Source organism: Accipiter gentilis, chromosome 23, assembly GCF_929443795.1.
Source record: "Accipiter gentilis chromosome 23, bAccGen1.1, whole genome shotgun sequence".
Classification (NCBI taxonomy): Eukaryota; Metazoa; Chordata; class Aves; order Accipitriformes; family Accipitridae; genus Astur; species Astur gentilis.
This window is the reverse complement of record NC_064902.1, coordinates 25,152,360-25,296,538: the sequence shown is the minus strand read 5'-3', so window position 1 is coordinate 25,296,538 and position 144,179 is coordinate 25,152,360. Positions and strand designations below refer to the sequence as shown.

General features: G+C 41.6%; 1 protein-coding gene across 2 annotated transcripts; it reads left to right on the top strand.

The window, feature by feature from the left end:
- The first annotated feature begins 30,969 nt into the window (after nt 1-30,969).
- Nucleotides 30,970-143,589, top strand: FGD5 (FYVE, RhoGEF and PH domain containing 5). 2 transcript variants are annotated; one of them, XM_049826584.1, is made up of 21 exons: nt 30,970-31,181; nt 41,221-44,167; nt 75,011-75,140; nt 87,207-87,265; nt 87,374-87,404; nt 101,657-101,808; nt 103,819-103,975; nt 107,719-107,806; nt 110,812-110,862; nt 112,457-112,515; nt 115,918-115,989; nt 117,477-117,545; nt 125,157-125,240; nt 126,865-126,944; nt 130,774-130,873; nt 133,862-133,999; nt 135,071-135,173; nt 136,844-136,974; nt 138,692-138,820; nt 140,564-140,712; nt 141,459-143,589. In XM_049826584.1, the coding sequence occupies exons 1-21, from the start codon at nt 31,169-31,171 to the stop codon at nt 141,493-141,495; spliced, it is 4,779 nt and encodes a 1,592-aa protein (XP_049682541.1). In that variant the 5' UTR covers nt 30,970-31,168; the 3' UTR covers nt 141,496-143,589. The 2 variants fall into 2 exon arrangements, with proteins under 2 accessions (XP_049682541.1, XP_049682542.1); XM_049826585.1 differs by lacking the exon at nt 141,459-143,589 and having other exon boundaries at nt 136,884-136,974; nt 140,564-140,667.
- The last annotated feature ends 590 nt before the right edge of the window (nt 143,590-144,179 follow it).

Below are 144,179 nucleotides of genomic sequence, written 5' to 3'. Positions count from 1 at the left end.
ACAATTTTTGATCCTCTGTTCATCCAGGCATAGTTTCGTACAGTCAGTATGGACCAGCTGGGACAAGCAGGGAGTCCAAGCAGCCTTTCTGGTATGAAGCATGCTATTTCTCACAATCACCCTCCTGCATATTGGCTATTTTCTACCAGGTGAGAGGAGTGTAAATTCTTCTGGCAGCAGCTATGTTATGGTACATACCACCTGGGCACATTCCTCAGCATGCCTCTGGCAGCTGCCAGCACTCAATACTGCTCAAATAGCTCTCTGCCCCACGGGGGTTTTCTGATTTTCTTGTTTCTTCCCAGGAGATTGTAAGTGAACCTGATGGAGCAGAAGGTGAAGAGAACATGTCTCTGTGGGCCCTGGTTTGAAGCACAAATTTTAACTTCAGCTTGATGCCCTTCTGCAAAGACCTACAAATACTACCAGACTACAGCAAGAGGCTGCAAGTGAGTGAAAAGGCTAATTAAACCCCCTTTTTTCATTTAGAAGACAGAAATTCCCTAGGACACAATTGTATTTAATCAGCATGGGAAAAGAAATACATTAGGAGAGATCAACACAGAAAAGGTCCTCCTCCTTTTATGCCAGGTTCACTACTTTCCTGTTCCTTCTTTAAAATCATTTCTCTATACCTATGAGACAAAATCTGATAATGAAAGGAGTTTTCCTGTGTCCCTCATAGGCAGGAGACAGGGATGTGTTTCAACACTGATCTAGTATACAGGAACCCTTCTCACATAACCACAGGGACGTGATTTACATGTCTGGGTCTTACCTTCACACCGTAAATGACTGAAGCCTCTCAGGATGGAAACACAAAGACAAATCCAATCCTGTGCATGTGCTGCTCAGACCCTCTCTCCTCACAGAGACATTTCCCTCCTGAAAGCAGAAGGATGTGGGGCCACTGTAGGGTCACCAGAAGCAGAACACAATGAAGGAGGGGGTGGCTCCATAGGCAATATGTTTCCAGCATTGTCTGGTCCTTCAATAGCTCTTAAGTGCAATAAAATTATCTGTGACTCTTTTGACATGAAGTGACAGCCAGTGGCACTGAGGTGTTGCTGGCTTTGATTTCCAGCACCCACAATATTACCCTGAAGGGGTAAAAATGTTAAGCGTTTGCTCCTGAAAGCTGCATTCCCTCCTAACAGGGGCTACTCCTTTCAGAGTCTCACAGGCATCTCACGTGGTAGCTTTTATTTAGTGCCCTCCTGTCACTGGCAGAGGTTTTCCTTCTTTGATTGACCTATTTGTGTCAAGGGACCAGAGAAGGAACACATCTGAAGGCTGCTTGCTTAGATCTCTGTAAAACAGGTGGCAAGGCAGGAGAAGTGAGTGAAATATCTACAATGGTATTGGAAATGCTTTTGCTTCCATTTTTATGAAGTAGCTTCTATCACAGAAAAAAGCAGGTGGAAAGGCTGAAAGTGCTATTTCCAAGTGAAAATGTGTCCATATCACAAGCCTGCACTGTCCCCTCACTTTACCATATTAAACGGTTGAACACACAACATCACTTTAATTCAAGCCTATTGATAGTGCTGGTAAAGGAGGAGGAAACCAGCAACTACAAGCTGAAAATAGCACTGTGCATGCTTTTTGTTTCACATTTTTGAAGAAGACAGATGAAAATGAAAGCATAATAAATGCTGGTACATGTATGAGGTGGCTGTGCGAGTCACATACGCATGCTGTGTTCAGTGTGAACCTGAGAGTATTGACTGGAGGGACACTTGTTTATCCAAAACTGGCAAAGTCCTTTACACAGTTTATCCATATGATCACTCTGTGGTCACTGATCCTGGTTTCAGAATTTAGTCAGCACATTAGGCAACCAGCTATTGAGGACCTGCCCTCACAATTCTTGACTGAGTGACAAAGTTAGATGAGGACTCATGCAGGAGAGTAAGGTGTGGCTCAAAACAGGACCAGGAAAAAAACTAAGCAAGGCAAAAGGAAATCTTCCAGCTCCTCAGCAAGCTACCAAGAAGCCACCAGGAAACAATAAACAGTCACTGTTGCCTATTTTAACTGATGTGGTATTTCTCATACTCAGGAAAGAGACTGGAAGCAGGCATTGCAAAGCCACCATTGTCACATTCTTAATTTTTAAATGAAGTTCTTAAGTGAAGTGTTTGTTTTGTGGAAAAGGCACAAATTAATAATTTCCACCTTTTCCCTCTCTCCATCCTCAAAATGTTGCAGACAAACTGGCCTTTTTCAATAGAAATCCCTTCTATTGTGTCCTGAGTGGCTGTTCTTGTGAATAGAGGCCTGAGATAGCAGGCCATAGCAACAACAAAGTGTCAGCCAAAAGGCTATATTAAAATCTTGAATGGAGCTTGATGTTCATCTCAGGCACCAATATGCAGAGGCTGGAACAGCAGCATTACCTCCCTATTTAAATAATTCAGGTCTGGAATGGAGGTAGCCAGGGAAAGGGGTTTCTCAGAAATTCTTATCAGCATCTTGTCACACAAGCAACTAAATAAGGGTCTTACCACTCCCTTTGCAGGGATAAGATAATTCATATGTGGGTAATTATTTTCCCTGCATCTTGCAAATACATTGAGAGGAGCCTAAATTTTCTCTTTAGTTGATACCTCTACTGAAGAGAATTGGTCCAGAAAGAAAGGTTTAAAAATGTCTCAATTTCTACAGTTAAATTTATTTTTCCTCCTTTTGCCTGAGAGATTTTAAAGCTAAATGCCTCATTATAGTTCTCCCATTGGGAAAGTAATACAGCATTGGTGGACTCAGTCCCAGTCACAGCTATCAACCCAGCCTGAATGTCTCATACTGGGTACTCAGAGCTAACTCTTAACCCACAGCTGTTTTTAATACTAAAAGAACCGTTGGGCAATTTGTCATCTGCCTAAAGACACCGCTCCAATTTATCTGTTTGTTCATTATTAATTGGTATATAATACTCTGAGGCAGATTGCACATACATGCAAAGCAGAATGTAATAAAGGAAGGAATCAAATGCAGTCCTTTTGGCTCTTTGGTTTGCTACTAAACCCTGATGACAGTTCTACTTCTGCCACACACCTCATTATTTAGCTTATAAAATCATGATTTCCACTGTAATCTTGCTGGGTCTTGGCACAGGTGTAGAAAAGGCTTGTGCTCAAGCTAGGCTGTAAATAACTGAACTAGCAATCACGAGAACTAATGTCAACGCTTCCATGGCCATTTCACAGTCCTGTGTGTTGAACCAAGGCACGAGATCTCCATTCTTATATTAGGTCTCCTGAGAGAGATAGGATTTTTAATATTAATCTTCTTCTGATATGATTTGGTTTCAGAGACTCCATGGGAACGAGCCAGATTAGAATAATAAAATAATAGTAAATTGCTTGTGGCAGAAATTGTATATAAAGTCCCTCTAACACATTCAGTCTCTGGACAGCAACAAGAACATGATAACTGAATTAGACTTTTAACAAGATTTTGACGATTGATGAAGCAAATACAACCTTCAAAACAAAAAGTTCCCTCCCCCCCCAGTCACATCTGAGCTGTCAGTAGAGAAATCTGGTCCACCTCCTTCATGAATTAGTCTCTCTATTTATGTATTGCATTTCTCAGTGTTCCCATTTGCCACAAAACCGAACAAAACAGCTTATTTTGTTCTGGCATTATTAAAATTACTATTACCATTGCAAATGCATCCAAGGGAGATAATATTAATAACAGTCTCTTCCATCAGATCCTGTCAGTTCCTGGGGTGATTAATATTCCTGTCTGCAAGAAGCATTATATCATTGAGAGAGAGCATATTGCTTGGCTCGTAGGCTATTCTTCATGGTCTGTGATGAGTGCATTGTTATCTGCCATTATTGCATTACTGTTTACACAGCTTGAGAAGCCTCATAAAGCAGTTAGGAATGAGCTGAAATTCAGACAGATTCAGATCTGGGAAATGAGAAAACCTGACACAAAGATCATCAGGCTGTTTGGCCCTCTTCATCCCCCACGTCACATCCCCACTGACTGTTGCTGTCATCCTTTCCCTACCTGGGATGCAGATGGCAGCTGCATTTCTGTATGTATGGCCAGTGAACCCATCCTTGCAAGGATGATCATAGGCAATCTGCTGGCTCCAAAGCACCATGGGCTCCTTACAATTGTTTTCTACATAAATACCATACTCCGTCTATGGGGAGCTGCTACTCTATTTTGAGACAAATCACTTCAACTCCTTGGCAAGAATTGCCTAGGAGGAATCAAGATCAGTTTTTATTTTCATGGAAATAGCCATAATCTGGATCTCCCCAGGAAGCCTGGTGAGCCACTCTCATTTGTATAATACAGACCTGAGTGGTGCAATCTTTATTTCAAACACAAGGTGTTCATAGAGTCTAATCCTGAACACTCAATGAAAGGTGCACTTTAATTTATGCAGATTATATACAGCATGTGGGTTCAACAGCAAGTTGCCAAGGCAGACCCAGGGGCAAACCTTGCTTCCACAAAGTCTCATCTGTGCCATAAATCATGGCCAAAGGGATCTGATTTTCCAGTCTGGTCTAAAACAAATGTCCAGGAAGATTTGTCTTCTCAACATCAAAGCCAGCTGATGGCTCCTATGTCTTTAGTGCATGGGTTGCAGGTTATTTAGATCACCTTGTTTCTCAAGTGGTTGCTGCCAGAGATCTTTATTGAAGCTGTCAAACCTTGCTGACATCATGGGGTCAAAGCTGCACAGGAAAGGATTTAGGGAATCTGGAAGGATGGGTGGATTGCCGTTCAGTGACAGGTTAGATGCAGATGTTGGACACCTTAGGTAAGCAAAAGCAAGTTCACTGATTCACAGCAGAAGAAAAAAGATAGCAGCAGCAGCTGCAGCAATAACATCTTAAAGACTAAAGGACTCACTAATTCCCTGTCTCAGATATATACCCCTGTAGACAAGTGTAGGAATGCAAGCAAGATAACTTCCCCTCTAACCATGGAGCAGAATGCAAGCTGAGACCTCTGGGTCTGTAGAATATCCAGCAATGGGGAGGTGGCAGGGAGTGTATGATGTAGTGTCAGAGGCAACCATGATAGAGGATAGGGCTGGTGGCTTCAGAAATACTCTCCATGGCTAGGATAAGGTGGCTGTACAAGGTACTCTCTAAGCCACAAAAAATGGCAAATCCACTTCAAACATGGATATAGGAGAGGTATTCAAACAACAGAGACTTGTTATTAATGTCAGGTGCCATTCCCATTGCCAACAACTGGAGCTGGCTGTTTATCTTTATTTAACTTTTTGAAAATAGTAAATTAACCAAAAAGTGAAACTTAATGTAGACTAGATTTATTCAGGTGTGACAAATTAATATTAAAATAAATCTGAAGGAAAACCTCTCTGAAAAACATGAAAAAAAATACTTTGATGCCTTTTAAATAAATCATTTCATCTGGAAAAAAAACCAAAAATGTTTCCTTTCAGTGCTTCCCCAGACAAATCTTTCCAACCCTTCATTTTGAAGGAGCATTTTAATTTAAAAATCTGTCCTGATGATGGAATAAAAAATTTTGGAAGACACAGATAATCACAAAAATAAAAGGAAAAATTAAGCATTCTGTTCAAGTTAAAAGAAGTACTTCGGGTGGATTTTGAGATGACCTCTTCTGAGCTGGATTTCTGTTGTTAACCAAAATAGTCAGCTTTAATTTAGGTTGGACTAAACCAATCTTCCTCATATCCTCTTCACAGGTTTTTGGACAAGATAGTAAACTGAAATATGAATGTTTGCCCAACTGCACCAATGATCTCACAAAGTACTAAAGCTCTCAAATACATTAATTGTATGAATTTATTTACCACAATCAGACCAAGGCTAATATTTCACCAGAACTGGTGTGGAAAAAATGAGAAATCCAATCTTATCCATTCATGAAGACAGCCAAGGTGACCCTTTGCAGTTTACAACTTTCCACTACTGAGCTAGAAGCACATGGTCAAACTTCCAGTCTGCAACACATTTTTATAGCTTGATTGTAAATTCTTGGAAAACCAGGTTTTATAATACAAACACTGACAAGCCCTGAATATGTAGTGGATACAAGTCAGCACCATAGGAAAACCCATTAAAATCAGGAAATATATGGCCAGCAGAGATGGTCTGGTCACTGGTACAAGGCATCCACTTTGTGGCATGCAAGGAGGACTCCAAGGGAAGCACTGTAGGAAACAGAGGCAACAGAGAAATTGTGTAGCTGGACTGGACTTGGAAGCACTCCAGAACATGAAGGGCTAGGTTGGTGAGGGACACACCTTCAAGTGCCTTACATGAGATAAGGGCTAAAATAGTTGCTAAGCTAAATTGTTCAGTGTTTTGCACCTCTTTACAGCTTATTCCATAGGATCGTGTGGACATGGAGACAACTTCCTATTAAAGAGACTACAGCTAGTCCCGAACATGGAAATGCAGAGCCAGCAAGGTTCAAATCACTTATGAGGCATTGACTATAATCCAATCCTTTCTGTCTGGACAAATTTAGTCTCTTTAGTGGAAGTGTGCTTAAAGTTTGTTTTTGTTTTTTTGTCATGGATAGATTTTTGACATTAATTTGGATATTTCCCCAATAAATCATCTTGCTTGCATTCCTCAGGTCAGCCTGATCAGGTCACAACCCGAACACCTGAGTCAAGCTGGAATCACATCCAGGCTGACAAGTCCTTTCTTATGAACCAGTCATCCACCTGCACAAACCTGCAGGAATCACAAATATGTTTCAGCCCTCAATCCCACAAAGAGCATCACTCAAAAAGATACTAATTAACTGCTTTTTCAGACTCCTAAAAGAATGCACACAACCCCTGTCTTAAAAATATGTATTCTCTAATTTGAAAAGCTGTTTCTTGCATGGATCCTTCATGATAAAAGATACACATTTCCTCTGAATTCATATCAACAACAGAAGTGTATGTTTGCATATTAAAAGCTCTCCTGCTCCAGCATGTATTCAGATGGACACAAGCATTTCTGATACCCAGCAGACATCAGAGCCTAGAGTGCATTTCGGGTGGTATAGGCTTCTCTCAATAACTGTTATTTTCTGACTTGACTTCTACAGGCAGTGAGAGAAAAAAAACCTGTTTCATTTAGCTGGCAACTTCCAGTAAATAATGGACAGTGCTACAGAAGTTCTGCAGGAGCTGGCTGCGAGCGCAACTGCTCCACCATCCTTCCCCATCTATCTTCCCTCACTAATATATACAGCTCACAAATTTACTGAAGACTCTGATAGTCTTGGGAACAGCTGTAATTTGCAAGCATTAATGTATCTTTGCGTCTGCATTGTAGATATTGCATATCTCAGACATTTCAGGACAGTGCAAACACAAGCCGGGATGCTGGATACAGCATGTACAGCATTTATGGACAGCAGTGCTGAGATGAATGGCAGTGAGTGCTTGTGCTCAACTGCAAGGAGCAAGTGACAAGGCTGCCCAATTGCTGTCCAATTTCTCATAATTATCTTTGGTGCTGAATTTTGGGTCCTTACCTGGCTGAACTCTATGCTTTTCAACTTGCCTCATCATCTACTCCAGGCAAAACAAGGGGACACTGAAAGGTTCCTGTTTCATCCCCACACCAGGTTTTTCCTTCACAGAGGTACACAGACATTTGGATATCAGTTAGTGTCACCTTGCATGTGAGGTGCTCCTTTGGAAGCTAAATTAGCTAAACTAACTTAGCTTGGGAATCTAACCTGAGCCATATGTGAATCGCTCTGAACAGGAGGAGACCTCTCCTTAATAGGGCTGAAATGAGCTAAATCCAGTCATTGAAATTGGATTCAGGAGTTTGTCCATGCCATGCCTGGTCTCAGGGTAAGAAGGAGGTCTGAAGTTCTCTACAGCCACTGTGCCTAAGCTCATCTTTCTAGCCATGAAGGCTGACTATGCTCCTTCTTCAGTCTCTGCTTTGCATCATGCCCTATTTCCTCATCTGAGGCTAAATCAAAGCATTCAGTCTCAATATCCACATACTTGAAAGCTCCATACTCTTTTTTCATATATTGGGAGTCGCTAAAAAAAGGTATAATAACATAGTGGTATTGACTTACTAAATCTTAACGAGTCATTAACTTAATATATACAAACAATGTTTTTTCTTATCCTTCATATGAGCCCGTCATGAGTATAAAGAAAAATTCATTCAGCTTTGTTTATACAGAAATCTGTATTTCTGACAGCATACTCCACAGTGGTGTATTACTTGTCATGACAGAGGCATGAAAAATATATGGAAATACATCTCGCTGAAGATCACCACAAGCAAACCATGCTTGTGCATACAGGCAGGTACAAGAGTCATGCTGTGGAAGCAACAGCATCTCAGACTGTTGTATTATGTCAGGGTGCCTTTTAAGTTCCCATTCAGATTTTAAATGCACTAGTTGTCACCTAGTAGCACTCCTACCTGCAGACAGTGCAAAAAGGTGTTCCCTTTTATCCCTGAAGAAAAGGCAAAAAGGCAAATGCTCCCATTTTACAGTGGAGACACACGTCCTTTCTGAGGGTAAGGCAAAGAATTTGATGAACTAGTGAGTATAGAAGGCACTTACTGAATTTAATTCACAAGTCCTTGGATATCAGTAATACTTAGGACAAGTATGACATAAAGATTTTTATTTTATTACAAAAGGGATATTAAAATTTTTATCTTTGCCATGGGGCTTATAGTATCCCCAAGGCTTGCACTGGAGTTTCCCTCCACTGTAGGCATTTCAGAGCTGCCAGCAGTAAATGTCAGGCACTTAACAGTGCTCTTGTTAGTGCTGTAAGGTGATACCATTCAGAAAAACTGGAGAAAGGGCCTCTAAATTTCTAGCCTGGCTGCTCATGCAGCATAGATATGGTTAGCCCTAGTGAAGAGCAAACAGAGCTTCATTGACTTCAGCAGAACTGCTGCCACTTAATATTGAGAGACATTTCTCTCCATTAGTTGTACATAAATTACCTGTTTGAAATGGACGAGCTCTAATCATGGGCTTTATCCCTGACCTTCCAGCTAACATGTATTTAAACACTGTACATCTCTTGGAAGTGTACTTGCATGAGGGTTCATGATGTTGAGTCCATGTTATTTTTAATCCCTAAGGCACATTAATGCTTTTAGGTTGGTGTCCAGCAGAAAGGCAGATGCTTTGCCCTGCACCACTGCCTTCATAATGCTGTAACTCTGTGATTGCTAAAATAACTTAATAATAACTTGTCTCATCTTTTTTGAAGGAAGCAAACCTCCCTAAGAACTACTTGCACAGACTATCCATGCATACAGAACAAATGGGGTAGTAGGTAGGTCAGAAATGTGCAGTCTTTGTGGTTTTAGAAGGCTTCACATTCTTCTCTGTAAATGTCCATACATTCCCAAAGCTCTCCCTTGCTCCAAACACACAGGCCTGCTCTCAGCTCTTACAGGACACCCAAATACTTTGGGCAAAGTCTGGCAAACAGCTCACCTTTCCTGAAGTGCTTTTGCATTTGCAGCTGCTTCATTCAAAGGTTCAAATGTTATAAAGTCAGGATGCTTCAGGCTTAATCTCATTCTGTTCCCAATCTCTTTCTATTTGCATCTCTTTCTATTCCCATGTGAGACGTTTTTAGAATTATAACAAAAAGTCTATTCCCAGAGTCTCTGTTTCTGGTGTTCTGCCAAAGTGAACGCTCTCAGATATTTTGCAGCCTAGCCCTTTCAAACATAGACAAATACTGCTATTTAGATATGTTCTATCCAAAGTGCTCACATAGTACTCACCCCCAAAGTATCTGAGTGCTTCACAGAAATAATCAAAAATTTGTCAGTCTTTTGTAATATACTTTGTTTTGTTTTGTTTTGCTTTTGCTTCTGCACCTCGAACAAGTGCAGGGAGAGCTGGGTGACAACTCATGCTTGAAAACAAAGAAAGGCAGAGAAAAAATAGGCTGGAGACTATGATGATAATTTCATCATCTTCGTTATTATTTTGGAATAAAATACTATGTCTGTTGCAATATCAGGTATATCAGTTGCAATAAGCCATAGGATTTCTCCTTAAAATGCTGTTCATCCTATAATTGTAATGATGTTCTTCCCTTGTTGGCTTTCAGAGGTCAATAAATACAAGCAGTACAGCAGCTGCTTGGTCCAGGGCTTGATTTAATTAGCTCCACAGCTCCACAGAGCCAGCCTGTGAGAGTGGAAGTGAAGCAAAATCGTGTTCAGGTCCTAGTTTGAATAAATTGCTCCAGCCATGGAAGATGAAAATGCCAAAGAATTCTCTGCTGTAAAATGGAATATATAGTCTTAGCTGGTATATGGAGGCAAGTGCTGATAGCTGAAAAGCAGCTATTTTGATCAGTGTGGCAACAACTTACATCAGTCCTCATTTTGCAAGGCATTCATAACTGCAAACACAGATTTGCTTATTCCAGGCAGTCATCAGCTAACTTTAGCAACCCCCAAACTGTGGCTATCAAGGAAGGAAGCTTTATGAGACCCTAGCTGCTTTGCTACAAAATTTTACATAAGGTTTACAAAGAGTGCTCAAACAAGACAACAGGGTTCAGCAAAGTCAGCTTTGAGATGCGGTTATTAGCTTCTTCTAATGACCTGGTGGACACATGTATCCAGCAACCAAATTTCAGGACCCAAATATGCCAGATCGTTAACCTTAAGGATGTTTCATGATACTTCAGTGGCAACAGCACAGTATGGAAAGTCATTTCAGTTTAATGGGAAGCAATTTTACAAGAGAAAAATAAATTTCCACAAGACCTTTTTCTTCCCTGTTTGCTAAAAGAATTCAAACCTTCCACCAAACCTTCCAGTCTTCTCAGGAGGGCTAACTTATGTGGTGAAGAAATCCCCTTCTCACCAAGTCCTCGAACAGCACTCAGAGAAGAGACAAGAAGAAAGAAATTAATAACAAATGGCAAAAAAATGAGGCTATATGACAAGCTATTGAGATACTTGAGCAGAAGAAGAGACGATTTGGTCATCCAGAAAGGTCTTAGGAGAGAGAACTGAATAGATTTGATACAATGAGAGGATAAAAGAGTTTTGCACCACAGGGGAAGAAGAGAACCATCGCTGCTTGCAGTGATGGGTGGTAGGTTTCTTTAGCTTTGTGGTATCAAACCCTGGAAAAAACTATATTTTGCTAAGATACTTTTTATGGGCTGACACCTCATCTAAGTGAAATCAAAAACATTCCACTGCTCAGTCCATGCAGAGGATTTGATCTGCCATGTTTGTATTGGTAGCATCTCCTTTTCATTTCATACTCTATAGATTAACCTGCTGTGTTTAGAGAGAATGAACTGTACTGTACTGTCCTAATTAATTTTTAGTACAGCTTGGCAGTTTTGGTGAACAAACTGCAATAAGCTGATTGTCTCTGTCCCCTGCACATCCTCATCTAGTGGAATACAGTCCATATTTTATGATATTGAGCACCCGGGTTCGGAACTGGGCTCACATCCAAGAGTTTCAAATTACTCCTCACAAAGAATCAGGACTGTGCAAGAGTTATTCTAGGTCAAGATTAGAAGAGCAAATTTGGATCTGGATGTTAAAAATGCCTTTGGCTGGAAGTCTGAGTTCAGGCTTTGGGTTCAGCTTTTTCTGGAGAGATGATCAAGCTGCAAAATGCAAACCTTTTTACTTTCACTTTTGTTAAAACACAGGATTTTTTGTTAAGAAAAGGAGGCATCAGTGTTAGGACAAACAGAATCACAGCTATAACCCTGACAGCTGTTCTTAGGTTGATAAAGAATTTTTCCATCAAAGCAAGATTTCTGCATAGGAAAAATTGTGCATGGTGCACGCAAGTGGGGGAGGTTTTCTGGGAAGGAAACTTTTTCAAATGTTTCTCAGAGCATTTTTCCTGCTTCCTGATCATCTGGCTCTAATGTGCCCATATTAATCTTCCTCCCAACAGATGGGCAGAAATTGCTGGTCTGCTTATGCAGCAAGTAAATCCTGCATTTAGTCCAGTTTATATGTGTGACAAGAGGACCATACCATCCAGTGCCTGATTGAGAAAACAGCTCTATCAAAGAAGAGAGAAAAGAGAGAATAAAGCATGAAATGAGAGAAAAGAGAAAGAAAATAAGAGGAAATTAAGCAAATGCGAAACCAATTATGTATCTCTGAATTTTGTTAAAACCGAAGAGACAGGGAGAGAGAGTTTCATCCTTATGGGCACATTTTATTGTAGGAAGTGTTTTAATTGCTTTCATTCTAAACTGAGGTGAATAATCACTATCATAACTTTCAGTGGATATTGCATTAGCACAAAATTGTCCCAAATCAGAGATGGGGTGGTCCCTTGATACTGTACACAAACATAGCAGAGAGGATCCTTACCTCAAAAAGCCCATGTACAATAAAGGAAACAAGAAGCCAGTGCAGGGAACCTTGTTATTCAAGTGCACAGTGCCCACAGGATACTATCATGCCATACTGAGCTGAGATTTGGTGGTGTTTGAAGGCATATAGCATTTTCACATTTTTCTAAAGTGAAAAATTGAAACTTGTCATAGAAAACAGATACTTTCACAGGAACACATCTTTTGCAGAAAACTAAATTTTTTTCCAGCAGAAAGTTTCTTCAGTCAGTGGGTTCCAAGCTGGATTACATGTGGTGGTTTGTGAGGCCACAGAAATGATGCTCTCTGGTCAGCTCTCTACAGAGTCGTATTACCCTCACAACTTTTCCAATTAAAGCTTTGATGGAAAGACTATTTGGTGGAGTCATTTTCATATGGGAAAGAGGATCCAAAAGAGTTGGGGAATCATGGGTCTAAGTGAAGCATTTCTAAAATGCTAAAATGTAGAGGACCAATGATTTGGCAGTTGCTACAATAGTCCACAAAATAGCAATTTCACCATCTCAAAGAGTTCCCTGTTCCATCTGCACTTTTTCATAAGACTACTACTACACACACAAACACCAGAAGCCCAGAGAGACTTAATTACTTTTGTCTCTAGATTTCACCTATGGGTAGGTACATGCTTTTCCCAAGTTGCTGAAGAATAAAAATGCATACCGTGAAATCTCTGATAGAAATTGCTAATAGAAAAGCTTAGTTGGATAAGATGACCATTCAGAGACAGAACCCCATCTAAAACTATTAGAAGTCAGAAGGGTGCCTGCATCTTATCAAGCTTGTTCTGAAAGGTCTCAGAAGAGCTGGAAAAATATGAAGGCTTTTTTTTATCTTAAGGCTTGGCTAAATGACCTCATTATGGAAAAAACCCTGTTCCAGCCAGCTGTTATCATTTCATCCCCACCCCCCATGCTTATCTCCTTTGAAGTTGAGCAGAATATAGAGATTTCCAGAGGCAAATGTGAGCTCCCCATGCTCTCCCTTAGCTAAAGAGGGTGAAGGAACAGCCTTCCTCCCATACGTAACCCTAACCACAAGCCTCACAGCTGCTCCAAAGCAAGCCACAGAGTCAGCCAAGAAATGCTTGTAATAGAGCAGTCAAGAAGGTGCTGAAAGACCCAAATGCTGTTGCTGGGAAAAACACATTTCAGTCCTTCACATCTGGATCTCGCAGTTGATAGGGTCACCTCATGTGTGGCCAGAGACACTGCCAACATACTTAGGAAGTTCACTGTTATCTCTCAAAGGTCACAGTGCATGCAGCATGGTAGAATCAAAATAGAAAGTACAACTGGACAGCAGAGCTACAGCAAATGGGGAAGAGTAATTACACCTTCTATATTTAGGTCGTCTTTTCAAGGTTTTAAGTTGGAAAGACAGTTTTGAAGCTCAGCTGTAAAAATTCATGTCTCATTTTTGTGCTTTTTTTTAAATTGTGTTCCACAAAAACATATGACTCACATTCTTATATAGTATGCAAAAAAAAAAATTGAAACACAGAAATATTTGTTCCAGGAAAACACTTATTTTCCTTTTCATTTTCAAAGTTTCTTTAGAACAGCAAATACATGTTATTTTCTTTAATTCTTCTTAAAAACCAGTTATCAGTGTGTGCATATTTATATTTGTATACAGTAAACATATGTATGTATGTATATATGTACACAATAATCAGTGTGTAAATACATATACAAGTACATATGTACATATCTACAAACAATAACCATATTATGTGTATATTTAGATGCCTCACAGTTCAGTTGAACCTGATGAAAAGCTCATAATCTTCAAAACTAGCCTGTAAACTAACAAAACACGAGCATTGTGCAGTTGTTTGGTGGCCAAGTCATACCAATGCAGTAAGATACAATACTTATCAGCTACCATGATCAGTCACTTAAGCTGACTTGACCAATCAATTGTTTAACTGAGGTCAATTACATAATACTCAAAATCATGCCATTATGGGAGCACAGTCCTGGGAGGTGCCTTGAAGACAAACATGGGGCCAAATTCTCTTCTGCTATAATCCTGGTGAAGCCATTGGAAACCTGCTGGGAATAAACATGTCCTACTAGGACACAAGAGCTGTGTACTTGCTCAGTGGCAGTCATTGACCCCTCTGGAGGGCACCGGTTTACCGTCCTGATCTTCCCAGGAGGTTTACAGAAGGATTTCTGTGAAGCTCAGGGCAGATATTATCCAATTTGCCTATTACACCTGTATCCATAGTCCTTAAGGGCAGGTACCATAGTTTCATTACTGTGGCAGTAAACCTTGCAGGACTACACAGCACCTGCTAAAGTTGAAAAAGTTCCCTCTCTGTCCCTGGATCCTACTGCAAAGGACAACTTTGGCAGCCAGGCTTCTAGAAAGAAAATGTCATTTAATTCTTTCCAGGAAGAAAGGTACAGAGTCCACCCTAGGATCTACCACACTGTGTCATCTTACAGATGTTCTGCTCAGAAGGTCCTTAAAACTGAGCCAATAGTAACAGAAGTAATAAAAATATCAATATTTATCAGCCCGTAGTCTGTTTCAGTTTTGTTTAAGATGTCAGCTCTTTGGGCAGGAAAAATATTTTCTTTCCTTGGCATGCTTAACAAATAATAACAGCAAATTGACCAAGAGGTCTTCAGGACACACTGTATCTGTATGCATGTTCATCCTTTGTTCCCCCATAGATCCTAGTTGTAGGTTTAAAAATAACATAATTGAGCTATTGTTTTGCTAATTAAATCCACATGTGGACCCACACAATACAGATTCCATTACAACTGGTTATTTTATCACTTTTTGCACTATACCTACAAAAAAGTTTTCATGCTAGGTTAGTACAGATTAAGCAGATTAGGGTCTAGATATGTGTGAGCAGTGTGTGTGATACAAGGATGTGGATGGATAAACACGCACATATGTTTCCTTTGAATTGGATTCTTTGCAAATCACTTTCCTAAATTCTCCTTCCTGTCCATTAAAGAAAACTAGTAATTGATTAATCTATATCTGGCCTACAAGGAAAAAGGAGGTGATAGAAAAAATTCAGGAGCTTACTCCTGGTATAAAAAAGGATGGAATATATGAATTGGCAAGAAATTCAGCTGGGCAAAAGAGTTTTACAGATAGATCATATAAATCAGAGGACTTGCAAGCAGGAGAAAACCATGCAGTGAAAAACTACAGAGGCAGAAATAGGAGTGCTGAATCAATGACGTGAAGCAGAAGATAATGCATGAATTTGAGGAGGAGAGGAGGTAAGCAAGAAAGGCGATTACCAGCTTTGTTTCAGAAGGCCACAGTGGGAGAACATGACTATTACTAAATCTGAAAGTGAGGAGGCTACAGTAACCAGGAGAGAAAGTGCTAGGGTTTGGGTAAATTTTCTGTCTGAAAAGAAGAGACAGTTAAAAAAAAATTCCTAGAGATAAAAATTATTCTGCAAAACCAAGTCACAGTTCCCTTGTAGCATTCATAAATAGCCTAAAATCTTGTTTACAGTTGTTATTTCTATTTGATGGAGTTATTGTCAAAGAGATTAGCAGCTTCTTTCAGTTCAGAGACATTTAAATTTAGCAGCAGGAAAAAGAAGTTTGTTGAGCGTGGAATCCACCCCTGCTGCTCCAAAACAATCAGAAACAGGAAAAAGTAATCAAAAGGGAGTCTTAATGAGTTATAGAGCTATTGTTTACTGGGGAGGGCTGAAACCTGAAGCCCAAGCCTGGAGGACCTCTGTGACCCTGCACTGCCTCTCGGTGGCAAAATATTTGCTTGAAATTACGTCAAAACAACACAATGTGTGTGTCCGAAGGCCAAGGGGGGATGGGGACGGGGATGGACATTGAGAAAAATAGTGGAAATTCCCTGAGTCCCTGAATGTACTGAAGGCTTCCCTTGAAAAACAAAGCAATAAACAGCAGCTGTATTTGCACACTCAAGCAGGCAGTGTCTCCCTCAATGGTGCAAAGGGGAAGCCTGTATCTGCCAGCGGGCCCAAGAAACAATTACAACCCTTTGCTCCACAGCCACTAAGCGTGAGGGAACTGCAGGGCTGATCCTGCTAGGGTGAAAGGCTGAAGGGGGCAAGTGCCCATGGGCAGAGTAGGCTGCCAGCGTGTGTGCAAGGCTCAAGGGCCTCTGTGGCCAGCAGTCCCAGGGTGAAGAGATGCTGCCGTTGTCTCATAAGGCTGTCAAAGTGAAAGCGTCACAGGGGTATGAGGAAGCTCTTCTGGAGAAGGGGTGAAAACAGGAAGCTAATTTTTCCAAGGAAATAATTACACAGACGTGCTGGGGTTTTGACGAAGGAGACTTCTGTTGCTTTCCCAGAACTCTCCCTGAGGCAAAAAAGCACAACATTAACTCAGAGCTCAAAAGCAACAGGACAATTTTACCATGGTGGTCACCAGCAGTTACTTAAGCAGTAGCATGTGTCTGAAAGTAGCCTGCTGCACCTGCCTGGTCAGGGAAAGATCGCATTCCTCTCTGCCTGTCCCTGGTGACTTCCTGGGTGGAAAAATCTCTGCCAAAATGATCATGACTTGCACAAAATGCATACCCCACAGAATGGGTATGGACCCCACCAGCCCTCCCAAAAGCATCTGAGCAGGAGGAAGTCAACAGGTTTAAAAATAAGCAAAAAGACGAATATTTCCCAGGGAAAATGGGCACATTAAAATGAACAGCAGACCTTCCCCTGGAGAAATAGCAATGAGCTCTGTGAACTGCTCAGACAGCTGAGTCAGTGGTGACAGGGGTGCAACATGTAGGCTTAAGTCATGTAATATGACAGATGACCTGCTCAGCCACACACTGCATGACCCGTAGAATTTGTTTACCTGTCCATCAAAGTAATATTCCCAACACAACAATCTCACCAAGGTACCAGCCAGATCCTTGGGAAAAGTACAATAAGTGTGATGGTCATGAGCTAGCTGGCCAACCTATCTAGGCTTTCATCTCCTGTCTTTCACAAATTGCACTCATACCTGTTGGTGGCACCATGCACAGCTTTGCAGCATCCCAAGAGATTCCCCTGGCAGCGGGGAAGGGACACGTTTTGCACACTGTGGAGCTAGACAGGAAGCGACTCACAGCAGCTTCCAGATTAACAGTCCCCATGCAAGTTTTGGTTCTTCCAATACCCAACTAAAAAGCAAGCTTTCCTTTTGCATATCACACCCTGGCCAGCCTGATGTCACTAACAACCCTTAAATTTTGTCATTATTACCACAAATAATCAACTGAAAAAGACAGATGAGAGAGAGCCAGCTGTCCTACAGGTGACAGGGAATGCTATTTGACACAGTACTTGACATTTAACACACATTAAAAATACTGTTGCTTTGTGTATCTGTTTCACCAGACAAACTGTCAAGCCATACCAAGTATTTTTGTTTCACCAACACCTACTACACTATGAACAGGTTTGTTAAGCCCCCAGATTTTATTTCACTTTTACCTTAGTAAAAATTCCAAATAACCATGTTTTATCTCCATAAGATCACTTAATCAGGCATATGGCTTTCCAGGGAAATGTAAAACAATAGCTTTGTCTACAGTCATATAATTTTCTATTCACTCATATCACTCCACCAAGAAGCTAAAATATTTTAATTAGATAGAATGTGTAAAGTCATGCTGCAAGTAAGAATTTAAAAGCAGGAAACACCCATAACGAGACTTTCAAAGTGGCCACTAAAATTCAGATTCTTCAGCTTTTTGCAAGGCCAAATAAAGATTTTTAGCCCATTAACATCCACAGCACCTACAGCTGCCACTAGAGCTGTAGACAGTCAGCATTTCTGCAGGTCAAGTTCAAATGAGCCGAGGCTGGACTCAATAAAATTAAAGCATTCAGGCCCACTGACTGCATCTGAAAATTTCATACACACTCAATAATACATGCTTGTACATTTACATGCACACACCTGATTTTCTGCAACATGTGCAGTTATGAGCAGTACTAAGACCTACTAAGGTCTCGCACCGCTATAATTAGCATCTGTAAGTGTAGTTCCATTTGGTATATCTATACTGTATATACTACGGAAAAGGTCACCTTGATGTCATGCATGTGTCTAAGTAAGACCCAAGATGTTTGTTACAAGTTGGTCTGTTAGAAATATAATCTACAATAAACGCAATATAAATGAGCTAATACTACACAGTTTCTCAGCTTTTACCATGCTGGTAACTTTAGGTCCATTTCTGAATTTAGAATCAGATTATGGATTTGCACAGACATACCAATACCTGTAAGAACATTGTGTTTATATACATAAACAGAAGCCTAATTACAACCATTCTTAATATTTTTGGCACTTATTCTTCAAAACCACAAGCCCTCACAAGCATTCATTCAGCTGTCAATCTGGAAAATGCCAGCATGCCTCAAAATGTTATTTACAAATGAAATGCAGGTCATCAGCTTGACCTTTGGAGCAGAAGAATATTTTTTATTATTATTTTTATTTTTTTAAGCCAGCAGAAAAAAATAGCTGTAGTTTCCTTTCTGGATGAAGGAAAACATGTTTTGCCTCGTCTTATATCTGTAAGCAAAACTGGATCTGGGAAAAAAGACATATAGTAAAAAGCACAACTACCCCCGCCTTCCTCACTGTTCACTCTCTCCTGCAATTGTGTAAAACAAGGAAGTAAAAGGCTGGTAGAGACTGGAAAACATGTTTTTCTTTGAAAGTCTATCCGCAGAAATATTTATCGGCTGTTGGCAAAACACACAAAAAATAATATTTTTTTTTTAAAGCCAGAAATAAATAGATCCTTTTTTCACTAAAAAATGGAGGACATTTGAAATCCCTGCTGTGAAAAACATGGTTTTTATTTGCTGCTTTTGGGTTTTTTTACTGCTCACTAGAAGTCACTGAGGTCTTTTGCAGCTGAGATCTGCAGTACTATCCAATGTATTTTTGCCTCCTGGTCAGTTGCAGTCTTCCTTCTTCATGAATGGATGTCACCAATGCTATCCATGGAGAAGAGAATCTAAAAACCCATTCATTTATCCATTTGCTATAAATAATTGGCTAGTAGAATGATCAGCCAAAGACGGGTACGTGGGCAGAGACAGGCTGTGTCCACACCATTCAGGGTAGCTGGAGCAATATGACTCCTGGCAGACTGCTCTCAGAAAGGTCCCTGTTTTGGAAGATGAAGGACCCACAGTGGGGGCAGTCTCTGTAGAATACACCAGGTCCACAGTCCAGCCAAAGCCAAACCCCAAACCTTTCTCTGGTTTAATGTAAGCAGACTGGCAGGTCTCAGGGTCCAGGATGGTCTTGTGGGTGTATAAGGATATCATAAACAAGGAGCTAAATCCCTCTCAGTTCACTGTGAGTCCTAGAAACAGACCTCTTTCCTCCCAGCCTCTCTGGCTCCCTTCTCTCTTCAGCTTGCAGCAGGGAAAGTTGTTCCCAAAGGAAACACACTTGTTTTCTGAGTCCTTCCATACCAGTGCTCAACAGGATCTGCTAAAAATGGTCTTAAACTCTTCTCCCACAAACAGATGCCAAGGAAGAAAGAAAAGGTAGAACAAATTCCCTTTCTTTATTTTCCCACTTCACTTCCTCAGTGTCCATTATGCTGAAATCACAGCACTTCACGAGGCTGTGAAGAATCCTTCATTATGGCAGGAAGAAGGACACTTAGAGAATGTGGAGAGATGCAAAAATGACCCAGAACTAGCATGACTGGAATTCTAATGGCTTCAGTAAAAAGGTGTAAAGAGCACTGCAAGAAATTTAAAGAGGCCACTGTATCTGTGTTGTAATGATAGGGAAGTAATGAGCTAAAACCACACTGATACACAACTGCTTCCATCACTGTTGCCTTAACTAAGGCATACAAAAAACATCCTCAGACTGACCATGAAAAGGGTCTGGTTCAGCCACAGCTAGAGGAAACCAAAGGTGTCCTGGAGTGATGGAAATCCAGGTAAAATATTGTCTAGCTTCCTGAAAAAAAAAAATATTCCAATATCCTGATTTTAGGAATGCGAAGTACTTTTAACCACATTGAGAATACATGAGCTAGTGGGTGCTCCATAGCTCTGAACAGTCTGAAAATAGTGCAAGGCAGGAACATTTGGGAACACACAGTAGTCTCCTGGTTACATGCACTGAGAAGGGATAGAGACAATGATGATACTATCTCCATTATTAGAATCAATTACATTAATGGATATATGAGAAGAGGGAGTAGGGAGAGGCCAACTGCTTCATAGGCATATGAATAATGAGGTGTTAGTGTGTTGTGTCTGTCATTATAAATCAAAACACTTAAGAAAATTAAATAGCTTCTAATAATGTCACTTGATTAAATTGTGTCCCTCTTTTTCTCTGCTTGGAGCAAAAGTGAACTCTGGGATCTCTGACCCAGCTTTAGAGGTATCATAAATACTACCACCCAACATATACAATTATTGTGTGTCTTGTCACTTCAGTCCTCCATATTAAAATTCCTTCAGCTGAATTTTCATTCCTCTCCTCTTGATACCCTGTCACTGAAGATCTTAGTCTGAGACTGGCATGTAGACAAGAGAGAAGGAAACAAGAGTGTGGGAGAAGTTGCAGTATGAGTCCACTTTTTATCAGACGGTAAGGAATTCAGAAAGTTTTTTATTTAACAGCCCAGCTGCAGAGAAGATCTTTAAATCAGGCTTCACATTATGTTTTACTTGAAAGGCAACCATGACACAAATTTATAAGAAGCCAAGTCTCATTAATTCCAGGACTCAATACTTCTGAAAGAAAGTACTACCAGAAAGTCAGCAGAAGATACTCTTGCTCTACTTTGATAAAATGGTTGTACAGACACTTTCTTGGTTTTTGTATACCTTCTTCCTGCAGTGGTGTCTAAGAATGTTCAAAATGTGCAACTGGGGACTGATTCATTCAGGAACAGTATTCATGTGGCACTTGTGCCTACAGAACAACAAAGAAGTGCTCCGAAGAAGTGAGCCACTCAGATACCTTCCACAGAGAAATACTGGTGAAGTCTGAACCTAATGTCAAAATTAGGAATGAAAGGGATCTTTACATCCTTGAACAGCTGCAATGACTTAGAAATGCTTGCTAGAGGCAAAGCCATGCCAGGCAGAAGAGAAAGATCTCAGTGCTGATGCTCCAGATGAGGAGCATACCTAAGTCCATTGGTTCCATAAGGCTTTTATGCATCCTGTGTTGCTTATCAAGCAAACTATGATGAATACTGGTGGGGCTTCTCACCATACATACCAGTGCCCCAGAGCAAGCTGAAAAAGTTAATTGCCTGGTTCAGCGAGAAGTGAGTCAGCATTGCAGGAATGCCTCACACCCTTCCTCAAATGTGCTTCCACTTGAAGCACATTGAGTTGCATTGCAGCCAGGCCATGGAATAACACTCCGGAAACTGGAAAGCGCTTGGCTAGCTCTAGACATGGAAGAATAGAAAAGAATGGTCTTGGCTGCCTACAAGAAAGAATGAAGAAACAAGGAGGGAGATGCTTAAGGTAAGAAATTTTTGGTATTTCAGAACTTCTGCATTCCAGTTTTGGCTCCCAGCAGAGCTGGTTCTAGTGGATAGATATATCACAAGCAGTTTGTCCCACAACCTGGACCATTGTGAAAAATGTTTCCGTATCCTGATCACACCATTTTTATATTACCTCTCGTCATGCAGCATAACATCAACTTTTAAGAGCTAGGTTTAGGTTTTTTCCCCCAGAGAATAAGTCACAGAAAACAGTGATGAACTGGAAACACCGTAGCAGAGATCTTGTGTCTCGTTACCTTTTTCTTACATTTATAACTAGGCTAAAACAAGAAAAGGTACATACAGCTCGTATTTAGCTTCAAACCTACCTTTTCTATACCTAATCTGGTGAGGGGAATGAAGGTGAACTTGTCTGCCTTATGACCCAGATCGGTCAATCTATCAAAATAAATTGCTTCTCTCAGCAAACTTTGCTTCTCCCTTTAAAAGTCACTTGCAGCAAAAGGACATGCTTCTGTGTATATGAAAATCACGGGAAACTTAATGAGAAACCCTTCTGCTATAAGGCCTCTCTGTCCACTGCTGGCACAGGCATTCAGGTGGCCTGGGTTACAGCAGACATAAGCCACAAGTACATAACAGCTTCCCCCTGTGATCAGTAATACATAGCAGATTACTGTAGGTACAGACATATGAGAAATAATTAGCCTAGATTTTGAAGGCAGACATTCTAGGATCAACAGCATAGCTTGCTGGCAGGAAGTTGGATCATCTGATGGGATCTTCTAATCTCGGGAAGTATTTGGTGAGAAAGGAGCTGAATGCAAAGGAAAGGATAACTTCTGAATGTTGCTGTGTCCTACTGCTCTATATCCTTAGGCCTGAACACCAGCAGAAATACTCAGACTTCCAAATGGCTCAGTTTTATGGGTGGAGAAGATAGGGACAGCTCTGTGGCTTTGCATTTGCTGTGAAAAGGTGATCAGGTAGGTAGAATTTATGTCCAAAAACCAGAAACAAGAACAAGGATTTCTCACTGTTCACCATTTTCACCTATTGCATTTGCTTTTATTCTGTGAGGTACACTTTAACCTGAGCTTAACCCCCATCACATACAGCTGACCTGCATGCTTTTTTTAAAAGAACCCACCAAATTTGAACTTTACAGCCAAATTTTTTACTGTCTGTGCAAATACAGAATTACAGAAGTTAATACTCATTTCAGCTATGCTCCACCGGCTCTGTTAGCAATGGTCCTTCAATGATGCAAACTGCCAATTATAAGCATGTCTGTAGTTTTCTCCAGGACTACAAGGGACTGCGTTCAAACTACAAGTGATTTTCTGAAAGCTCCACTTCAAACTTCTCAAGGAGGCCTGATCATAAGTGGGAAACTACTCAATGCGCAAAGCATGAGATATCAATATTTTTTAGTCAATCTATACTTGTGGGATACAAGAAGTAGTTGTTAAAAAAAAAAAAAAAGACTACATAATATTAAGGTACAGCATGCAAAAAAACTGAGAGGGTGACGATGTTGCCATGTTCAGTCACCTCTCCAATGCGAAGGTGGAGGGACAATATTACAAAATTATGTTCCAGAGGTTGTTGACACAGAATCAATATTTAGTCATGAAGATGAAAAGCATTTACAAATGCTTCCAATGGATAGGATTATCATCTGCTAATTAACCTCCAGACCGTTTAATGAGGCAGCAGTGTGGGCACAGAGAAGTGGGAGCAGTGGTGCACAGAGAGGCACTTTCCAGCCTTCAGGGTAGATTATGGCTTGAATTATGACCTCCCACTATATCCGTTATGGCACCCCAGTGGTTAATAGGAACCTTCTTTGTCCAGGGGTTGCTGCGGAGACGGTTCCTGTACCTCAGGAAGCAGGGAGAAGAGAAGTTTCCTGTTTTGAAGAAGGTTTAAGAACTATTTTCCTCCAATCAAGCAGCAGATGCCTGAGCAGGAAATGGAGAATGCAGCTGCCAGCTCCACTCTGGGTCAGTGGCTGTGCTAATCAATACAGCCAAGGTTTACCATAGCCAAAAAGGCCCCACTGATAAGTGGCTTGCGGAGTTAAGGGGAGGACTTGTGGTAGAAGGTGCCTGGAGTGAGACTGACACTGGAGCAAGACCAAAACAAATCCAAATACTAAGAGGAAATGGGCGTTTGGCTTCCTCCCCATGTGTACTTCTCACACAGCACATTGCACCTAGTATATGGCCCTGATAAAAATGAGATGTGTAATTAATTGTTGTGGTTCAAAACAATGCTTAGCGGTAGCAATAGTCATCGTTGCTGTAACCTTTTCTATTCTTGATGATTCACTGCTGAAGGAGACTTGCATGTATTGGGGGTGTCAAATGCATCGTCCTGTCAAACGCAGGAAACCAGTCAAAATTTCTCCAGCTGGGTGGGGTTTTTTTTCACCTTTTGCAGATGAAATTTAGCAAGAGTGTTTGCTGACCTCCAGGAGTGAAGTTCGGCTCTGGACCCAGTGAAGCTAGAACTGCTGTTGACTTTGTTTATGCCAAGTCTCAGTGCCCCATTTTTCTTTCACTGACATCACTTTTAAACCTGCATAACATTTCACCCTCAATGGTATTGTGCCTCATTTACACTTGGGCACTTTGAGTCTGAAGCACCCATCTGCCATCCTTCAGCTCCCATCTCACAATTTGATTCTTTGCGATATTATTTCCTCCAGTGCTTTATGTAACAGACAGCATCTGAGAGGGTGTGAAAGAAAAACAAGACTAACTGCAGCAGGCAAATCCATAGAATTGTATTTTCAGCTACTTCTGTGTTTGTTGCCAGTAGACCTCTACTGCAAATACAGGCACCAAGTTCTTTGGAGTGCAAGATCATCACATTGTGTTGAGTAAAGATAAACATGTTTCTGGACACATCCTTGCCCAAGTTAAGTTACATTAAACCAAGCTTTGCCTGGGTAAGACATAGGCCAAAACTGATCAAGGACTTGAGAATTAGGCACCTGGGCAGCTGAGAAGGAAAGAAAAACTCCATGGCAGCAGGGAATGAATGGGCACAACTGTGGCATTGTATTAGCTCTCAGATTTTGTACCATCACCTACAAATATTCGTTTTTTACAAAAATACTAAGCAATAGAAATCTCAGAAACTTGATGTGTCAGAGGAAACTTGATGGCGCTATGAACCTGAATGGAACCACATAAACCTCCTTCCTGAGAGGACTGGTGCTCTTGCTAGGGGCCCTTTACTGAAAATGGTGAGTGAAACTGTCAGATGTTCGTTTGATTAAGTGAGAGTTAAAGGCATATTTAGAGTATTTCACAGTTGTATTCCTTTATAAGGAATACAATCACAGACTGGTCTCCCAGGAACTGACTCCACTATCCTCCTAGCCTCCCTCTCCTAAAGCATTCTGGGGTCTGTACACAGCAACCATCCTTCAAAATCTAGTACCTCCTGCAGTCTGTGATTAATTCCTCTAACTAGATAATGGACAGTATGCTTTCAGTGTTAGTCACGAATAACTTATAACTGTGATCCCTTTTCTCTCATTGCAAAAAATAGGTACTGCCAAAAAGATATGCTACAAAGTAACAAATTGCTGGTACAGGAGAGAACATTCGTCATCTTGTAGCCATAACTCCCCTATTCTTCTCTTCCTCTCCACTCCCTCTGTGTTTGTCTTCACTTGTCTTCCTTTGCCTTTGATTAGGATGTAAACTCCTAAAGGCCAAGACTGTGGCTTATGTTTGATGGGTCCTTTGCTATCAGTTTTGATGTAAAGAAGAGCACAAATGTAGAGTGAAGGCAGCGAGCAAAGTCTATCATAAAATGTACATTGCTACTCAAAAATAGGAAGAAATTATCTTTATATGCCAGAAAGTATTGTGCCGAATTGCACTGAGAACAGGAGATAATGCTGCCAACTTTGACATGAACAAGCTTCACCTTTAGGACGCTTTTAGTTTAGCTAGTCGATGGGGTCCTGGAGGGTAAAGGATTTCATCTCAGTCCCCAAAAGACTTGACAACACTTGTTTGAATTTCTGTCTTCCAAAGAAGGGTTCACCATTAATCTTTGAGGGGTGGTCCTTCAGCTTCCTCCTCTACCAACAGCTCTCAAGAGAGCATTAACTTCAAACTGCAGGATTCTGGAGTGCAACAGACAAAAGACATGCTCCTGCCAATGAACTTTAAATCCTAATACAATACCTCTCTGGCAATGGCTCTTGTGGCTCCCCAGGCAACTGGCCAGTGACAAGCTGTCATGTACAGCACTCCCTACTATTCTGGCTCTGAGCCTCTTAGTGTGAGGCAGGCTTTTGAGCAGAGAGGAAAAAGAATCCAAGAAAGTGAGGGAGAGATGACGCAGCAGTCACTGGAGGATATACAAAGTTCCACAGATACAAGAATTTGTCATCAGGCAGCAATGACATCAGTCTACAACTGCCCCCAGTGCTATTCCATCACAGCAAAGATAAATATCTAAAAAGTGTTTATCTACCAGTATTTACGATAGTTGGCTATTACTATACTCAGCTTATCACTGCTGCCCACAATTTACATTTAATTTTATCTGCCATCCTGAGGAATGCATGTGGTTATTAACATGTATTCACTTTCTTCCATCCTGCCGTAGTACATTATTTCACTTTTTGTGACATGCAGCACCAGCTTACCCATGAATAATTGAAGCGTTTATGTACAATAATGTTAAAGCAGACCTGACCAGCATTAATCCATGCCAACATAACAGACTTTCCCCATATATTAAGCCTTTCAGATGTCCCAGGCACCCTTACAGAGATAATCACAAGTAATTAGCTGCCCTGTGTATTCTGTCCTATGGATCTATACGCTTGGGCTTTGCCAGATCACCAACTGGGATGAGCACTGTTGAAACACCTCTCCCTGTCCCGTGGTTTCCCAGGTGGCATACCACCAGCTAGAATGCACCAGGAGATATCAAAATACCATGAAAATAGGTGATTTCTCAGGCAACTAAGACCAGATGCCTATAAAGATTTATAAGGTGATGTTGGTTCCTGAAATTATACCTACTAGGAAGTAAGAAGTGTAGTTCGATGTCATTTGGGGGGCAACACCCCCTCCCCCCAAATGCTGTATTCTTAGTTTGATACCAGAAAATTTCTTTTAGTAAGGCCACTGACACCAAAACAGTAAAAAAAGAAACACCAAAACCTGAAACTGAAACCTATAGACCCTAAGGAAGAAGAGATAGAAGGGTGAAAGATCATGAAAAATGCCCTGAAAGACTGCTTATAATGAGGCAGACCTCATCTTGAAGAACACCTCTACGTAATAACATAAAGAGGCTTAAAAATAACAATTAGGATGCATAGGTAGTGTAGTATGATAGACAGAGTCTCTAGAGCTTCATTAAAATGGCAGAGTGCTAGTTTATGTTACAATGATAAAAAATAAGACTCCAACATGCCACATAGCTCTGATCTAATAGGGCACTTAAGTATATGGAGTAGCTCTACTTAAAACAGATTATGCACTGGCTTAGATTTAAGCATGTACTTACAACATCTGCTGGATGGGGACCTATAAGCCTAGAACATTCACCTGAGTTTCAAAATTCATCAAACTTATTAAATGGATAGTTGGATTATGTTTTGAAGGAAATCCTTTGTTAAAAGTAATCTTATTATTAAAAATCAGTTGGAATTATTTAAAAAAATAAATACTTCATTTATTTCAGTAATTGAGTAATGAAAATAGATGTGTCCATTTCACTTCAAGTCAATTAAGTCAAGGATTCTCCCTGGGGAAGATGATTCCTCTGTGCTGAACTCTGCTTGCTTCAAGGAGTGTTCTATGCAGTATGGCCTCCACCCTTCAATACTCTTCATTGCAGTACATGCTTGCAAAAGTGGATATTCCTCTTTTGGCTGCAAAAGTTTGATTTGACCCTTCAGCATCTCCTGAACATGTTCACATGATTCACCTTCCCATTCTTCCCTTTGTAATACAGATAATTCCCCATTATTTCTGAAGAGGGTTAGAGAATAAACTGACAAATTTCAAGCAGTTCTTTTATGGTTCTTATTTGCATTTAGCTATAAAGCTCCTAAAGCTTTTCATCATTTCAGTACAGGAAATTATACCCTGGATTGTCTTTTAGACTGTCAATAAAGACAATACAAGCCTTTTGCTTACTAAATATACTTTCAATTTTCTTCTTAGATAGCAATCACTGCATAGATGTTTGTTTCTTTTTCCCTATTGCACCCGAACTGTAGCTTAATTGCCCATGCATCAGAGTCCATGGGGTCCAAAATCAGTCTGAACTGCTCAAGAATACATTCCTTGGTGAACAGCGCAATATCTCGTAGCAGCGCATATATTGCATTTTTAACCAACACAAACCAGTTCAAAGTTCAAACCAATCAGATCTGATGAAAGAAAGGAGTCAGCGACTCCTGGAGGTACCCTGGCACCCTGCCCTTTGCGGCAGGAAGCGGATTTGAGAACAGGCAGATAGGAACTTGTGAGAAGCACTCGCCCCCTCCACAGCTAGGTCACAAAAATAATCATGGGTAATCAGCCAGACTCCGAGCTACTGGCATAATGCTAGGAGCAGGAGCTGTCCCCTTGTCGTTAAGTATAGGGTTCTGCTGGAGTATTTAGATCCTTTCACAGAAAACGGGAGAGAAAAGAGTCATTTTTCACAAATTGGTTGTTTGGATCAAAACCTATGACGTATCACAGTTCTTTGCCCTACAGCAGACCAAAAAGGATTTTGAGTGAAATGCACATTAGAAATAGCACAGCAACTACAAGACCACCTGGTCTATTTGCAGAATCTCTTTTACAAAGGCTTTGTTTTGTTAATAACATACTTAACCAATGTTTTTCCATCATGTGCCTAGGTATGAGAAAACATTGCTACCTAGACTATGTTTTTCAGGTTATTAGGAAAATGCCCCAAATTCTGCAGCCCACATTTCAGTTGTTCTATGAATACATGTTTCTTTCCTTCCTGCTGTCCCCTTCCCTAATGGCTTAGCATTTTGCAGCTGTTTAACCAAAAAGTTATTCTCCTGGAAAACATATCTAAGGAATTTTTTTCCAAATCACCCATACTGTGCTTGATTTTTTAACTTGTGCTTTCTTTTCCATTGTGTCACGTACAATTTTTCCCATGCTTTGCAAGACTGTAAATCTGTATTCCTTAAGCTGCTTCAGATGATGCTTTCTATTAACAGAAGTTATTTGTGTTGATTGACACAGACATCAAGGCTGCAGGTGGGAAGAATAAATCAGGGACCAGTACATGAAGATGAGAAAAGGCCGAATGACTGCCTGTCATAGGTGGGCCAGGGAAACCCATTTCATTCCATGCACCAGGGCACACACCAGTCATGTTATGCTATGCGGGAAGATACAGGCGTTTCCATCTCATCCGTGTCAGTCAGAGTAGTAATGAAAGAGTCGCTACTGTGAATTTATGCATTTCCAAAACCATACAGGATTGCAAATGCTTGCATAGAGGTGTAATGATACAACCAGGGTCCCCTAGAGAAGCAGAACCTAGCATTCCTGGATACCAGCCTCAGTGGGAGAGACTCAAGCCCACAGAAAGAAGGGTCGAATTCCCATTTCCCTCACTGCTTGCTTTTTGCCTTCAGAGATCTGTGCACTAACGTGCAAGGCACTCTACACCCCATCAGTCACAGTGTGACAGCATCGAAAGGTCAGGAAAAAGAGCTTTGACTATACTACAGAGCATCTGCCAGCAGGATGATGTTAGTTATTAGGTATTTTGCAAAAGCAGAACTAACAGCATCTAAAATGAAGTTGCTCTGGATGGTGTTAGCAATAGTCCAGATTTCTGTGGGATTCAAAATGTCAAAGCACGACCTGACTGCTTCACATACATCCTGGCCTGGACTCTGGGCAGGTACAATGTGCTGATTCTTCCCCTCCCCAGCTTGCTGGCATTCAGGGCTCTGGAATGGCTGTGAGCAGCCGTCCTGGCCTGGGGAGGAATGGCCCCTCCCTGACTAGGGAAGCGACCCTTGGGGTCAGCTCAGCCCTCCTGGGGTTTCTTTGCCAGGGGAGGAAATTTGCAGAGTTGTGGTGGGCAATACCAGCTCTGCCGGGAAAGGTAGCAGGGCTATATTATGCCTCCATTGAGAGGAAGAGGGCGATCCAACCCTCGTCTGGGGGTTAGTGCTGCTGCCAGCCCGAAAACGGGGAGAAGGGCCCAGCCACCGGATGCCTGCGTTAACTTCATTGAGCCAGGAGCTAGTTTATGGGAGAGGGGAAAAGACAGCAGTCTGGAGCTGTCTGAAACTGCTCTGAGCAAGCGTGTTTTGTATGCGAGAGACCGTCTGTGACTTCCCTGCACTCAGACACCGCTTCCAGCAGCAGGTGCTGTCGGCTACGCAGGGATGCTCCGGGCCGGGGGAATGCGCCCGAGGCGAGGCGAGGCGAGGCGGGGCGGGGCTGGGGGGGGTTCCCCGAGCCTCGATCCGTGTGGGTTCCTAGGCTCGGGCGGTCGTGTCTCACGGGGGAATGGAGCGGGGGTGGGGGAGGAGGAGGTGGGGATGAATGGATTGAGGAGGATGGATGGAGGGGGGGAAAGGCTGGAGAGGAGGGAAAGATGGACGGGGGAAAAGGATGAAGAGGGGGAAAAGGATTGAAGGGGAGAGGAGGGAGGGAGGGAATGGAAGGAGGGAAGGGGGATGGAAGAGATAGGGAGGGAGGGAGGGAGGGGAGAAGGCGGGAGGGGGAATGGAGGGAGGGGGACGAAGGAGGGTGCAAAGAGGGACCAAGGGCGGCGGACAAGGAGCGGGGCACGCGACAGGGGGACGAAGGACAGGGCGACCCGCCGCGCCTTTAAATGTTCGCGCTCTTGGGCATCCGTGCCGCGTCCCTCGCCCCCCCGCCCCCCGCCCGAGACAGCGGGCGCGCTCGGCGGCGGGGGATGCCTGCGCGGAGCCGGCGCGCCCTGCCCAGCCCGGCCCCGCCCGGCCCAGCCCCGCGCGCCGCCGGCCGTGCGGGGCCCCGGCGCCGGCCGCCGCCACCGCCCCCCGACGGGCCGCGCGCGGGGCAGGGCGGAGGCGCGCCGAGCGCTGACCGCCCCCGAGCCGGCACCGCCGCCTGCCCAGCCCGCCGCTCCGGGTCCGGCTGCCCCTCCTGCGCTCCCATGCCCCCGGAGGGGCTGTAGGGCCGGGCGCGTCCGCGCGGGGCGAAGGCGGCGGCGGCGGCCCCCCGGGACCATGCTCTGAGCGCCCGGGGCAGCCAGCAAGCAAAGTTGCGGTGGAAGATGAGCAACGCCGGTAAGTGCGCGGGCCCGCCGGGATGGCTCTCCGCCTCCGGACGTCTTTTCCCTGGGGCCGGCAAGCGCCGGGCGGGCTTCCTTCCTCCGGTACCGGCACCCTCCTTCCCTCGGGCCGGCACACCCCGCCTCCGGGGCCGATACCACTGGGACGGCACCCCCCCCCCCCGCCCCCGAACCCTCCGTCCGCGCACCGCTCCTCCGGGGCTTGCACCCCCGCCGCCCCGGCATCCCTCCTGCGGGGCCGGCAGCTCCTGGGCCGTGCCACCGGGGCTGGCGCTCTCCTCCAGGCACTCTCCGTCCAGGGCTGGCCCGGTGCTTCTCCCCGCCCCGGCAGGTGCTCACTGGCTCCCCGCGGGGCACCGCGCACCCCGGGGCTGTCCATGCCCCGTCGCTCGCCCCGCCGGGATGGGGACAAGCAGCAAGCCCGGGCGAGGCGGGGCGTTCCGGGGACAACCGCACTGGGAGATCGGGAGGGCTGCGCCTGCGGAGGGACGCGGCTCTGTACCTGCTCTGCCCTCGGACACGCTCAACCCTTCGCAAAGCCCCCGGGAATTTTGCTGTGACTTTCTTTCCGAAAGTGTGGTTTGGGGGGAGGTAATGGTTTTTGCTGAATTTTCTCTCCAAGGCAAGCCCAAAGCCTTCCTCCTTCCTTCTGTTAACTTCCCAGAATTTTTCCTTGATGTCAACTGGGAAGGTCAAAGAGACAGGATGAGAAGGGAACAGATATTAAAGACAAGACGTTCAACAGTTAAACAGTAAAAGAAGTCACTGGAAAATTGGGGCAAACTTTAAATTCTCCACCAACACTTTCTGATTTTCAGGGGTGATGCATGTGTGTAAAAAAACCATAACAATCCAGGAAATAATTATTACTAACTCTGGAGTTACTTAGAAAAATCTAATGCTGCATCTAGAATTAAAGATGAACAGTCCCTTTGTGTTAGCCCTAAAATTTTCCACTGTGTTTCCTTGTTCCAGAAGGTGAATGTTGCTGGGTACCTGACTTCCATGGGTATATCCTGAAGCCCAGAGATTTCACTGCTAGATACCGTGCCCTACAACTATCATGTGTTGGAAAACTGTGAATCATTGTTTGCCAAAACACAGGAACATAGGATTGGAAAGGATCTTTTAGGTCAAACGCAGCCCTCTGCTGTTGTATCAGCATGTCATACCACTCCTCTGAGTTTAAAGCAAGAGGTTCTCTTTCCCCTTAGAGTGGGGAGTAAGACACTCTCCTACCCAAAAAGTGGTGACACTTCCATTCTATTTTCTGATCCTGTCTGGACCGGACTCTGTCCCTCCCAGGAGACAAACTCATTTGAAAGTTAAGTGAGCCAGCCAAAAATTGCTTTAGCCATGAAGCTCCAACTTCTCTTTCTTCATCTCTCCACTATTTAAAACAGACCGGCTCTAATCTGTTCCTGTTGTCAGTGGAAGTGCAGTGTAAGGAATATCAGATGTATCCATTCATATAGACTCATATTGTATTAGCAGTTTTCTTTTTCAGGAATGTAGGACTGAATGGGACTACCTTCATTACCAAAAGCATTACCTGTTGTTACAGAACTCATGGTTATATTACTTGTTTTATTAATTAATCAAATTATATGTTAAACAAAAACTTTTTAGGTAGCTCTCCTGCTATTCCTCTCACAAAACTGAGAACCTTTTATGATTGCTAGTTCTTCTAGTTTCTCAGCCAGATTCATCGCCATTTATTCTTGTGATTACATTGTCCTTTTGCTTAAAAATAGTTCTTTTCCTCCTCTGGTGTTTACCTCCAGGTTGTATTTATAGAGTGCTCATATCCCTTCTCAGCCTTTGTTTTGTACATTCACACAATGCAAGGAATGTCTCTCCCACCAGTGCAAAGCAGAACTTCCTACTGAATCTGAAGGAGAGGGGTATTTATTAACTGGCACAAGTCAGGGAACAGCATTAGCAATCTTTGTATTACAGTAAGTAATACATAGCACCAGTCAGCCCAGTTGTATGTGCAAGGATATATGGTAGCCTTGATCCCACAGAAGTTAGAATAACGACAGACAGAAAACAGGAAGGGAGATATGGATTATCCTCAGAGATGTAGAACTGATATGAAAAGAAAGATGAAGCAATCCACCCAAGGTCACAGGAAATCTGTGGTAAGAGACAAGAGGCAGTCCCCCATCTCCCAGCCTCATACATGGGATCTTCCAGCCTCTAAGCACTGATTTGTTTGCCAGGTGCTGAAATGATGCTGCCCATAGGAAGAATGTACAGATGTTAGACTCCAGATTGTTCAGAGGTGTAAGCAGACTATATATTCTTTCAGCTGCTACTGAAAATGATATAGGAAAAGCTGCCATATGTACCTGTCAGAGAATTTTAACTGACATCTTCTTTGGCTTCTAGGAAGCAATATATGAAACAACAGGTGAATATAAGCTGTCTGCTGCAGTGTGAACTTCCTGTTGCGAAATCACAGCCAAATTGGAAACATCACAAACACTTACAGTTACATAAAAAGAAATATATGCCAGTAATTTAAAACCAAGATTATTTAATTGTCATGTACATGTGTTTTTTCATAGTCAGGCCCTCCAGCCCTACCAGATTTGTATGTACAGTCTGCTAGAGACAGTGAAAATGCTGGAGAATTTTCAGGATCAAGATATTTTGGGTGTTGAAATTCATCCTTTTCTGATTATATTGTCTTTAGATTTTTCCCCTTCCCCAGTAGTGTTTCTCTGTGGGATGTTATGCTGTTGTATTCTATTTACAGATGGCTGCAATAAAGTTATACAGTAAGAGAAATTTGTAAGCTATTGATCTGATATCCCAGAGTCACGTGCATTGATCTAATCATAGAGGATGGATTCCAGTAACTGTACAGAACAGCATTTTATTTCTGCAGAGTGGGATGTGCTCTGACATCCCAGTTGTTAATATTTCAATTAAGATTTGTAAGAAGACAAAATTCCCATGGGATAGTTACTAGTGACTATAGGTCTGTCTTCACACTAGTAGAGGCTTCTTGCTATATACAGAGTGGTTTTGATGACACATTTGAAGAACATATACTGATAAGAGAGGATAGATGTTTTTCAAAAGTATCAGACTTATGCAGAAGCTGAAATACCATTTTCATAAATATCTGAGGCATTTAGGAGCCAGCGACCTGCTGGCTTTGAACAGGACCTCAGTTCTCAGGTGCCTAAAACCCCAATTCTCAGAAGACACTTAAGTATCTAATTCCTGTTCAAGTCAAAGTGGGAGCTGATACCTAATCTGGACTGAGGTCCCATTTGAAGGGAAGACTTGCACTCCTAGATCATTAGAAAATCCTAGTCTAATTACCTTCTCCATTTCAAGTGACCCCCATGCAACTGTTTTCATTTCTTATGTCACTTTTGTCATTTCAGACTTTTCTATGACAGTGTGAAGTGATGCATTTACATGCTGCAAAACAAAGAGAACTACAATCGCAGCGAATATTGGAAAATTAATGACATCTCAGTTATTTACAGTACATCCTGAGGTCCTACCAGTGACAGCACTGGTGTTTTATGAGTTGAACCCCTCAAAGAGATTATACTTTCTTTGTAAATTATGCTACCTCATCTGTTTAATCTCCAACATATTGAAGCATGTTATACAGCTTATGCTTGGTACTTAATTCAGAATGACATTAAAATGGCTTATCTACATAGGCAGCTTAAACACACCCTCACACTGTCTGACTTGGACAGCTGGCAGAATTGTAATTACAGGTTGGAACCTACAGCTTCCTGTACTGAAAATGTAATAAATGAGTTTTAGGAGACTCTCTGCTTGGCTTGCCTTACATTCCTGGCAGCGTTACTATAGTGGTTGGTGCCCATGTTCTGGCCAGGTCCAAAACCAGCTCTTCATCTGCAAAGAAGAGCTGTCCTTTTCACTTACAGTGAAGCTCTATGTGTTATTTTGATAGGAAGCTCTGTCTACCATTCTCTCAGAACAATTTCTTCTCTAAGAAGTAAGCACCATGGTCAAAATATAAACCCATGTATTAGACAAGCTGCAATAGACACAGGTACAGAATTTCCTCTCTGTCCTGCTTTGTAAAAACTTGGTGTCATTTTGGTAGCTGAGGTGTGGAAACTTCTACCTATGACTGTACAGTGCAGTCACACTGTTTCCATGAGTTTCTGGGCTTGTGCAGCACTTGACACACATGGCTCTTGTCAATGGTATGAGCTCTTAGACACCATTGTCATGCTGTGATATGAGAGGGAGCATGAGCATGATGGCTGCTGGTATAGGATAGGTTCTTTGTTGTTTCATGTCGATGCCTAGTTCATAACATAGAAATGCTACCATGAAATAACTTCTATCCTTCCTGGTCCAAATAATTTTTATGTCTATAATAAGTGTTTTGACAAGTGACATGTAAATGAATTCCTACATTTACTGCTATTCTTAAGGTTGCTTACTCTCATTTCCTCAATAGTGGGACTTTGCTTGCCTCGAATGGGGAATTTGATCCCAGTCTTTGGAAGAAGTTACAGATTTGCTTGATAAAGGCAACTGTATAGATGCAAAGAGATACATTGATGTTTGTGTAGTATTTTAGTAGCGCATTCTGATTTAAGAGAAAAGCATTTAGATAACAGAATTGAAGTCTGGGTTAATTAGACAGAGGACTTGCTAACTGGCAGCGAATCTCTGCAGTAGTTATCTCTGTAACATTATCAAATGGTGGTATGCACAGTGCTGGAACCAGGATTATGTTGATAGTGTCCAACCGTTTTCCTTGGTAGGAAAGCAAATAGAAAAGTATCAGATGACAAAGTTCACTTTATAATGTAAAGATTGGTGAAAAGGTAATTAACAAAGTAGGCAGGGCAGTTATATGTGGATCATTAAGTTGGATCCATTCAAGCAAATTACAGTTAAGTCATATAAAGTTATCAGTGTAGACACAATGAACAGGCCACACAGTGTTGTGAACAGTTCAGAGGTCATAATGGACAAGCAAGTCGACCTGATACAGTAACAAGCTAATGGAGAATAGTGAGAACTAGGTCTAAGAAAGTACTGAACTCTGTAGACAGCATGATCGGTATCCACTGTGGAATTCTTCCCATAGCTCTGCTCTATCTATTTTATAGGGGCTATTGGAAAATTGGAAAAGGTTCAGAAATAATCCAAAAGAAAAGACTTCAGGAAAGGCAAAATTGTCCAACTGCAATAATGAGTTCATTTGTTCAGTTTACCAAAAAGAAGAATGTACCAGGACATAGCTGTAGGGAAGTATATGTCTTCCCTAGAGAAATACTGAATAATAAAAGGGTCTTTAATCCAGTGGAAGAAACAATAACAAATGCTGGAGATAGAAGCCAGGCAGCAATAACTGGAAATAAGGGCTTTATTTTAAAAGTGAGCAATTCATTACAGGAATAAGATAAGGATGATACTAAAGTATATAGTCCACCTTTTGCTGACTTCAGACCAAAGTCTTATAGAAGACAAGTTTTAACTGTTCTGATATAGCTGTGTGAAACTATACAGCCCCTGATCAGAGCTGAATGAGACATTCTGATGCCCTTGTCTGGACATTCTCCCTCTATCTCCTGTCTTTCCATTGTGAATTTCAATCCCTTCTTCCTGGGCAGGAGCAGTGCCAGACAGGACTTGTGCTCATTGGTTTCCACTGGGATTCTAGGTTTGGTGCAGTCTCATCCTACTGTTGCAATGTGGTCCCTCCACCTGGGTTGTCACTTCCATCCAAAAGCTTTGCAGGTCCCTGAACTATGCAGTGCATTTCTGTCCTCTGCCCTTAATGTCTCTCCCATTTTAGCATAGAATTAATGCCAAAGGCATGAAGAAAACACAGGTCCACAAAAGTTTGTTTGTCAGAAAAAGCTACTTTCAGCATCTTAAGAGATGCCTGAACTGGATTATGGCACCAGTCAAGGCTGGAACTAGTATCTGCACTGTGGAGCTAAGTTGTTTCTTGGGCGACCATCAAAGACCATGGGCCAGGGACATGTCTACAAATATCCCCGCAAATGTGAAACCTCCATGTTTAATTAGGTCTTCACCCCAAAACCAGCTGGTTGATGGGGGGTAGTGGTGTTGGTAGACATGGTCCCTTGTAAGCCTTAATTAAATTCTAGGCTAATTCCTAAACTGGGAGAACTTTTTAAAGTGGGTAGTTGCAGTGTTTCAGGCAATACCTCACTACAAAATGTTTATTGTTTCTTAAGAAACACTTGAACAGTGGAGGCCATATGGGTTGATTGCCATTCCAGGAGAGCTGCTAGGCTAATGTTCACTGCTTAGAAACTTGGAGGGGAGGAGGGTAATGTAATTTCATATGGGCCATGGCAGGAGCGAAACCATGCTGAAATGCAGGTTTGCCTGAAGGAAGGTGGGTAAGGAGAGGAAGCGGTCCTTGTCAGTACAAGGAAGCATTGAACAATAAGGGGAGGAGCAGGCTAAAGAAATTCCTATTCCCCAAGAGTTTCCTTTTAAGCACAAGGTGGGTGTGTCTCCCTCCAACATAAAACACATCCTAAAATAAACATGCGCAATTATTTGTGAACATACACATTCCTTATGGTGCAATGTTGTTTTGTGTCCATTTAGAAGTTACAGCCAGAAATTTTCAAGTGGCCCAGACAGCAAAGGAAGCAGAAATTGAAGCAGAATGAAATTGTTGTGATAAAAGGCAAAGAGCAGTGCTTTCTTGTCAGCAATTATTTGGGTTATTTTTTAAACAAACACTTGTACTCCTTCCACTGCCTCCCTCCACCCCCCAAAAAAAGGAAAATAATTGTTTAAAAAGCCTCGTGAAAGGCAAGATCCAACACACAGAACAGTTAGGAAAAAACTATGGAAGGAATCAGTTGTGACCAGTAGCTGGCACAAGTGGGTAAGAGTAGGATATCACATTGCCTATTATTACTATACTATGAACAGGGTCCATTACCGTAAGTTCTCTTCCACTAGCAATGTTACTGAAGGTAGCAGAAGGAAAAACTCAAGATTACTTGATTCCTTTTGCTGTAGAAAATTATCACTGGAGAGAAAGTGGGTAACTGTGTTTAAGCCTTTTTTTTTTTTTATCTTGATGAATGCATGGTTATTTTACATAAAGGAAATGAGTTCCTTACATTATTTTATTTCAGATTTGTTTATGAGACAAAGCTTGGGAGATCCTGGCATTCTTTACAGTCCAGTCTTTTTCTCATTACTCAGTGTTTCAGTACAGACACCATGTCTGACAAGGACAAGGATTAGAGTGCAGAGACTGTGCTCAAGCCTTGTCACATACCAGGAATGGAGTAGATATATTTGTGTCCTACTCTTGGATAGACATTCCTAGGAAAAGCCAGACACTGCAGGAAGTGGCATAGTACCTCCAAAGTGATGTTTCTTCCTTGGAGTTAGCTCTAAAAATGCCTCATTATGGTGGTAAGTGGTCCATTACTGATTTCTGTTGGGAAAGGTGTGAGGACCCAGTTTTAGCTAATAAGAATTTCATGCATTTTGCTACCAGAAATTTAGTTTGGAGTGTTCAGTCATTGCAATAACTGATTTAAAAATGCAAAAGGTAGATCCCCCTGGTGAGCCAGGCTTATGAGATACTCAACCCACTTCTATTCTCTCCCTGTTTTTAACTGGCAACTGTTGTCAGCACTCTGCAGCCTTCAACTGCTGCAGACTTGCTGCTGGCTGCAAGAGAAGTGATGGTACTTCAGCAACGGTGAAGTAAGTGTTTGGCACATAACGTTTCCAAAATAATCTGTAGGGAAAGATTAGCTACCCATTCTGTGATTTCAGTAATTAGACAGATGCCCTGCAGCTCAAAGCAGCAGTGGATACTGTGAGAGTGGTGAATATGCAGTTCTCTCTCCCTCCTTTTCCACAAGTTGTTTTAAGCCTCCCACACATGAAGCTGGATTGGATAAAACCCCAGATACAGAGTAATTCTTAATCAGTATATGCAATAAGGTGCCTGATTAGTAAAGACTTTTCATTCCTTCTGGGCTCAGCTGAGACCACTGACTCAGTTTTGAACTTAGATGAACTCTCTTTGGAGTCTCATAATTCTAGAAAGACTGTTTTCTGCCTACATCAGTATGCTGAATTGTCAGCGTCTTTCTAAGTATTGGGAGAAATTTCAGCAAGGTTAAGAAGATCCGAAGAAACAATCTCTTATATCTCCCAGAGTCTAACCAAATATGCCAGTATTAGTTCTATACAAATTACTCCAGTTGGACTAAGATAACAATAAGAAAAGTGCCATGACACCAAATATCAGAACAATCAGAGAATCATTTTTAAGCAGTTTGCATTCAGGATTACTTTTTTCTCAGTATGGTGCACAGCTGAATTTTAATTGTCTTCACTTCCACATGTCAAAAGTCTGCATTCCAAAATATAACAGCACAGTAGCTACACTTCCTGAAACTTATACCATGATTTAGGATAGAATTTTGCATAGGACTCATGTCCCAAATGGTGGCTCTTGAGGTGCTGTTGCCTTATTTCCTGTGTGTAGGGCATGAAGATTTTGCATAAAAAATTGTTCCTGTCTCTCTCATGGTGAAATAGTTTGTCCTGTGCTTTTTCTTACAATGGAGAGCTCCCCTTTTTCCACTAAAATGTGTTAATCAAAATTATAAAAAGTATTAGAGATTTCTGATTGATTAACCATGTAATTACCTACTGATGGCTAGGAAACGTTAGTAAGAGCAAACCCCTTCTCTTTACTTATTACCATCTGTAACCATTTGGTGTGCTGGCTTCTTCACACCACATATTTTATCTTATCTAAAATCTCATGAGGGAGGATCCCTATTGTTGCCTATTTATGCAGCCTTTCAGCATTTCATTTAGTTATTTAAAGAATATTAATTTCAGGACCAAGACAGCTGGAAATGGCTGTGGTGTGTAAACTATACTGTGAGTAAAATGGCCATATATGACTTAATTCATATAGCTTCAATCTAGCTTATTGTCAGTCTGCTTGAATTCCCCTACATGTGTGTCAGCACTTCCACTAGAAATAGTTTAGAGACCCTGACTGGCCTTATTTTGCAAGATAATTCACTTTTTAAAAGTATATTTTGATGTTCAGAGAAGATTGTACCCGCAAGGGGTCCTGTCATTTACAGGAGGATGGAGAATCTTTTGACTAAAGAAAGGACTGAAGAAGCTGTACACTGAAAACTGAACTTAAGCTTAAACCAGTAACTCTCTTCATGTTTTGGGTTGAAGTATCTCATTCAGTGCATTATAGCTCAGCTGCATAATTAATGTAAAGTATTAGCCAAGCTTTTAGCAAACCATCTTATCCCTCATGATTATATTGTTTGACAAACAAAATGTAACTTCATTATTTTGTTATCATGGTAATGGCAGATGGGAAGACTGTGTGTCTGGGCACCAAGTGTTCACTTCAGTTTGGCTGGGTTGAGTTAAACCTTGATCTGTTGGTAGAACTAATTTTGTTCAGTGCTATAGTTCTGCAAACTACATATTGAAATTAAAATCATTGCTACAAAGTGTTTGTACTGTGTTATAAAAACAGCTACTATGGCTGAAAGGCATTTCTTTCATTGCTGTGAAACACTTCAGCATCGATGAATCGAAGTGTTCATACTTAATCTTAGGGCAAACAGATTTCTGGGGCAGAACCAAAAGGTCTCTAATGTCATTAGTACTTCTGAGTGTGGGAGGTGTTACCCATCTGTGGGTATCTGTGTATGATACATCCTTGGGTCTGCAGCTGTACATCTTTCCCCAGGTGTGCTAGGGCTGCATCTAGTTCAGTTCAGTTTTGACGTTAAACCGTGTTGCCTAGAATAGCTACAGTGCCACATAGAAGCACAGTGCATGTGCTTTGCTCCTTCGGTTCTCTTTTCAGAGCTGAGCCTTTTATTGGCCAGATTCCTTCTGCATTAGAATTCACTGGTCTAAGATAAAGTCTACTGTAGGATATGTTCTGCTGCCTTTAATAAGAAACCAAGATGACTAACATGGCTTTTCTCTCTTTTCTCCAGAAATCACAAAACCACCACTAGCACCAAAACCAAAGATTATTGGTCATCTTTCTCCAGTAGCTGTCTCCAAATTTTCTCCTTCACTGCCAAGGGCTGATATTCTTCATAGCCCGAACTCTATGTCTAGGGGTCCCAAACCACCTATTGCTCCCAAGCCAAAATTCTCAGCTGACACAGAGGGCAAATCCAGTGTTTATACCAACAATAACTTAAATAAATGCTCAAATGGGAAACTGGTATGTCTTGATGGAGAGCTGTATGAAAGAAACCAATGCAATGCTGATTGCCCAGAATCTGAGGCAGGGAATGAATACATTGTAGTTTCTGAAGCTCAGCTGACCAGCAAAGACTGTAATGACTTGGAAGATGATCATGATCAGAACCTAGACTGCTCTATGGAAAATGAAGTCTTGAAAACTCCAGAAGAGGTAGAGAAGGAAGAGGATAGCATTGCTAATGATGAGGATACCAGTAATCGAGAAGTCACTGAAGATGAGCATCTTAACTCTTCAGATATTGCTGAACCAGTGGAAGCAGACTCTGAAGAGTCAACCAGAGACTGTGACCAGTCCGAAGCACTTTGTGAGGAGTCCTCAGATGCCCCTGATGGAGATAATGACGGTTCCAAGAATGTAGATGAAGATGAGGATGTTGTAGGTGATTGTAGTGAAACCAAAAACAAGGAGGAAACTTCTAACAACCTGGAACTGGTTAAGGACAATGGTGATTGTAAGACTGACAGTGATAACATTTTGAATAGACATGAGGAACTAATGGGTGATATCTGTAAAGATACCATTGTAATGCCACTACCCGCAGGTGAATCAATCCCAGGCTGTGAGAAGGCAGGGCAGGAGGAGGAGGAACTGCCTGAGATTTTAGAAAAGGGAGATGCATGTCTAGCACATGATGCTGACCACAATACACATGCAGAGCTTGATTTGAACATGGAAGGGGAGTTAGAAAATGATGACTGTGCAAGCCCTGACATGCTGCCTGATGAGGCCAGTGAAGAAACAGCACCTGGCTTAGAACCATGTGAAGATGAACCCAATGCTGAAAAAGGTTTAGGAGAGTCCATCCATCAAGCAGCAGCTGAAGAGGAGGAAGCAGACTCAGATGAGCACAATAATACAGACACAGGAAATGCCAGTGATGGCTGCCAGATCACTGAGAGGCGAGGTGAGAAGAAGACATCAGAGGTAGCCTGTGAAGCAAGGAAAGACACTGAGAAGGGAGAAGAAGAAACTGTGAATGCAGAAAATATGGATGATGGCTGTCAAATTGCTCCTTGTGAGAATGAATATGGTGAGGAAATACCCATGGAACATTTGAATGAGAATCTTCAAGCAGAAGGGACCTCTCTGAACGAAGACAGTGTGATCTCTGATAGTCTACCTAGTAGTCCAGGGATGGAGACAGAGCTGGCAGATGTGACTGTTGAAGAGCATCGTGAAAGTGTTGCAGAAACCTCTAAGTCAGTTGAGCTGCAACTTGAAGACAATGAGGTGGAAGCAAACAGCCTCAGCAAGAGTGTCCCAAGTCCACCTCAACAGTTCCCACTTGAGGAAAAGTTAGAAGTCTGTAAGCATGGCAAAATGAATGTAGAATGTGGTACCAAACATGTCTTGCATGAAAATCTAGCAGTCCCTGAAGTGGTCATTGTGCCTGAAGAATCAGAGGAAAGAGAAACTAGCAGTGATTGCCTAGATGACCCTTATGTGCTTCCTGCAGAAAATGAAATTGCTCATGATGGGCAGACTGATTTAGGAGCTGATCACAGTAAAAGGGATGAATTAGGCATGGATGGTGAAAACAACTTGCTGCCCATTGATCGTAAAAGCATTGTCACTAGAACACGGTCGCTCTCTGGGAAAATGCCAGGCTATGTCCCAGAAACAGTTCCAGAAGAAACTGGACCTGAAACTGATTTACTGTGTTGCCGCAATGGCTCTGGGACTGAAGATTTAAGCAACAGTTTATTTTCAGTGGAAGGAAAACCAATGGAAGCCAACAGGGCATTGCCAACCAAGTCAAGACGTTTCATTTTATATCCTCGATCTTATTCTGTTGAAGGGAGAGAGATGCCTGTCTCTGTTTACAGAGAAAGTGATGGCTGTGTACTGGATGATGGTAGAATAAAAAGGACAGAAGACAACTTGTCTTTGCCTTGTGTCAATGGTTCCTCAGGTAGTTTTTCCCAGAGAAATCATCTTTCGTCATGTGGCATATCTACTCCATCCTCAGTTGTTGATATACCACCTCCTTTTGAACTTGCCTACATCACCAAAAAGCCAATCACTAAAAGTTCCCCTTCACTTTTGATAGAGAATGACTCACCTGATAAGTATTCCAAGAAAAAGAAATCTTCCTTTAAGAGGTTCCTCACTCTAAAATTCAAGAAGAAAACTGAAAGTAAAGTCCATGTAGATGTTAATGTTTCCTCTTCAAGGTCCTCATCAGAGTCCAGCTATCATGGGCCTCCAAGGCTGATGGAGCTGGACAGGCGGAGCCTAAGTAGCTCACCTCAGCTAAAATCGCATGTGGGGAAGCTTCGTGCATCTGAGTCTCCTTCAGCTATTCTTTTCTATAAGGATGGTAAAAGAAAAGGAACGCCCAAGTCATTCAGCAGGAGTGTGTCAAGGGTGGAGTCCTTCGAGGACCGGTCCAGACCTCCTTTCATGCCACTTCCATTAACGAAACCTAGGTCCATTTCTTTTCCCAATGCTGACACATCTGACTATGAGAACATTCCTGCTATGAGCTCTGACTATGAAAACATACAAATTCCTCCTCGAAGATCCACCAGAGCAGGAACTTTTACCGAGTTTTTTGAAGATCCCAGCAGGGCATTATCTGCTACTAATGAGAATGACGGCTATGTGGATATGAGCAGCTTCACTGGCTTTGAGAATAAGCAGCAAACCACAGACCAGGAAACAGAAAGGTACTGTAATAAATTATTATGTAAGACCTGCTAGCCTTGGCCAAACAGGTGAGGCCTCCCCTGCTAGGTATCGTAGGCATATCCTCCATGTTGCTTGGCTTATACCCCCTCTCAGGAAATGCTTACAAGAAAGATTAGAAGAATATAACATAAGCCTTTATCAGTAAAAAACAAAGACACCAAATCAACTCTACCTTGTAAAAGTATACTAGCAAGTCCAGTGGATCTAGATCCTATGGTTTACAGATAAAACCAAAGAACATTTTAAAATATTTGGTTCATCCAATGGATCTAATTTTTTTGGCTTGGGGGGGCAGGGAGAGCTTGCTTTGTTCTTCAGTAAGAAAGGTTTCTGACTTCCTGACTGAATGAAAAGAGAGCCTATTTGCTAGAAGGGGTCCTGCTTCCTTTTTTCATTCCTGTCAATTTCTCAAAGCAACAATATATATATAATTTATCTTGCAAAGTACATCAGTTAAGTATAGACAGAAAATCCCAAATCATGAACTAATCAGACTAGACAATTAATTTTAAAAGTTATTTTAAAGCCTATCATTATGGCCCTTTGACAGAGCGACTGATTTATAAATTAATTAAATAGCTTTGTCTGAAATCATATGCATTGCTAACATTAATAACAATCTTTCATCCCATTCCATTAGATTATTTGCAAACAAGAAATGTCCTTTTCATAGTTACATAGGAGCAATGCACTTAAAACCTTTGAATTTGAATTTGAATCTGTTGTCAGATTATAGCATACAATCAGTGGAGTGTAGAGACGTAAATAAGAAGAGTGTTTTCCATTAAGTTCATGTTAAACAGGTAATAAGAAAACAAGGTGGAAAGCAAATGAATGAAAAGGAGTATCTTTAATGCAGTTGCACTTTGTTAGAGCTGTGTAGAAAAGATAAACATCTTAAAAGCAAGGTTTTCATGTCCATTCTCATCCATCATTCTCCTTCTAAAGATTTAATACTCCTGTTTCTTTGCAACATTTTTTTTTTCTGGTCCTTTCCCCTGTCATTCTGAATGGAACAAAGTGAGGGCATTTCACACATACCTCTTTCAATATTTCAGACTTGGGAAGTAAAAGGACTTTTCTTTAACAACTCTGAATGAGTCTTGCAAACCATTTCTAAGACAAGAATGATGTACAGTGCTTTGTCTTTCTGAGAGAGGCGAGAATTGGTGGGTATGAGGGAGGCGAGTATGACATGGGCAAAGCAACTGCATCAGTGCTTAAGTTGTTGTCGTGGTTTAACCCCAGCCAGCAACTAAGCACCACGCAGCTGCTCACTCACTTCCCCCCATCCAGTGGGATGGGGGAGGAAATCGGGAAAAAAGTAAAACTCCTGGGTTGAGATAAGAACGGTTTAATAGAACAGAAGAAACTAATAATGATAATGATAACACTAATAAAATGACAACAGTAGTAATAAAAGGATTGGAATGTACAAATGATGCGCAGGGCAATTGCTCACCACCCTCCGACCGACACCCCGCCAGACCCCGAGTGGTGATTCCCTGCCCCCCCCCCCCCCACTTCCCAGTTCCTAAACTAGATGGGACATCCCATGGTATGGCATACACCATTGGCCAGTTTGGGTCAGGTGCCCTGGTTGTGTCCTGTGCCAACTCCTTGTGCCCTGGCTGGGCATGAGAAGCTGAAAAAATCCTTGACTTTAGTCTAAACACTACTGAGCAACAACTGAAAACATCAGTGTTATCAACATTCTTCGTATGCTGAACTCAAAACATAGCCCTGTACCAGCTACTAGGAAGACAGTTAGCTCTATCCCAGCTGAAACCAGGACAGTTGTGGATCCAAACATGCCTGAAGCTGAGGGGTCTGGGACACAGGCCTGTGGTTTAGCTCTTTGGAGATGTTGGCTGCCTACAGTGTTGGGAGCCCCAGAGGTGCTGACACTGGCACATGGTGGAGTACAGTGCAGCTTCACAATGCACACAGCCACAGCCCCAGAGCAGTGCTCAGCAGAAGCTGTTTTAGCAGGGCCTGATGGCCCATTAGTCACACTGCTTTCAACAGTTTGCATTGCGCCCAGCGCACTGACGTTTGCTCTTGGAAAAGCTGGCCAGTTCTTTGTGTGCATGAAACACCGCCCATTTTAGGTAGTTCTTGAAGAACCAAGTTAAAAATATTAAAACTACGTCAATTGCTGTGACTTGGGCCCATTTATGAACTTCCTGTGGAAGCCTGTTGTTTCAAAGGGAGAGCCAATCCAAACTGGTTCAGGAAGTCTCAAGGTCAAGGCGTGAACATAATTTTTCAGTCTGCTGCTTGTTGTGCATGCATTTTTTGCTGTTGGGGGAAAAATGAAGGCTAGGCTCCTGAACAACCCCTTTATCAAGATAACTGAGGTGGAGGGGAAGAGCACCAGGCAGACAGCAATATTGCTGCTGAGGTAGCTATTGTGTGCTGTATTTGTCAGGATGTTTTGGAGAAAGACGTGCCTGAAAAGCTTTGATGAAATGTAAATGGGTAATACACATCCAATGGCATAATATACTTGGAGAAACAGTGTATGGTCTAATCATAAAGCAAAGCAAATTGTACAAGTACATGTACATGAACCTATTTACACATGCGTACATGATGTATGGACATGGATGGTTTTTTTCCTGCTAAAGCAGTTCTGCCTAAAATATCTCTCAATGGATTTAAGCTTTCTAATATGAATACCTATCAAACACAGCTCTACCACAACTACACAGGGATAAAAATGACTTTGAACTCCAGCCTGCTCATATCCTGAGGCTTATTTCAACCATCTGACAGTACAAGTATGTTGGATTAAACCCTTGCAATACGTGAGACTTGAGCCCATGAACTTCTCTTTGGTGAATTCACCTGCAGAGCACTGGAATTTAGCATCTGCTGATACCTTATGGAATTGCAACGTTTTTTATGAATGGCCACATACAACTCTTTTATTACATTTCAGAGAACAGAATGTGAGAGTGCTATAAAAGATTATAATAATCTGGGAACCCCACTACTGTGTGTGATTGGGGAAAAGCAGGGCAGGAGGGGGGCTTACAGAAATTGACAGATGAGGAGATTCACTGTTTAATTTTCTTGCTTAAAAGGAAAGACCATGTGGAGTAGATTTAAACCAATAATTTCTAATTAGAAGCAATCAAGTTTATAGAAAAAGTCCAATAACGAAAATGTTCTAGAAATATATCTTTACTTAGAATTACCATTGCCAGAATAGAACTGGCAATATTGCTCCCTGAAGGGCAGCTATTGTGTATCCCCAAAGTTTAGCTATCTGGTATTAATAATTAAACTCTGATTCGGGTGTATGACAATACAGATCATCATTAACCTTCTGTACAGTGTAGAAATAATGGGACATAAGTGGAACTGGACAAAATTCCCCTGATCTTTCCCCAGTCCACATAGCCTGAATCAGACTCGATTTTCATTTGCTTTTGAAAAGTCACTTTCTAGCCACCCCTCTTCTCTGAAGAGTTGCACTACAAAGTGCAAAGCACCACAAACCAATTGTTCAGGCTAAAAGCAAGACAGCTGCACCCCACCTCTGAGACAGTACACTGTAACCTATAGCATTGCCCTGACCCTCAACAGCTGTAAGTTAGAGCAATTTCACCAAAGTTACTGGCTAAACTTTCATCAGATGAAAGTCAGTTTCATTAAAGTATTCTGGCACATGTCTTAAAGAATAGCTTCACTAACCCAGCTTTACCTTCAGAGCATCAGCCATGCATATGGCAGTGTGATAAACCTCAAGGGGATGGGAAACAGATACCTCAAACACTCATTTCATAGTCTACCACAGTATCACTTCCAGTGCTTTTAGGAGAGATGGAGAGAGTCTTTTATCAGGGTTTAGATAAGGTCAGGAAGATGGCATGGGTTGGGTGTTTTCAGAATTTCATTTCCCCTTTTTGGTTTCTACTTAGGAGTCCATAATTTGGATTTACTAGGTTTGCTAAGTCTCAATCCTTCTTTCTGCTAAGATGCTCAAAATCCAGAGAGGAAAGAAGATAGGGAGAAGACAGGACTAAAAGGAGTACACCTGCAATTCCACAGCTAATCCCACTGCAATGTTGAATATTCCTAAGAAATGAGCTAAATGCCCATGTTGCTGTTACCTGTATATTCCTATATCTTTCTACATAAAATGGTCATTGATACATACTAGATGAACCTCAGTCTGATTATTGTACTTAACGAACAGCAGGAGTCGCTCAGACTTTGACTCTCAAGTGAATTCTTGGGGGCCAGTGTGGGGATTCTAGTGCTCTGTGCAATTACACCAAGGTTCATGGTAATTCCTAGTAAGTCTCTAGAAGTGCAGTCTCATGCCTGTAAATTACTCCCAAGGCTCTGACTTTCCACTGCTTTTCAAGACATATGGCACCTATCTGATGCTTCTCAGCTTTAGTACGATCAAGAAAGCTGATCACCTCTTCAGCATCCTATTCCTTTGTAAATGTGTTTCATTCCCAAGGGATATGCTTCTTCAAGAAGATGGAGAGAAAATTGTCTTCAGTAGAAAGTCAGGAAAAAGATGTGGTTTATGTGTGTCAAACAAGTGATATGTTTCCTTTAATTTGACCAGACTGAAGCAGGAACACACAGGTGCTTAGAGACTGATACAACAGTGCCAGCATCTGAAGTGCTAGCATTGGAAAGGATGCCTCATGGGTGTAGGGTTTAGGGATTCATCCGTGCGGGGCCCGGACGACGGAACACCAATGTGATGATTAAAGTCGCCAGTTTATTGAGCTTAGCTAATCATTTTTATACAATTCTCTAAGTTGTTGAGAGACTTTGATTGGCTACTACATGCAAGCACTTGGTGTCCACACGCACAAGCATAAGCGGTGATTGGTTACATCGGTACTGTCCACGCGCACAAACATAAGACATAATTGGTTGTGTTAATTAAAGCATACAAGACTTGTCTTAGTCCAATTGGTCAAGATAAGTCCCTGAATTGAGGTTGTTTGTGCCAAGTTCCCTTTATCGTGGAATGTGCACCTGTGTTTTCCTAATTGGGATCTTTCTTCTTCTATCTTCTTATTTATTGTGTTCAAGGCCTTCTAAAGGCGCCTGGAACAGACTTGTGACCATGAGCTATTTTCAGGCCCAATAACTAAGTTCCGTATAACTGAACCCTACACATGGGTAAGCAGCTATGTTAAAAATTTTGTAAGCAATCCTCTTTGCACATAGGCATCATCAGTCTGGGCTTCTGCCAGACCCACACCAAAATCAGAAGGACTACATCAGCACAGACCAATTCCAAAATGTATACCAAAATCATATTCTAGTTAGACAGCAATAGAACCACTGCCTATGGTTGATGGGCCATAGGGAACGCAAATCCCCCTCCCTTAAAAGGAGAAAATTGCAGTGGATAAGCAGTTACTTCCCCCTCCAGTGAGTATTTAGCTGTCCCCTTGCCTCACCACTGGATTCATTAACCTATGTTCTATCAAATTATGCCTCTCTGCTCCCTGTAGGTCATCAGTCACTGATTAGCTCCAAGACTGCAGCCAGGGACAGTCCGTATGACTGCCTATTCCCTACCCTTCTGTAACATATGCAAAAAAAAAGCCTAACAAAAGCTGAGGATAATAAACACCTTAGAACATGAATACTCTGCCTAAAAATGGTCTGAGTAACATGCTACTCAGACCTTCATAGGCCCTTAAGCTTAAGGTGAAATTTAAACCATTAGAGTGAATTTCCTCCAACATAGCACAAGATGTCATGCTCCTGGCTATCTCTGCTCATTCTAATGAGAAGTACATATGTTATATAAGAATAAATCATGAACTCTTAGAGAGGCACAGTGTGGTATCTAAGCTCGGCATATAAAGGATAAAGTGAAAATCTAGAGATAATTATGTAATGGAAGCTTCAGTATAAATCGTTCACACACCAAAATAGCAATGACCAAGAAAGGACAATCAGTGTTGTCATATTTAAAATAGTAAAAGAAATATACAGGAATATTATATATATTTTGCCATAATTGTGAATCAATGTCATTTATATAACCTCAAGGAAATTCATAGTGCTTTAATTTACATAAAAGACCAGCAAATTTCCAAATAAAAAGAAGGTTCTTAGAAAACCCAATACAGCAATACTGCTAGGTTTGTCAAAGTGGCAGCATGTCAGAGGTGGTCAGATACTGCAGTGAAGGACAAACAGGCAAGCAGGCAAAGAGATGCTTATTTGGGGAGAAACACTCATGATTTGAGAATAACTACTGAAAGAATCCATCAGCTCTTTATCAAAGGCTGAAGTGGAATTCAGCTCCACTCTTTAGCTGCATCTTTAACATGTTTAAAAATCAGACAAGCACTTGCTGAAGTGAGGCTCAGTAAGGGTGCCAATTAACCTGCAAGGCTGTTATTTAATGCTCAGAATAGAGAGGCACAACTTGAAAGTTTGATGCATAAAAGGGCAGAAGCAAATGTTCAGGACTGTTCTTCCTATGAAGTCCAGCAGAGTGAGCTGAATTAAACCTGCATGCAGCTGGACCCATTAAAGCAGGGGGAAGCTGAAGATGCCACCTCTTCATTTTTTTAAATTAGTTGAATCAATCGGATTTTCTTCATCAATTTATTCTCCCTACTCTCCTCCATTTTCTTTTTCTTTGAATTAGTGAAGACATTTGAAGCAATTTAACTTCTAAAGTAGGTCAAATAATACCTGCATTACAGAGTTAATCCCCAAGCATGATACGACTGAAGCCTGTAGGAGTGTCCACCTTCAAATGATTGCCATTGATCATAGCCTTTGTATACTTTCCTCATTGCCAAAAAGTTCTGGAGATAAGTATTTTGTAAGGTTGTGGCTCACATATTCAATCTGTCATTCAAGAAAATGTAGCTGTAACTGTGGTTCATAAAACAACTCTGTTCTCTCATTAGAAAAGAAACCAGAACTGTTTCTAAAAGGGTGGTTTTACTGCCAGTTCAAATTCACACAGTTAAACTCATTCCAAGAGTATGAGAGAGCTGGAAAGGTTTCTGTAAAGGGTATTAGAAGAGTTTAGGAACATTCTTCACAATTGGTTAGAGATCCCTTTCATTCAAATATTAATAATCAGACAATCAAAAAAGACTTTAAAGGATTTTACAGAAGATGGCTGAGTTTAGAGTCCAGCCCTACAGATCTCTATTGCTTGCAAGCAGAAAGCACTTTTTTAATAATAAATGTCATTACCATTCTTTTCCTTTAAAGACTTTTACCCTTTAATAAGAGGGTAAGTAGGCAAAACCTTCCTCCCCTCTAGTGATCACTGGCCCCATGTGCTGTAGCCACAGATAGGTGTGTTTGTAAAAGGCTATGTAAGAAAATGGGTGAGAAAGAAAAAGTGCATAGAGTAAAAGATGAGATAGTCTGCATGCTAGTGAATTAATTGTAGACGTCATGCCATCCAGTGTCTATGGCTGAACTATGTAGCACTCCAAAGTCCTTACATACAAAACACAGTCTGCTTGGAAGGTTATTGTCATTAAAACATGAACATAGAGATGCTAATTCCCTGCTATGTTGAATGCAGTTATGAATAGCTGAGCTTGCCCCTTCAGACGGTCATTCCTTCCATAGACAGTTCAAGTTTGGACACTCAGTGGAGCTGATGCTGGGGGTGCAGATTTTGCCTGTGGTTCTGTCAGGAACATTGTGTGCAGAGTTCTCTGGAGCATAGAATCAAGTTTTTTGACAGGTTTCAGTGAATGCATCTTGCCAAATGCAAAAACATCTTCCTGCTACTCTATCTCTTGGGGTTTATATTGCATTTGGAAGGAAGTCCCAGTTTGTGACCTGATTTAAGTAATGCAAATGGCAAGAGGTAAAACAGTCAGATACAGTGATTTGACCAAAGGTCATTGACCAAGTAAGGACTTTTCAGTGTCTTCAGCGAGAAAGCAGGTAGATGTGCCCTCTGCAGTTGACAATGCTGCTTTCCCAAGTAATTCTTGTTGCAAGTTGTGTTTTCCCTGCTATTCCGGTGACATTAACACTGCGGATCCTAGCACACAACCAAAGTTTTGGGGAGATCACTGGGGAAAGGGAACAAAAAGCCTTTTTAAGACAGCTAATTGTAGCTGCACATCAGTTTTACTGTTATCGCTGAACTCCCAGCCCCAGCAAGGAGTGGTCCTTAAATTTGTGTATTTGCTAATCCCATATAGCAACTCTACTGCAGATCAAAAGTTCCCCAGGAGCACTCCCTCAGGGTGTGGCAGGTTATTGTCTGAGTAGGACTTGTTTCTCCCCTCATGCCTGATTCCTGCAGCAGTTCTACAGTGCAAAGGCTTTCTGTGAAATGAAAGGAGCAGGTAGAGTGGGTTCAAGCAGGAATCATCACTTTGGCAAAGCATGTAATTTCTGATCAGAAAAGGATTAGGGCTTGGTAAAGTCTGAGCAAGTAGCACAAGCAGGTGTGACAGTGGTTTAGCATTTGAAGTGTGCCAGTATGCAGCTGGCAGAAGAATCCTAACAGCAGTGTCACCATTTTGAACAGCTCTGAGAAATACAGCTGTGGTATTGCATCAGATGAGCACAGAGAATACCCACTAGAAACTCCTGAAGCCTTTCACTCTTTGGGTAAACGCAGCAGCAGCAATACATACAGCTAAAGCACCTGATTGCTTTTAATACAGATGCAACCTGCCCCTTCCATTGATAACTAATTCAGTTGAACTGTGGCCCTAAGGAAACCATAAGGCTATGGATGTTTCTGCCTCAACAAAGAGCAAACAAGGAGGGAGAATTCTAAAGAGAGAAGCAAAAGAGCCTCATACACAAGGAGGACTTGTGAAAGGAGAAGAAGTACCAAATTTCCAGATGTTTCTGAAATTTTCTAGAAGATAGAGGCAGAAGAAAGCCATATGATTTGTTAGCTGAAGAGCAGGTTTTGCACTGTAATATACTTGCCCATATGCTGCCCATATCAATACTATTCTCATCCCAAAGAGCCGCCCTGTTACATCATTTCTTGTTCAGGGTAAAACTCAAGGAGAATTTTGTCAAGATAAAATCAGCTAATGCTTTGTTTTTTCTGCTTGTCCCAGCTAGACCTGCTCAGTACAGGCATGGCTGTCAGAGGATATCCAAAAAAGATACCCATTTTCAACACTGTTCAAACTGTCTTTTGGCTTACTGCTGTATACAATAATAGCAATGCTGCTGACATTAGTTCATGCTATTTTATCCCTCATTTGGAGTAGAAGTGAGTTAACTCTAGACTAGCCCTGGAGACAAACCTAGGCAAAGCAGGCTCTCAAGGCATCTGGACTTACGAGGAAAATTAAGCCCTGAGCTACAGATTCAGCCTAGATTTCAGGTAGCTGTTTTGGGAAAGATGTTCCCATCCTTTCCTTTTTGCTTTCTCAGAGAAACAAACCCTAGCTGCTGTTCAGTTCCTTTTTCTTTGCCCCATAAATCACTGCTCTGTGCCTACACTAAGCTAGCATGCACCCGTAGCACTGATGAGAAGCTTTAAAAGAGAGAGAATTCCCTTCTTGTAGGTCAAGTGCTTCCCAGGGCTAGTGGTAATGTTAATTATGGAGGTAGCACAGAAGTGGTCTACTAGTGGGGGTCAGGTCCCTTAAAAACCTGTATGGGTCTATTGTATGGAATTCTGCTGACAGTTATTAAGCCAAGGAGAAACATGGTGATCGTAAGCATTGTGAGAGTTTTTTTTAAAGAAACAAATTATTTTTAAAAACTTATACATACATAAATCTATACATAGCTTTTCTTTATCTCAATGTGGAATATGTACTGGTCTCTGGATCTTGTAGATGGGAGAAAATCCCATTAAAATGCTGTAAAAGAGGGAAGGAGGATCAGGGATTGAGCCTAGAGAGAAGGGAAAGAGACATTTTCACTTGTGAGTTGGTGAACACGATGGAAAATAAAATCTCAGCAGTTTTCATCAGTTGTTGCACTTTGCAGCATAAAAATCAAAGAAAGTTTTTTACGTTCATTGCAGAGCAAGGGATCCCAGTATTATACCATGACTTCAGGCTGTGCACAGCCTATTGAAATTCTTGACAATAGCCACAGCCAGCTCTGGCATGAGTCATGTCTTTACTTCTGTTTACTTTAGTATTGTCTGAATTGCCACAGGGCGTTAGAAGGTGATAGTGGTTAATGCAGGACTTCCAGCTGCTCAGAGAAGGTAGAAGTCTGCGGGAGATAACCCCTTGCTGTTCAGGTCTGGGCACAAGGCATGCTTCACCAGTATTGTCAGGCATTAGAGGGATGGGGAATTGTCTTTCCAAGACAGAAAGAACAGAAAGACAGGTATTAAATGCTTTTTGATGGCAGAGCTTTTCAAACAAACACCTTTGAGAAGTGTCTCTGGACAGTATTGGTGATGTCATATTGATACTGAAGGAGGGATTTTAATACATTGTCCAGATTTAGGTATCAATCTTACAGTAACTCCATGACCTGTTTCCTCATATCTATGGAGCTGTTTGTCCTGGTTCATGCTGGGGATGCAGGTGTGGGGGGACAGTATAGGTAGTCAGGAAAGCAATATGCTCCCCCAGCACAGCTTTGCATTGCACCTCACCATCCTGCACACACAGCAGATGCATCCCAGCATAGCCTCAGAGGTCTGCCTGCCACTGCTCAGCCACAACATGCTGGTTTTAACTCTGGCTTTGTCTATGTGAAATCACAGTCCCATATACCTCTCAGGAGATGGCCCCAAGTCCTCAGTAGATGTTGGCTTTATTAGCAGCTGGACTCCATTCTGATGGCCACTTTTCTGATCAAATTACAGTGCAGAGAAGAAGGAACGTGTACACATGGCCATCTTCATGTCCTGAGGGTTTATAAGCCTGGGTAGACTTCTTGGTCTTCTCTGTTTCCATTGTATGAACCAGAAATACATTTCAGTGTACTTACACAAGAGTAGAGCTTGCTGTGTATTGCACACTTGCCCTGGATGATGTTTATGTGGCACAGAAGTGATACTGGTGTGATTTAAGCATTCCTAGCACCACACAGAAAAAAGCACATACTGCAGACAGGCTGATGAGACTGCAGATGGGCAAGATGCAGCTCGTTTGAAGTGGTCAGGTCTTTTACTGTCAATGAGTGTTCTATGCACGCCTTTCTCCTCTCCTACACCCACCCCAAAACCTTACTGAGAAGTTTTATTGAATGAGAGATTGCACATTACAATTCTGCAGCCTTTCCAGAATCTACTGCTCAATGATATGGGGTGTATCTCTAGATTAGATTTGTAACAAAAAACAACATAATGCTATTGCATTTTAAATGCAAATCTAATCTAGTAGTTTATGGTTTGTTCTGCCACCCAGAAAAGTTATTTATAATGTACAGCGCATTTTTTGATTATTCTACAAGAATTCTTCTTTTACAGGACCCAAGGGGGGGTTAATGTAAAAACTGCCTTAAAGATTTGCTGTTCAGTGGCATACAACAATTAATTTTATCTTAATTGACCAATTAGAGTTAATGGATGGAAGAACATATTTAGGAGGAACCATCTGTTTTGCCAAGACCCCTCTTAAAGAGCTTATAAAAGGACCCTTTCAATTGGCTGGGTTAATTAGATGCTATCCTTCAAAGGCCTAAAGCAAGCAGATTTAGACCTATCATCAGTGAACACCTTTTGGTGCTTTGTCTGAGTCACCTTAGACAAGCTTTATCAGTATCACTGGGATGTCCTCAGACTTCCTTTTCTCAGAGGAAATACAGCTAGGTACTGATGAACTGAGACAAGTGATAGTTGCTTGGATTTGTGTTCAGCAGTCTCCATCCAGCCATTCTCAGCTGTCTCAAATTAAATACCTCTTCAGTCTGTTGGCACGTTGTCCTTATGTCTTGAACACACTTAGTAAATTTGAGCCCCAAACTCGGGTATTAACCCACTACATCTCCCTGATGGGCCCTCTAGGCAGGTGGACCTATTCAAGAATAGCTAGTTTGGTGTGTCTGATGAAAGTTTCTCAGTGAGGCTTGTTGACCCTTTTACACTTCAGGTATCAGACTGCATTCCTAGTTCTGAGAGTTGGCTAGAAAGAGCTCAGAAAGGTCTCTTCCTTAGCACACATGCTGTCGTGGTTTAACCCCAGCCAGCAACTAAGCACCATGCAGCTGCTCACTCACTCCCCCACACACCCAGTGGGATGGGGAAGAAAATAGGGAAAAGAAGCAAAAAACCGTGGGTTGAGATAAGAAAGGTTTAATAGAACAGAAAAGAAGAAACTAATAATGATAATGATAACACTAATAAAATGACAACAGTAGTAATAAAAGGATTGGAATGTACAAATGATGCGCAGGGCAATTGCTCACCACCTGCTGACCAACACCCAGCTAGTCCCCGAGCAGCGATCCCCATCCACACTTCCCAGTTCCTATACTAAATGGGATGTCACATGGTATGGAATACCCCGTTGGCCACTTTGGGTCAGGTGCCCTGGCTGAGTCCTGTGCCAACTTCTTGTGCCTCTCCAGCTTTCTTGCTGGCTGGGGATGAGAAGCTGAAAAATCCTTGACTTTAGTCTAAACACTACTTAGCAACTACTGAACACATCAGTGTTATCAACATTCTTCGCATACTGAACTCAAAACATAGCACTGTACCAGCTACTAGGAAGACAGTTAACTCTATCCCAGCTGAAACCAGGACACATGCCTTCAGAAGTAATGGACTGCATACAGTACAATACATCTGTGAAGTAAAATCTTCTGGTCCTTAAATATATAAGGACAATATGTGAGCCACAACTGAGCACCTCAAAAATCTTTCCTTTAAACTTCCTGCTTTCCCATTGTCGGGCTTAAAAAATCCAGACAATGGCAGTGAAACAAAAACACATTACAGTGAATACACTCAGGGTAAACAGCGACAGTGAGAGTGACATATAGTAAGATGGCAAAACTGTAAAAGCATATTTTAAACTGTGTTGGACAAACAATTTATCTTGCCATTTGACTGCAGTTCTAAGGAAAAACATTGCTTCAGTGGCAGCAAGAGAAATAAAATATGTGCACCTAATTGAAAATTCCAAGGGAAAAAAAAAACCCAAACCCAAAATAAAGGAATTCTGTAGTACCCAACATTTTTTTCTGATTGTTTCATTTGCAAGTAGAAAAAAAGATATAGATACTGAAGTAAATTCTGAACTAAAACATACTTTTGTATTGCAGAATTAATATGGTTTTGATTTTCCAGAACTGGGGGGGGGGGGGGGGGGGGGAAGATTTAATTAATAGATTACTCCCAGCCAAATGTCACAATTCTACACATTTTTAATCATGCCAAGCCTCATATTTCAACTAAAAAAAGCCTCAGCCAAGCTTAACTGTAGCCAACTCTAATTTTAATCTGGGAACTGGAACTGATGTCTTAGGAGACAGAGGACAGCCACTGAGTACTTTGATTCAGCCCTACGTATTAGCAGTTAAGCTCTATTTCTCTCCTTCTGGAAATATTCTGCTTTAACAACTGGCTGAATCTCTGAAACACAAGAAAATTCAGTTCATTTGATGTTTCCCATAAACATCAGGAAAGAAAAGCCAGATACAAGGTCTTGGTTAGTTTAGAATTCCAGGAGCTCCGTTTGTTTTCCTGGTAAGGCTGGAGGGTAGCTGAGTCTCAAATCCAATATGTGCTTTCAAGTCCAAAGGGAATCCCTGCTGGAAGGACAACCATGAAGATAGGATTCTTAGTAGTGTCAGTTCCTTTCGTATGTCCTCAGATCTCTCTGAAAACTGATAGGAAAAGCTGCCAGACCTCCCAGCCCTTCTGATAGGGAGGTATTTATACACACCCAGCTTGCAGTTGCTCAGGAACTTTAAAACCCAAGAGACTGGGCACTGCTTTGTTTGGGACTGGTCTTTGTGAGGGGGAGAGAAGCATTCCAGACACAGTCTCCCTCACAGTGCCTGAGGTCACTGAACCTTGCAGCACCAGCACTAAGAAGCACTATTACAATGATGCAGGAAAAAGTTGATTGCATTTTTCAATGTTTTCCTACCCCATGACCAAATGACAGGACAAGCATATGCTGGCCTGAGAGCAACAGACAGCTCAGTTTTCAGCTTGTGTTTCAAGGGATCTGCTGTCTAAAACCCCCCAACTCTTTCCTAGTAGCAAAATGATGTTGGGGATCTTAGCATGAGGCTAAGACACATTTAGCACAAACTACCACTGCTTCAGAAAGTCTCTGTGGGAGAGATTTAGGCCAGGGCTGACCATCTATGAAAATGGCCCTCAAGAGTGAAGGACGTTTTGGTCGATGGCAAGAAAGGTTGTATAATCTGTACAAATTCCTGTGTGGCAACACAAACAGCTGAAGTAGTCCTGACAGCCGTAAGAGTAGAGTTTGTTAAGTCTCACTCAAGCCAAAAATACTTTGTTCTGGGTTTTTTTAATAGGGAATATTGTCATCTAGACAGGTTTCCTTCTGACCCTAGCTTCACTGCATTTTTCCCCTGGTTTGTTCCCAGACTGGCTGTATGGTGTTGATAAAGCAACTGATCCTGCTAGTACAGGGAAATGACAACTCCCCTTCCATCTTAAGAGTCCTGCAGGGCAGCATGGTGTTCATTATGTTGAACTTACTGTGAGTATTTTTCATGGAAAGTATGGAATAACGAACTGGCAATAAAACGAAAATAGAACATAAAGACTCTGGTTCCAAGTTTTAGTGACTAGGTTACACTGCCAAAAATAAACAAAGAAAGGATAATCAGGAACATACCCCTGATTTTTGATCTACGATATGTGCCATGTCATCAGACAGTTTCTTTTTGTGAAATGTATCATCTTTTTCTAACTGGATTCAGAACTCATAGAAAAACATTGGTAAATGTGTCATAGTCAGAAAAGTGACTATATAAGTGGAATCTGGATGAGAAAATGATACTGTGCCAGATGCTTATCTGTGGTTCATTGGTATGCTCTTTTGATGTGTACCTCTGAGGATCTGAACAGCTGTTAATGATTTGTCTGCCCTGATAATCAGGCTAGCACCTGAAAATAGAGCAAGCTGAAACATTTTCCAAAAGGGAAAAATTCACAAAAGCATTCTATCTAAACAATGTATCTGTTTTGACAAAGTTTAAGGGAAACTCCTATATGCTGTAGCCCAAGATATAGAAAACCCAGTCTCTGCTTCTCCTGCGTCTGGTTTTCATCCCAGATCACTTTGAATCAGTCAGCACTGGGAGTTAGATTCTGAGTTTCTCACAACCCAGTGCCTAAAACAAGAGCCACAGGGAGAAAGAAATACCCACAGGTTTTGGTCTCAGGGCAACCAAAAATGCACACAGTTCTGCTTAATTTTAATCTAAAAAAATAGAACATCTGAAATATTTTATTTTCAGTTTTCTGAGGCTCAAAAATAAATTTCTAAGCTACAGATGTTGCAGCAAATTAAAACAGTTGTCTCCTGGTAAAGTCTTCTACAAACTGAACTAACAGTCCAGATTCTGCAGTAATCAGAGTTTGCCATTCTAAATATAGCAGATAAAATACCTTTTTCATCACTGCTTTAAGCTGTGAAGGAGTTCAGAGTGTTTGACTTTCAGAGTCTATGTAGAAGTGTCTCAGATGAAAAGCTGCATGAATGGGATGACAATTCAACCAAAAAGCTTCAAGGCATAAAGAGGAGCAATACTATAGCAGGACGCTATTTTAAAAGGCATTTGAGGATTTTTCACATAGATAAACATGGCATCACTTGAACCATGGAATCTGTGTGACAGGCCAGGGACTTCAGAGAATGGGACCATGATGGAAAGTTGGGAAGATTTATTGGAAAGTCTTGGAGCACCACCTACTTAAAAATACTGATTTTCATTCCAGTGATAAGTGGACAGATTGTTTAGGTCAGAGAACAGCATACCTGCTGCAAAACATCATGCTACACCATATGGTATAGGGCCAGACAAGATCTTTTCAGAATGGTTAGAGTTACCTCGTGACCTTTCACAGTGACCTTTTTTTGCCAGTGGTTTCAACACCACAGTTTGTAAAGCAATGCCTGTCTGCCAAGGGGTCGTTGAGCATATCAGTGATTTTGCCATATCAGCCAGCTATTTCCCCATGCCAGTCATGTGGCCAACCCACTGGGAGTGGGTGAATCACTCAGGTTACCACATCTCTTATTCTACTGGTGTACATTCATTTCCAGAGTAGGGAGAGAACAGCCATGCTTTGATGCAGCAGGCAGAGGTCATCTGCAGAGAATCACAACATAAGATGGTAACAGGACATACCTGGATACCTTCAAATCTGTAAAGACAGCAGGCAGCTTCAGCATTTTCCATGGCTCATATCGATAATACCTTTCCTTGCATTGGTCTCCTCTCTGATCCACTGTATGATATACTGGTCTTCCTGCCCACGGTGCCCTCTGAAAAGTAAACAGCACAAAGTGGTTGCAGAATACACTGCAGAGGTAAGCAGGACTGTGCACACATGAGGACACACTGGTGTGTGTATACCCCCCATGGCCCCGTGGCCTTGTGCAGCCCACATTAAAGCCCAGACTATGGTGTTAAAACAATTTAAGCTGATCTATTCCACTACTGCCTAGTCCCATCCTCCTCCTTGACCTTGGCCATGTCCTCTTCCTCTACATTGTTCCAGGAGCTTGTTTGACTCCATTCAGACAGCTAAATGGGCAAAACCTATTCACTTTTCTGGTGCGGAGCTAGTTTCAGGTTGAGGACCCAGGCCATGCGCACTAGCTTAATTGGTCAAATGGTAATGGAGGCACAGCCTGACTCTCCATACTACAGCTATGCTGCCAGATCTCTGACTATAATATACCATACAAAGAGAAAGAGTTTTTCCCCCTGGAAAGTGAACCAATAAATGTGGAGCAAATCCTAAATCTGCCTGCACATAGAACACTGTATTACAGAGATAGAAGGAAGATTAAGCTACAGAAAATTGCTTGACGAGGGCCAGCTCTTGTCTTTTGTAGTCCTGCTTCAAGCTGTCATAACTGGGCCATGGCTTCTGGCCACATCATTACACAGGCTCCCTGGGCTGACAGTTCTGATGCCACTTATATTGCTGGCTGCTTCTGCTTGCCCTCAGAGCAGAAGGCTGGGCTGCACTTTCCATGCTGGTCTGTCTGCTGAGCTCTCTGCGACATCAGCAAAGTCAATGAGGGTGCCACTATAAGTGCTAGTTTAGCCTGTGTGGGAGGTGCAAGCATGGGGTCATTTGATCTGGGGGGGGGGGGGGGTGGGGGGGTGGAGGAACCCTCTCAAGCTCTCTCGAGGAATTAGGAAAGCTCTATTTAAAATGCTTCTGAGGCTTGTTCCTCTGCCCATATCGGATTGGGGTGCTGTTTCATAACAGAGCTTATTCCTCTGCGTATTTCTTGTTCCCCACAGTTTATAAGGCATATTTTACTCCTCTTACTCCTAGGTCAGGAAGTCTGCTACAAATTGTGTGTCTGTCTAGGCATTAATACTTGTGTGTTGCCTTAATACATGTGACAGAGGAAAGTTCTAGCCTCAATTAAAGAGATTCCCTGATACCTTTAACATATAAGCATTAAGGTTTCAAGCTTTGGGACTTTTTTTATATCAGTATTCCAGTTCTGAAGCTGAACAATAAAGATACAGGAGTGGTAAACATCTAATTTCAAGCAACAAGGTTTTGTGTACCTGTGTCATTGTTGTAATCTTCCTGTCATTTGAGTGCCATGAAAAATTCTCTTTCCATTTTCCACTAAAATCAAGCAAGCCTCCAGATGAAAATAGTATTTTTTTACCTTCTCATATTGCTCTAGCCACTTTGATGGACTTGGCTGTTTTGAGGCAAATGCAGAATGCAGATCTTAGGGCTTGAATTTGAAAGGAATAGGCAGATAGGTTTACAATATTTTGTCCTGAAAAAGCTCAATATCACTTTGGGGCCCCACCCAAATAAAAATTCTTGGGTTTAAAATTAGCACCTGAACTTTATCCTATAAATCCACCTCATTATGGCTTTTTTCGCCATAAAGTTTACTTCTGGGGTCCATAAAGTTTACTTTTGGGATCCATTAATAATTTGAAACCTTAAAATCATTCAAGTCTCAGAAAGCCAGACAGAGTCCAACCAAACTAATGTTTTGATTTATCCTAAATTGAAGCCAGTTGCATATACATGTATGCAATCCTGCATGGGAGCTACTAGTTCATTCTTTCTTTTTCTGCAGAGTTGGTAGCCTGGGATGCAGTTTGACACCTTATCAGCATCCACTGTTCCTGTACCTCTCCCTTAACTCCTCTCTAGCCTCAGTACCATTCTCAGCCTGAGGCACATGTCAAATGAAGGGTTTGTGCCGAGTTACGGCAAGGTTAATTCTTTGATTGCAGGACAGAAATATGTAAAGCACTGTGAGATCCCCTTGACAGCTGCTACTGAAGGCACTCACACTGCACACTTGGGCACTCTCGTACTGCTGAATCTGAAAGACTGATGTTACTGCATTGAAAGGGACACCTTAAAGCCATACATTACAAGTGTCATTTCCACCTTGGAAGTGGCAATTACAAATCACGGGTGTCCTATGGTTCATAATACCACTTACAAATCACGGGTGTCCTACAGTTCCTAATACCACTTTTGAAATCCATGTTCTGCTCTTGTTCCCCATGTGCATAACCAACTGTTGTTCTACTTATGCACAAATGAAATTGAAATCAGTAATGCTATAACAATGCTTAGAAATAATTCTCTTATTTAGACTCATTATCATGCAAGGTGTTTGTAACCTCACTTCTAAGCAAGGCAGCACTTGCAAGAAATTCATATATTGTCTGAGTATCGTAGCAGATTCAGACGTTGTGAAGTATTAGTGGTGTGTTACTGCTACTTCTCCTAATTTAAGAATAAAATCTGCTTTTTTAAAAGAAAGAAAAGAAAAACAGAACTGTCATTACCTGCTTTGGAACTGTCATTTTCTCTGTTATCTAAAAGGCTTTAGGAATACTAAGTTTAAGTCGTTTATCAACACAACTCCAAACAGCTTTAAAAAAATCCACAAATGTTTCCCACTACAAAACCAAGCCTTCTGTCTTCCACCAGTTCTGCCGTCTTTTGGAATCAGGTGCCAAGAATTCAGATTTCTATTAATAAGTAGATCACTAAAAATTCTGGCTGCAGCAAGTGATGATTGATTCAAGTTCAGTTTTGTGTTGGTGTTTCACTGACACCATTTCCAAGCTGGCATCCTCCTTGGAGTTTTCACTTCTACTATCACTTAAGAATTATGCTAAGCTGGATCTTCTGAAAGGATTATAATGAGTTGGATCCATTCAGTGCTGTTATGATCACATTTGCCTAATTGACACCTAATCACATCTCAGTCCAGGCTAGATTCCAGAATCAATAGTGTAGTCCCAGCTGTTCTATGAGTTTCAAGACTATATGTGCAGAAGTACAGAGCAGCTGTTGTATTATACAAACCTGAAGACACTAAGGAACAGGACTTCTAAAGATACTCTAGTTCTATGTAGCTCAGTGTAGTCAATAACGTCCTTGTGCAGCCACGAAACACATCTGGACCCAGATTCTTACCTATTTAAAACTTTAGAACTATTTATTATGCTTGTAAGACAGCAGAACTGGTCCGCCAACACTGAACATCTCCAGGAAAGTCCACTGTGTGTTACAAACATGCCTTTGTTCTGCCTAGATCCATTTGCGAAACTCCCACAGAATGATTTATGCAGACCTTTTTCTGAAATGCCTATCTGCAATTTTTTTTATAAATTGCAATTCCTTGGGCAAGTAGCACTGCCTAAATCTTCCATTGCTGGTGTTCTTCTCCAGTCTGTGCCTTTGTGCAGAATCGTGCCAGCTTGGCTGCTTGAAAGCAACTGAGAGCCTATAACTCAAGAACCCCCACCCCCAGCAGAAAACAGCAACACTAGCAAACATGACTGTTAAATGGTTCCAAGTAGATTTCTGTATCTCAGCTTGGCTACAAGAATGTAAACATTACTCTGTGCCTTAACTTAAATAAGCATGGGCATGATCCTGGGGGTACCCATCCCTCTTTGACGTAGGACTGGACCATAATAGTGAAATCCCTTTTAGTCTGCAGTCAACAGGAAGAACAGAAGCAAAACTGTGCCCCAAGGGAGATGGACAGAGCAGTTCTGTTTTAGATGCTGGTAGGGATCTACAGTGTCCAAAGCCTTCAGTCTTACCTGTATTTTAAACATTACATTGCTCTGGGATTAACCACTTTACACAAATGACAGCCAAAGCACGAAGAAGTTACAAAATGTGCCAAAGATAATAAAAAATAATTTGTAGTAGGGCAGGGGTTTCAGCTTTGCTTCCCAGATAGTGGTCTCCCCACAGAGGTGTACTTCTCATAGTCTGAGAAGACCATCAGATTACTAGCTGAATTTCACTTCCTGCAGGAGGTATCTTTTCCTTCTTCTTATTAATGCAGTTGGCTTAAATTGTCACTGACTTATGAGAGGAATAAGTTTTACAGGGGGTTCAGAGTGAAATCAGAGGGTCTTATTTTGCTGAAAGATCACAACTATGAATATAAAGGGACTCCACTAAAGTCAGGGTGAAATCTTCCCAGTTTTACACCACTGTATCCAAAGTCAGACTGTCACTAAGATAAGTCATTTTATAGAGGAGAATAGGGCAAAAGTGCTGAGTGCTTTCACTGTCAGAAGCCATTTGTGCTGTGACTAGAGGTTGCTCAGCAAATCACTTGAAACTCATCCTGATAATTAGTGGATGTTTTCCTTGTTATCTTCTGTCCCTTGACAGATGTGCAGTATGGAAGGTTTCAACATGATGCAGATGTATGGCCTGCACAGTCTGGGAAGGAAGAAGAGTTTCACAGCACAAAACGGAGACTTTTGTCACTGCCAAGCACTCAGGTTTTCATTTTGCCCCCCTCAGTTCAGGTTTCCAAGCATTGCAAGGATTCAGCATAGCAAAAGGTTACCAGAGATGGGGAACAATAGGGTGCTGGAGAACAACAGGGCTGTGATTTAGCAAGGGAAAGAAGAAAATGAGAAGCATAAGAAGCGCTGTGCTGATGCCTTAAGAAAAACCTCTGCTGGAGCTGTTGGATAGAAAAGTTCTGGGTGCCTGTGAAGCTAATGATTTAATGAAAGTAAAAGCTTTGTGGTGGCTGACATGCGATGTAAATAATGTGCTCAAGGGAGTCTATAAAGGGCAGAGCTGCCTTTAATAACCTATTATGTATTATCAGCCACCCCATTGTACCTTCTGGCATGGTGGGGCATTGGGTGCGGTGCGGCTGAGCGTCAGCCCTCGCTAGTTCATTGCCAGGTCATCTCTGGGGAGGAAGTGTTCCCTGTTTACAGGAAATGCAGGACAAGGGCCGGAGGGCCAGGCTGAGCGCAAGCTGAGGCCGCCACAGCTTACTGCCTCTCCAGCGCGCCTGGAAGAGCAGGGAGGGGGTGTGCCACTTGTCCGAGGCCCAAGGACGCAGTGTTTTGTTTTCAGGCATGTCCAGCTTTTACTGTTGCTTGGTTTTTCTAGTGGTTTAAAGCTGCAGGATTGGGGAGGAGAGTAGTGCTCGCAGACAGCAGTGCACCCCAGGGTACATGTGGCTGGGATTGGCTGTGCAGGTTATGCAGGTGCCTCAAAGCAAGAGCAGCCCATCCATCCCAGCACACCTTGCACATGGCTAGTGAAACCTCACTGTCGGGCTTTCTCTTATCCCTCCTCTACTTATACTGCCCCAGGCTGGGCCAGAGGACATTCCCTGAGATGGAGCCCAAACCCCTGTGTGCTGCTTACTGCCTGCACTCCCTTCCAGAACTAGACCTGCACAAGCACCATTGTTCTGTGAGCACCTCCAGGAGCAGTGGTTGAAGGTGGGAGAGTTTTGTCCCTAAAGTTGTTCAGAACAGAGCAAAAGCCTTACACACCTGACCAAAAATCCTCTTACCCTGTCCTGTATCCTGCACCACACCAATGCAAGAAAGAGCAAAATTCAAACTGAAATGTTTGTGTCAGGAAGAACTCCTTTCTGGCCTTGGCAGGCAAACAGCTTATGCCTCAGCGTGTGAAATGTGATTATCCCTGTGTTACCTTGCCTTGTCAGGCTATGTATGTTATTAGCAGACATAATGTCTTTCCTGCCCCTTTCAGACTTCAGCTGCAATATTTGCCTTAATGATCTGCCATAACAGGGAACTGACTGGCTGATCACATATTACACTAATAGGCATTTCCTTTTATTGGCTTTAAATGCATTTCCTTCAGTAATGAGCCTTCCTTTTGCAGAATGAATTAAAAAAAATAATTTACAAATGGATACACGAAAATAAATAAGCAGTTTTAACACAATAGGGTCATTCAGCACCCCAGTTACCATCAGTGCATTGAGTTCATATGATTTTAATTTTTTGTAATAAGGATTTCACTGTCTGAGAAAGACAGAGTTTGAACTAGTAACTGCTGGGCATGTGGCTTGAAATAAAGCCAGGTATAGGGATACTGCATGTAAAAAAAAAGTTGCATTTAATCCATTTGGTCCAATAATAGAAGGTTTGGGGGAGGGGGTCCCCTCCCCACTGGATGGAGGAGATTTTATGTACGTGGGCTTTGCCTAACCCAGCTGTGTCCAGGTGAGATTCTGGTCTCCCTCTTGCATCTAGTACATTACATCCGGTTATGAGCTAAGATCCCTATGACAGACAAGTCAGAACGAGCACAGGCTGGGGTCTGTGGATGGGAAGGTTATGGCAGCAATTTACTAGTCATTTGTAAATGAGCATATCTGATTCTGAGTTGATGTGTCAAGCTCATCACCACTCAGTTGGCTTCAGAGAGGTTATACTTGTAGAAGTTGTACCCCACAGAGAGAGAACATCTGTTTGTACCTTCCCAGGTAGTTCCTACAAACCTGCTTTGCTGACTCAGGTCAAATAATTGCCAATGCAATCACCAATACACACAAAAAAATACTTAGGGTCATAACTGACATTCATTTCAGAGCTTTGGTGGATCTAGGCCTAACTGAACTCAACACCACTGCCTCTCATTAGCAAAGAGTTGAAGGAATTGTCTTTTAGCAATCCAGAACTGCAGTTTTGCTAATGAATGGATGAAACATCCTAGACAAAAAGACATTATGTACCACACAAAAGGCAGAGCAGAAGTCAGCATTTACCCCAGAAACCCAGAGACTTCACTTACTTCCTATTCACACTACGTGTAAACAGTGAATATGGTGAGCCATGTGTTGATAGTTAGTGGCAAAACCAGCTTTTAATAGCAGTTGTTCCACTGTAGGAGTGGGACTAAGGATGTGGTTTCTAGCCTCTTCTACTGCTTTCTTCATCTTGTGGTGACATTTTGGACCAAATACTGCTTTGATCTTTACTTGCAGGCACTTTTGAAACCATAAGAAATTTTCGGGAAATAAATGAGGGGGCTCTTCAGCCCTTCAAGTATGTTGGTGGTAATTATGTTGCATCATCTGATTTGCAGTTTGCAACGGATGCAAAGAAAAGAAATTAGCAAGATCTCTAGAAAAAAAATGTTCTGTCCTTTTTTTTTTTTTTTTCCTTTTCTTTTCAAATCCTGTTAAAGTTAGTGTCAAATCTTCTCTCTTTCTCTGTCCTGGCACTGACTGGGGATGTGAAGTGGAAGACAACAGGAAAGAGGCAGGGAGGTAATCAGGTTGTCATTAGCTGAATGCTGCCACAATGTTTAAAACCTGAGCAAAACCTGGACTCTGGTTTTGGAAACCATTAAGCAAGGTATCCTTTCCCTGACCTCTGAGTATTATTAGCTTGGATCATCCTTTACGCTGTATATACCTAATGGAGACAAATTATGGGTTTGGTTCAAATATGAACACAGCAGAGTTCCTTAAGTGCTGCCCTTGTTCCTACCATTCTTTACACTGAAAGTATGCTGAAACCTACTTCCAAAAGAAATCAATTTACTCCAAGGAAGCTAACTCAGGCTGGCTAGTGATGGTGTGTTACAATCTGGTGACTAATGATAAGCTGCTCAGTCTCTTTCTCCAGAAACTGCATTTTGGAATACTGAAATCCAATTTTAGAAGAAGTCCCCTATCCCTGAAGGGACATAGGAGAATGAAGGAGGTGCTCAGGAATTAGGATGGGGGAATCTGGATGTCGTCGCTGGCCACATTACACTTGCTTTGCCCTGGGGATGGGTCCAATCACAGGAGTCTCCCACTGGCCTGCTCCCTCCCATATGATTAACATGGAGGGAATTACTGTGGCACTAAAACTGCAAAACATCTGAACCCCACACAAATGCTCACTGCTTCAGGGAGATGCTGAATTGCTCTTGACTGACCAACAAATTTCTAGCACACTTACACCATCTGAGCAGGTTCAGTTGCAAGGCAGAAATACGTTCTAAGCCTGCCCCAACACACATGATCATACCTTATAGACACTATGATGGACCTACTGCACTGGCAGTTGAAGGGACACTGGCAGCACATCTTAACAGCCTAACCAGCTGCATTTCAGATGTATAAAGAGCCTCTTGATGGAAAGGATGGATACTCCACAGGTATCATAAAGCATAACTGAGAGCTCCATGGTTACATTAATATAAATACCTTACAGTAAAAAGCACTCCCTTTCTCCCCTCATGATCACTGCTGGAGCATAGACCATGAAGCAGAAAGCAAGTGAGATTTATGAGCCTTTCTTCAGGATGCATCACTTGATGTACAGACTCATTGCAAGAAAACTGCAGGCAATCTGATCCTTACTGGTACAGAGGACTTACATCACTTAGTGGAAGTGACAGGCGCTTTTTTTTTCTTTCTTTTTTTTTTTTTTTGAGGCAGTTGGTGACTCTAAAGGAGGAAACAAGACATCACTTGTGTGTGTGGCCAAGAGATGAGTGTACAGCCAAGGGCATTTTTGTTGTTATGCAAACAAAAATACATGGTCTTCCTAGGCCTTTGTTATAATAACCTTGGCTGGGTATTTTTGCCACTGTTAAATCCCCCAGTTAAATTTTTACATCTCACTAATGCTGACTGAATAAATTCTAAAAATCCTAAAGAATTCATGTGATCATTGCTGAGGAATGGGGTAGAATTTGAAAGGTCATTTGAAGGATAGGTGTGGAATTAAAAGGGCAAGTATCTCTCTGAGAATTGCACATTCAAGCTAGACAAAATATAGTATTTGTCAGTCTGTGAATCATGTTCTGTGACCTCTCACACCTGTTGTGGATCTCCACAGTGCTCCCTCACTTTCCATGCACATAGCATCTGCACTCAGACTTGTCCCAGCTATGGAGGGTTCATAGGTAGTAGAGACTTGTGTCTCGACTTTATTAATAAAGGAGCTAGTGCTATTACAATGATCAGTTCAGCTTCCCTCTCCTTGACAGCTTCATCCTCCACTCAGTCCACAGATCCTTTTCCTTTGAGGTCAAACGTAAACGTTGCTATAGGGGCAGGATAACCAGAGAGTCTGTAGACTTCAGAACACCTTTTTCCAGATGTACCAATATGTGTTCACAGGTGAAGGTACATAGATAAGTAGCAGAGTGCATCGATACAGCTTCTCCCTACTCCATACCTATCGGCAGCTCTGCTAATTATAAATGTAACTGGAGCTAAATAAAAGACTTTTGTTACACTGCCTTCTCCTGCATTTATTCAGTCAATTTAAGGTTAGACTGTCCCAGAAGGCCCATTGCTTCCTTTGTTGTGCTGGCTAACTCATGGAATGATTACAGACAATTGCTGGAGGAGCAGCAGATAATGTGTCTGCAATCTGCTCTCATTCAGCCATATCATTGCTACAAGGAAGAGAATTAGTTGGGGATTACAGTGTCTATTGAGATACTACCAACTCTGAGACTATTTCTCCTCTTATTTTCCACATCCACACTTCTATTGGCATATTCCATTACATTAAAGTTTATTGCTTACAGTAAGTTTATTTAGCAGTGCTTTTAATGAGCTAAAGAAAAATACCATTTAGCAGAATAAAGAAACACAAGGTTTTGAATGTTTATGACTCATACATATTACTATATATAATTATAGATTATATATGCATAATTATAATGGTTAATTTTATAGAAAATCTTAGCCTTGTTGCAGGTGTAGTTTAAGATAATGAATTTGGCATGGTGTTATCTTATATGGACTTAGATATGCCCTGTAAGTCACACAAAGTGCCAGGATCCATTTGAACTCTGAGGGAGGAAGAGAAAACTGCTGTAGCTGAAACCATGTTGTTTCAATAAACACTGATGTTATTATGGCCGGTCTTTAAAGACACTGGGCTTTGAGGAGGAATAAGAGGGAAAATGAAGGTTAGATACCCTTTTGTGACAGATCTATTTATTTATCTATCCAGATTCTCAGACCCATTAGAGGGACATTTTCTTTGCAGGAGTCTGACAATAAACTTAGTGAAAGAACAAATAAAACTCTGCTGTGGGATGTTGTGGGGTTTTTTCCTTGCAATTCAGTACAAGAAAATAGTAGTTGCTTCCAAAAAACCATCTTGGTGACTTGTGGCCAATCCATACTGATTATCCACAATGATCAGGAAGGTTTTTTTATACACTGTGTGTATTTTGCTGCCCTCAAAGTATGAGGGTTTCTTGTGGTACTGGGTTTCTAGACTTGATGGATTCACAGGCAAACCCTACATACACAGTGCTGTGGGGATGGCAACACCAAGACATTTTGCCTTTCTTAATTGAGTGCTAGGGAACAACCAGGTGGCAGCTGAGCTGAGAAACCCCGCAGCGCTGATAGCTCAAGCTACTGTAGGTTCAGTGCAGCAGCTGGTATCATCAGTTCTGAATAGGCTGTCTGAGAAAAGACAGAAGGTAAGTTCCTAATCAGCTATCAGGGAGTAGCACAGTCCTGCTTGATCTGGATTCAAGGGAGGAAGCAAATGAAATAGCAAGTGACTGGGACAACAATTAGCAATTTGCTGTGTTCCAGGTTTATGCAAGCAGCAAAGTTTGTAAGTCAGACCACTGAGACTAGCTGGTGAGGTGCATAACTACAGTCTTTACTGATCATGTCTTCAGATGTACCTGTTCACACTTCACTCCTTCTGTCAAACTCCTCCAGTTGTTCCTGCCCAGTCAAGGTGACAATCACTATGAAATCTGACCTGCATCCCCAGTTGCAATGACCTAATCACAGATTTGGAGGTAGTTTACCATATTCTGTCCTGTCTCTGACTTTTGTCATCACTTCTAGACCCATTTCATTGTGAAATACAAGGAATTGCTTGGGTTTTCTTATCAGGAACTGCTCAGCCCCTCCTCCACCAGAAATCAAAGAGCACTTCCTCTGAAACTCAGCCTCACTTTATATATTATGATGGTTAATGAATTCTTACCCTTAACCAGACTTCCTAATAATGCCACTGACATTTGCAGAAGACACTTGGTCATGAAGATATTATGCTGGAGACATCTCATGGGGTCTGTCCAACTTTTTGACTAAGAAAAATCTCATGATCATCATGCTTTCCTAGCAAAGTTGCAACCCCTGCTGCTTACTCTTTCAAAGAGGGAGGGAGGGCAGAGTCAGGGAAATGACAGGAGAAAGCATAAAAGCAAAAAAACATTCTTTCTGTGGAAAGAACAAAACCAAAAGCAGATGCCTGAAAAAATTCATACCCATCAGCACATGGGTTACATGTGAGCTTGTATAGGTCTTCTTACCTTAAAAGCATGTTTAGATTAATGATGTAATTAAGTGATAGATTATTAAGGATGTGGGAACGACAGAAAGGCTCAGTCAGGTGAATAGGGGACTGGGGGCAGATGGGTGGAATATAGATTTTAATCACTGAGCTACAGAGTTATGACCCAAATACACTGCTTAACTTCTCAGGGCAGCCTGCCTTGAAGGAGGCAGGCCACAGTTGGTGGAAAAAGAGGTTACAAACTGCAGTGAAGACAGAGAGCTGATGTAACATCATGTTTTACTGGTTAAGCATTATTAGCACCTGGGAATGTAATACCCAATTCCCACATTTGTGAACATCAGGAAATTAAGGCCTGAACACAAACCGCTTCCTTTTACAATCATTTCATGACGCTCTTATCTGATTGAGTTGCAACAAATTGAAGTGTGAGGTTTAAACACAGCAAGATATTGCATCCTTGGTGTTTTCCTCCACGTACCTGGCAGTGGGATTAGTGAATACCAAGCTGCCCAGCGCACCTTCACCTGGTGACCAGTTTCTGGGCACAGTTCAAGTCTTCAGGAGCTAGGATTGCTAGGAGACCACAAGAGCATAGACATATAAAATGGATGAAAGGATGTGGATTCATTGGAGTAAAACATATGCTGGGTATCAGGAAAAGTGTTGTACCCAGGAGCTCTATGACTACATAGAACAGTCTCAGAAGTGAAGACCTGAGTGCTGCTGGAGTGGCTGGAGAAGCGCAGGATGGAGAGGGTGGCACAAACATGCCTATGCCTATCCCATGTGCAAATGAGACCCATAACATTTTGGGACTTCTCTTTAAACACAAGGCAGTGCCACTGGACTGCAGGCCTACAATAAATGAAGTGCATGCAACAGTTTAGCAATATTGCAAGTCTTGCTACTGTATGAGCCTTTAATAATGCCATTCATAATGATTACCAGACTAATATACCAAGGCATTCTTCCCAAATTATAATGTGTTCTTACATTAACATAATGTAGTCATTTATCAGAGAGAGAGAGAAAAGGAGGGAGGGTGGAAGGGAGGGACTTAATTTCACGTCTGCTGGGGCAAACAATTACAAATTGCAGAAAGGCTGTGCAAGTAAGGAGAGAGACTGACTAAACTATTAATAAGCCTTCTGAGCTGTTTCTGTATCTGCCTGGCTCTTGCTTTCACTTGTGCTGAGGCCCCTTTGTTGTTGTAGCTAGGCAGGCTTTCGGAAGTGCTGTGATGCCGCCCACACTGAAAAAATGCAGACACTAATAATAAACAAGAGAAGACAATGGTGAGGAACAGTGCCGCTGCTTGGCCTTTGCCCAGCCATGGCAAATGCACTGGGCAGCTTGCAAGAGCTCCTTGACTCTGTGCATGAGGGAAAAGCTGGCAGCATAAAAGAAAGGCTGGCAGCTGCACCTGCATGGGAGACACAGAGTCCTCTTTGCAGCCTGGAAGGGAATGCAGATATGTAGGGAGTTTCACTTCCAAAAGGAAATATGAGTCTGGCCAGTGGCCTTGGGAGTCTCTTTCTTCATTGCCCTCCCACTTACATTAACCCATCTTTGCCCAGCATCCTGTCACTCTAGCGTTGGCTTTGAAGCTTTGGATTTTTTCACATCTGGGATCCCCAAGTGGGAGATCAAAGAAAAATAAAGAGATGAGGCAGTGCTGTGAAAGCAAATGAATAATGTTTCAGAGGAAATGAGAACTAAAGAAATCATATACAGAGTAAGCCAGGCCGACATTACAGACCGACCTGGTTGGCCAAGATGTCTACTGGAACACATGGAGATGTCAGATTTTGTTTCTCAAGACAACAGACTTGCCCTGTTGGCTGAACGCTGGAACGTACCCCTGGAAATGTAAAAGGCTTGGGGCCACTGTGGTGTATAAGCTGTATATAAGCTCCCAGAATGATACTGTGGCCAAAAATATTGATCTGATCCTTGAATGTAAAAACACAGTAAAGTCAGGTAGGAATAGATGGGTGTTACCACTGGTATACTTGGCACTTCTTTTGCCAGTGCTGGAATATTGAGTCTTGTGTTGCAGTACCAAGAACAGTACTAAAACTGGCTGGTAGTAAAAACTGGTGCTAAAATGGTTAGTAAATTGGATAATGCTAATGTATAATTGGATAAAGTTCAGAGATCTTAGAATGATTAAATGATAGGAGGCATGACATAGTAAGACACCAAGATATTCACCTATTTCATATATGAAAGACAAAATGAAGGGACAACCTGAATACAGCATGTGAGTACCTGCACAGTAATAAAATGGGAAGACTGCCTCCAATTCAGCAGACAAAGGTTTAACAAGATCCAGTATGTGGAATTTGGAGCTAGGCATATTCAGATCAGCAATAAAAGACACCTTTCTAAGGCAAAGGGGAGACACTGTCTGGAGACCTACTTCTAGTCATGCTTTTCTAAATGCAGGTTTTGAAATAACTAGCAATTTTAATTTTAAAAAAAATGGTTTTTTTTCTAAAAGAAAATGCTGGGAAGCCACTGGCCTGTATTACACACCAGATCCAGTACTCTTATCGCATGGCTTTCTCTGGGTTTCTGGAGCTGAATTCAGATTTGCTTGAAACAACTCAAGGATTCTGGGATCTGAGTACCTTGTGCTTTAATTGATGCCATTGGTATTACAATTATACTTTTCTCATCCTTTTGATGTTTTCCCAGCAAACTTGTTGTTACAATATCTAAGTTCCATTTTTAATGAGCACTGAGATGTTAGTATGATTTTATTACATCCATTTTGAGGGGTAGACTAGGGAGGAACAAAGCAGTTCTGGCTGCAACTAAGTATGAACATTTTTCTCCAAACAGAGCCAGAACATTGATCCTCTGGGGAAGCTTGAACAAGTTCAGTAACTTCCCACTGTTCCTTCCAGATCCTTCTACTTTCCTAATTGATTGCTATTGAACCTGGCAGCAAAAAAACAAAGCTTGAGAAATCTTGCTTTCCAAGCCTAGCAGGTCTGCAAGGATTCCCTGCCCCCTGACTGGTTAACTCTGGGCAATGTGTGCATTTTTGATGTCTGAGCAGTAGCACTGGGAATAACACCAGTGAGCTGGTCTGTTCTTTCTCTCTGCAGTGCCTACACCGAGCCCTATAAGGTGTGCCCAGTCTCTGTGATACCGATGGAGGTCGTCACATCAGATGAGGAACAGAAGAGTTCAGAAGATGACGAGAGCAGCCCAGGTGATCCCAGCCTCATCAACAAGGTAAAAGAACTGAAAATGGGGAATGCGTGAAACCTGGAGGGGGAGAAACAATTTGCGGAATGTGGATTCTCAACTCTCTCTGCTCTTTGCCTGGTACTCATTTAGAAATGCCAGAGCCATCAATCCTTTACTACCCCAGTGCACTATTAGCAATTTACCCCTATAGAATCATATCATAGAATCATAGAATGGTTTGAGTTGGAAGGGACATTAAACATCATCTAGTTCCAACCCCCCACCATGGGCAGGGATGCCTTCCACTAGACCAGGCTGCTCAAAGCCCTATCCAGCCTGGCCTTGAACACTTCCAGGGATGGGGCATCCACAACCTCTCTGGGCAACCTGTTCCAGTGCCTCATCACCCTCACAGGGAAGAACTTCTTCCTTACATCTAAATCTACCCTCTTTCAGTTTAAAGCCATTACCCCTTGTCCTATCACTACACGCCCTTGTAAAAAGTCTTCCTCTACAGCTTTCTTGTAGGCCCCCTTTAGGTACTGGAAGGCTGTTATAAGGTCTCCTGGGAGCCTTCTCTTCTCCAGGTTCAACAACCCAACTCTCTCAACCTGTCTTCATAGGAGAGGTACTCCAGCCCCCTGATCATCTTAGTGGCCCTCCTTTGGACTTGCTACAACAGTTCCATGTTCTTCTTATGTTGGGGACCCCAGAGCTGAACACAATACTCCTATAGCATATAGCAAAACCAAAGAACTACAGTCCTAAGATGGACAGTGGAAGCAACACAGGCAGCAGGAAAGGCTTGACTTGAATGTCAGCAAAAATGCCTCACTCAGAAGAAGGATTTAGCTGCAATCTTGCAAATTTTAAAACTACATTGAATAAAACAATGACAAATACATTACTGGGACCACTTCTGCATTGGCTGGAAGATGGAGTAAATTATCTAATAGCACTCTGCCATCTCAAAATTCTTTCATCATGGGAAAAGGCACTTATATTTGGGTTTATTTTACTGACTTCTGATGAATAAAACAGATCTTAAACAAATTATGGAGAAGACCATGGAAATGTGACTACAGCTTAAGACCATACAAGTCTGTTTTAGCCTCCAGTAAGCTGACTAACAGTGCAGTTGTTAAAAAAATGGCATCGAGTAGTTTTAGGCACAAATTTGTCTTTGCTTTTCACAGAACTTTGTGTGTGTGTGTGTTCTTAAAACCTAATATGAGCCTAACAATCTAACATCGTGTCTCTGAGTACAAGCACCCAGTGCATAGTCCATTTGGTATGCATGCAACAAATGGGTGTGTTCTTCTGAAGCCTTCCAATTTGAGCCCCAGGAACTAAGGCTACATAGGAAAATAACAAATCCTGATTTCCTTCACCTCTCTCTGCCATTCATTTTGGCCTGGTCTCACAGTGATGTGGCTTCCTGATTGTAGATGGCTTGTGTCTGGTCATGGGCATGTGTCAAAGCCTGCAAAAGTCTGTCCAGATGCCCCTCCAAAAGAAATTATGGCTAAGTAAGGGTCAACTCTGTCAAGAACAAGCATAAGTACATTGATTCTAGGAAGATCAGATCTCTTCAGGCATTTCCAGAATGTGAAGCTTTGTTTAAGGGCAGGTGTAGAGAGAGGGGAGCAGAATTTTCCCCTTACCAGGACATCAGTTCCTGAGAAACAGAAAAAGAAACTGCAAGCAGAATGACTGTGAAGGGCAAATGAAATTGCTGTTGCTCTAATCTCTGAGGGAGAATAGCTTCCTTTGATTTCCCTGTATGCTGTATCACTTTTAGTACTACCTCGCAGGGTGCTGAGCTGCCTCTGCTACCAGTGGGAAAGATTGTGGTTTGATCTCCCTGCTGACATGAAACAAATGAAAATCACAAGCAACCTTATCTTTTTTTCCTCTGAGATTCATGAAATTTTTTTTGTTGTTTGTTTTCACACTGTTTTGGAAAGGGAAAAGCCTTTAAATTTCCTACATTCCCTGTTAAATGAAAAATATTTTTCTTTTCAGTTCTATTAGTTAGCTGACAAACCACTAGCATTTATAGAGCATACACTACTGTGTTATCTAAGCTGGTCAGGTTTCTCAGCATCTCTTAGTTGTGATGCCAGTGGAGCAGTGACAACAAAATTGTGACTTGAGTTCACAAGGGAAATGCATGCAATCACTATGCACTTGGAAGCAAATTCAAGGCTGCTAAAACCAATTTTATTGCCATTTTTGTAGTGTTTTACTCAAGACACAAGGAAATGATGGTTTTCTAAATGTGTCCCTTATTGCATCTCATGCATTTTAATTGTTCTGTTGTGCTGGGGTAACCACACTGTGTAGCTGTCACAGAAGAAGGCAGCACTTAGAGAAAAAGCATGCGCTTCAGTGTCTAACTGGAGGTATCCCTCCCACTCTTCAGGCAAACACAAACTAAATGTCTCTATGTGCCTGATAGAGAACATCAGAACAGGTCTGGTTGCTTGCTTGGTGTTTGCTTCCCAAGCTAATTGTCAGCAAGGATCACAGTACACAGGACCAGAGTTCTACAAGCCCCTGGGGAGCTGTCTTAAAACAGCTCCATCTGAGTACAGGCCATATTTCCAAGCTGGCTGATGAATTAGTGCATGTGGCTATTTACCCTGCCAAGAAGCAGGCCAGGAAATTAAGACATAATCTGATCTGCCTGTTATAATTCTGGTGGTAGGAAGATTAGCCACTCTGCAACCTACTGGGCTCTAGCTGCAGACTCTAAAAAGATGTTGGAGCAGCAGTAATTTCATCCCTGGATAAGCCATTTGCTTAGTAAGCCAAGTCAGGGGGCTGTGCTTGTATGTGGGACCAAGAGAAGATCTAGAGATGAAAGTGGCACTGAGACACCTTTGAGCGTCTTTGTTCTTGTAGCCTCACTAGGGCAGGCATCACATTGGACAGACTAAGGGGGTCCTGGGAACCATCCTATCAAACCCTGTGGGTCCCAGCTGTCCCCAGGACCCAATCTATTAAAGGAGACACCTGATCTGGGTAGTCAGACGCTGTCTAGCATCAGGATTCTCTTGCTACTCTGTAACAGCCTCAGCATCACTGCTGCAGGCTGCGTGAAGCAATAATTAAAAGATGGCCAGGGAAGACCCAGTTTCCTAGGAAAAACAGTCAGCGCAGGGTTCTGACATGAAGGATGCTCTATTAACTGTTGTCTTTCGCCCATACCAGCCACAGAATAATAGTGATACAGGAATCTTCCAATGTCTCATGCAGCCCACGCTGCATATTCTCTGTCAGAGACAAGGGCTTCCACTTCACTGTAATTAAGAGTGAACAGGATAAATGTCCTCTGTCCACAGCTCTTGTCTCAGAAAACACTGGTGTCTTTACAGAGGACTGACAGAGGACTGTTTTTCCTACCCTACTGCTCCTTCCTCCTTTTATTGTCTTCTCACGCAAATATTCTGGGTTCCAAGGGAACATTAGCTGCCCTGTCAAAACCTGTCTCTGTAGTGACAAAGCACAAAGAACTTGTCCAGCTCCCTGATTAAGTGATGTATCTCTTGGACCAAAATCCTCAGGACAACACAGAGTGGCTGTACAACATGAAAGAGTTCAGAAGCACTGTCACTTGGGGAGAATTGGCAGAGGCATGTTGGTCTGGATGCCAAAAATAGTACCATGGATTTCAAAATGAGCTAATCTTGTTAAAACAATTGTTTGGGGCTGGCCTACTAAGAGCTGAATTTGGATTTTAAAAAACACGTACGCACAGGCAAAAAAAGAACCTTCTTAGGTTTGTTGGTTTGATTTCTGGTTTTCTCCTTCTCAGGGAAACTTAGTTTAAATAAAGGCATGAAACTGCTTAGATGATAAAATCTCCTCCCTGCATTCAGAGTTATGACTTTCATTTGCATTGATCTGGATTCTACTTGCTGCCTTCCACTGTCATGAATTAATTCCTGCACCAGAATGCAAGCAATGTGCTTTCGTTTTTCTCACCTGCTTTCTCCTAGCCTGCTTGCTGGAGAATCGCAAGACTTTCAGTTAGCAGCAGAATTTTTTCCTCTGATGTTTCTTTTTAAGGCTTATTTTTGTAAGTAAATATAATTTTAAAAATTAGCTTTGTACACACATTTCCTGGTATTGTTTCAACAGCTCATGTCCTTTGAATCCCTGTTCTCCTGGGGACCAGATTCACACAAATGTGGCAAAATTTTTAGGGCCTGATGGAACCCCTGTTCTGTAAACAATTTCAATTATAGCCAATAATATATGTTGAGGTATTTTTTACATTATCAGCTTTATTTTAAAGAGCAAACAAAGAGGCGCTTTCATCTCTATTGTGTTACAGGAATTTTTGTTACTAACACCCTATTTGGAATGGGGCCAGTATAAAAATGTATAAAACAGTATAAAACAGGAGATGGGTTTTGAATTTTTGCTTTCATTCCACTGGGAGTACCTCAGACCCTGAGAAGATGAGCATTTGTCATCAGAAGTCACCTGGTGGTTTTGATTCCTCTGTATAAGACTAACAGTAAAAATTGATTCTTTCTGGTAAAATAAGCACTTGATTTCCTTCTCTTCAGTTGGCTGGCATATGATAACAACCTAGAGAACTCAGAGGCAGGGGATGCTGTAAGTTTTTTCAACTTTTGTGATTCTACTAGACTACACTATAAAAAGCTATGCCCTTCACTTACACTACTGATGGAGATTCACTCTTTTTTTCCCTCCTGCTAAGCTGATTTGGAAGAGCTCCTGTGCCATTTCTCATTCATGTGTCTTTTATATATGTTCATTTAATTAAATCCCTCCCAATTTATCAGAAGGTGACACATGGCTTTTCTGTACTGGGGTCTCAAGGTTACATGATGCCATCTGAGCTGCCTACAGAAAAAAAAAAAATTGAATTAGGGATTCCAGTTAGGAACAAAAAACTTGTATCAAATAAAAGAAGGACTTTCTCTTTATCTCCTACCTCTGAGCCTTCACTCACTAGACAAATGCTCAAAGTCCAGCATATAGAACTCCAGATTTTTCCTCTCATCATTGAGGTGGATTCAAACCTGAACTTTGCAATTTATTTTTTTTACTGCTAAAAACAGATAAATCCACCTTGAACCCACCCAGCTAACAAGCATTAAAGGAATTAAAGGCAAAATGAGCTTAATAGTTCAGATTTGACTAGACACCAACTTCAAACAGAATTCCCTTTGGCAAAACTTAGGTTTTGTAGCAGTCTCAGAATTTCCAGTTTTAAAAAGAAGATCAGAAATAGACACAATATAATCTTGAAAGTCTACTTTTGAGAAGCTCAGCTCCATGGTTTGAAATGGATTAAAATCAACACATGCTGGCAGGTTTCACCTCTTGCTGGTTATGATCTGAGTTTTTTAATTGCCTCGGTAGTTTGAGGAAGATGCTGCACATGCTGGATCATCAGCTACCCCTCCATGTCTTGAGCCTCTTACTTTAGTGTCAGAATCTTCACGCAAGAGTCTTCACACAGTTTCTTTCTTGTAGGTACTTTCTAGGGCTGGATCTTCTGGCCAGTTGATCCCTTTTGTCACTAACGTCCTACAACCTCCAATTGTTACAAAACTGAAGGGACCCCCAAGACATTTCTTTTATCACATCTAACCCTCCATCTGGCTGAAGACAAGGAACCAGCAGGGAGGAGTGATTTTTATACTGGATCCAGAGAGGAGAAAAAAACATCTGATGCAGATTAGAGATCAAACTTGCAGGCAAGGCAGAAAGCTAGGTGCTAGCCTTTAGGTTCATTGTGGGAAGATCAAGCCTTTCAAGGGATTCACCGAGATGATAGTAACAGGAATGCATCTGCCTTCCTACTGCTACATTAACAGCTCTACTTGGGGCAATAGGTTAGGCTTGGGGAAGAGCAAACACCTGTGGGACAAACCACAGCAGGGAGATGCAGCAGAGGCCCCATGGTGGTGTGAAAATTTTCTGAAGAAATACAGGAAGATGAAGCACCAGTTTTGGGTTCTGTGGGGATGGGTAAGGGGCAGGAACCCATCCGCCAATTTAAGAATTCATTTTTCTAGCATCTTGCAGAGAGCTGTGCAGACAGTCTTATCACAACACTATAAAATGTGTTGCCTTGGACTCAGCTTCAAGAGCTATTTCCATCACGCTGCTTAATCCAGACTGTCACACACCTGCTAAACGTATGCTGATCAAACAAAGTAACAGGCTTAAAAATAACCCCAACAGTCAATGGAAGGCATTTAGACTGCAATCAATTGCACAATTTGCACCACAGTGAGGAGGCTGAGTCTTCCTTTACAGGGTGCCTTTTGGAAGGAGAAAGCAGTGGGTAGGTAAACGGGGTCCTAGGAATATTGTAGCAGTATCAGCTATTCTACGAACTCTGTTATAGTTAGGAATGACATATAGCAAACCCTACATTAAGCCACTAGGCAAAGGAACAATTAAAAATGCTCCCTTAAACTGGTCTGTAACACAGGAGGGACTTTGATCTGAAGAACTGAAGGGAATCTCTGAAGAATAATAAGAAAAGAATGTGATTAATCTGGGTGAATACCAGTAAGAATTATAGTCTATAAAGCACTCATGAAATAAAGTACTACAAATCCTAGGACAAGGAGTAAAGCCATAGCTGGAACATAAAGACATTTCTTCCATCCAGAACACAGATCTGTCTGCCAGTTAACTGTATGGAAAACGTAAAAGTAAACAAATCTGTACACAAATACTGTCGAGTTTAGTCTAAAACCAGCAATATGTTACCAGGAACTGTATATAGCCAGCATATGAGAGATGTAATCTTACCCTGGTGGCAAAATGTGAAAGTCTGTAGTGAGGTGAACAGCACGTAACCAGAGAAAAATTGTATAAAAGGGAATTCAGACCAGATGTGACTGGATTTTATGCCAATGAAAACCCAAAGCATTCTGGCTAGTCACTTAGGACTTTAAGTTTAATATATCTAATCCTAGCCAGACTGGAGGGGTGCTCATTACCATTATGTGGTGGTGTGCTGAGGGGCGGGGCACGAAGGGGAACTTCATACAGAAATTATTCCTAATGCTGTATTTGTGAGAAGGCAGCACTGGAGGTAAGATGCTCCACCCTTCTCCCAGATATCAAAATAAAAGGTGGTAGATGAAAAGGGGGGCAGCAACCCAGTATGGCAGATGGATGGGACCTTTGCCCCACACAAACAGGGAACACTAAGCTTAGCCACAAAGGTTTCACAACAAGCAGGGCGGCTACTGTCTCATGGCAGCAGTACCTAAAACTGCCTTTGCTACTCCTCATCCATTTCCACTGGGTGGGGTTGGTTTCCAGACTCCATTAACCATTTTATTTTGCAAACTTTTAACCTTCACATATTAAAACACTCACATGCACACACACAAACCCCACCCCCTTGAAACATGTCCTGGAGTTGGGAATGACAGATTTGTATGCCTTGAGGAAGCACCTAATTCAGACACCTTTCAAGGGACAGCTCTTGATTTATATAATAACACAGATTCCCCAGGAGAGCTGCAATCCAGCTTTTCGAGGAAGGGGCCTGGGAGATAGGAGATGTGGACTGCTTTTCCTTCTCTCTCACTGATTCACAGAGCCAGCCTGAAAAAGTCACTTGTTCTTTTAATGCCTCAGTTTACTGTTGGCACCACTGTGACATCACTGTGAACTACTACATAGTTCATAATAATTATAAAAGGGACATTATGAAGTTATTCAGCTCAGAGGCTGAAGCTTGCAAACTGCTATCAGACTCTGATTGTGACAGTAGCAGTCTTGTGCTAGGTACCATCCAGCTACAATGCACCTACTCTGAGGAGTCTGCGAAATAAGACACACACAGGAAAATGCATGAAGAGATGCAGTTTGTCCATGTCAACATGGCAAGCCAGTGGCACACACAAGAATGGAGCTGATGCCTCTATGTCTTGACTAGTTATGTTGCTTTTGAAATGCGTAGAGTTACTCCCTGAGTACTCCAGATGAGTGGCTTGCACAGTACTAATGCTTCAGTTTTAGTAAACTGTTCTGTGATCTACTTGTGCTGCTCTTAGGCCATACAAACCCATTACAGCCCCATGGAGGCAGATTTTCCCCCAGCCCCACAATTATTTAAGCTGCATCAGGACACCAGTCTGGTTCTGATAAAGGTCCTGCAAACTGCTGGGTCAGCACAACTGAGAGCTGGCATTGGGCTCAGAGGGGAGTGACTGGCACTGTCACCAAAGCACCATCTAATCAAAGCATGGCCTGTTAGGGCCCACGTCAGATGCCTTGTCATTGTTCAGAACAAAGTCTGAGCATATAAACGACTCCATGTGGAGACATCATCCCTACATCAATGGAATCACTACCATGTAGAGGAGGGAATCCTGCAACAGTTAAATAGCACATTAACACACTCAGCATGGGCCATTAGCCACGTTCCTCCACTGTTCACTACTTGCCCTTTCTCAGCCCAAATGTTTGTTCTATCAGAAGGCACAAAAGGGACCTGAAACCTAAAGTTTCTTAGTTTGAACTACCTAAGAGTAGTACTTAACTTCAGCTGTGCTCATATGTGTGCTCTGTAAAGAGCTGCAGGCTTTTAGGTCTTTATTGTTCTAAACAAAAGCTTTCTGATGGTGGTGTGCTTCATTATACATTGGGAAACATCAGCTGTTGGAGAAGGAGAAACTCTGAGCAAGTCACAAGTCATCTCTAGGTCTTACTTTTCCATCAGTAAACTTGGTATCCATTTGGAGGAGGGCTGTAGCACTCAGTTTGTTAGCCAATGGAGAGATGATTGCACAGCATCACCTTTGCTTCTCAAGTTACGCTGATCAGCTGAGCTGTAGCAATTGTACAAGCTCCTAACCTGGTTCAAGTGCTTTTGTGCTTGCAACCTTTCCAGCACCAGCATGTTTTTCAGAGGTGAGAGAACGGGGAGATATTTCGGTTATATATTGCAATTTCAGAGTGTATATTGCAATCATTTTATTAAGCATTTGGTTTTGAGGAGGACGGGGTGATGTGGTTATGAGACAAGAAGACTCAGTGAAGCAGAAAGCCAAGGGTCCCCACATGGCTGCATGGCCTCCATCTCCTAAGCAGAGGCCTGCAGTGAGGCCTGCAGTGCAGCTTCTGAAGTGGGAACTGGGAAGGAACCATACCACAGGGCTGGGCAAAGGACTGGCTGCAGGGAATACAGATTACTAATAAGATGGCAGCTTGGCAATGTTATAATAATCGCTTGGACATTGTTTCAGAAACTTGATGCTTGGGGGACCTGCACCCCCTCTATCCCCTATTCCCAGAAGTCTGTCCCTGGACACTGTCGTCAATCTCAGAGTTCATTTCCTGGTTAAATGAACAGCAATTAAATAACACAAGACAGGCAACACCTAGAGACACTGTCTCAAACTCGCCCTAGACAGGCCATGTGACACTGAGGTCCCTGTGTTTTGTCTCTTGGCTAAGACATATTAATCATAAGAGGAATTACAGAGTGTGACACTGTGTGTATGCCAAGGGAAGGTGGGCCTGGCCTGCTGGGGAAATGCACTCCGCTTCTTGGTACAGCCGAGCCAGGCTTGTCCACAGAGGACGTGTTGGACAGTCAGCACGGGGCCAGGTGACCCAGAAAGAAACACACCCCTTTTCATTTGCTCTGCTATGCCTGTGTAGAGAAATGAAAGAGAACAGAAAAATCAGTGCCTCTAGCATGTTCCTACAGCGGTTGGGACAACCAGAAGAGGCACATCGTGATCTTCAAGAGGTGTTCACAAAATGGAATCACAGGGAAAGGGGAAATCAAATATTTGCTTGTAGCAGGAAAGTGAAACTAAAGAAAAAATGTAAGATCTTTCTAGTGCACTCTATTAAACTGTAGTATGGTTCTCCAAAAGTAAGTGATTCAAAGCATGTTCTTTGGCACCCATCAACAAAAAGGAACAAAGCACTAGGGGACGTATACCCTCAGACTCCTGGTGCTAAAGGAGAGACAGATTAGACATCTGAGACTGATGAGTTCCCTCTTGGTATTTCCTTTGGCTCTTGCAATCTTCAGTTGCCTCCCAGTAAAAGTACACAGAAATAAACTGAAGATGAAAAAAGTGTCACTGTGACACTGTTCATTTCCTATACATGAAGCCTCATTCATTTAACCCATCATCATCAGGGTTCAAGGACTTCTTTTTCACTTGTATTTGCTACTGATCAGATCATAATCCTCCTCGGGGTCCATCACACCCAGGGTGAAAATTTATGGAGCAGCAAGGGATCTTTAGTCTTCTCACGCAAGAAGAAGCCTTTCCTTTGCTCATGTGTGCAGTCAATACTGACATCTATTTGCAACATGCTTGACTGGCCCTTGGTTCCTCTGAAATAGGCAGTGGTGAATTCACTTGTTGGTGCTTGAATTCCTTGCTTTTTTAATGAATACCTAAAGTTATTAAAACTGGAAGAATCTTAAAAATGTAAATTCTGTTCCATCACAAATTTCTCTTTTAATTTACGGATGTTGGGCAGTGAAATTGCTTCGATTATGTTTCAGTTGACCTTGCTACTGGGATTTTTACACTCCAGTATCCACATGACTGAATTTCAGCTTCCAGCACTACAAGGAATGTTTCATTCTTTCCTACACTGTTTGCAGCTTACTGCAGGCAGAATGAGCCAGAAAATTTGAGAGGGAGAGAAAATCCTGAAATCCAGAAGCTGGTCGCTCTATAGATACAAAACATGGCAGATGATTCACCATGATGATGGAAAGGGACTTTGAGCAACTCAGATACTTCTTTTGTGTGACAGAACACCTGCAACTCAAGGAAATGCTAATGAGAAGGAGGGAAAGAGAGTAAAATGTCTATAATGCATTTAGCTTGAACTGGCTTAGACATTTTTTACTGCTCAGATCTGCTATGTAAATCCCAGTTGTGTATCTGATGCATCAAGTGTGATTTGGGAAGCCAGCATTTGTGGGAAGATGAATTTGGGTTTGGGGTCCTATCAATACTTTCTATGAGGGGTCCCAATTAAGCTTTACGTTCCCTGACCCCTATCAGCCCTCTCATGCAGAATTTATGGAGGAAATATAGCCACAAACTTCCCACCTGATGGTTACTCCAAGGGACTACATCACATGTCAGCAAGTCCCAGTCTCTCCTGAGTAGGCTTTCAGAAGCAGCACCTGTAAGCAATGAGTTTCCAGCATACCTGGTCTGGCAAACAATGTCACAAAGTCTTGCTGCTAAGCTCATCTGCCCTGAGTCGACTATAGGTCAGTGAGGGGTTGCTTTTCTTTACTACTGCTAGACTACTGTTTTAGTTCCCTACTTCACCACTGCTAAATAAGTCAAACTTTTCCCAGTGGTTTCCTTTCAGTAAATATTTCCATGCTTTGGCCATTTCTTACCATAAATGAGAGTCATGAAATAGGAGCAAAATACCCTAATTAGCCACTTGCACCTCAAAGCCATACACTTTGCTTCTTTCACAGTTTTCTGGGTCTTCTAAGATGCCTACCAGTTAAGTAGATGCCACTGAGATTTCAAACAAGGTTGTCTGCTGAAGTACTAAACTGTTTGCTTTCTGGAGATATTTGTGGTCATTTAACTTAGACATTTTGTTTAGCATGCAGTAAAGCCCTTTGCCCTGTTTGCTTCCACAGGTCTCACAGCAGTCAGAACAGTTTAGAATATGACCATTTTGATAAAGAACTCCCTTTTCCATGTAATAAAGGGTACTAAACACATGGTATGAGCCTCAATGGCCATGAAGCTAGCCTAACCAAAGATGAGCACTTTCTGCTTCTCTGGCAAATTTTGGACCTGTAAAAATCAATAGAAAGTTTCTCTCCTTCTTCAATAAGAACACATTTTTCAAACTTGACATCTGCCTTAGCAGCTATTATATTGTACTATACTACTAGTATTTGAATTGCGGAAACACCCTGTCATGGAAAGGACTCCAGGATGCCAGACACTGAACAACAAAGAATAAAAGCCTGGTCGCTATTTTTACTGAAGGAATATGTCAATTCAAAGTGCTCTCTAACACTGCTTTACTTCTTGGAAGAGGCATCTCTTAATTGTCTCTGTTTTTTGCTGTTGACAGAAAGAAGGCCAGTCCAGAGCTTACCTCATTGCCCAGGAGCTGATGTCTTCAGAAAAAGTGTGAGTTCATTGTTACAACCTATCTGTTGCTCTCCTAAAACTGAAGCAACGCAATCCACCCTTCAGCATTGGTTTCACGGCAATTAATAAAAGTTTGTCTCTCCCCAGGTATGTGGAGATGCTCCAGCTGTTACGTATGGTAAGTAAATCATTTTAATCACAGAAACCCAATTGCCCTTTTACTTAGCTACAATTTAGAATACATAAAACATTGAAGGGACTGAGGTGAATTTGAGGAGGAATGGCTTACTGTGAACCATTGGAAAGAATATGTCTGCCACTAATCTGCTCTTGCTACAGATCCTCAAATCTAGCATTTGTCATTCACAGGGAAAAGTGTTGACCAACAGTGCTTACTGGGGCTCTGAGACTGGTGTAAGATGCAGAGTAAGCCTAGTGCAGAGGAGATGGTGATAAACAGGGGTGAATCCTCTCTTTTTAGACAGGAGCAGAGCTATGAAGCATGGGGATTTGGTTTGAACAGATGCACTCTGCTTCCTTTTAAGCTTCTTTTTTCCCGATAATGCAATAACAGTAATACCCAGTGTGGCCTGGATATCCACACTGTGACACAGGTAGTCACTATGGGCAAAATACAGACTCTGGTATCAGAAACTCATGAGGGAACACACGCAAAGAATCACTTGTAGTGCCTGATAGAGAGCTCTTGTATGGTATAAACCCACTGGTGGCTTTGTCCCAGAAGACCTTGTGTCCTTTTAACAGAGCTGCCACTGCTTCCTTGGAGACTGGTACACAGCTTAGGTAGCCTCAGTCTCAACGTCTTTCCTGGCTGTTAGTTGCAAGGCAGTAGGGAATAATAGCCATCACAAAAAGCATGCCCACTGCTGCTTGGAAAGGAGTTCCCTGAGAAGGCAAAAAGTAGCCCCAGTTTGTCCTTGGAGGACACCCCAAACCCTAGCAGTGGACAGGAACTCTGATGGAGAGAAAAAGTAATGACGTCAGCATTGTATTGCTGCCTGCTCATTGTGCCTCTCAAGCAAGCTGCCAAAGCTTAAGAGCCTTCTCAGGCTTGGGCAGCAGAGGCAGGAGAGCAGCCTTATATATGACAAACACCTTGCAGATGGTTGCATTTCAAAAAATCAGAAACTGCCAAGCTGGTCAGCTGGGAACAAAACACTTCAGGGGACTTAGCTGCTTAGCTGGCATCTACCAAAATTTTGATACATCGGTGATAACCTGCCTAGCCATCTGCCTTATCTATCCTGGCTTTCCTCTGATGTCTGCACAGCTAAACACATTATCTGACACTACAGAGACACAGTTGTAGTTATCCATTGTCCCGGAGAAGCCAGGGTGCTTCCTTTACCTGCGGATTACAGGGCTCCTGATCATTAAGAATACCCACAGATCTCCTTACTGAAATTAAGATTTCCAAAAGTATCATCAAGAAAAAAAAGAGAAAAGCCTCTGCCAGTTTCTAAATCAAAATAGAAGAGAAATGTACACAACGGAAACTACCATGCACAGAGAGTATTAGCGACTCTGCATCTTCATTAGATGCATCCAATTAAAACATTCTTAATGTATTTAATTTTCCATTTCCAAGTACATTTGTACTTTGGTACATTATCAACAGCATGGAAATGTAGGGCTGTACTAGAGCGCATGTACAGTGTACTGGATTTAGCGGAGGTGTCTAGGAGAGGCCTCTCCTTTGCATTTTATCCTAGTATTTTCCATATACCTTTAGGAAATAAAAGTGGCTCACTAACATGGCCTGAAAAATCTTCAATATATAGATCCAAATCTTGCAACGCACTTCAGTGCCTTTAGCCACAGCAGGAATAGCTGCACACCCTCATGGCTGCTATAGCATCATGTTACTGTCAGCCTACCTTGCCTGTGCTGTTGCTGGGCCAGGAAAGGGATGTTTCAGGACTTTCGCAGTCCCTTCAGGACTTACTTTGTCCTTTTCTCCTTCCTCTGGTAAATCCCTGTGCGGTGAATTTGGCTCTGAGGCTATGTGTGTAGATGAGTAATTTATGCATTTTCAAAATAATCCTATCTTCTGCCTGTAGAAATCATTTGGAAGGAACAGGAAATGTCATTTTTGCTCTCTTTTCCAAGTTGACAACTCTGACATGGGACAGGGATTCTGGTTTATATCTTTCCTAAAATTTTTTAGTTTAGAAACTAAACTACCGACGCAAGTGCATGCTGCTCTTCTGCTGGATGGACTCCAAACTGTTGGTAATCCCTAATAAAAAGAATCTTCATTAAAATTACTGCTTATAGGTTAGTTAGGGAAAAAAATCTGCTTGATTGCTAATTTTATCTGCTGCAGTGCTCCAGAGCTGGCTCAAAGATATAAGGGAATGAAAACAGAGTTTTCCTGGCTTGACTCAAAAATGTAACTACTCCCTGCTCTCCTGTTGGGGAACTCAGACACTTTCTAAGCAGAAATGTTTATTACAGAAAATAAGTAACATTACCTGGAGCTTGGCCTACCAGTCCTGGAATTAAGGTTTTAAGGCATGAGGGAAATTGGCTCTGTTTTAATCATACTTAATCATTAGGTTTGGGTCAGCTGGTTAATTTATCACAGAAAAGATACCAGTAATAGCACTGCTATGACTGGGCAAGTTATTCTACTTCTGTTAGTCATCAATTTTCAGTGGAAAGACTTGTTTGTTTTTTATATATGTTTCAGTCCTGTAAAGGAATATTCCACTGAATCCTATTTTGCTGGGATTTTGTTTCCCTGCCTGCCCAACCCAGTGGAGTAGACGGATCTTTTAAGTATTTTGCATATGCTTATTATTTCCTTAATTATGAAAGTTAAAGCACCAAAAGAGGAGTAAAAATTTCAAATTAAGAGATGGGCCTAACGTAAACCCTTGAATGAATGCAGTGGTTTGCAAAGTTAAGCTGCTTACAGGTTGTAAAATGTCAGAATCACTGTAACCATGCACTCTTCACTTTCCCTGTCTCAGTTCCCATTGTCTCAAGGTAGAAAGTTCAGAAAGATCTGCATCAATTTTAGGATTAAATTTTGGGTGCACAATTTTGATTAATGATTTTCTTCTGCAGTGGAAAAGTATCCTTCTTGCCCCATCACCAAATGCATACACTCCTTTAGGGTCTACTGGAGGCTTTTTTCAGCAGACTCAACAAGCAATTTTCTCAAATAAGATTTAATTTTTTCTATGAGTTGGCTTTCTAAGTAGTGAGGATGTATGAATTGCACCTGGGTTAGAGACTGAGGGAGAAGAGAGGAACAGGCAGTCTGTTTTCACACTTGACTGCTAGTTCAGGCGCTCCTTAGTTTAGAAGAGATCAAAAATCTTTACAGGAACAGGATCAGAGGGTTCATTTCTGTGTTTTATCGGGTGCCTATAGCCCTAGCATACCCCATCTCTGCTGCTATGGGCTGATGTCTGCATGATAACTACCTACAGCAGTGGCATTCAGAAATAAACTGCACACTTCTCTGGTGCAATCATGTTCCATCTAGAAAGCCACAGTCCAAGCACTGTTACCTTTCCCACCCCAAATACTGTTGGACCTTTATATTCACCTGTTGCCCAGTGTATTATTCCAGAAATCTAGAGAAACCCTTACCAGTTCTACAACATGTAAGTCACTCAGACTACAGGAGTATTATTGCCTAACTGAGGCTTTTCAATACTGTTCATAGTGCAAAAAGTTACAATAATCTAATTACTCCTTTTTGCATATTTGAATAGTGTTAGGAATAGTCACAACAGTAAAAAATTGTGCTTTGCTGTGCACTTGCTGTTGACACAGGTCCCACTGGCAGATGTCACAAGCAACCACCAGTGACCACAGACTCACCAAAATGCCCTCAAGGTACAACACCCCATTCATGGCCAGTTAGGACCAAAGGCTTCCTTGACAGTCATATCTCAGCTCAGGCAAACATTTCTCCCTCTTCCCCATCACAGACTTTATCAAGAAAACAGTTTCTAAATGCTCATCTTCAAGTCTCAAGTCTCATCTTCTTATATAAACCCATATGTTGGTAAAAAAGGCAAGGAACTAAACCACACCCTAGCTGCTTTCAGAAAGGAAAAAAGGCTTTTCTTAAGCCTGCAGCAGGAGCAGTTTCCCATCTCCTTTCCAGGCTTGGCTGGAGCTGCTATTCATTCAGCATAACAGAATCTGTTTGGCCTTTCAGCGGAGACTTTAATAAATTGATTGATTGCCAAAACGATGACATTTCCATACACCCACTCTGCTATTGAACTGAAAGAGTGGAAACATTGTGTTAGGTCACAAACTTGGTATCAGTTGGTGTGGTAGTAGTGATAATAATCTAAAGAGTTAGCTGTTACTTGCCCTACTCAAAGGTAATGCAGTTCTCTGGAGCAGGGAGTTAAGAACTCGTTCTGGACTGAGCAGATGGGACTGGCCGGACCTTGCAGTCCAAGTGTCTGATCTACTGGTACTCACAGTTTAGTTTTCCAAAGTTGATTAGTCTTTGCATTTACTTCAGGATCATTTAGTTCTCAAACTGTCATTCTTTTCTCCTATTTTTCTTCCCCAGTAATGCAGGCTGCACTTGTCATCTTTTTCTTAGTGCTAGCTCCTGAACAAAAATGCTTCAGGTAGCTTTCTCAGCCTAATGTTTCACACATCACCTTTGAGGACCAAGAGTCTGGTTTATTCGCTTCCCTTCAGCCAGTCTATTTCAAATGACTTTACTTGATGTACACAAATCAAACTTAGTGTGACTCACTCTGCCTCAAGATCCCAGTCTGTATGGGATCAAGCATTTGCTTGATAGTGTACCATGTTCACATTTATTTTGTCTTTGGCTTTTGTACATGAAATTACCTTTTGGTGCATAAAACCCTTTGAAGTCATTACTTTCCTCTGAGGCATTTACTGAATAAAGGTACCTAAAAGGAGAGCTCTGCACTGAAAAAACACCAGCCCCAACATCTCCCTGTTCAAAGAAAGTTGATCCTGTTTCCTGGTTTGCATTTTCCTTATAACAATTGGCCACAATTCTTAGAAACACCAAGACCCAGATTTATGCTTCCTCAGCATTGATATGGATATGAATATGATAGGAATAGATATAATGTGCTGGTTCTTCAACTTTTGGAGCAGGTTGGGATTCAACCCTGGACTGGGCTGAAAGCTTTTGACTGCAAAATAAATCTTAGGAAATAAAAAAAAAATCATCTTAGTGCTCAAGTCACTAACTCAAAGGTACATAAATGCAGATTATCATGAAGTCAGGCTCACTAGTTAACCTCTACTTCCAGAATTCTTGTGGGCAGCATGTTCTTAAGAACAAAAAATAAACATCTAATTTAGGAGCCACTATTACATGTTAGACAAAACAGAACTCCATCTTTCTAATTATTTACAATTCCAGTGGATGATTGGCTGAGCCTTTTTTACTACTGTGAATTTCCTGGATGATGTTCAAAGTTCTGCTGGACCAATCAAGTCATTACTTTCCTAATAAAATGCTGTAGTGAATGGAACGTGCTGGCTAAATGAAAAGCTAGCTGTTAGACCCTCTGAAGCTCTTATAAAAGCCTAAAGATGCACTGTTACAAAAGAATAGCCTGCCCTCACTTACAGTAGGCTGGGTTTTTTTATTTATTCATTCATTGTTGTCTTCATCAGCAGTGGGAAAATAGCTATGTATCAGGCAGGGAGATTCTGCAGTGGGAATGTTGAGCCAAAATAGCTTTCAGATAATCTGTATATCTCTTAAAAGGAGAGGGAAGTCACACTAGCACATTTGGCATCAGGACAACTCCCTGGTAACAAGCCCCACTGATACAGTATTCGCAACGCGTACTCTACAACTTGCCAGTTCTGAAACTCATTTGCAGTGTTTTGGATGAATGTGTGTATTTGACTACATGTGAGTGTGTGTTGAGGTCAGGGTTCCTGACCTAGATTGTACCCTGCAATGGCAGGATAAGAGACTAATTGTGTCTGCTGTGATAGTATTTTCTGCTGTTCATCTGGCGTTGTTTCTGCTGAGCTCAGTAATGAGAAATCTGGGAAGATCACTGCTCATTGCAGATCAAGGGTCACTCACGCTGCTACAGGAGATGTGCCACTTTTTAATTCAGGGGCGACACTTTCACTTTCATCATTAGGAAAGAGGCTGCTGGTGGTAATGAAGATACCTCCAAGAACCACCCATGAGTCAGAATTGGCTTACAGCTTACTGTACAGTGTCTCATGCCTGCATTCAGCTTTAAAATAGAGACTCTCTTCTCCCTCTTTGATCTCTTCACCTTCCCCTCAAGAGTAATGCCTAGGTGTCCAAAAGAGCCTTGGACTGCAATATGCAGTACCTGTGGAATCCACCTTCATTTAAAAAGTGAAAGTGGTTGTAAAAGCCTACACCATTTTATGCAATCAGTCTAGACTTCAGCTGTATAAAGTTTTGGCTGCAGTAAAATTTCCTGTTGTCCTCCCCAGTCCACTCACAAAAGGTCAAATACAGTTACTCCCCAATATTATCAGTTCATTAAAATATCAGCTTGACTTGGGAAGCAATTGCAATTCTAGATATACATGCAAAATGATTTTTGGATGCATGTGTGTTTCATTATTTATTGAAAAGTATAGAAGACTGGATGCCAGGTGGGAGTTGTGGCGTGAGCAAGGTAAATATGCTGTGTGCAGACATGATTTCTGCAACTGAAGTGCCAATATCCCCATCTGGGGACTGAGGCAGAAAAATGGCCGTGGTTTTCCACTAATGCATCTGCTCTGTACACTCCATTTTTAGGTTTTTTCCTCAGCTCTGTTCCCTAATGGAACACATCTCCCCAGCCAGAATTCTCCTTTAAAATTGTAGAAATATCCTAGGTGAATTTATTCACCAATCAGTCCTTTCCTGTTCTTTAACAGAGTAGATGTATAAGCAGGGAAGCTGATTCAGCCATGACAGCATTAGAGGTCAGAGCTTTGGTTGGTATAAATTTATATAGTTTTTCTCTAGCAGGTGACTGCAAGAACAGCAGATTATTAGCTTCTTCAAAGCACTGCATCAGACTCCTTTTGAGTTAAGATTTCTTCCCCTCATTATCAACATCAGGAATATACTTCAGAATGTGGAAAGCAGTTGAGCTCTATTCTGCTTTGTGCATTATTTCAGCCAGAAGCTTCCCTCCTTCCAGTGAGACAATGCAAAGAAGAGCAGGTAGAGACTTTGCTTCAGCACCCAAGATCTGGAACATACAAATTAGACTGCAGGCATTCAGAGCTTTTCTAACCCAGCCATAGTCTAGCAATCTGGTCCTTCTAGTATAATGTACACTTTTTGGTCACAGAAATACTTTTCCTTTCAGATATTTCTCTTGAACTGTTAAAGTGTGACTTTGCTCTACAACCACCATCTTCTACTAGAAATTCACAATTTGTAGCTCGAAAGCAGGCCTGGTGCTGGGAACACAGGGCTGAGAGCCAGTGAGAAGGAACCTCCATTCCCACCTGCACAGCAGCTGCTGGTCAAACAGTAGGACTATAAATTACTATTGGCAAAGCCAGTGTAATGGTGTTGTACTCCCTTCTCCTTCTATTCTCCTGCTGTTGTAGTCAATATGCAAGAACTAGGATTTCCATTACAATTGGATTAGCATTTTACACACTGCTGCTTTAGAAGATGAACAAATAACAACAGAAAACCAAGAAGGACGTCTAGCAACTGATCAGCATTTCTTGACAAACTTTAAAAGGTTGTCTTTCAAATAGACCAATCTGTTTAGCTACAGCATTAAGTCAAAATCTTGACTTTCTCTCCTCCAGTCTACTCGCCTTTCTGATCTACACAGTTGGTTTCAGCCTATTGCAAGTGGTAGAACCACCACCTTTTTCCAGTGAGGGTAGAGACTGATTTCAGTCCTATCATTTCCTAACTAGCCCTACTAGACTGGCTGCAGTAGTCCCTGGTTCCCCCGGGATCCATGGGCCATTGGATGAACTGATCTAACTTGGCATATTCAGTTATACACAGAAAAAGCAAACAGATATTCTGGATCCAGACTGAACTACTATACCCTGGATTATTTTCAAGTAGAAGTTAAAGAAGAGAAATCCCCCAACATAGCATATATATATATATATATATATACAGGAAGTTTTTTCTCCTGGGTAAACTACTGGCCTGAAGCAGTGGCTTAGCTGACAAGAGATTAGTTTTCCTTCCTTTCACTAGGGTCCTGCAAGGGTAAATGTTCTCAGGCTGATAAAGGTTACTGGCAGCAGGACTGAAATGCAGAAAGGACCACAATATGTATGGAATGTATCCATCTTGCAAAATGGCTGTTGATATGCATACAGGATTGCTACAATTGGTTGTTGCAGCTGGACTCCAAAGCATATTCAGTCCCATTGTTGGAGAGATTTTATACACAAACTCACTCTTTCTGCATCTGCTCACAAAATCCTGGAAGCAAACCCCAGAACTAACTCTTGTCCCATTAACTACCCCTTTTACCTTTGGATTAGAATATCACATTTCACATAGATGTTGGATCCTGCAGAGAACTTCCTTGCTAAGTGCTCTACCAAAAACCTCTGGTTGCTGGCATTGCTGACTCCTTTGAAATAGTACCTAGAGATAACTACCTGCTACAAAGTTTTCCAGGTTGCTGATCCCAGGTAAATTGGGCTGCCTTTCTGTATCCCTGAGCCAGGTACCTAAATCTTTTTTTTTTTCCAAAACTCTCCTGTAATCACTGTTTCCTCTTACCATTAGCAGCCACTGCCAGCATCTCTAATGCATCTCATCGCAGCAACCAGCTTGAGCCTCATCACCTGGAGATTCTACTCCAAGAGCCAAGCACATGACAGTTAGGCAGTACTCCACATAAACCATAAGATCTTGTTGAAACTAACCCCACATTCCTGCATGTCTTGTGCCCTTATAACAGGCTCCAGGTTACAGTCTCCATTTGCAGCAGAGAACAGAAGTTCTTCAGAGGCATTCTTGGGGAAAAATATTTAACTTATGTGAGTTAGTGATGTGCACAAACAAAAGAAGAAAAAAAACCAACAACCAACCAACCTTTGTGGCTGTGGGTTATGATCCTCTTTGTTTCACTTAATTATTTGTAGGGTTTATTTCAGGGATGTTAGGGATTTGGCCATTGGATGACTGCAAAGGTCTTGTTTATGGGTGCCCAAAATGTAATGAAAAGTTTTATGTTTCAAAAATGTATTTTTATAGCGCAATTGCTAACCTTCTGTGTCACCTAGCCAGCTTGGGTTATGCTTTCACATGCACACACAAACACTGGTGCAAGTATAGGCATAAGACAGGAGTGAGATCTGTAGGCTCATATGCCCCTGGATGAGACTGAGCTCTGTGGCCATCATGCCAGAGCCTTAAACTGAATTACTTCAGTTCATGCTGTTGTTTTCTAAGAAAGATTTGACCCAGCAGGGAATTACATGGACTCAGTGTTTGGTACCTTCTGTGTTTAGACATGGGGCTTGGGTGACAGACATGGAGCCCTTCAGGTGCCATGATTGTCTAGAGTTAGTGAGACTGCAAAAGCACTTTTCATCTGATTAATGGCTTCCCAGGCACTCAGAATTTTCAATAGTGACATAATTATTTTTTTTAATGGATGTTTATAGTGATTACTGTTATGCTGCGGGTTTTCTATTAATCATTAGGAATCAGGCTATCCAGGCAACTGGAATTAAATAATTTGTCTGAGAATTCATTGCAATCAAAGGGGCAGGCAATTAATGACTAATTAAATCCACTGAGATGCTGTGGGAAAGGAGTGTTAATCTTGTTGCTCAGCTATGGTGGAAAGTGGACAAATACAGAGCTGTTCCATGTTGGTTTGGAAAAGATGACATTTCTGTAACATAATAGGTTACTTAAGCACATCAGTAGTGAACTTACTACAGCTATTCACTTCCCCTGGCACAATAAGCTGAAAGAACCCTTTGGATTCTTTCCCTTTCCCCAGTCTGGATTAATTACGATGACTGAGGACTTTGAAAGGTTGCAGATTCCTTTGAGTTAGGAAGAGCATCCAGAAGAAGGATTGACTGGCTTAGTTGGTTGGAAGGTCTCTGGAGTGTATGCTGGCTGAAATATGTAGTTAGGCTCACTAACACACCATAAAAAAACGGGAGCTGGAATAGCACAGCATTGGGATTATTTGTTGTACTGGGGCAGTACACGTTGTGGAAATCAGATCTAGATAATTAGGAAACACAATAATACTCTCTCAGAAATTTTTATGATCTTGTTTTACCCAGGATATAGTTAATAAAAAAGCAAATTGACATAATGATTTTTTTTTTACCTAGTTCTAGTGGCTTTTCAGAAAACAAATGCTTCATCTGTCATAGTTACTAAAAAAATATAGTGTATGTGTGACTTTCCTTTTGGCTAGCATCTATTAGATATTCCAGTTGTTCCAGTTCATAGTGAGCTAGTGTGTACATTGCAGTTGACTGTGTTACAACAGAAAAGCCAGGAATGAATCGGAGGAGACTAAAAACTGCTCTTGCCTGGAGTCAGTTCCCACTGGTGAGGAGAGAGAAATTTTGAATGTCTTTGCTCAGAGGCTCTCCTGTTGCTCATAGAACCTTTCAGCAGGACCACAGTCATACCAACCAGATCCCCAGCATGCTCAAATCAATACAGCTACCTTGATTTAATCAAACTAAACTAAAGTGGACTATCTAATGTAAAATATGGATTCCCAGTGAAACATACTCTGTTGAATTGCTCATACCTGGACATGAGCAAGTTTCATGGAAATCAATTCTTTGAGACTCCTCCTTAATTATTCCATGTACTTATAAAACTTAACTAGGCAGAAGCCAGTTAATGAGAAATGCCATGGTAAATCCCAGTACCTGAGGAAGTTCTTAATATTGTCCCTAAAACTTCAGGGAACAGAGCTTGACTTTTTGGCATTAGGTTTCATGATCACTAGATCCTGACAGAGGAAGATACTCTATCCAATCCTGGCTCAGGGTCAGTTAGAAAAGAAACAGCTTGGCATCTTTCAATGAGCTGTGCAACCTTAGAGGTTTCTTTTTATCAAGCCACTGCTCCCTTTCACAGCACATTTGGCCACATCACATACAGTGGGGTAGGAGGCCAGGAAATGGTCTCTGAGTGGAAAAAGCTAGCTGCCATTTCTATTAACTCATCCAGCAGAATCACCTTCCCAGCAATTGTTAAAGCAGCTGCATATTTTTTTTTCCTGAAGAATTGCCTTCTATGGGCAGACAGAGAATGTTTTTAATATATCTTTGAAAAAACATTGGTTTTAATAATAACTCACTGTTTGCAGAGTAGCATGTGAAAAAATACATTCACAGCATGGATCTGGCCAGACTGGTCAGACACTAAAGCCTTCCTTCACACTAGATCTTGGGCTGAAGCAGAGCTCAGTGTGAACCTGCTGGAAGAACAACTCCTGGTGTGATGGCCTTACTCTGACAGGACGCAACCAGGGCTTTAACAGCAGCTCTGCTGTGACTAGATGCTTGGGCTTTGTATGTGGTTATGAGTTACCTGACCCTTCATGAGATCACCAAAAGCCCCTTTTGGGACTTGTGTTTTTTTCTCACGATGTAGTGTTAGCGTATCCATAACATGTGGTAGATTCTGTCTTAAATCTAAAAGTTGGTTGTTTTCCTAGTAATGCTACATTTTAATAAGTCTTGTGGTCTGGACTACTGACCAGACCACACTAGATCATATCATATCAATACGGTCCCTCCTGGCTTCAAAGTCAGTGAATCTAAGTATATTCAGCTACAAAGCCTCCATTCAAGTATTTTTAATGCTGAATTTAAAAACAATACTCAATTTGATACTTACTGGAAAAAATTGGCATGTGTAGGCATGCAGAGAATGCTGCAATCCCCTAGCCTTACCTTCACAGACAAAAAAGAAAGGAAGGACAGATAAGGACAGACAGTATTTTTATAAGGAAGGAAGCTTTGCAATCTCCTAGTCTGCAGCTGCTGTACCAAAACGAGTCACCAGGAGCTTTCAAACCTCACAGTTAATGTGGCCTCTCTACTGAGCTGTTGTTTCGATTATTTACTCCGGTTTTCACTCTCACCGCTTTTTTCCTGATCTTTTGCAATAAAAACTCCATGCACTTCATGGCTTATTGGGATGTAGAAAAAGATTAGAAAAGCCACTTGCAGAATTAGTTTCTAAGCAATTGTATATGAATGCCCAGTTTCTGCTCTCATCACAAACTGGGATGCACTTAGGTTTTTAATTGTTCACTTATTTTCATACAAAAACTGAGATTCAGATACTTTGCCCATGAAGACCTGACTAGCAGAAATAGGAAATTCAACAGTAAGAGCCCAGTCTGACCCTGATGGAGGAACACACGGAGTCATCTCTTTACAGGGAATACAGAGGAGAATTAAACCTGTAACAGTTCTGCAGGACCATCCTCAGACAAACACTGAATACTATACTAAAGCTTTTCAATTACTTGTACTTTGTAGCAATACTGAAGAAGCAGGTGCTGAAATCATACCCTTTTAATTTTCTTGAATGAAGGCTGCTGCTTTTGAACAACAGATACTACTATGAAGATAAACCATCTAGTTACAGTGCCCTAGCTCCTGGCAAAGGCAGCCAGAATCCTTGGATTAGGAAGCTGCCTTATGCTACTCAGCAGCAAAGCATTAGTTATACCTCTGCACAGCATCAGCCTTCCTGCCTTGTTGTGTGGTGTATTGCATTGCACCCCATTGCCACAGTTTGCATTCAGACCTTGTCATGGTATAACCCCAGCCAGCAACTAAGCACTATGCAGCCACTCACTCACTTCCCCCCCACCCAGTGCGATGGGGGGAGATAATGAGGGAAAAAAAAAAAGTAAAACGCATGGGTTGAGATGACAACAGTTTAATAGGACAGAAAGGAAGAAAATAATATAATAATAATAATATAATAATAATAGAATTGTAATATACAACACAAGTGATGCACAATGCAATTGCTCACCACTCGCCTACTAATGCCCAGTTAGCTCCCGAGCAGCAATCCGCACCCCCAAGCCAACTCCCCCTAGTTTATATACTGGGCATGATGTCACATGGTATAGAATATCCCTTTGGCCAGTTTGGGTCAGCTGTCCTGGCTATGTCTCCTCCCAACTTCTTGTGCCCCTCCAGCCTTCTTGCTGGCTGGGCATGAAGAGCTGAAAAATCCTTGACTTAGTCTAAACACTACTTAGCAACAACCGAAAACATCAATGTGTTATCAACGTTCTTCTCATACTGAATCCAAAACATAACACTGTGTCAGCTACTAGGAAGAAAATTAACTCTATCCCAGCTGAAACCAGGACAGACCTCCACAAAGCCCAGGCAGCTTTAAATGCCTGAGCTTCTCTAGCCACTGCCTGTGAAGAGGGGATGTGTCTGGCAGCGGCAAGCAGGGGAAAGAAACAGTGGCTGGTAGGAACCTGCAAAGGGCCAGGGCACCACAGGAGCTAAAGTCTCTTGAGTGTATCCAGGTGCCAGCAAAGGCTCCTTTACAAGCATGAAGCAGAGAAGATGGATTTTGTAGGAATTGAGCTTTTCCCTGAAAACATTTCAGCATCCAGAGCTCTGGATGAAGGAGACTTAAGCAACGTTTTGCACACAAAATATTTGCTGGCTGCTGCTGGGATGATTTTCTAATGCCCAGGGATTTAAAACAAATTATCACTGCAGTTTGAGATGGAGGCCTTATTCCTCACTTCCAAGTCAAAGCTGGGGAAACATTTTGCTATGCACTCTTAAACAGGTGCCCTAATATGTACCAGAGCTAGCTACATTTTAATACAGAGGAAATTACTCCTGTGCCCACATAATTTATAAATCACTTCAGGATCAAAACCATTTCTAAGATGAGGAAAAAAGGTCTCAGTTAGGTTTCATAGGGAAAATTATTTCTTCCATAGCTTAAATGTATAGCTTCTTCCTCTCTTTAAGTTCACATTTGGAGACAAGCGTTGCAAATTTTAGCACAAGACTTGTACACATTGATGTTTTTCATGTCAAGCTGTTGGACCCAATGAAGTGACAGGAGAAGCTCATCCTTCATTTTTAAAAACTATGTTTCTGGTTAAGAAACGCTATAAAAATGAGACCAGCTACATCTAGAAAAACAGGAAAAAAAGGCAAGGTAAATAAAAAGATACCAAACTCATTGTATGCATAAGGGTCTGATGGCTTGGTCAGGTGAAATGTTCGATATTGGGTTGACAGCATTGTGGAATTCAGCTGAAAATGTGTGTGAACTAATGGATGGAAAAAAACATATGCTATGACTAAAGCAGAGTTTAGGAGTTGAGAAATTGTAATGGTAATTTCAGAAAAGAGACTTTAAGTCTGTTTGCCCAATTTCTGTATTGTTGTTCACAGGATTTCTATGAAGGTATCTTGAAAGTGCTTGGAGAAGAAGCTGAAAATGAACAGGAAGAAGTTAAACTCAAGCAGGGCTTAAGTGAACTCCCTGAAATTTATGAATTACACCAAGACATCCTGGGACAACTGGAAGAAAGAGTCCTTAAATGGCAAGTATAGAATGGCATGGTTTGGTAGCCTTAACATACCCTTCACAGCAGGTGGGTGAACTTGTCGGTGTTTCCTTGATCCCACTGGCAGAGAGGCTGGGATTCCAGCAGACATGATAGGAGTGGAACCTGAACTACTTTGGCAGCTTTTGCATCCAGGCAGGAAGGAAGTAAATGTAGAGGCTGTCAGGCTAAGAAACCAAATACTGAAACATTTACGCAGTGCACAGCCCATGACTCCAAAACAGCCCTGTCAGTCAGTGTGCGGACAGCCTGCTTCATATTTGTTATCCTCTGATGCTAGTTCACAGACATCACCAAGCAGCTTCACACTTGTGGCCTGAAGATCACAGGCTCATGCCATAGGAAGCAGGAACAACAAATATCAGAATTGGTCCTAAAGAATCATCTGCTTACAGAAATCTACATAGCCACTGCGTAGCTCTCAGATAAGGGACACCCCATCACTCGCAGCACTAAGGCAGGGCTCTGCACGGGCTAGGCTTCCAAGCCAAACAGACGCTGTCAGCCTGCTGAGGGACTCCATATAAGCCAAACATCCTTATAGGGCAAGTCTTTCCATGAGAGAATAAGACCATGCCTAAGACAGACAAAGCTCAAAAATTCATTCAGTTAAGGAGACCTCTGACCTAAGCCAGGCTGCCAGGCCGTAGTGTATCAAACTGTTGGAATAAGAATGTCTAAGAGAAATTACCTCTGCAGACCCAAGCTGACTAAACCGACAGCAGCTAGCACAAGCCCTGGCCTAGACTTAACTACTCTGGCTCTGACAGCTTATGATGGACCATGCAGCCTCACACCTCCACCTTGCTGGAGTCCAGGAGGCAGTGGCTGATCCTATCCCAGCACTGCCCCTGAGCAGTTAAGGAAGTCGATTAGATCAGGAGAACTTTTCACTAACAATCCTAAATGCAGGGCACAGCTCTCCTTGTCAGCCCTGCACTTTCAAGTCAAAGCACACAACAAGGAAAGAAAAGGCTAAAGAGAATGTTATATTGGTTCATGTCCACCAAGGGACTGTTACAAATGGCAGAAAGACTTAAAAAATTTCATCAGTGATTTATGATTTATACACTCATACCACAAACAGAAGCGGTGTTTTCGGCTGGGATCTAAAATGGCTTGTTGCGTCCTAAAGAAGTCATAGTCCTACTCTAGCAGCATCCTGCTTGTTCTCTCAGACAAAAGGGACACAACTGGAAATGCCCTAAGATTCTGTCCAGAACTACTCTGTGACACTGGAGAAAAAAGAGGGCTGTATTGCAAATGCTGTCAACACAACAGAATGACACGTGGCATATGGCTGCACTCATACAGGTTCCCAGGTGACCACCACCCTTGAACCTTCCAGTAAGTCCTTCCATGTGCCTGAGCTCCCCCAGACACTGTTGCTCTGACATCCCCAGGAACTCATGTTCCTCTCCTAACTATGATCACTCTTTTGCAGTCACAGATTTTGTCCTGTTCTCTCCCTGTACATGCTTCATAAATATTACAGTACTGTGCAACTGTACTGAGATGCAACTGGGTACTGTACTGTACCGTGCAACTGGGTGCTGAGATGGATGATGGTAGGGCAGTGCTGAGAAGGGGGCAATGAAGGAGAGCTGAAGATATGATATTACAACGGAAGACGTTGTATTATCCCACACAACCAGTGCTCAAAGCACTGCAGCAGCTGGAAGGTCTGTTTGGAGAAGCAGAAGCTGTGTCCAGAAAGGAGACATTGTATCCACTATGGACACACAGTGCTGCCATGGCAAAGGCACAGCCAAAGGATCAGCCCCCCATGGTGCCCATTGAACAGCACCCCACTTTGTTGTCCAGTATGTCCATGAAGCACTGCCTCTTCCCTGCCATTTAACCCAGGCTTTAGCTGCACAATATCCTTCACCACTGTGGGTCTAATACAATGAGAAAGGAGTATGGTTCTTCTTTAATTTTTATTTATTTATTTGTTTGCTGCTTCTTTTCTTTCTGTGGCCTTAGGGAGGAACACCAGAAAGTTGCTGATGTTTTTCTCTCCAGAAAATCAAGGCTGAATCACCACACAGCATACATTATGCAGTTTGATAGGAATTTGGCTTTGCTAGATGAAACCTGCCTTAAATATTCCCAACTGGCTACCATAATTCAGGAGTTTGAGGTAAGGCTCCCATGTTTTTTTACCTGCATTAATGCATGGTTGTGCCACAGGGCTTACTCAAAGATATTTTTTCTACAACTCCTCCAGTGTTCACACAGGATAAAATGGGAGAATAGCTCTGTTCACACATCCTGGTGCTAAAACGGAAGTGAGGTGTTCACATGTGCATGTTGTGTTTCTGTTTCTGTTACCCACACGCCCCTGTGTGTGCATACAGAATGTATGTATGTACAGAATCTACAGATCCGTGACTATATTTTGCTGAAATATATGCACATAATGGAGTAGTTTCTCAGTCACGTATTAACTTATTAAGTTTTTTATTATTACCATCTCTTCATATTGTCTCTTCTTTCACTGCATTTTCATTCCTTTCTTTTATATTGGGTCTGGTCAGGATGAAGTGAAGGTTAGCCTGTATAGGTAGGTGCTTAGCGGCTGGCAGCAATCAACCCACAACATCTTTACAATTGCATTTCTCTGTATTTTTAAATGCCTGTTAACTGCTTCCTCTGTTTACAGAGGATGTTGTGACAGGCAACACTGAACTGCACAGGAAGACACAAACAGGGTTCTTTTCATCTAGACTCCCTGAATGGTCTGTAACTCCTAGGCCTGTAATCTCTGCCCATGTAGCAAGAAACAGGTATTTTCCAGTTGTGTTAACTCAGTCATAGGTGCTGAAAAACTGAAAAACACCATCAAGATACATGTGACAGAAATTCCATGATTCCTGATTACATTTTAAAGTACTGGCACTGTGGCCACTTCACATAATTTCAAAAGCATAAACCCATATGTGGATGGGAAAGTTCAGCTGGGCTACACTGACTCTATTGAGCTAAAATGGTTAAAAGCTATGCTGTTTTATTGTGGGTCTAGAACCCCTGTTTCTTATTATCTTTATCTAGTAAGAGAAATAACAATGTGCACTTGGGTGGCAGAGGGGCTGTGAGGATAAATTAGTGATCGGACCTTAAAGGTTATTTAGAATGCCAGCTCAATGGGGTATGGATTGTGTTTTATTCTGCAGCACATGTGAAATATTAAGGATAACAATTAATTTCAGAAGACATTTGGAAGTCAGCATTTACAAACAGATACCTTGCAGTCACAATTATTTCCTGTTAGCAGCTGAGGGAATCTCTGGTGGCTCACCCTGCTCTGAACATGAACTTGGCAAATGCAGGCTTTCTAGTGAAAGCCTGTATTTCCAGCACCCCTCCAGCCACAGGCCTACACACTTCTGTCTTAACTATCAACCCTGAGATTTAGCTCTTATTTCTAAGAAAACAGATGAGGCTTTTCCTAGGATGAGATCAGCAGGATTTTGCCCTAGAATCAGTGAGCTCTGTAACTTCTTGCCCTCTTATATGCATGCATACACACACAAATGGGGGGGAGGTGTGTCTAAGTCCTTTCCTATGACATTTTTTTAAAGCATGACCACTATAGCCTTCCAGTCTAACAACACAGAATTTAGGGCCTCATCTTGTTTCTGGCACCTTTGACTTGAGTATGGGGGACTGGGAATGTTCAGCACAACCCTGAATGCACATTTGGTGATGGTAATCAGCCAGTTAGAGGAGTAATGCAGTAACAAGAGACATCTCTGCTGTCTTGGAAAACGTTGTCTCTTGCCAGCCTTCCTTTAAACAGTTAGATTCCTATTCTCATTTTGTCCCTTCACAAGTGGCAAACACTTCAGAAATGTTTATCAATGAACACTGAAACCCCCTGAAATTAGACTGGATTTTAGACTTCCACCTTGTAAGGAACCATCTGGGTTTTGTGCCACTCCTCTCGGGTACTGTAAGGTTCTGTTTCTTGGTGCCTCTGGCGATGTGGAGACTTTTGAGGATTGAGTTTTGTGGCTTGCTATTGTTTTTGCAGCAGTGTTGTGACACTTAATAGATATACAGCAAGTTTTCCAATTTTAATTGAGCCCTTACAGAATAGAATCATTTAGGTTGGAAAAGACCCTCAAGATCATTGAGTCCAACCGTAAACCTAACACTGCCACTAAACCATGTCCCTAAGCGCCATGTCTTTGAAATACCACCAGGGATGGTAACTCAAACCACCTCCCTGGGCAGCCTGTTCCAGTGCTTGATAACCCTTTCAGTGAAGAAATTTTTCCTAATATCCAATCTAAACCTCCCCTGGCACAACTTAAGGCCGTTTCCTCTCATCCTATCACTTGTTACCTGGGAAAAGAGACCAACCCCCACGTCAGTACAAGCCCCTTTCCTGTGCTTCCTTTCCTCCAGACTAAACAACCCCAGTTATCCTCAGCTGTTCCTCATAAGACTTGTGCTCCAGGCCCTTCACCAGCTTCGTTGCCCTTCTTTGGACATGCTCCAGCACCTCAATGTCTTTCGTGTAGTGAGGGGCCCAAAACTGAACACAGTGTTTGATGTGCAGCCTTACCAGTGCTGAGTACAGGGGGATGATCACTTCCCTAGTCCTGCTGGCCACACTATTTCTGACAAAAGCCAGAATGCTATTGGCCTTCTTGGCCACCTGGGCACACTGCTGGCTCATAGTCAGCCAGCTGTTGACCAGCACCCCCAGGTCCTTTTCCACCAGGCAGCTTTCCAGCCACTCTCCCCAAGCCTGTATCACTGCATGGGGTTGTTGTGACCCAAGTGCAGAACCCGGCACTCAGCTGAATGTTATACAACTAGCCTTGACCCATCAATCCAGCCTGTCCAGATCCCTCTGGTAGAGCCTTTCTACCCTCAAGCAGATCAACATTCCTGCCAAATGCAGTGTTGTCTGCAAACTTACTGAGTGTGCACTCAATCCCCTCATTCAGATAAATGATAAAGATATTAAACAGAACTGGCACCGCTACTGAGCCCTGGGGAACACCACTTGTCAAGGGCCACCAACTGCATTTAACTCCATTCACCACCACACTTTGGGCCTGGCCATCCAGCCAGTTTTTTACCCAGCAAAGAGTATGCCCATCCAAGGCATGAGCAGCCAGTTTCTCCAGGAGAATGCTGTAGGAAATGATGTCAAAGGCTTTGCTAAAGTCCACGTAAACAACATCTGCAGCCTTTTCCTCATCCACTAAGTGGGTCACTTTGTCATAAAAGGAGATCAGGTTGGTCAAGCAGGACTTGCCTTTCATAAACCCATGCTGACTGAGCCTGATATGCGGCAACATGCAATTGAGTTGAATCTAAAGAGTAAAGGTAAAGAGAAAAATGCTGCTATTTTTCCATGTGTGTGTTAAATCAGATCACAACCTCACTTTATTTTCTTGTAAACACTCTCTGGACATTGAGTTCCAACTCAATCACAATACTTGCTGTATTTTGCTCAATCCCTTGTCTTGAAATAAGATACTAAAAAGTTGCAGGCAGAAGAAACTTTCAGTCCAAAAAAGGAACAACAATGACAAGCCTCACTGAGATCTGATACCTCTGCCTTCTGATGCCACCCTAAAATCTTTATGGCTTACCTTCTAAATGGTATTCACTTTCCTCCCTTTTCCATCTGAGTCCAAACTATTTGTGAATGATGCCATAGGAAATAAACTGTTTACAGTACTTCTTTATAGTCACAAAGACAATACCCCCTGGCAAGCTGGGTAAATTGGGAATGGTTCAATGGAATTTGTGCATGCAACTGGTAGCAAACTTTCATCGTACGTATCAGGTGGAGATGACAGTGTGCTGCTGAGCTCACACATCCCTGATCTTTGTGTTTCCTTTCCCTTTCATTGAGGACAGCAGAGCTCTGGTGGCAGCCCTCAGAATGTGAAACACCAGCTTTTGAAAGTGGTGCAGCGTGTCTTCCAGTATCGTGTGCTGCTCACAGGTCAGTAAAATCACTGTCAAAGCTACTCAATGGAAACCCTCCCATGATGTTCTGTGCCTCCACTGTGCCACATGTTGGTGCCAAGACAGCTAAAACAGGGCTGAAGCAGTGTGGAATTTCCTGGGAACTTCAATATGCTTAGTACAGGACTCAGGAAATGTCAGAGAGCCTGGGAAGGAGTGGGCACTTCTTCAGCACAACCATGCTGAAAGGTCACAAAAACGTGTAGTCAGGTGGTTTTAGCCATTCCTTCTTGGCTTTTTCCTTCCGTGAATTAGGAGAGGCAGAGTTCAGCCTCACTGCCAGCAAACAGGTTTGATTTTAGTTATGTCAAGGGCAATTACCAAAGACAGTAGGGGACTGTAGTCCCAAGCAAGGGGACTGCATTGCATCCTATATGACAGTGGCAAGCACCATCCACTTGTACTCTATCAACAAAGCAGTTGTACCCAGTACTGCACCCTAAGCCCTATGTACAGTACACCTAAGGCTAGTGATAAGTTTAAGTCAAAATCCCAGTCCAATTTCTCTGCATTGTAGGAGGCAGAGATCCAAATTTACATTAACAGTACGTTTACAGATTTTACATTTACAGTAACATCTTCCCTTTACATTCAAGACCATATATATCACTCCCACCTGGAGTGTCTCCAAGGGGGTTGTGTTCCCTCTGGTGGCTCATTCTCTGCAAGCCACAGCAAATCTAGCAAGTCTGAGCCTGTGAGGGGAGCAAGCTTTCTGAAGCAGGATGTGGCGCCTAGAAAGAACTGTGAAGTTTAGGTTTCTAACAAATGAACTGGCTGGGGAAGGAAATGGTGAAATGTAACAATGAATCTCAGTGTTGTCCAGTAATTTAGTCAGATCAGAACACAAAAGAGCAAGGATCCATAGACATAAAGATGGAGAAATGCTTTGGGAGTATGTATATGTGTGGGTGGAGAGGGATGCAAGATGAGTTATGTGTGGGACAGTAAAAAGGAATCCATAAACCTTGCCCATACTCAACAGCTGATGAAGGGCACAGCATATTAGAAGGGACTCCTATAGATGCAGCAGAACAAAGTGACCATATTAAATTTTTATTCACAGCACAGATTAGCAGCGGTTTCATCTTGCTTCAGACACTTTGATCAAGGATGTAACTCATTATTCACAGCTGGTTTTGCTTTTTTAGTACAAGCAATACAAATGAACACCGGGTGCCAAGAGTAGGCCTTTTTTCGTGTCTGACTTGCTTCCCTCTCTGGGTGTGTTTACATTAAGGACAACCTTCCAGACTTCCTGGTTGCAGTACTTAGTAATCTCACATGATCCTTACAGTGTTTTTAGTGCATGCACACAAATACTGCATCTAAGAAAAAAGACTTGGCATGTCCCTGTCAGAAATACCCCCACTATGCTCCATTTTCTCTGCCCATTTCTGTGGTCCACAAGGTAAATTGCAAACATGAAGCATGGTATTTTGTGAGAGAGCTGGAATTCAGTGCAACTCCAGTGATTGGATTCCATCTATGTTTGAAGCAACTTGAGCTCCTCCTTGTCCCAGGTACTGGCACTAACTGGGAAAAGAAAAGCTTTCGTGTGTAGTAAGATAAGGTCTTCTGGATAAAGCTATTTCAGAAAATAGGTTTACTGCTTCAGTTCTTCACCTCAAGAAACCAAGCCCCTCTTTGCCTGCTAGGACAGAGTAGGTCTGGAACAGTGCAGTCCTTCAGATTCCCTAGACAGCATAAAAAAAAAAAATAAAATATGCAGGTGTACTTGTGTGTTCATAACTGGCTGTTTCTACCAGATAAGGAAGGGTATTTTATGAGGATATTGGTTGCCAATTACTGCACTACAGCCAAAAGGAATTGCCCACTCAGTTAAAAGTCCATAGCCAAGGACAGAGCTTGCAGCTGTGAAAAGGAATGCTAAATATTGCCTGATAACACCACACAACCCCTTGCTGCCTGCCTGAGTACCAGCAGATGCTTTCCTGAATGCATGTAAAAGCCAGGTAGATTTTGGGATGCCAGGGAGGGCACAGCACTAGAAAGAGAAACAGCTATGGATAGGACATTTGAGGGAATGGATATCCATGCACAGCACCATTCTCAGCACAGACGCCTAATTATTGGATGCAGAATTTAGGAGCCTGGATTCATCAGAAAGATAAGAATGAAGTATTTCAGGATTAGGCTTTTAAAATGGTGGCACTTAGATACTACAGTCATTAAAAGCATAAAGACACAGGCAAAGAAGAGACAGACGATCCAAGGCAAGCAGTCCAAACAAAACTGACAGGTTAAAGGTTTGAATATAATGCAAATATAATTCCTGTAAACGTAAGTCCTATTGTGTGTATTTTACAGAACCTCAGAATGAGATTGAGTTCTGTAGTAATCATTGAACTCTGCATGTACAGAACCAGAGTCTCCTTCCTGTGTCTATAAAATGCATGTAATTGATTTACTATAAATACAGAAAATCAGTCATTACAGCCATCCCCATTCATTCAGATGGGAATATAGAATTCATTAGAAAAACAATTATTTGTAAAGTGGTGCTACGCAGAAATTCTTTAGGCTGAGAAACACGAAAATATTTTTGTCACTCTCTGTTTAGTTGTTCCTACCTGCCAAGTTATGTGATGAGTCCAAATCTGTATCAATGCTCTTGCATTGATTCTCAAAGCAGAATGAAGTAAAATATGAGTTTTGCTTTGGAAAAAGGCTTTATACACTTAATTATTTGGGAATAAAGTGATATGGGACATTACTGTGGATGCCCTATCCCTGGAAGTGTTCAAGGTCAGGTTGGATGGGGCTTTGAGCAACCAGGTCTAGTGAAAGATGTCCCTGCCCATGGCAGGGGGGTTGTACTAGATGATTTTTAAGGTCCCTTCCAACCCAAACCATTCTATGATTGTAAAATTAAGATTTTATGTTTTAGCTAATACTACTACCAATTATGTGGATTTGTATTCTGATTACTGGATGTCTGTGTTTGATTATTTTCTACAGATTACTTGAATAATCTTTGCCCTGATTCTACAGAGTATGAAGCCACACAAGGTAAAATGAAATGGGTAGAACAAAAATTCTGCTTTGTTAACTCTGCTTCCAAAGAGGTACAGGATCTATAGTGGTAATATATGGAAGAGGATTATTTTCAAGATTATCTGTCAATAGGTTAGATGTAAGATCTGTTAGATGTAAGATCTGTAAGAACTGATTACTAATTTAGACAAATTATTTACGCCAAGAAACCTATCTTTTTGTCATTGAAACATGTGGGCTTCCTATAGTTTTGACATCATGAACTTACAGAAGAAGAAATTATCATCTAGACAAGCATGGTGCAGATACTGTAGTTCTGCCCCAGTCAGTGGGGAAATCCTAGTCCTCTTTGGTTCTGTCTATATTTGGCCTGGTCATTGTAAAGTCAATTGGGATGGCTCCACCTGCTTGTGTGTGTACCATTATCTATGGTATGCCTGCTGTGTTTTGTGAACTTTGGAGAAACCCAGGAGGTTTGAATTGGGTATCTCTGGATTCCTTAAACGTAAGTAAACTTGAAAGACATTGCATAAAAATCAGTTCTACATAATCAAGAACAAATCTAGATGTTCAGCTGCTAACACCATCCTTTCCAACACATCAGATGGATAAAACAGAAGTCTCTTACTCCCACTGAAGTCAAAGCAAGGTTTAGCTGTGGCTTCAGTGGGAGTGGCTTCCACACTGGAGTAAGCAGGAATAACATTGTATTAATGAAACCAGTTCACCTCTGTTACACTGAGTGTAAATCCAAACCAACTCATAGTGGTAAGGCCTTCGACTGACCAAAGGTCAGTCTGTTCTGACATAGAGTCTTGTGCAAGATTTAGGACCCTAGTCACTGACAGTGGGACCACAGCTATACCAGTAATTTAAACAAGGCCAGGGCAGATGCTCGAGCCTTGTGGCCACAACTGCCTATCTCGTTTGTGGTTTAGCACACGCTTGTCACATTTCTGGCCAGTGATGGCTAGCATGCTCCCTACATTACACCCAGAAACAGATAGGATGCCCTGTTCTACAGGGGAAGAGATCTGAGATAAGGACCTGAGCCATGTTATGTCACTGCTCTCAGGGCCAGCAAACATGCCCTGACCCAGGTTATTTGCCAGTGGGAAATGCTTTGAGTGTTAATTTATGTCAACATTTCATACACACTTCTGTGAGAAAGGGATGACCTGTCCTCTCCCTCGGCAGTAAGGGGAAACAGATCACCTTAGATTGCCATGCTTTTGGATAGCTAAAGCTGTGTTACATAAATCTCTCCCTACCACAAGCTCTGATTGCCAAAAATCTGCAACTAGAAAACATCACAAAAAGATTTTGTGCCATGCTAGGTGCTTAAAAGGGACCTTGTGAGTTCGCTTGGTCAGCACAAATATGATGCAGAGTTTTGCACAAGAGAATGATGAAGGGAAGGGGAAATAACAGCACTGTGCCTTGTCTTTTCTGGGCAGTTTCATTCTGAAGGTGCCAAAGAAGTTAAAGAAGCTGCTTCTGGGGATGTTGTTTGATTTTTTTAAAAGATGCCCTTACAGACAGAAGGAATTTGGGTTATTCTCCTACTCTTTCATGTTATTTATGGTGTTTGTTTTGCTTCATCCCTCAGCTGCCTTATTCGTTGTTTCTGAAATCACAGACCGAGCCAACGACAGCATGCTCCAAGCGGTGAGTCCTACCATGACACATGCTCTCCTGATCAATAGTGTCTTTTCTGCACATCTGCTGAAGTGAATACATATCTCTGCTAAATTCTGAAGCCTCCTCCACGGTGATACTCAAGGGTTTATACAGATCTGACTTACAGTAGTGCAGATACGGAGTAGGTTTATGCCCTTTAGTGCAGCTGTGCAAGATGTAAGTCACCACAGCAAGCAGCACAGATTTTTTTCCCTCTTGGGGTTGCTGAAATGGTGTGTGAAGCAATGACATGAGAGACGGGAATTTTCATGGTTCTATTTCTAGCCTGGGATGTTTTTAGATATGAAATGTTGAAGACATCACAATTGTACTGTCAAAGATACATTTCGAACTCATTTATGTAATTTTCCACAATTCTGGAATCCCTTTTACTTCAGGAGAATAGGTGATAATCTGTTGTCATGGCTTGAGATCATCTCTGCACAAAACCAGAAACCCACCAGTTGGACTTCATGTTGATCTGTAGTAATTTCACCACTGGCTTCAGGAGAAGCAGGCTCAGAGCTTCAGTCTCAATTTGTAGCTATCAGATGGGGAAAGAGGCAGATCTCAGATTTTAAAAAATGCAAAGAATTTAAGAAGGTACTCTAATTACAGAACAAACTGAACAATGCCACTCAGGATTGAGCATTTATAACTTGTCATGTACCTTGTTGAAGTTCTAAGCAATAATTTAAACTTGGCATGTACCTGGAAGGAGGAAGATTTCTGCTGCCACTTATCAACTCATCAAACTACACTCCAAAAATCTGACAGGAGCATTGAATTATGATCTACATTTTCTGCAGAATGTCAATGATTCATTATTAGCTTTTTTGTTTTGTGATAAAAACACTCTAGCAGTTTTTCCCTAGGAAAAATTAACCCAGGATTTTCAGACACGTTGTGAGATTAGCTAGCTTCACAGAATTTTCATCAAGTAGGAAAATACTATTCACAATTTACAGATGTGCAAACAGAGGCATAAGGCATACCATCACTGCCTAGCATTAAGTCTATCTGTAACTCTAGGAGACATTCACTACTTGAACTAAGCAGGGTTTGTATTGCTCTCTGAAATTCTACAATCTAATAGAGGCCCTGAGATGCTAAAAGCTATAAATCATTGTTGCTATTAACAGCTGGTGAATTCCTTGGGGAGGCGTTCCTCCTGTATAGACATAATGATAACATGATGGAAGCTGCAGTTCACTGCTAAAATGGCCAGAGAAGGATTTCAGCCACCCACATCTGCAATACTAATTGGGGGAGCTTTGTTTTCATTTTTTAATCATAGTTTGTGAAGGATATTTGAAAAGAAAATGATGATAGTTTTAAGGAGAATGAAGAAAACTATGTAAACAGGGAATTTTAAGGGAACTGTAGGGAAACTATGCCTCAGCTCCCCACATTCCCAGATAAATCACTGTCCTTCACATGTGATGGCTGTTTGACTTCCTCCAGGAAATGAGTTTGATACTTCTCTGTCCATTTCCTTGTGAACATGTGTCCATAGTGCAAACGTCAGCATTACAACAGGCACCTCTGCCAGCAGTCCTAAGAAAAGCTGAGATGTATCTGAGCTGGAGTAACTTCTCCTCTCACTTTTGTAGAAACCCCAATGAGTAATACTAGAATTGGCCATGAGTGTGCTCATAGGAGGGCACCGCCTTTTCTGTGGATGAAGAACAGGTTTCCATTGTGGAAGCTGTCAATTTGACAAGTTTTGCTAGAGCTAAAATACCCTTTAGTGATGGGAAAGTCCTTTGCAAATGTCTTTTGCAAATGTCAGCTGTCCCATGATCCCTGGTATTTCCTGTGCTATTAGTTTATAGATTCTGTTTCCATTTTGCTGGCCTATAGTATTTTAGAAGTGACCTGAAAAATTCCATTTGTTACTTCCTGCATTGCAAAAGAGATACGTGATCCCTGGAATTCTTGAAAATGTGTCAACTGCCAGTTATATTGCATGGGCACAATGCAGCCCTGTGCTGGTCAAGGCTTGTAGGTGTTTCCATATGTTTGATATGAGGTTACTGATTAATAACTAAACCTAGTATCATGCTAAACAAGTGTAATATTTCACCAGGACAGTAACATATGGAGGTACTTCAGGCTTGACTCAAAAAGCAAGCTGAGAGAGGTACATTAATTGTGTTAGCTGAAATCCAAGGTAAATTAGCCTTGACAGACCATCATGGTGACATGGATGTGCTCCTTCTGGTATCTGTGATAGCCTTCTTAATTAGCTGATTCTGGCAGATACATTGTACAATCTAATCGAGTCTAACTAAGCCCAGGGGTATCTTAATGCCAGTCAATGGAGCATAGGAAAACAGACCATTATCTGTCATAACAGAAAACTGTAGTCAAAGGCTGACAGGTCTGAAGCTATATCAAATATGGTCCTTAGTCTGTAGTTTATCTGGGTACATAAGTGAGGATTTAGGATACAATAGCTAACTTAGACAAGAGACTCCTAATTTTTAGACATATTCCAGTGATGACTCATTGCTGCTGTGCAGCCCATTCTACTGTTCTGACCAGATAAAACCACAGCTGAATCCTGTGTACAAGCCTCAGTTTTAGCAGCCTCACCTGCTAAATGGAAGGAGATTTGAAAAGACTCTAGCAATATTGCAAAGGTACAGACATCCCTTCTTTCTCCTTTCCAATATCATCTTTTTATGAGAGCACAGGCTTAGCTAGATCAATCTTATTTACCGTCTTTGTAGATAAATTCATGCCACATGCCAGCACCCACTGACTGTGCTTTAAGACCAGGTAGGCAGTTAATAGTATCAGAGTTTGATAATGAACTTCCTGATTTTTGCAAAGCATTGAAAGAGAGATGCAGTTTCATTGCCTGTTTACTAGTTAACCTTCTAAATCCCCTATTGCAAAGCCATTTATCCATTATCACAGAATATAAACCTCCAGATAATTCTAGCAACAGTTCTATAGTATTAAAGCATGCTTTGGATTATACGTGTCATGCCAGTAATGCACAGGCCTTTGGAGCAGATACTGGACTTTTTCTCTGCTTCCAGTTTATTAGTTCCCAGATCAATAAATTCAGCAAAGAGACCACTGTATAAATATCGTATGGAGTTAGCAGGTCCTTTTGAAGACGAACTGAGCTATCAGAGGTAACAGGACTGTAGAAGGCCACAGCAGATGTGAATGCAGATGATAAGGTTTTATAAAACCTATAAGGCTCGAGTAAGACTTTCTGGGTGTAAAATCCCTGGGTTCACATCTCTCTGAAACCTAATTCTGTAATACCACTTCTAGAGAAATAAAATGGTGAGGAGGGGTGAGGGAAAGTTTGCCTGCTTGTCTAAAGAACAGTCACCACGCGGTCTCCTAAATGCTGTTTCTCTCCCCCAGGAAAACTTGCAGAAGCTGGTACACATTGAGCACAGTGTGAGAGGGCAGAGCGGCCTCCTCCAGCCAGGAAGGGTGAGTGCTGCAGGCAGACCTACGCTGATAAGGGCATTGTTTCCAGCCAGCTATGTCTCTGATTGTGTGGATGGCCAGATTTCAGGCGTCTACAGGTGTTGTTTACTGAGCTACTGTGATAAAGAGTTGGGAGCATTGCTTTGTGTAAAAAACCATCACTCTGGCAGTGCACAAAGAGATGTGCCCAGAGTCTCAGGCTGGGAAAGACAAGCATTGCCCCTACTTTTACACAGAAAAGCCATTTGACTTTTCACTCCAGCTGTCCTCAGCCACCCCATGTGTAGTGTGTTTTGATGGAACTGCTATTTTCCTCCCTATATACTCCTGTTGAAAGGCTGCAACACTAGCAGGAATTGCTTGCAGCCTGGAAAGGCTCAGAGTTTTATTTGGCTTGGTAAAAGCCTTAAATCAGGGGAAATTATTTGTTTTCAATTTTTTATTCTCACCATTTCCCAGTGGTGCTTTTAATGGAAGACATCATTTTTAAGCAACAAATGAATAGAAACGTGGGGGAGTGTATAGCTCTGTCTTCCCATCCACATCAAATGCAAATTTCTTCTCCTGGCTTTTAAAGCTGCCCAGTTTCCTCAGCTCTAACCTGCCTCTACACTTCAAAAGATTTCTTTCTTGAGTTCTGCAACTCTAAATTTCCCTTCAGTCCACCAATATCTTTAGCAAAACTCATGAAGCAATTTTCAAGGCATGCATACTCGTAGAGCAAGAATCTTCATCAGCCAAATACTGCAGTCAACCCCTATTTATTCTCTAACATCAGTATTCTCACTTGCCCTCACCAGGTAAGGTTTTAACAAATTCTGCAAAGCCCAACATACAGAATTTGTGGGATTGCTCTTTTTGATTATAAATTGTTCTAGAGTGGAAAACTACACCAGATTCTGTTCTCCATCCAAAAAAAAGTAGATGATTGTTAATCCACTGATGTTATTGCAATCAAGTTCTAGTATGCTGGTTTAGCTGCTTACATACATAGTCCTATCTACATACATAGAAACAATACAGACCAACAAAGTATTGCATTTGCAAACATGTACAGATTATGTATGCGGGCATAGTTATGTAGGTGTAGTGTGCTGAAACCCAAGGTTTCACCTTTTCTTTTTGGTCTGTCTATTTTAAAGGATTTTTAAACATGAGTTCTTTTCTGAAGCCCATTACATGTTAGCTTTGCAATCAGTGACAGTCACCTCTGAGCACAGTCCACAGTGCAGAAGCAGTGGGCTGAGGACAAGTGGGTTTCTAACCATTTGGTACTGATACAAACGCAAGCCATGAAGAGCAGCAGGGCTAACGGAGGCAAAGACTAAGCCAGTTCATAAGGAGTAAGGCTAGAAGCAAGTGTTATCTATCTCTTCCTGTGCTGATGAAAGCAGTTAGAGTAGCTCTTTCCCCAGGAGGAATATTCTCTTTTCTCAGTACGATTCAGAATGAGAAGTGTCAGGATTACAATCTGCTGTTTTCTCCTTCAGATCTTTGTTAAAGAAGGAACGCTGATGAAAGTCTCTGGCAAAAACAGGCACCCTCGGCATTTGTTCTTGGTAAGATTTCTTTTATATTTTTACTGTCTCTCTCATATCTTCTGCACTTGCGCAGCCCTGAACCCTGGCAGAAACTTTCAGGCTGCAAGTCATTTAACTGTCAGCACCAATGTGGTGAGGGAGTTTCTGTTGCTAACAGGACTGTAGCCCTTTTCACACGTCCTGTTGGCCCTGCATACAAGAATACGGGCTGTGCAGCCCTCCCTTTGTGCCACAGCTATGTACAGACAGCCTTGACTAAGCCATAATTCTGCAAAGGAGTGCAAGTTTCCAAGGTGATCAGGAGGATGGGAGCTCCTGAATACTTTCAGCAATTAAGCTTCACACTTGAAAGTCCAACCCTAAGGCCTTAGGAAATCTGATTAGAATCAATAGAGAACATCCTACTGCTAAAGTTTATGAAAGCTTTCTTTGGACTCACTTGGGAGATTTGTATCCTTGAAGCTCAAGGACTGGGTTTTAGTTCCTGCTGTCCACATCTATGTAAATTACCTGACAACTGTGTGCATTGCCTTGGTATAGTCCCTCTGAAGACACACTTCCAGCTTCCTGTTGACTAGAGCAACAGTTTTCAGTGATGGTTTGCAAAATTCTTCTAAGACAGTTAAGAAAAATTAATCTTTCATCACTTGGCTGGAATACCCTTCACAAGGGTCCACAACCCTACTGCAAAAATTGCAAGTATTTGCAAATCAAAACAGATGAAAAACCACTGTTTTGGAGATACGCTATTAAGACTTATGCTTTCTGTTTTGCATTATACACTACATTGAGCAATTAGAGAGCATCTGAAACTCCAGGCTCCTGAGCTCTGTTTTCAACTTTTCAGGTAGCTTATTGTGTAACCATGGCCATTTTTATGCATTTATCAGTGTGAAGGGGAAAATAATACTTGCCTGTGTCTTAGGAGTTTGTTACCTGCTAACCTGTTAATGTCTGAAAAATTCTTTAGAGACCCTTCCCAGAAAAGAGCCATAAAGAACTGAGCATTACTGCTGCTATTAACATTAAAGTACTGTTTGCAGAATTTATTTTACAATAAATGGCTTATATGCCTGGAATACATACTTGCTGTGGCCTCTATAAGTGCTGACAGCTTTTCACCCTGGGACCATTGTGAGGAGGAGAGATGGCTTATTACCGAAGTCACACATTTTGCCATTAATGCTTCTTATTTCTCCCTCTTATTAATATTTCCTATTTGTGCATGAGTGGATGCACAAGCTTCTTTGCCTCCTTGATCATGTATTGCAGCCATAATCAAAGATCAGATGGGATGGGACACAGCACTGGCACTGCACTTTTCTGATGGCTTCATTGGTTTCTGTAAAAATTCAGACTTTCATGTACTGAAACTGATGGATTTCACCCAAATCTTCAAATATGAGATTGCTGCAGTGCTGTTTTACTGAGTCAGCATCAATGGACTGTAACAACAGCAATAAATGTCAAAATCATGACTTTGTTGCAGCCAAGGGAAAATGGCCACGCCAGAATCTCCAGAAGCTGGTTTTAAGAAAGTGTTCTCAGCAGTAGTAACTCTGAAGCCTACTGATGACCACTTCATAATAGAGGATACTTGCTTCCTTACTGATCTCTCTTCTGAAACTCTCACCTTTGCTAGTATTACAAAAACATTTTGGAGTTGTGGCTAAAGCTGGGACCAAATTCCAAGAAGTTGTTACCATTTTGTCTTCCAGTACATTTGTGACTGCTATCATAATCCACTGCTATGGCAAATACTGAAGCGTCACAAACCTAGCTATTATAACTGATACAAAGAATTTAGAAGGAAGATCAGAAATCAGGTTGGTAATAAACACTGAGAGGAAAATAATTTAAACTTGGGATAAACTGAGATAAATTTCAAGTAGTCCAAAATGTTGAAAGTCATGAGAGGCTGAAAGTATTACTGGAACAAAGAAAGCACAGAAATGAGTTTCTGGCACTTTCTAGTTTAGGAACTATTTTTGATTCCTGGGGAGAGTTCAGCTGCTTAAACCCGGATGTTAACTGCAAAGAGAGAAGTGTCTCTTGGCAGCTGGAGATGTTACAGTAGCCAATGTCCTGTTGTTATTAGATGCTCTCAGTATTCAGAAACAGCGGTTTTTTCTTCCTTTCAGTCAGAAAGGCAAACTGTGACCAAATGTGCTCTCATGCAAAGTATGTGATGGAGCTAGACTAAAGCATAGCGGTCACTTTTAAGCACCAAGAGACACATGAAACTGGCTTCTTTCCTGCTCTAACACACTGAAGTTGCACCCATTTCAGGCTTCCTGTATTATGTCTTCTGTTGGGGTGGGGCGGGGGTGATTGAATCTTAGAAACAGTTTGAAACTTATTGGCAAATACCTGCCTTTGGGTTCAGTGATTTTTTTTACTCCATCTCCTCCACCCTGAAAGCTCCTCAGGTTTGCAGAGCAATGGCATGTATAGCGAAAATGCAGGAAAGCAAAGTCACTGTGGAATATAGTAATTCCTGCATTAACACCTGAATGGTTGTGCATTATCTGCTTGTCAGTGGTAATGCTGTGGATTCTCTGTTGTGCCACCACCACTCATTAATTGCTTAATGGACTGTTTAGCCTGTGGATACATTGAGACAACTACTGCATAGCTATGGCAACATATTTTCATCTTGGCATATAGCATCTTTACTGCATCAGTCTTAAGGCCCTACCAACCATCACCGCCAACACCATTTTGTAACAGCCAAGGCCTGCATGAACATATCTTTCCCTCTGCCAGTGCATCTAGCCCAACACATGTGCCATCTTGATTCTGATGCTTGGGGACACTGTGTGGAAAAAACCCAACAACTGAAAACCACAAAACCCCGAGACTAGAATAATATCCTAACCACTGTCTCTTAAAACCCACATTTATTTATCTTCTAAGGACCAGATCATAATCCTTAGAAGCCACTGGCAAAACTCAGGTGGGACAAGAATTTGTCCTAATGTATTAATAAAAAAAATATGTTTAGAACTGGCTGCTTTTTTTGATGTTTCACACGTCAGCTGCCACTCAAAAAGATCACCAGAAGCTAACATGTATAGGTGTAGTTTGGTTTAGCTTTGAATGAAATAAGTGTATTTACCTTAGCTACCCAAAACAGATTTTTACATGAACAGCATTTTCTTAAGTTCTTAGTAGTGAACTTACTCTGACTGAAGCTAAGCTAAATCAAGCCCAGGACCTGGAGAGAATTTCAGTGGAAGAGTATACACTGAAGGATAAACCTGAGAATTTAACCCCTACACATCCCAGGAGATGAGCCCACCAAACTAACATTGCAGTTAGAAAGTGCTCTAAAAATTGGGTATGTGCCAGACTCCTAAATGGCCTGTGCATTCAGGGTGTGCTTCAGTCATGTGCATGCTTGGGCTCTGAATATATGCCCACAAGGAGCATGGTACATGTACAGCTCATATAGGCATGAGTGTGTAGGACACACAGTGAGGGGCTATTGAAGTGCATATGTTTCTGTGGGTGTATGTTGTGTGTATCACAAGGTTACTTGGGCTGGCTGTTTTGTGCAGGCTTATGGTATTGTTGAATTTGGTGTTTCCTGGCAGGATGTTTGGTGAGATTTGCTGTGCGCCTGTTTCCTGAGTCCCGTCTCTGTTTACAAGGATGTTGGGGCCTCTTTGTAGCACAGTATGGGCTGCTGACGCTGGCAGGCCCCCTAATTGCCCCCCAACCACAGGACTTTGCAACTCAGACACTGTCTCTTATCTCACCCTTCCAAGAATTTCTCTACAAAGGCTGCTTGTGTTGCAAGTGTGGTGCAGGAAGCTGCTATCAAATGGGAGACTGTTTAATGCTCTAGCTGGCAGGGCTGGACTAGAGGAGGTTTTGGAGTCAGAGCTTGGAAAATGCAGCCCCAGCACACATTCAGGCTGCTCCACTGACACTCAGGGGGTGTTTAACGCAGACTTGAATAGAACACCACAGGGTCCATAATGAACTACCCTTTAAAACATTCAGAAAAACCTAACACATAGTAGGAGCTTTTAGACAGAGAGTGCATTACGTATGGATGCCAGCAGTTCAGCAGGGCATAGATAAACTTGTTTGTATCAATAAATTCGGACACTGTAGGTTAGAAAACTTGCACTGACCTCTAATGTTACTGAGTTCCCTTCACAACAGAGAAGACTTTAAAGAGGGGGGAAAAAAGAGTAGTAACAGAAAAAAAACATAATTAAAGAGCAGATGTATCCTTCTTTCTCTGTGTTATCAACTGTTGTTTTGGGGACTGTGTGCATGCATAAAGCAGTGCAGAATAGGAATATTTGTTCCTATATCAATATCTGAGCAGTTTGGGGATCCCACTTATTCAAAAGTTTTCTGGCAAACAGGAAGTTGGTCTGAAGCCCAAGGACTTCTGGGAACTCCCCTGGGGGTTATGGCAGTCTATCTCTTCTACCACAGATTCCCGAGGGGCTGCAAGATCAACTTTTATCATGGCCCAGTCCTCACTGCTTCAGGAACAGTATGCACTGTGAAGCAGAAGGATGCATGAAACCACTGGTACTGATGCTAGTTCTGTCCATACCATTCATATAGCTACCACTTTGGTCTCCAGCGTAGATGTGGCAAAGGAGACAGCAGTGAGTACAAACCCTTTCTTCGTGAATATGTGTGCCTTGCTTAGCAAGCTTTGAAATATTTGTCATAATTTCCTTGTTTCCAGCTGTGGCTGATGGGAACTCAGAGTCACAGCCCACTGCTATATAATATGTGGGAGAGAAAAACAGGAGGAAAAAAAAACGTCCAATGAGCAATTGTAAAGCAAAGTCATCATTAATGTTTAATAAAATCTAGGCATATTAACCAGAGCTGTCATGACAACGGTATGCACCAGGGTGTCATCCTTAGTCAACAGTAATAAAAGAATGAGTTGCTTTTTAAAGAAATACATAACTTTTAAAATAAATAAAATAAATGGAGTTTGCTATTCAAGAAACTCAGTAGCACATTATGCCAGAATCCTGAAAATCTCTCTTAGGAGTTCACTTCCCTGGGCTTAGTGCCCACAACTAGTTATCTGTTCTTGTGGTTTGAAACAAGCCTTAAGTACTGGCACTGACGAGTGGCAGAGGAAGTCCTGTTTTCTCATATAATCCTTTGAACATTCAGGAGATAGCAGAATCACCAGGCAAATATGAGATTTCACTAGTATTCTCTTATTTCACAGAGTATTCTCTTGATTTTAGCAATAAAGTCTGCCTGTCTTTTTACCTTTTTCCCATCTGGCTGCTGGAGTCCTAGTTGCTACTAGTAATATCAAGTGAAAATAGCTTTCATCTGCTTTTCACTGAAAGGTTTACATTTGTTCATTTTTTTCTACCTTACTCTCCTAGATACTCAGTGTGCAGTAGGTTGTGATGAATTTTCTGGTTATGCATAGCCATGGTTAAACTGGGAATGATCATGTGGTCAGTACCCTGCAGGTGTCACTGCTGACTGGATTAATGTTGGCACAGAGGGTAATTTATGGAGCAATAAGTAAATCACAGAAAAACTCTGTGACAAGCCATTTGTCACCTTGTTCTAAGGAAATTCTGTTGTGTTATTGCAAAAGAGTAAATACTCCACTTTAGACTACAGAGAACATAAGACTCCTATTCTAACTTGATAGTATGCTTTTATATCCTCAGTTGAGAAGCATTATATTAAAAGAGCTTTAAACTCTACATGAGTTAAGACTTACTAGAAGGACACAGAGAAATACACAGTAGAGTGGCTAATGCAGGACAGCATGGGAGGCTTTTTGTTAAATTGTTAGAATTAAATGTTTCAGCATTTTCTACAAAAATATTGGCTGATCCTACTCAGTAAACCCAATTCAATTTTTAAAAGTAGTAAAATTTGAAGTAAAAGTTTTGGGGAAAGTAACTCTTCAGTATATTTTGCCTCATGTTAATGGGAATCTGCATTTTAAAGATGGGCAGCTAATGCACATAAGCCTGATTTGCTGTGAATCAGACAGCTACTTAATGAAGTGGTGTCCACAAGTGAACTCATTACCCTAATAAAGGCAACAACAGTTTTGCTGTTAAGTCCAAGCTGATAAGGATTTAATCCCATGAGTATTAATTCCATGTCATTTTTCTTGAACCATTGTTCCTGCTCTGTAAGAAAGCTAAACTATTACCTTTTAAGAAAACATCCATAAGGCTCCACTTTCTGTTTATTTTTCAGGCAAGCAAATTAGTGAAAATTTTACACCAGTAGTTTTAGGTGGTCAGGTAGTACTATCAAGACCCCAAAAATTCCAGTCATACAGGATACATTATTTTATTGCCAAATCATTCTTTAGTTTCCTCCCTTCTTCTCTGTGTCTCTCTTTATCACAGTTTTCCTTCCAAAATATAATATTATCATCCAATTGGCTATATTTGAATGCCTTTGTCACAGAGGAATCCAAGTGAAGCTGGTTTCTATATGCTTTTTAATTTCTTGAGAATTTCTGCAATTAAGATGCCTCATGTCTGACATCACACAGTATTACCTATGCCTTGGTTTTACATTGCCTTTGCACATCTTTGTTCATAGTACCCCCGTACAGTAATCGACAGGCTGACTGAGTTTATACATATTGGTACTGATGTGAGAAGCCTGGGAAAGACAACAAGAGAACATGACCTGCTCATTCAAGTAAAGGAAAGAATGAATACACATAAGTGTTACTTTGGCAATGTTAAGGCCCACCGATAGTGTTTTTCCTTCTAGTAATAAGGGGAGGCCAGCAAAGACCTACGAGGTCCAGTTCTGCTGTTTCGTTTATTTGTTTGTTGGCACAAAGATAAAAGGCTGCAATAATGTCTACGATTAAGTTAGGCAAACAGCAGAGATCTGATCCCATTTAGTATGAAGCTGTTTGAAAAGCATGCATTCTGCAAGGAGCTGAGAACTATGGAAATATTTGGGATGTTAAGGTACACGGGGTTTTTTCCTCATAAAATGAAAAAAAGTTTCTCATTTTTGCCCTTCCATGGTCTCTGCTGCAGCCCACAGACTCAGCAAAGCTGTCAGATGTCTAGGCAAGTTTTGCTAGCAGTGAAGTACATACAGTTACTGCTCTCAAATATCCAAACCATTCCTCCCTGAATCATTCCTCCAGACTGTGGCACCTCTCCTCACCTCCACTTCCTTTTTGCCCAGAAAATGGAAGTCTGAGAAGCCCAGCCCTACCCATGGCCTCACTGCAGCTCCACTGTCAGGGGGACCCTGAGAGAATCAGAGCTGCAGCATCCTGGGCAGTTAGTTGGTGTTGCCAGGTAGTAAATACAGAGCCTGCCTTCCCAACTTGAACATGGCAGCTGTTTCACCCAAGCTGAATAAACAAGAGCTGATTATCTACTTGCTTAGCCATTAGCAACAGCCAAAAATGGGAAGAAATCAAAGTCCTGGATGTAGACTCCCCAGAGCTTTGTGGAAATGCAGGTCTTGATCTAAGCTGTGTGGCTTGGGCCTGTCTTTAGTAACAGTCTTAGCAGTTCATCAAGTTACTGCTTGTTCTGGGTATCCCCCCCCAAGGAGTAATGGGAAGGCCTGCAAGGCATATTGCAGATTATTGATTTTGTCTTTCTCTTCATATAGATGAATGATGTTCTGCTGTACACATATCCCCAGAAGGATGGCAAATACCGACTGAAAAACACCTTGGCTGTGTCAGGCATGAAGGTAATGCCTCATCTGTATTACAGTCTGGAATTAAAGTTGTATAGTGGGCTGTTAGTGCTTTGCTGGTTTATGTCTCATATCCAGCAAGGGGAAAGAGGGGATGGACCTGTTATCAGGGGATTCCCTTGTCTCTTACAGGAGACAGAAGGAAAAATAACATAAAGCAAACATATAAAAGATTATCTATAAGGCTGTGCCTTAGTATGACAGCCTTATGCACGCTGCATAAATAATACAAGCCAAAATCAGATTTACCATCTGATAATGAAACTGGAGACAGAAAAGAATTATTACCCCATTTTGTCCATTCCTCTCTTCATGTCTCCAGCCAATGTATGGTTGTTCCCTACAACATATTCATTAGGGCTTAGTCTGCCTGGTTTTAAACTCCTGCCACTCAAAATTCGCATAAGCTTTCATTTGCCTGGTTTTCATGTGCCCTTTAACTGTTTTTATCAAAAGAATTAATGGGTTCAAAAAGCCATTATCCAGCTTTATGGGGAAAAGGTGTATTGGGAGCTACTACATGCACATAAACACAGTCTCTTCTTCGGGAAATTTCTAAATTGCAGATTACAGAAACAGGACACAATTGTCCTGTTCTTACACTCTTTCCCTAAGCATCCATTGGCACTAGTACCTACCTGTGCAACAGGAGATATTGGGCTGGACAGGCCTTTGTTTTTTACCTAGCCATCCACTACATACCTCCCACAAAGAACCTTCATAACTGTTCTATAGTTAATATGCCAAGTTGTATTTATGTGAAAGAGGACTTGAAGTGGCAAGTCAGGAGTCTGGGGATCTAGGAAACATGCAAGATGAGAATTACTAATCATTAATTCCAGCAGAATGACACAGGTGGGTTGAGGTGTTATGAAAAGGTAGGAGGCTGATCACTCTAGAGACCTGATAGTCTAAAACCAACTATGAGTTCCCAGCTGGGGTAGGAATTGCCAAAACACTCTACCATTAAGTGAAAAGAAGTTGCAGAGCAGGTATGTGTTGGGGTACATCTGAAACACTGAGTCACTGGCATAATAGATACTCGTTAATAACAACATATCAGTACCATGAAGCTATATTTCTCCTAAGTGGCTGTTGCTATTGGTAGACAGCTAATACACTACATGGCAGAGAAAAGGTTTTAGCTGAGCTGTAGCTTTTAAGTATTTTTTTAGCTCTTAAAGAGCCTTGCTGCAGACAGGCATTCACTGAACTGAAGTGCTTTATTGTATGTCTGCATGTCAGGAAGAACGTTATTTCCATTCGTTCCAAGAATAGCCAAAACTTTTGCCCCAAATGCTCTGACACTTGTCAGACTAAACATTCCTAAGCTTGTCATATTAAAACTGAACACTGATTGATACTTTATCCTTAACTTTATAGTTGAAATAAAATATTTTTTTTCCTTTAGCACCACCACCATATTGAAATAGAGAGCATTCCTCATTACACCAGCAACAAAAAAGACAGAAAACCCTACCTGCCCATCTCTTTGCATTGAAATATGAAACAGATGGCTGAGACATCATACATCCATACCCATTGAGACTTGTATGGTGTACTGGTTATAGACGGTTTAACTCACGTCCACATTCATGTTCATGGCATTTGTTTCTAGGTCAGCCGCCCAGTGACAGAAAAAGCCCAAAACGTCCTGAAGATTGAATATGATGAATATTGCCTGACCCTGTCAGCAAGGTACTGTCCCCAAACAGCCATGGCAGAGGGTGTTACATTCTAGTCCTTATGTCTAGATTAGTCTAACCAATACCCAAGACTTAACTGGTGTATCGTTCTTTTTTAACTCAATTTCCATCTGTGCTATTGTGACAGACAATGGCTGAGTGCTTGACTATACAATGAAGACATTAATTATAAATGTGAAGCTCATAAACCGTAATTAATTCAACCCATATACTGAGTAAAGATTAGAAGTCAGCTCTTGGTAACATCGTAAAGAGAAAGGAAAGAGAATAAAGTCCGTTACTAAGAAGCCTGAGTCGTTTCCATTATCTTTCACACTTTTTCCCTGTGACACTAAGAGTATGTTATATCTCCCTTTCATAAGTTCACTTGTTACCTCATACAACTAGGGTTGCAAAACTGCTGGAGAAAATAGCAATTGGGTAATATCATGCAATAGATATAAAAGCATTTAATAGTGCTTAAATGACAAAGCCAAAATTAAACCTTACTGGCAACCTCATGGGTCTTTCTACTAAAAGGAATTTCACTAATGAGTTTGTGTAGTGCTAGTACTGATTGCCAACTGGGAGTCAGTATCTCTGTCCTGGGATCACAAGCTAATGCCATAAAGAGATTGTAGGTCAGTTTCTGATCAGAAGATAGCAATAGAAAGACAAGGAGAGCGCTTTCTTATTCAAAATCAGAATTTGGAGCTCTCATCCTTCCCAGAGCACTTGCCATCTGTGGGCAGTGCTCAGATACCTGTCAAAGCCTTTTTGTCTACTTCCTTTTATAACCAGCAAATGAGAAAATATCTCAGATTTTCTTAGAGCTGCATACTCATCACAACCGTCAAAATATACACACAGTACTTCTGAATTACCTGCTGCCAGTTAAAAAAGCAGGATGCATACAGTACTTCTGTATCATAGAGCGGAAATAACTGATGCATGTCCCCTTTATTTGGGGCAACTCAAATGTGTCCTTAGTGAGAAGCCTGGGATGTTCTGCTTGCATTGTTAGGTTGTTTCTTTGCCTTTTGTACCCATATCAAGTCTGTGCTTAGTTAGCCTAAACAAAGCATGTGAGGTCACTGCGAGCTGTGTTTCTTTGGTAGTAGATAGAACCAGGACCTGAGACTAAAAGGTTGCCCTTCTAATAACAGCCAGATGAAGACTGACTCCTATCATAGTGCTGGGATAGAGCCCCTTTCCCTTCTTGTGCTGCTCATTCTGGGACTGATCTGCCGTAAGTCACCCAAGAACATTTTTTCCTGTCCTTTTCCGTACTGGCTGGCAGAGCTGATGAGACACTGGTGGGACAGCATGCTCTCCTAATCCCGCTGCACAACATCCTTGGCCTGCTACACTTACCAAAAGAAGCACCAAAGACAGAAAAGTACCAGAAGGCTTCAAGTATCCCTAAAGACTGTATCTTTTACCACTCATACCAAGGTGTTGCAAGTCTGCACTGGAGTACAGTTGTTAACAAACACAACCCAAACCTCAATGCCTTTACACTTGTATGAGCAAGGTGAATGCATTGAGGAAATGTGGAATGAGTGGCAGGGACTAAAGGCAGTAGAATGAGGATCACCAAAGCTCAGAAGTCAGCATGGCTATATGAACAGATGGCACTGTAAAGTCTTTACATCCTGCTGAAAATGGCTCTTTCACCCAAAGATCTGTGTTATTGGCTTGCAGCAAGCTGGTAACAGATCTGAGCATAGAGCATTTATGGAGAAGGCTCATACTGCTCTTATACCTTTATCTGCATTTCAGAAACATTCTTCTTGGACATGGGTAACCATGTGGTGCCCATATAAAATACCAGAGCACTGGGAGAACGCAGTCAGTGTTACCTCCCTAAAAGGCTAATTCAGAGTGACAGTGATAGAACTGGGATAAAATCTCATCTCATCCCAGCCGAGTTTCTGTGTTCTATGGATGTCCCCTGCTGTCCAGGTGACTGCAGTGACAATTGACCCTCTCTTATTTGCTTAAGGAAGAATATATGAGCCAACACAGATAACTGATAGCTCAGCACAAAGGGCACAGTCCAAAAATTAAACAAGGAGCAAATGTGGCAATGGTGAGTCAAGGTCTGAGCTTCTCTGAGCCTTCATGCAACCAATGAAATAGCTAATTAAGAATAAGCCAGTGCCAACTGACATAATTTATCATACTCATCAGCAGACAGGTGTTACTCCCTCATTTAGACACTAATAACCTGTGGTTATTGCCTAGAGATGTTTAATGGAGTAGAGAAGATGTTAAAGGGGCCAGTTAGGTATCAGGCTTTTAATAAAATATTGTCCCTATGTGTTTCCCATAAGTGGCTTTAATTTACCTCACTCTAGGAGTCATGATTTCCTTTGATTTTTTAAATCATATCCTAATTCTCAAGTGAAGAGAATTTCCAAGAAAGAATTAGCAAGACAAGGGTTGAAGACAGGACTTCTTGTAGTGTTTTACAGGCTGTGATTTGCCTGGAAGATACAGACATCTTCAGATTTCTTAGAAAGTGTAATTTGATGGGACTTTTAGTAGTAATAAGGAGTGATTAGTAGTGTGACTCTTGCCAGAGATAATCTCGTGTAAGCCCCTGGGCTTGCAGAGCCTATATGCAGTAGATACACTGGCTCAGTTTGTGCTCCAATTTCTGCTCCAGGCTTGTTGAATTTTACAGAGGCTGGTGTTTTTCAGACAAGGGCTTATGCGCATGGTGCAGGGGAATGCTAAGTCAGAGATCACTGATAAAATCTGGCATTTCCTCTCTTTTTGTGCTTTTTTTTTAATTTAAAGACCACAGAAGACATTGTTCTCAGATGTCTCGTTTGGTGGCCTTCATGAGGACAGTGTGAGGAAATCACAGCTGAACAGCAGCTGGCAATGATGCCACTGCTAATTTTTACAACAAAGTCTAGTGGGTAGCTTTAATGTGAGTGGCTGGTATGACTCAGGGAGGGGAGACCACACTGAGTTGCGTTCCCTCCTGTGACTGATGCTGGGAACGGCTAGAGCTGTGCAATTTCAGATGGACAGGAAGCACACAGTTTGAAGTCACAGCAGGAAAACCAGCTAACAGGCAGGACAGCTTATGGCTGTAACACAGCGAATGCATCTGGGAAGTAACAGGCACTAAGAGCCTTGCTGCTTTTCTGGGATATCTGGACTGGTAAAGAAGCACAAAGTGCTCACTGTTTTGCCTTGTGCAAAGGGGGCATCTAGGGGCCAGTCTAGAGAACTACTGGCCTCCATGCATAACTGCAACTAGAGGGAATGCAGAACTTCCTTCCCAAATTGCTGTCCTGGCCTCTTGCCAGGAGACTGAAGATTGTGTGTGATGGAGCTAGAAGGAAATGAAAGCATTCACATCTCTACTGTGGGTGACAGACTTCTGCATTTTCCAACGTGCAAATCATCTAAGCATCCCACTGTAGAGATGAGCAAAAACACGCTTACTTTGAGCAACCTCTGCCCACACTACACATGCTAAAGTGCCTAAAAGCTAGGGCAGACATGACAAAAAGACACTTCATATTGTCCTACATGATCTAGGATTGAGCAGCTTATAGCAAAGTCAGAAACTACTTTGAAAAATTTTCTGGCCACTTAGCTCCTTCTCAGTCACAGTCCTAACCATGGATCTACACTAATTCTCCCACGGAATATGTCCCAACAGTCAATTTTGTTCCTGGTCAGAAAATTACCAGTTCAAAGCAGTAGTAGAGAAAAGCAAACATTCATAAAGTGAAGCTTTTCTCCTCTGATCCAGAAACAGCTTGTTTCACTCCCTGCTGTGCATGGCATTGACTGCTCTGCTGTATTTCATTCCACAGCTCTTGCTCGGAAAGGGATGACTGGTACAGCTGCATCAGCAGACACATCCCAGATGACTACAAAGCTCACAACACTTCCACTTTCCACAGCAGCGTGGAGGTAAAAGGCGGTCAAGTCTTTTAATGCTTGAAAGGGGAAGGGGGAAGGGAGAAAAAGAGAGAGAGGAAAGGAGGAGGGTTATAAAATGCAGAGTTCCTAGTGGCAAGAGTTCTTACTATTTTCATTTAAACCAGTATGCCAAGCTTAAACAATGAAGCTCATTACAGCTCATAGGCTACCTCTGAAATGTTAATCACACTCTGTGGTCTTTGCTTAAATAGGAGTTCTTCTGCAAGAAGACTGATTTGACCTAAAGGGTAACTATTTTGGATGAAATAAAAATAGCTACAAACTTTGTAGATTTTAAGAAAACAAAACTACCCATTAGTTACACTAATATCATAAGCATAATAAAGTCACTGCCAGTACAAACCCTACCAACAACATTCTAATTGTACCAGCACAATTGACATATACTACTGTTATCTTATTAATTTTAGTTGTATTGCTCCCAGTTAAGGGAAAGAATGCATCTGACAAAAAGTAAAAATGCTATTTTAGGTTATGTAGAACCCCAGTTTTACTAAATAAGACTAATTAGGGAAAAAAAGAGTGCTGGTGAGGCCACACCTGGAGTGCCGTGTCCAGTGCTGGGCTCCTCAGTAATTTTCAAGGCCAGGTTGGATGGGGGTCTGAGCAACCTGATCTAGTTGAAGATGTCCCTGCTTATTGCAGGGGGGGTCAGAGTAGATGACTTTTAAAGGTCGCTTCCAACCCAAACTATTCTATGATTCTATGATTTCCATTCTTGGTTCATGAGATCATTGCACCCATGACTTCACTTTTCTTTCCTAGCCTGTGTCATCTTACAATTTCACAGCGTCTTTCATTCAAGAGCATGTTAGAAACTCATAGGCAAAGATCACACAGTTCCTGAAATGGAGCTGCTTCTCAAATACAACAGTTGTTATTTTAATTCAGTGTTTCTCTATCCTCTTACAGAAAGTAATTTCTCATCTCAGTTTGTGTGCGTTTTTTAAGATTGTGTACTAATGGTGCTCTCAGAAACTGTCATTGGGAACCAGCAAGTACCACCTGTGACTGTGGGGTTTGTGATCTGGACACATGTCCTGAGAGAAATGGGCTGGCAATCCCTGTCCTGTCCAACAGAGTTCTCTCCTCGTGTTATCCTGGGTTGTAGCTTGCAATTTAATTCAGTGGTTCTGCTCTACCATAGCTTTATGAGGTTAGGTTATTGTTTGCCCATAAAAGGGTTATTCTTTACAAAACCACACTGAAAGGTACTTCACAGACACCTAAAACCACGGTGCCCAGAGGAAGGCTAATGGTATCCTGGGCTGCATTAAAAAAAAGTACTGCCAGCAGATTGAGGGAGGGGACCCTTCCCCTCTACTCGGCACTGGTGAGGCCACACCTGGAGTGCTGTGTCCAGTGCTGAGCTCCTCAGTACAAGAGAGATATGGAAACCTTGGAAAGAGTCCAATGAAGGGCCACAAAGATGATGAAGGGACTAGAACATCTCTCCTGTGAGGAAAGGCTGAGGTAGCTGGGACTGTTCAGCCTGGAGAAGAGAAGGCTTTGAGTGGGGGGAGATCTCATCAATGGATATAAATACCTGAAGGGAGGGTACAAAGAAGATGGGAGCCAGGCTCTTCTCAGTGGTGCCCAATGACAGGACCAGAGGCAGTGGGCACAAACTGAAACGCGGGTGGTTCCCTCAAACATCAGGAAACACTTTTTCACTCTGAGGGTGACCGAGCACTGGCATAGGTTGCCCCCGGAGGTTGTGGAGTCTCCATCCTTGGAGATACTCAAAAGCTGCCTGGACATGGTCCTGGGGAGCTGGCTCTAGGTGGCCCTGCCTGAGCAGGGGGGTTGGACCAGATACTCCAGAGGTCCCTTCCAACCTCAAGCAGTCTGTGATTCTGCAATTTAATTTTTGAAGACTTCAGAAAGTAAAAAATGAATTCAAGACACAAAACAAGATTTTCCTTCTGGCCTAGAGGTAATCTACTTTCAAATATTTAACAAGAAAAAATTAGAAATTAGTTAGCATAGCAACCTAAACCAAATCCTTTTTCAACAAATGAAAAAATAATTTCTTTTGCAGCTCTGCTTCTGAAGTAAACCCTAGAAATTTGGATTAATTTGATTTTTCTGTGTGTAAATCCTATTTGTCTGCAGAAGCCTAATTTCCTCATAGGAAACCCTCCTAACAAACAGTCCTTCAAAAGCACAAGAGCTTGCGCTACTTGTGCCAAACACTAAGCTGCTGTGAACTGACGGCGAGGTACCCATAATACTTAGTTGCTGAACCTGAAGTATACACAGCTTCTCAGCATGGCATATTAGGTTGGGTTCAGTTCCACATGGACTGTGGCTCCCTAGGCTTGGAGCAAAGGCACTGGTACAACAGGTGCAACATGGTGCATTCCAAGAAATAGGAACAGTGAATACATTTTCTAAAGCTGCTTACATATATTCAGATCAGCCATGGAAATCATGAATCAGATTTGGATTGTGTGTGGGTAAATTAATCTCTGGTTTTACTGTTTTCTGTAGTCTCTCTTCCCCAATCATAGAACTGTCCCAAGGCATAATGACATAAAGAGTTCAGGCCCTTTTTGATTGAAAGCTATAGAACTTTTGACAGATATCCTTTCAAAAGCTGTTAATAAAAAGATGGCTTTAACTCATGTTCTTACCTGCAATTTGCATATGCAAGGAATCAGATCCTTGTCTGATGTGGAGGAATGTCAGTGCCTGACCAATAATAGATCTACATAGATTTTTACCACTTGTGACTCCGGCGGTAACAGCACCATGTACTAATTAGCCACAGTCTTTCAGTGCTGAAGCAGCTGTATCTCACTTACAAGGTGCATTAGGAATTAGAAAATTTGAGGAACTTAGCAGGTGAAGGCAGATTGAAATGAGAGGAGAATTCTATGTGATGGAGCAGAGCTGACTGAGTGGACTTTGGAGGTGTGGATGCTTCTTCATTTTTTTTCATTGTTTGATTTTAAGCTAAGGGAAAGACTTGGAATACCCTTGGGAGAGAGGCCTCCTACTTTGGTACCTGTGTCCCATGTCATGATGTGCATGAACTGTGGCTGTGACTTTACCCTCACTTTGAGGCGACATCATTGCCATGCCTGTGGGAAGGTAAGAGCTGTACAAGCTTCTCAGGGAGGCTTTATTCACACCTCTAGGACACTGGCTGCCACTGCTGTAACTTCTGCAGACTTGTAGCAACATCAAGACCACAATTTGACTTCTCACAGAACCAGTTAGTGCTTTGCTAAATTAGGTTTCTAATGACCCTAGTAGAAACAACAGTAACCTTCCCTTGAGGGTCAAATTAATTCCCAAGGGCTAGTAGTTGAAGGCTTACAAGATAATTGTTGCTGAGTCCAGTCATTATATCTGATATACAGCTACCTCTAGAGACAATGAAGCAACACGCTAAAAATATAGGCTCTGGTCTGGACCAGAGCAGTAGCACATCTAGTCCATGTCCTGTCCCTAATAACAGCTGGTAAAATTATCTTCCAAGAAAAGTGAAGAAACTCAGCAGTAGAGCATGGTTTGGTCAGTGACAAAAGGGAAAGTTTCCTCTGTGCTCCACTGAAGAGCTGCTGCCTTTTACCCTAAAGCCAAGAGGACCTATAAGCTTTCTTGGTTTTGTCCCTTTATTACTGACTCTAGAGATTTGTTTATACACATAAACCTGCAGTTTTAAACTGTGGCTGTCTTTTAGCCTCAGTAATATTTTTTTTTCCAAACTACCAGTAATTTTTGCTAGCATGAAAAAGCATTTACTTAATCTTTTTTCTAATTCCACAGAGAAACTCAGTCTGTACCTACACAGGGATAGCAGGAACTTGCAAGCTTGCTTAAGAAAACAATGTTACTAACAAAGCTATAAAAACAGAAGTAATATTAAAGTGGTCTTTCGGTGATTCACTAGTAGGGAAGGTTTAAGTTCTTGGGGAGATGGGCACAGCAATGGTGTGCAACTAAATACAGTGATCAGTTCTGCTTGGCTTACAACAGTGTAAATCTACAGCAATCACATTTCAGTCAGTAGACTTACCCTGCCAGCCACAGTTTTAGGAGAGTCATATCTGGTCCGCTATCCATCTTCCTCTCCCAACTGACTCAGAGGATTTGTTTTGCATGTGCATATATATAAATTTAACTTACATTTATGTGCATCTCTCCTTCCTGGAACAGATTGTATGTCGAAATTGTTCAAGAAACAAGTACCCTATGAAGTACCTCAAAGATCAAGCAGCCAAAGTCTGTGATAGCTGCTATGCGGAACTTAAGAAAAGAGGTAAGATTCCTTCATTCTTGGCAGAACTGACAAACCCATTTCCTGCCTGTATAATGGGAGGGTTTAGGATCTGCCTACCACGTTGGGTTTTGCTAAAGAGGGTTTCTCATTCCAAGCACGAGGCATGTGAATTGTGATCCCAAGAGTGCCAGGCTATATGGCAGCTAAAACTGTTTTAGCAAGCCAGATTCTCTGAGGGCTTCCCAGGCCTTTTGATACACAGAGTAACGATAAAAACTATGTCCTTTGAGGAGCAGCTGAGGACATGGGGTTTGTCTAGTTTGGAGAAAAGGAGGCTGAGGGGTGACCTCATTGCCCTCTGCAGCTTCCTAAGGAGGGAACATGGAAAGTGAGGTACTGATCTCCTCTCCCTGGGAACCAGTGACACTGGATGCGTGGCAATGGTTCAAAGCTTCATCAGGGGAGGTTCTGACTTGACACGAGGAAACATTTCTTTACCCAGAGGGCGGTCAAACACTGGAACAGGCTTTCTAGAGAGGTAGTTGATGCCCCATGCCTGTCAGTGTTTAAGAGGCATTTGGACAATGCCCTTAACATGCTTTAACTTTTGGGCAGCCCTGAATTGGTCAGGCAGTTGGACTAGATGATCATTGTAGGTTCCTTCCGACTGAACTATTCCATTCCATTATGTAATTATAGGTGATAGCTCTTCCCTCTCATTTCTAACAAATTATCCATTGAAGTAAAACAATGGCTTTACAATTCTACACTGTCCTCATCCATGTTTTAGCTTTTACAAAAAGAAATGCTGCAGTAAAATGCAGAGTCACTAAGAGCTTTTCTGCATGGGGAGTTAATCTGGTTACAGATGAAGGCATGAATTCAAAGCAGAAGAGCTACTGACTAACTAGAACTCTGTATTACTGTCCTACTATAGAAGTCCCTTTTCTGATTTAAATACATATCCAAATCAAAGGCAAAAGGGAGGGCAGGTGTTACATATATACAAACAGAGAATGTACTGGAAATAATGTTCTTGCACAACTATTCACGTAGACAGTCTCTAAAAGTAGGCATGTTATATTGTCAAGGATAAAAAGGTAGGGACAGATGAAATTTAGTTTATCTATCCTGATTAAAGAAATTCACACTAGCCAAGCAAACACATGAACAGGTGCTGTCACAACAGACAAAAAAGGATCCCCAAGCCACTGTGTGTCCAAGAAATGGTAACTCAGATTTGTACTAAACCAATGCTGTGCTTTACTAAGAGCTTCCAGACAACGTATTTTGCCAGTAGTGAGATCATGAAGATATGAACTCAGACAAGTGGGGTTAATGGAGATAGACAGAGACAGAATGACTGTCTCCCATGCAGAACTCAAAAGAGAATGGTTCATACAGAAAGAATGTCCCATTAGTGAATCTATCCTGCAAAGGTGTTACAGAACATAGAGGGGAAACATGGGAAAGCCATTTGCTTAATGCTGATTTTAAATTAGCAGAAAACAAGCTGTGTTTTGTGCTTTGTCAGCTTTCTTGCAGGCTTCTTTCAAGTAGCTGTAGATTATTACCATTAACCTAGGAAGCTATGAAATCCACCCATGTAATCAGAATTAAAGGGGTGACTTGAAAGAAAAGCTAAAATAAAAACCAGCTATGGAGGAGGCATTACATTTTCCTTAGTCTGAATGTTCTTAATCTTGCAGAGCGGCCACTAAGTGTGAGCTTCCCTCCAACTTCATCCAGGTGTTCAAGCAGTGCCTTCTCCTCTGTCTTCCACAATATTCATTATTCATCTTTTAAGAAACAGAAGAAGATTCCTTCAGCTCTTATGGAGGTAGGACCAGGCTGCCTGAGAAAGGCAAGGAACTGTAGAGAACTGTGTGCTTATACTTCAGCAGCTATGTTTATAACTTATTGTGTGCAGTGGGCTCAGCCCATGCCCTGGTCTACTTTCATCATGCAATTATTTTTTTTCTGTTTTTCACAACAATGTTTAAAATACAAAATACTCTGAGCTCTGAAAGTACCACAGAAGCTTCTTGAGTCCACTGAGAAACCCAATTAGAGCAGTGTACTTTAATTTGCTCATTACCCTGTGAAGTCTTTAGAAAACTAAGATGACTTCGAGGTACTAGACAGCACAATAAGGCAGATCACAGACAATAACGAGTATCATCAGAGCATGATACACTGTTGACCAGTTACCTTTTTTGACAAGACCCTTACTTCTGAAATCTTACTTTGATTTCAAGAGAATTAAAATACCACTTACTTAGGGAATAGACTCTAGTCCTTGGCAATCAATTCAGGAGCATACATGTTTAATGAGGCACTTTCCCTCCAGCTCAAACCAAACTATTTCAGATCAAATGAGTAAAATCTTGATCCCACCAACGTAAACAAATAAAATTCCCACCAATTTCAATAGGGCCAGGATTTCTTCAGCTATATTAGTTTTCTTTCCAGGAACAAGGTGCCAATCATGTTGATGTAGCCTCAGTAGCGAAGTTGCCCATTGAATTCGCACTGAAATCTGCAGGTATTTATTGTTCTATTAAAGAGAATAGGGTGCAAACATCTTGCTGAACTCATTGTACAGTCGAGACAATGGAATTTCTTGAGGTTTGTTTATGCTGAGGCAAAACTGAGCCAAAGATACAAGCATGCAATACAAACACACAAACTGAATACTTAAAGAACAGGCAGGCAAAATTTCAGCCCCATTAGGAAAAAAGCATTGCCTTTCTATCCACGAGGAGGCAGCACATGTTTATTAATATGAACTGTCTCACAATAGCACTGTTCCATAACTTTTTCTAACTTGTTTTACCCAGGTCCTGGAGCATTTCTGTTCTGCTGCAAAACACTGCTCTATTACTGCTCAGTCTTCTCTTCTGTCAGTGCTACAAAAGCTGGTTTTGAATCCCTGCCCTTTGTTTCTAAATCCCGTACCGCTGCAGTTTACTACTGTAACTAATAACGTACACTGCATTGTGTGTGTTTATAGTTACATCTAATCAAAATCTGGATCTTTAAGAACATTAACCACTTAGATCTTGAAATACTTCTGTGAGAGGGGTGACTTCTCACAAATACTATATCCCAAATGAAACCAAGTCATAGTCAAGTGATTAATGTAAATTGATATAAAACCATTGCAAAGTCCTAAATATACCCACATCTTAAAAGTGTTCAGCCACAAGACTGTAATTCCCTTTTGGAAGCATGTACTTTTAATATACAAAAAAAGACCTGTGAAAAGGGACAAGTTAGGCTTCTGAGAATATAACTGTAAACTTGCTGACCTCTATAATAACTCAACTGCATATTTTCCATCAGAGTTACTGAGAAATAAGTGTATCTAGAAATCTTCAAACAGTTAAAAAGAGCTGTAATACCCTGCTTATATTTTTTCTGTCTCAATATTTTTAATGGTCTACTTATGGTTTCATGGACATAGACCTGGTTGTCTGGTGTGATGCGAACATGCATAATCAGGAGGGGAAAAGCCTTTGGTGTTACAAATCCTGATTTCTCCTATCCTGCTCCAGGTGTCAGCCTCAGGAGAGGGAGCTACCATCAGTGGTTACCTCAGCAGATGTAAGAGAGGCAAAAGACACTGGAAGAAACGCTGGTTTGTTATCAAAGGCAAAGTCCTCTACACCTACATAGCAAATGAGGTACTGTGCAATTTGACTTGAAATAGTTCCCTATCCGAGTTCCCTTCTTTACTCCCTACAGGCAGCACAAGTAGATGTCACAGGTATAAATGGTAGCTCTCACAACTACCTGCCTTCTGAGACCTGGTCCTAACGGACTGAGTCCCCAGGGAGCTGTCCTTAGCTGAGGGGTGAGCCACAGCCCTAACTGGGCCTTGGCAGCCCTCTTCACAAACTGCCCTTCATTATTTAACTTCTTGCTATTCATGCTATTATAAACTGTCAATCACTGTGAACCTTAGGTCCTTAAGCATTCTCTGGTGCACTTGGTAACTGCCAGATATTTTGTAGATAGATGGTGCTATGATCCATTTCTTGTGGGCAGCAGAACCTTGTAGTTTTGCAAGTATAAATAGGATGTATTTGTCCTACTATCACCAACAGGGAAAGAGGCAGTCAGACAGAAGGCAGTCTGAAGAGGTGAGAATAATGCCTTGTGTATTGGCTTGTAAGCTTCTCCTTACAGCCAAGGAGGTTGGATATCAACTAGATAATTTTTCTGTATTTTGTCTCTTCCCAGTCCCTTATTTTAATTTCTTCTCCTTTGTGAATAGCTGCAATACAAGTAAGTGTGATACAAAGTTTGGTTATAACAGACAGATTTCATAAGCAGAAGCACACAAATTCATTTTGCTGAAGAAAGGACACAGAATGCAAGAACTGTTGTAATAGCAATATTTGGTACTTTAAGGCTTCAGAACACTTTGCAAACATCAATTATTTAAACTTTCATCACCATTGTGACGATCACATGAAGCAACATTATCCCCTTTAAACAGATAAGAAGATTGAGGCACAAAAGAGTTCACGATTTGGCCAGCAATTCATACCATTAGCATCAAATTCCGTATCCAATACATTTACCTTAGCTCTACTAACCTTAAAAGTGATCATTTCTGGTTCAACAATAGGGAAAAAGCAACAGTTGGCTAATTACACTTTGCATTCCCAGCTTGCAATTTAACGTCTAAAAGCAGAGGCAAAGACAACATACACATATAGAAAACATTACCTAAATACAGTGAGCAAAACTACAGCTATCAGTAACAGCCAAACTGCAATTCAATTAAGGCTTATTTTTCCCTTTAACTTGTACAAAGCAGTGTCTGGCAAGCAAAATTCATGGACGTTTCTTGGGAGTAAATTAACAATTAATTGCATTACCGCTCAGAAATTTCAAAGCAGCATTTTGGAAAGCAAGTGTGCTGTTTGAGACAGTGCAGATTTCTAAAAAAAGTTGCTAGTGCTATGAAAGAAAATGACAGGGTACCAAAAAGACTACTACTTGCACTCAGCAAAAAAACGGTTGAAAGGAACATAACTGGGAGTGGGTCTCAGGCTTTCAGAACTGCTGCTATACTGTCCCATACTCTCAGTAACCTCTAGTTTGCCTCCTGGATCATCATGTCAAAGACAGCCATTAAAGTAATGGCTAATTTGACCTTTATGGCCATTTGGATGATCATGAAGAACTGGACTTTCAGAGGTAGTGTTTGAGTTCAGGACTAAGACTAGATAAAAATATGCGGTACACAGGCACTGCTCCTGTTTAGGCAAAAGCCACCAGTCCAGCAAAAGATTCACACTACTGCTTTTGCAGCCCTGTCAGAGAGGGGTTGTATCATTATTTAGTTTTCAGAAAGAGCCCTCAAACTGTTACAAGCCTTCTCTCTAAATTTTGGTTCACTTCTTGTTTGCTTTCAGGACAAAGTTGCCACAGAAAGTTTGCCTTTGTTGGGTTTCACCATTGCTCCAGAGAAGGAGGAAGGAAGCATGGGTACAGTTTTCCATCTCTACCACAAGCAGACTCTCTTTTATAGCTTCCGAGCAGAGGATAACAATTCAGCACAGAGGTATGGGGGTAGTGCTAGCTAGTGTGCAGGTCCAAAAGCTTATGTAGGGCTTTTCCCTCTCCATCACTTCAGAATGCCTTTATAACAGAGGAAACAAACTGCTTTCAGAGTGTTGATTAAGCACAAATGCATGTGACTGGCCTGGGTTAAAAATCAACCTGGTACTTTTCAGTTCCTTCAGGAAGGAGAATATGCTCCCTTGTATAGGTAAAGAGGAGGCTGAGTCTCAAGAGTTATGCCTAGAAGTCTGTCAAATGTGATTACTGTACAGAAACTTCTCTGATTTATGTGTTCTATTTATCCATCTCAGTTTCCTCATTGACAAATAATTGTTTAGATTTCCCATTCTAATGCTACTACTTCCACATAATAAAATAGTAATGAAATCAGTAATAAAAATGCCAGCATCTCAAGACACACAGGGAAGTAAGTGAGTGTTTATGGCAAGTTTTGTTGCTTTTAAGCATACTTCAGTGGTTTCATCTTTCCTGTTCTAAGACAGCACTTGTACCATCTTTGAGATTTTACAATAAATTCCTGGTAAAGACTGTACTAGAACACAAGAGTCCTAGTACCCAATTCCCTGTTTTAATCACAAAACTATAGTTCCTCATTAGAGCTGGGATGGCACATACAGTCCTCTTCAGGCTTTACGTTCTTAAAATACTTGTTTTTCTTAAAACACATATGTTCTTAAAATGCATATAATTTTATATGTACCACTTTTTCTTTCCTGCCCTTTTTAGGTGGATTGAAGCCATGGAAGAAGCATCCATATTATAGCAGCTATCACTCAATGGACTTGGAATAAATTCTCAGATTTCTATACATTTCCAGCAACCTTCTTCTGTCTTACAAAACTGAACAGTGTATTTCAGGCAAACTGGCTACATAGACTGGATATGAACTGTTTCCAGATTGCTCTTTTTGCTTCCTTCTTCTTACATCCACATTTTTGCAAATGGAAACTTCAAAATAGAGAATATTTATGGTGATCTTTATGTCTGTGCAAGTTCAACCTGTACTATAAGATTCTCCTCTGATCCCACAGTAAACTAAGTCTAACATCAAGACAAGAAAATACATGGAAATACTGAGTACAGTAAGTAACAGGCTCTAGAGCCCTGTCGTATTTCATTGGGTTGGTTTTGATGTCTACCATGAAGTCAGAAACAATGTAGTAAACAACAAATGCTCATTTAAAGCACTTTATTATTTTTATTGAACTACAGCTTCATTTTTTTTATGTTTCTAAGGAGTTCTGTGGCCTGATTTATTACTCATGCATTAATAAGTGCCAGCATGAAATTATGCCCTGTGTATGCTAAATTGCTTCCACAGAAAATGAACGAACACCACATTCAATTTACCTGGTCTACCAACACTTCACTGGCTATGATCCAAGATAATTACTTACAATCAATTTATAATTTTCCAGAGATCACTGTAGAATTTATGTTAAAGGGTTTAATTTCATACCACTGCAGTACTTTGAAATGCACTCCAGTAGCTCTACAAATCCAGACGTTGAATTATATCACTTCTCCCTAGATACTGCATCAGACTCAAACCCAAAGGTTATTTTTAATTTATTATAAAACTACAGACAGTTTTTTATTTAACACTAGTCTACCTAGTAGTGTTAAGATTTTTATCATCTATTTAAATAGTCTATTTTCAAAGCTCCTGTTGTTTCTGCTGTTCTTGTTATGAAAAGTGTCATCAAAAGTTTATTCCATATAACCAGCACACCGTTTGAAATATGTTGGTGGGCTCAAATGCACTTGTCTGAACCTGCTCTGCTGGAGTGCTTTGGAACTCCTGAGACTAAATGCATCTTACATCAGACTGCTCTTGTGCACTACATCTCCAGGGCTGGATTCTCAGCAGCCAAGTATCTGTACGACTTCAAAGATGCTGTGCTGCTTTATACCAGCTGAGGATATAGATCTCTGGAGTTTGGGGTTTTGTTGTTTTGGTGTTTTTTTTTTTTTTGTTTTGGGGTTGTTTGGGTTTCTTTTTAGTGTTTTGTTGTTTTTGGTTTTTTGGGGTTTTTTTTTTTATAAAGAAGGTTGAGAAGTGGTGTTCTAATCATTGCAATAAAATGGTTTTGTGTCCTATATTTGCCATAATATTTGACTGAGGAATAGAATGGCATTTATGATTAAAATATATCTTTGTATAAAAATACATTGTTCAAGAATTTACTTACATTAAAATATATTGGGGGGGGGGATTTTTATTACCTTCATTTTTCCCTTTCTTCAAGAAACTTAATGGATATCTGAATTTTTGACCCTAACAAACTGTTTAGAAGTGTCCGCATTTTTAAAGGTCTGTAATATGTATCCAAATTATAAAGGTAGTTCAGTTTGTCACCTGGAAAAACAAGCTTAAAAAACCCAAATACACACCTACCACTAAATAAAAATATAGTTGGTTTGGGGTTTTTTTGATACATCTGAGTCTGATAGTTTCGTAAAGCATAGATTATCATATGCAAACAGAAACCATGTATGAGAAAAGTAAAACACTTGTATTCTTTAGGTAATGTGTGAACACCGATGCTAACTCTCTGTTTCATGTTAGAACCGTGGCCTTGCTACCAATACACTGTAAATGTTTATCCTCCCTTAAAAAACATCTTGCACTGACAAAAAAGAGAATGTTGAATACAGAGTCAGATCTCTAACCATGGTCCCAAACAAAACAAAACTGCACTACAGAACAACAGTATTAGGAAGATTTAGGTGCTGACATTTAATGACTATTGTATGAAGTTTTCAGTTATAAGCAGGAAATGAATACATGAAAATATTTTGTTGTAAAAAATAAGATACAGTGCTATTAAACATTGTTTTAAGTAATGTGGAAAAATAAAAGAGCAAGACATAACTGCAGTTCTACAGGCTTTTCCTTTACATTATTTTTACCTTCTTTAATTCTAGCTTTGCAGTTCCAGTTACTGTTAACAGACACTTACCCATTAACCAGTTCTCTGACAAACTAAGGAAGACCATCAAATCAGAAGATGATAGTGGAGGCCTTCTGGTAGAAACAGGATTTATACCCAATTGCTACGATAGTGTTTCAGTCCACACTGCATTTACTTCCTGTAAAGCCTGCCTACCAGTCAAACCTACTTCAGTTACAGATATAAATGGTCTCAGTACAGCACAAAGAAAGAGAAAAAAATTAATACGTCCTCACAATTTCAGTGCAACTGTTAATCTAATTTGAGCAAAGCTAAGCACCAGGGACTGAAATTATCTTCATTTCAGAGTTAACCCAGTAATCAACTTTTAGAAAATTTTAACATCTTAGAAGGGAGGTATAAGATACTCAGTTTACTATATGCCATTTACTTACAAACAGTACTTTCTTCCTAAATTGTAGCTAGTATTACTCCAAAACAAAGATTTTGTTCCACACCTACACAAATGTTTCAAAAAAAATTCAGTAATAAG

Excerpts from the sequence above, each read along its gene's own strand:
- FGD5 (XM_049826584.1), top strand. Across the intron at positions 87,405-101,656 it reads TGCTCCAGCTGTTACGTATG|GATTTCTATGAAGGTATCTT; the intron begins GTAAGTAAATCA and ends TGTTGTTCACAG. Across the intron at positions 140,713-141,458 it reads GATAACAATTCAGCACAGAG|GTGGATTGAAGCCATGGAAG; the intron begins GTATGGGGGTAG and ends TGCCCTTTTTAG.